At 42.3% G+C, this 142160-nt stretch overlaps 7 protein-coding genes across 24 annotated transcripts in view; 3 read left to right on the top strand and 4 right to left on the bottom strand.

Annotated features, from left to right (window-relative positions):
- SELE (selectin E) overlaps positions 1 to 2525 on the bottom strand; it is a 7927-nt gene extending 5402 nt beyond the window's left edge. Inside the window, exons 1-5 of one of the 3 annotated variants that reach the window (XR_008841114.1) lie at positions 2012 to 2063; positions 1679 to 1751; positions 849 to 1235; positions 413 to 520; positions 108 to 293 (exon numbers count right to left, since the gene is read on the bottom strand). Coding sequence is in view for 2 of the 3 variants with exons in the window: in XM_056498088.1 (XP_056354063.1) it covers positions 108 to 293; positions 413 to 520; positions 849 to 1235; positions 1679 to 1715 (718 nt within the window). In the remaining variant the exon portion in view is untranslated. Of the gene's footprint in view, positions 1 to 107; positions 294 to 412; positions 521 to 848; positions 1236 to 1678; positions 1752 to 2011 lie in introns of all 3 variants that reach the window. The other 2 variants (XM_056498088.1, XM_056498087.1) reach the window with 2 other exon arrangements.
- Positions 2526 to 13114: 10589 nt separating this feature from the next.
- LOC130256489 (14 kDa phosphohistidine phosphatase-like) lies at positions 13115 to 16750 on the top strand. Its single transcript, XM_056498185.1, has 3 exons — positions 13115 to 13357; positions 14180 to 14304; positions 16562 to 16750. Exons 1-3 carry the CDS (start codon positions 13228 to 13230, stop codon positions 16652 to 16654), a joined length of 348 nt encoding a protein of 115 aa, XP_056354160.1. The 5' UTR covers positions 13115 to 13227; the 3' UTR covers positions 16655 to 16750.
- A 3194-nt stretch (positions 16751 to 19944) lies between these two features.
- On the bottom strand, positions 19945 to 22074 carry METTL18 (methyltransferase 18, RPL3 N3(tau)-histidine). The gene has a single exon (XM_056498184.1). It carries the CDS (start codon positions 22061 to 22063, stop codon positions 21023 to 21025), a length of 1041 nt encoding a protein of 346 aa, XP_056354159.1. The 5' UTR covers positions 22064 to 22074; the 3' UTR covers positions 19945 to 21022.
- A 505-nt stretch (positions 22075 to 22579) lies between these two features.
- Positions 22580 to 39254, top strand: FIRRM (FIGNL1 interacting regulator of recombination and mitosis). 4 transcript variants are annotated; one of them, XM_056498165.1, is made up of 24 exons: positions 22580 to 22743; positions 23287 to 23326; positions 24021 to 24109; positions 25302 to 25406; positions 25941 to 26078; positions 27006 to 27168; positions 27497 to 27581; positions 28113 to 28251; positions 28701 to 28781; positions 29090 to 29154; positions 30547 to 30695; positions 31246 to 31354; positions 31882 to 32068; positions 32398 to 32480; positions 32855 to 32906; positions 33188 to 33277; positions 33969 to 34154; positions 34753 to 34875; positions 35782 to 35877; positions 36294 to 36407; positions 36819 to 36923; positions 37224 to 37304; positions 38026 to 38139; positions 38399 to 39137. In XM_056498165.1, the coding sequence occupies exons 1-24, from the start codon at positions 22645 to 22647 to the stop codon at positions 38582 to 38584; spliced, it is 2679 nt and encodes an 892-aa protein (XP_056354140.1). In that variant the 5' UTR covers positions 22580 to 22644; the 3' UTR covers positions 38585 to 39137. The 4 variants fall into 4 exon arrangements, with proteins under 4 accessions (XP_056354140.1, XP_056354141.1, XP_056354142.1 ...); XM_056498166.1 differs by having other exon boundaries at positions 22624 to 22743; positions 33188 to 33281; positions 33973 to 34154; positions 38399 to 39254; XM_056498167.1 differs by lacking the exons at positions 22580 to 22743; positions 23287 to 23326 and having other exon boundaries at positions 24035 to 24109; positions 25283 to 25406.
- A 61-nt stretch (positions 39255 to 39315) lies between these two features.
- On the bottom strand, positions 39316 to 54701 carry SCYL3 (SCY1 like pseudokinase 3). 2 transcript variants are annotated; one of them, XM_056498183.1, is made up of 14 exons: positions 54565 to 54701; positions 51358 to 51632; positions 50409 to 50594; positions 49672 to 49785; positions 49103 to 49159; positions 48334 to 48436; positions 47720 to 47831; positions 47285 to 47362; positions 45814 to 45953; positions 45341 to 45528; positions 44144 to 44315; positions 42192 to 42335; positions 40895 to 41628; positions 39316 to 39757 (listed from the first exon to the last, which is right to left on the bottom strand). In XM_056498183.1, exons 2-14 carry the CDS (start codon positions 51520 to 51522, stop codon positions 39695 to 39697), a joined length of 2256 nt encoding a protein of 751 aa, XP_056354158.1. In that variant the 5' UTR covers positions 51523 to 51632; positions 54565 to 54701; the 3' UTR covers positions 39316 to 39694. The 2 variants fall into 2 exon arrangements, with proteins under 2 accessions (XP_056354158.1, XP_056354157.1); XM_056498182.1 differs by lacking the exon at positions 54565 to 54701 and adding an exon at positions 53115 to 53983.
- A 5624-nt stretch (positions 54702 to 60325) lies between these two features.
- Positions 60326 to 125516, bottom strand: KIFAP3 (kinesin associated protein 3). 12 transcript variants are annotated; one of them, XM_056498176.1, is made up of 21 exons: positions 125267 to 125329; positions 122237 to 122298; positions 120663 to 120794; positions 119270 to 119424; positions 118142 to 118197; positions 117547 to 117688; positions 116356 to 116455; positions 115506 to 115630; positions 114938 to 115036; positions 114069 to 114247; positions 111782 to 111944; positions 99805 to 99905; positions 95448 to 95556; positions 94262 to 94374; positions 93152 to 93317; positions 92819 to 92944; positions 92501 to 92599; positions 91619 to 91704; positions 83353 to 83542; positions 79110 to 79209; positions 60326 to 60726 (listed from the first exon to the last, which is right to left on the bottom strand). In XM_056498176.1, exons 2-21 carry the CDS (start codon positions 122254 to 122256, stop codon positions 60618 to 60620), a joined length of 2370 nt encoding a protein of 789 aa, XP_056354151.1. In that variant the 5' UTR covers positions 122257 to 122298; positions 125267 to 125329; the 3' UTR covers positions 60326 to 60617. The 12 variants fall into 12 exon arrangements, with proteins under 12 accessions (XP_056354151.1, XP_056354149.1, XP_056354152.1 ...); XM_056498174.1 differs by having other exon boundaries at positions 92819 to 92947; positions 125246 to 125299; XM_056498177.1 differs by having other exon boundaries at positions 125276 to 125299.
- An 11594-nt stretch (positions 125517 to 137110) lies between these two features.
- Positions 137111 to 142160, top strand: part of NTMT2 (N-terminal Xaa-Pro-Lys N-methyltransferase 2) — a 19125-nt gene continuing 14075 nt past the window's right edge. Inside the window, exon 1 of the mRNA XM_056497729.1 lies at positions 137111 to 137282. Within this exon, the coding sequence (XP_056353704.1) occupies positions 137129 to 137282 (154 nt within the window). The 5' untranslated portion in view covers positions 137111 to 137128. The remainder of the gene's footprint in view (positions 137283 to 142160) is intronic.

The raw sequence follows: 142160 nt of genomic DNA, 5'->3' as shown, positions 1-142160 counted from the left end.
ACCCACACCACGGGAAGTGTAACAAAGGAATTGGCCAAACTTCCATTTGTACCTCCTGCCAGAGCAGCACTGAGGTTTACAGGCCTTGTACAATGCAGAAAGCTCACCTTTGCATGCTGCAAGGGGGGCAGACCAGACCCCAGAAGAGGTACAGTGAACAGATTCCAGTGCAGTCAGCTCATAGCCCTCCTCACACTGAACTGTGCAGGATGAGTTGTAGCTGAAGTCTCCCAGTGGATGGTGGCACTCAAGGCTCCCATGATCAGGTTTCTTTAGTGGATCACAACTCTGAACTTCAAAGAAGCACAAGAAGGTGCTCAGTCAGTCTCTTTGGCTGAGCAGGTAAACCAAGAAGCCAAGCTGAACACTAGCTAGCATGAGTTGGTCAAAGAGCAGGATGAAATAATCTTACCAAACTCGCATTCAGGCCCATAGAACCCAGGGTTGCAATGGCAGGTGTGGTTGTTGATAGTCTCTATGCATTCTCCATGGCCACTGCAGAGAGATGGGTTGCAAGAAGCTGGAAAAAAAAATAAAGCAAATTATGAAAAAAACAACAACAGCCCCTAATGAAACCTGGCTAGCATTTTGTTTATCTTTCTAAACAAGCCCTTTGTACAGCAAAAGAAAATCAGAGGGGTTGGTATTTAGGATTATCCTGTCATTTCACAGAAGAATTTCTGAAATGCACACCTTTTACACACTAGCTCACAGTAAAAGGATTCTGCTGGCTGGAAACTCCAAAACTACTTGTTCTGAGATAAATATTAGCTGAATTTAAACAACTCATCCCAGCCAGCACCCCATCTCCCCAGGGTCACACTGGAATGATCTTTATCACACCGTACCTGTGTAGCACAAGGCGACCTTCTTTTTCTCACACTGCTCATCATTCCATTTGCCATCATCCTTCCCTCTTTTGATGTAGATCTCAACACAGTCCTCGTTGTTCCCTTTGCCATTTGGCTCCCCTGAAGCCCAGTTTCTTGCTTCTTCTGTCAGTTGTTTGTTAGTTCCAGTCCAGGTCCACACATCATTAATTTTTCTGATTCCAATCCAGTAGTAACCCGGATTGAAGGGTAAGAAGGCATTGAGATGATTGATTTCCTCCTTGTTCTGGATGGCAACCAGGTTAGTATACTTCTTTCTGCACCACAGCTCTGCTTCCCTGTAGGTCATGTTTGTGTCTGAATAATGGTATGTCCACCCCTTCACCCCCTGCAGCACTGTAAGTCCTAGAATGAGAAGATATCCAAAAGTTGGTGCCTGATTTCTCCCCTCCTCTCTCTCTAGAAGAGGACATTTAAGCTCTATAAACACTGCAAACTTGTCAGTGTCTTAAAATGCATAAAAACTAGTGGGAATTGTTTTATAAACAATCACCTGGCAAACTTCAAACCAGGCAAGTCAGCTTCAAGTACAGGAACTTCAGCCTGTGAAACTATGATCACACAAAGTTTTGATAGGAGCCAATTATTAAACGACTATAGGAGTCAATTCTGGCTTTGACAGGCAGCAGGGGAAACGTGCCATTGCATACAGAGGTTTTTCTGTGTGAACACAACCTCAGGTTCATTAGGACAGGTTCAAAAATTCTGTTTGATGCTGAGCTCAAAGAGAACAGTCACACTAATATTGCCATCCCAATAGTTTTCTACACAGAGAAATACACACTTACCATAGGTAAGGAGAGATAGGAACTGCAAGCAAATCATATTTCTGAGAGTTTTCTCTGTCTTTTAAGCTGGTGGCTACGAGAAATCAAAGAAACACATTTGTAAAAAACAAATACTGAGCTGTCAAAATTCTATATAAACTACTGACTATGCAATCTTTGATATGCACTTTAAGCAGGATTTCCACTTCTACGAAATTACTAATTTTAAAAGTTTTTAACATCAAGATACTTTTAAATGTAAAGCTTTTAAGAAAGATGAAGACAGATTTCCAGCTGTCCAATTCTCCTGTAGCTGGACAGTGAAACAGAATAGCAGAGTCCATTTCTACTCACAGTTTGTAGCTGCAGTGTCCAGGTGCTGCTTTCTGTGGCTCAGTGGATGAACTCAGCCTTGAAAGTCAAGTTCAGCTCCAAGTGTCTGGACCCTGTAATGCTCTGCCTTTTATCCCCTCAACCAGCCTGGCCACCACGAGACGGGAAATTCCGCGTGGAAAAAAAAAAAAAAAACGTCTTGGAAAATCCCAGGATCAAGCCCCCGCACACGTCAGGACGGATGTTTCCCCTCGCCAGATCAGCCCTCCCAGAAAAAAGCACTGTGCTGACAAAGTGCCAAGTGCCACATTACAAACTTTTACTGACAGGCACACACAATTCCAGGATATCAAGGAGGAGCAGGACAATTAGCTTGAGCTAATTGCATGAACAAGCAGATCCCAGTTTTTCGCCTGGCATGGTGTTTTGCAGCAAGGAGGTGTCAGTTCTTCCGGTCTCTCGGTAGGAAAGGCACCAACACTCAAAGCTGGTTAACCAAGTTTGGGTAAAAATGGAAACTGCAGCATTGCATGAGCCCTTCCTTGTGGATCTCAGCTGTGCAGAGCTCTCATTTGTGGTCAGGTTTGCCTGCCCCAGCATTGCTGGAGCTCTTCACAATACACGTTCATCAGTCACTTGTAGCAGTCGAGCTTGAAATGTGGACCTTGCTCTGAAGAGTCCTTTGGACCACATTCTTCAATGTCCTGATCTCAACAGAGTTCCAGCTCCTCAGCAGGTGCATACAATATTTCCACTAGGAATTCATGCACATTTATTGTGTATACCCTGATTAATCATACTGCTGCATAAAGCTTCAATGCTATGGATGGGATTTAATGAGGCTGAACATGCAAAGGACTCAACAAGTGCTGGCAGCAATAGGAGGCCACAGGGTAACACCCACTTCATATCTGTAAAGCATAGTTTGAGTTTATACAGTGAATGCTGGATCTCTTATTTTGGAGCCTCAGTCTGTTCTTCCAGAATAAAAATCAGTGGCTTCTGGATTCCAAGCTAACATCAACTGGAATCGCCCAATTTTTTCACCAAAAAAAAAAAGAACTGTCAAGTAGCCAAAGATTTCTGCCCATCAAAGAAATCATCTAAGAAAAGAGCATAGAATAAAGAGCATATTCTAAAACATCCTCAGTTACTAATCAGGAGAGTTGACTAGAAATTGCAGCAAAGTCAGTTACTGAAGAGAGTGAGGATTGAAAACAACCTACTCAATATTTGTAGGCAGAGGAACACTTTCTAGCAAAGCTAGAAACACAAATGGAAAATCAAGAAACTCTGGAAAGCTGAGGTTAGCTTTTGGCTGGCCTATCAGATAAATAAATAAACTGCTGTTTATTTAGCCTCAAACTGGGAATGAAATCTCTTTCTGTTAGCCACCCCTTCTCTGTTGGGAGGCTTTACCACCTGGAGGACACAGACAGAAGCTGGTATTCTAATGCACCTGTACATCACATTATGCAGCAGGGCCTAATTTCACAAGGGTAATTAGTCTACTCCACACTAATGTTAATGAGTCTTGATAGGGCAGGGTTGTTTTTTTGGTTTTTTGGGGTTTTTTTGTGTTTTTTTTTTTTTTTTTCCTAAAACATTAATCAGCTGTTGCAACTACATGCTCAGAAAATTTATAGACAGGACAGTTTTTATGCCCCTAGGCACCAAGAGGCAGAAAATGCTACACCTTTTCCTGGAGATTCCCTTTTCCAAGCCATTTAATGAGCTTCCTACTGGTAAGCACTCATCCTTGTCATGGCAGAAACTCTGCAAAAAGCTCTGAGGAAACTTTATCAGAATTCCTTTGCCAATGGAATCTCCGGAGGAAGGAAGAGCTTATTTCATAGTTTATGGTAGTCTTCCTTTGCAGGGGCTGTCTGAGACCTCTTGTCTGCAGCAGATAAAGAAAGCTCCACAAAAAATAATAAAACACCAAAGCCTACAAGCAATAAGCTTGTAAAAACTCCAGCCTAAAAAAAGACTGCTTCTTTTTGTTGGCTGTATTCCCTTGTGCATCACTGACATGGGGCTCTTTCTGGTTTTTCCCAGGGAATTCTGCTATCCACTGATCATATTCTTATTATATATTCTTATTCCCCTGTAATGTACTGGAAGATGAAGGCAACATTTTCAGGGAAAAAAGAAAGCCTGAAAAATCATACTCAAAACCCCAAAATAGAGGTTAAAACCTCATTATTAAAAGTCAAAGGCATATAAAAACTTCAGGAGGACAGGGATTTCTATGAGCTAAAGCTCATTTTGGAGGCTAAACTTCATATATATTTCAGGAAAAATACCTGTGATACATTTACTTAGGTTGAACTGGAGATAATCATGCTAAAAATGCCATGCAGCCTGACCTTAGTTGCTTTTTGTGTTACTTATTTATTCTCTTCTCGAAGTTATTTCACATCCCTGCTTTTTTACTCTTCTGCCAATTGATTTGGGAATGTAAGATCCCAATTTCTTGTGCTGTACAGAGCTGGATGAAGTTGTTGCTCTCTTCTTATGCTACATGAGCACAGACATAGTTCTTTAAAATTAATAAAATTCCTCTCTGCCAGAAAAATAGGAGACTCTAAAGACAAACTTTTAGAAATGCTGAGCACTTCTTGTTCCTGTACACTCCAGACTTTCATTTGCAGAACTGAATGCCCATCTTTTTATAGGGAACATTCCAGATCACCTCTTTTCCCTTACAAACAGAGGTGCATTGACAATAACATGGCCACAACTAATTTTCCAGCTGGAAGGTTCACTTAAGAAGCCACTATGAGACATAAAGGTTAAGAAAGGGCTATATAAACATATTAGGAATAAAAACAACAAAATCCAGCCAGGTCTGCTATTTAAAGGACAGCAATTGACAAAGGAATATGTCAAATGTCATTTCTTTCTATATAAGGTTCACTGCAATAGTGTTATTCATTAGGAAAAGAGAACAGGTCAGATTATGGAGTGAAGACTCTTTAGGTTGGTTACAATCAATCAAAGATCCAAACCCTTAGTAATGAACTTTGAGAATATGAGAAAAAAAGGTGCAAAAAGGTGGACAAAAAGCAAATATTGCCTCTCTGTATCTCAGAAAAGAAGATCAAGTTATTTAGAAGCCGGGCCTTCCACGTAGGCAGCTAGAAAAGATGCTAGAATATTGAAAAATGTTAAAGAAAACCATTGAAAAATCAGCAGAAGGCTGCTAAGATGTCAAGTACAGCTGACATTGATAGGATTGATCTGTTCCTGGCAGATCAACCTGGCTTGTGCCTCAAGGCTGTGTCAGTAATAAAGAAACAATAGTGGCCTATGGTTTGTTATAATTAAGATTTTTAATATCATCCCATGAGACATTCTTATGAGGAAACAAGTGAAACAATGCTTAGCTAAAATCACCATTAAATGAGCACTCAAAGAGCAGTTTTCCAAAGAACTGTTCAAGAGAACTGTTTTATTCCCACCCCACTGTAAAAAAGGGTGTTAGAGCAAAGAAATCTTCACAATCTTCTAAACCCAAAAGGTGTTTTAGAGTACTTAGGAGGCACATGATCAAAAATGTTTCACATCCACTTCCTGCATAACAAGTAGTGGTGGATTGATTTTTAGCAACAAAGTTTTAACTGAAAATTTTCCAAAGAGGCCATGAATTGCTAAAACAAGAGTTTTGTAGAGTCTAACTTTGTGTTGGAAATTTGTAAATTTTGGTTTGAGAAACGTTTTTTCAGTATCTCAAGAAAATTTAATGTAGTGGAAAATTATTTTATCTGAAATACTATTGACTTGAAGAAATCACAAATCCAGGACAAATACAGAATGTGATGGGATCCCAGGAAAACAGACTATATAGATGTAGATTTGTACATATAGAAAAAGAGATTAATTTCCCATGTCTTTTTTAAAGACTGGTTGTTTAAGATTGCATCTGCATTTACATATGAACAGAAAAAACAGCTTTACATGCCTCTGAGTAATCCAGTTCCATCTCTTTCCTGGAAGATATTTTTGACATTCCTAAATTAAAACACTTGATAAGTATTTATTTCAAAGTGCTTTGTGTAATGGACATTTATCCCATGGCAAAGAATCATAGAACCACTTGAAATTTTGAAATAGTGGAAAAACCTCCAGCTTCACCCACAGTAATACTCACTAGGAGAGGAAAAGTAAGAGCTTTAGCCAGCCTTGAGGGGGGAAAGGAGTTCTAGTGCCAGTAGTGAAGGTGTTTCCTGTTTGGAGAGGAGCTTGCAACACTTAATTCTTTAGAAATTAAGAGACAAAGGGTTTAAGGCACAAATTTTCCCTGAGGTCCAGATGGGAAGAAAAGATAATTTCCGAAAACATACTCATCCCTCAGCCTCTGTGTCTGATTAAGTGTGAATAAGGTGGGCAGTGCAACTGCTACAAAGACGCTGGAATTTCTCAAGGCTGCCTAAGGCAGTCTCCACTCTGTCTGGAGTGGAACCCCAGGAGTCAGAAAATCTTATCTCCACTTCTCATTTCGGGAATTCTGATGTGACTCATAGCGCTCAATTTCCTCCAAACAGGCAAAAATATACATTGAAGGATCTAACCAGAGCCTGGGGGTCACTTGCACTGGCCAGGTATGATTCAGAGCATTGAAACATGAGAGAGAGCCAAGGAGCAGAGGAAACAACAACTCACACCTCGAGCTAAGATAAAAGCAGGACTGGCCTTGATACCACACACTGGCTGCCTGCAGCTGCAGGTGGAACTGATCCCATGTAGAATTTGATTATTTCTAGTTCCACTGTAGGGAATTGTGGCAGAAAAGCTCTTGGAGCCTTCTTACCCTTCATGTACAAATAAAAAGGATAAGTATATAATGCATTCATTGACTGTTCATTTACTGTCCAGCTCTGTTCCACAGCCACATGGTCTCATCAGGGAAGATGTCCCAGAGGTGACACTGACAGGGGATGCTGGCTCTGAGGAACAGAACACTCACAGCTTCTGGCAAGTGAGAGGAGTGAGAGAAAGTTACAGGATTAGGAGATCAAGTAGGTGGTTGAGACTGTAAAAGTGGTCATTGTGAGATATGGTTTTTGTTTTGCAGATCCTTTGCATAATTATTTTGCCAAGCTCTCTTCCAATAACATATTGTTTTGACTTCTCAGAGAGCATGGGAGCTTAGCAGCAGCACTGGAGTGCTGACATGACCCACCATTCTTCATTTGCTGTATCAGGATGAAGAGGCTACAAAAAGGAAGAAGATGCAGCAGCTTCACTTCCTTACTAATGAATTCCACCATGAGTATAGGAATTCCAAGCTTCAGGTCTGTTCTCTTTAGTGCTCAAGTTCAGCTTGAGTTACATCATTTTTATATATCAATGGACATAGTATTTAACATGTTTGAGTCCTTAACTACAGCAGTATTCAAGAGCAAAAAATTAAACACAACATCCATTATAACAAATGTAACAATCATGAAAGGTCCATCACCAAAACTACTGGAATTCTGTGGAATGAGAACTTGCCACTGGGTATCTGAAATCTTCAAGGCAGAAGACCAAAGCACAAGGAACAACTGCACAGCACTGAGAAGTAAAACCAGACCCAAGAACAGCCATCACAGTGTATCATTCATACCACTCAAGATTTTTTTCAGTCAACAGACCATGAGAGAACAGAAGTTCTTAAATTAAGGACTCTTTCAGGAGCTTTTTTTGCCACAAGTGTACCATCTACAAATTATTCAGAGAAATTTAATTATCCATCAGCTGGATAAGTAATTACTTTTAGGACAGGCCTTTTAAACACAAGATCATTAGTGGAATCTACTTTAATTGCTGCATATAATTGTTGTTTCAAGAACAAAGAGCTCATCACTAACGTTGAAAGCAATTACTTAATTGTATCACTTCCCAAACAAGAAAACCCCAACAAATGGGCACCACAAAGCTTTTTTAAGTTCCAGTTAACTGGTACCAAGAAAATTAGGACTTCCCTAATTTCCAGGGCTTGAAAACAATACTTTAACTTTTCCAGCAGAGATTTCGCACTTCCAACACTTTTTGATTTCTTGACTCATCAAGGAAGGATGATCTGTCACTTATCCAGAAATTGTTGCACTTCTTTGTTTGAGCCTAAAAAGCAATCCACAAAGTGAGTTTTCTCAAGTGCTGAGCATTGTACCCACCCCACAGACCCTGTTAATAACCCTTCACATACAGGGAACAGCAAGCCCAGGGAACTGGAGGAGATATTTAGGTGTTTGGTGGTGAATTTGGCAGTTAGATTTCTATTTGGATTGTGATCTTACAAGGCTTTTCCAGACAAATGTTTGATTCTGTGCTCCTGTATTTATCCTTCCTGGTGCATACTAGTCGTGGTTTTTTTCCTCTTGTTTATCAATAGGCATTTACCCATTATTTGTAGTCACATGACTGCAATCAGTAGCAGAGTTTGGTTATTTGGCCCACAGAATCAAACAGATATTTTATCAGCAGGAAGAGAAGAAATTGCCATTTACCAGCTATAAAATAATACTGGACCTGCATACAACATTTTTACTTCAGGCAGTTAAGAGTTCAGTTAATCTAAATCTCCACAATGGGGGTACATAAATACAGTGGGGAAGCTACCCTAGTCTCAAAATAAAATGAAAGATCCAGATTTATGCCCACCTGAAGATAAGTAAATTAGGAGTGGGGTTTGCTCTATACCCTCTAGAGTCAAAGGCAGACAAAGGTTTATCCAAAGGTTAAGTCAAAGGACATAACTTCAGTTTGTATCCAGAATGATGCTACTAAGACTTCAGACCATTACACTCCCCATCCATCATCTTCATTCTGATTTTTCCTTAGGAGCTGCAATCCCAACACCATGACAAAGGAAGGGCTGGGCAACCAGCCCTAAATCTACCAATCAAAACAAACCCCTCATATCCCCACTCCATGAATGTAAATGTGTGAGCTTAGCTTGAAGAAAAGCAGCTGAAAGGCCCATCCTGATATTCAGCATGTCACATATCCCACCTAAATGAACTCTGATCAATTAAACAACTCATTCACACTGTCTGTCTCTGCAGACCACAAAGGAACAGCTGGGCCTCAAGAATCATCACCTGCACACTGCTTCCATCATGCCCCCAACATATGGACACCAAGAGCAGGGAAGGACAACCAAAGGACAGCAGAGCCCTGGAAACAAACCTAGAGAGCTGTTTCATTGAATGAGGGGATTCTGGGCATGTCCTGTGTCCTCTCACTTCAAACATTAACAATCCTGGGACAGGCAGGTGATATTCATGGACATTCAGAAGGAGAGACACAAGAATGACACCTCCTGGAAGGAAAGTCCAGGCTTTTCAAGGAATAGATAGATGTCATGAGGTCCCTGTTAAAAAAATATCTCTCCAGGAGCCTATTAGAAATTTGTGTTTAAGCCTGGGCATGAAGAAGCAGCTAGGAAGGCTCAGAAAAGTGAAGAAGGTGCTCAGAATTTTTAACAGCTGTATATAAACAGGTACAGCTGGTATAAAAAATCCAGATGGATAAAAAAAACAAACAACCCTTTTGTGAGTAAATGTAGACCAGAAATTAGATGGGGTTTTTAGCCAGCAGAGCAATGGTGTTATAAAACTGCCTTCTATGTGGAGCAGAACAAAACTTGGTTTTCTTCAGATCTTGTTCAGTTTCTGAAAGGGATCATAATTTATGAAAGCAAGATATGATGGGTCCATAAGAGTCCCTTCACACTCCAGCATGCTGGAGGTTGGCCTGGATCCCTAAACTTCAGCACACAAGCCAAGCCTCTGCCTCCTGATAAATGCACAGATGCCAAATATGTTAATTCCAAGAGAGATAATGTTATTATCCTGCATTTGTTCTGACCTCTTTGCTAATCTGAAGAGCTGCTAATCAACAGCTGTAGAAGAGGAATCTTTATTAAATCCTATTAAATTGAATGGGCCAAGCAGCAAAGAAGACTTGTGATTTTTGATGTCTAAGGCAGAATTTACAACAGTGCTTTTCCTCTTCACAAGTATTATGCATTCTTCTGATCAATCCTAGGAGTACTCCCACTCTGGAATAAAAAACAAATTTGCAAGTACAGCTAAATATTAGCCTTCATTTTACTCTCTCTCTTTTGTAAGGGTTACATGCCATGGAAAGCACCTACTTCAAAAGCCTTTCCTTAATATTTTCCTGTAATACAAGCATGGGCTAAATGTATCCTTACATCTTGTGCTCTCTGTCAGAGAGCTCAATAAAAGGAGAAATTTATACACCTGGAGTTCAAAGTAATTGCTTCCCTTTTCCTGACTCCAGTAGCCTGGATTGATCCAATGGCTTGAGAGAATCTCATATTGAGTTTCTCTGCAACACAGTGTACAGTTAACAGCTTTGCAAAATAATAATACTACTTTTCTAGTCACTTGCCATTTAAGAGTTTAAATTGCTAAATACATGAAGATGTTTTGGCATTAGGATACTCGTGGCTCACAGGACCTGATGATAGGAAGGACATAAACAGAGCAATTTTAGTCATTTGGGCACAGTCCAAATCCTGCAAACCACAATGCAAAACAAGACCCAAATGATGTTTCTTAGGACTCTGCTGCAAAGAGACAAGATGTCACTCGACCAAATAAATAAAAAGCCCCTTAATTATTTCAGAGAATAGTGCCAAGCTCCCTGCCCCAGTAACCATGAGGAAGCCCATGACAAAAGGAAAGTCCCTCCATGCAGTTTTGTTAGACAGGCTGTGTCTGGTTGAAGACCCCTGTCACCCCATGCCATCCTCTCTGTACCCCTGAGGCCCACAAAGTGACACACCAACAATTCCCACCAGCAGTGGGGAATTTTTGTCTGCAGCCTAAAAGTCGACAGGAAGCTCCTATACCTGGGCATGGCATAGGAAACTACTCTTGGATAAGATGGGTGCTTGGGAGGGGAAAAGCATTAAAGCAAACAGGACAAAACTCTGCTGGGACTGTTACTAAGTCACAAAGTGCTCAAACTCATGTTGGGTGAAGCCTGATGCCTGTCCTTGTTGAAAGCAAATTCCTTTCAAGTTTAGCTTCTAAGGTATGCCACAAGTATTTCCTTTGCCATCCTTACCACTATTGTTTGTTGCTAGTTCCTGTCGTGCATCATAACTGGAATGGGGCAATAAAGGTTTTCAGAGTCATGCAACAGACTTCTGAGCTTGAGGAAATGAAGGAAACCATTCCACTGGAAAAGAGAAAACAGAGTTTGTGCAAACAAACAACTTCCATTATGCTTTGTTAATACAGGTATTAATGAGGTATTAGGGTAGTCTGGTAAACAAAGTAACCGAGGAATAAGCTAAATGCACAAAACCCACCACAAGAAAAACCAGACCTTCCTAGATTACTGCGAACAAAGCACTAATCCTACAGCCCCTTACTGCTAGACAAAGCAAGCACCCCAATTCTACAAGCCTCTCTAAGCCTCATTAGCCTAACTAGGCACTTTCATCACAAGTGATTTTATCACTTTCTCTGCCTGCCTTAAAAATCCCCAACAGCTGAGGCAGGAGGCTCAGTTTCTACTTAAAGCCCTTCATACCTCTTCACTCCTTAAAATTTAGTTAGTAAGGATTTAGTTTACTTAGGCTCTGGTCTTTTTTTTTCTTCCCAGGTTTGCTGTTGCTCTGTGCACAGACAAGGTAACTAAAAATAGTCTCTGAAATAATAAAATGCTTGAATTTTTAAAATTATTATTGGTTGCAGTTAACAAAGTAGCTCAGGAAGCAAATTTAGTTGTGAAGTAACAAGTCTCAAAATAGTCTAACCAACTACAAATTTGCATTTATTTTGTGGTGTCTCGAAATACTATATTAGATTATATCTACTCTTCCTCTGTTTCACTGATGTTTTTTATTATATCTTTATATAGCATTTTGCTTGTGTGTTCAGAGGAAGTATCCAAGTACTAGTTTTAGATTTTTAAATCTATTAATGATGGAGAAATTAACTTCAACAATAACTTTTGTATGTATGAAAATAATAAAAAGGGTCAGTTAGAAGTGATCTACCACATAACTTAGAAATGTAGTTATGTTGAAGTACTAGATGTTTTAAAAATATTCTAGTCTTCAAAATATGAAATTTTCCTGATTTTGGAGCAAACACTTGATACAAGACTATACTCTTACTTCAGCACTGCTTGAAATTATTTTTCCTTTGGTGAATATTATAGATTTAGTGGTAACAAGGGAGGCTTTAAACTGAAAGAAAATAGGTTTAGAGTGGATATGGGGAAGAAGTTCTTCCCTGTGAGGGCAGTGAGACTCTGGCTGCCCAGAGATGCTGTGGATGCCCCATCCCTGGAAGTGTTCAAGAACAGGCTGGATAGGGCTTGGAGCAAACTGGGATGGTGAAAGGTGTCCCTGTCCATAGCAGGGGTTAGGAAAAAATGATCTTTAAAGTGCCTTTCAACTTAAACCACTCAGTGATTCTATGAATTTATTCATTCTAAGCATCTGTGACCGTACAATCAATTTGTGTGGGGCTTGCCTAAATCGTCAGGTGCGCCTATAAAATAAGACAACCACGAGTTAGATTTGTATTTCTTATTCAGCTCCAGTAAAATAAAACCTATGGAATATTGGTTATCAGAGCTCCCTGTGGCCCTTTTCTTCAAAGAAACACCTTGCTTTGCCTGGGCCCTACAAAGTACCAGCTTGAGGATAAATGGATAAAATCCCAGAAGTGCAAAGGGAGGGATACAGGACAAGAAGTCTCTAAAGGGCACTTTAGTGTTAGAGGCATTGATAACTCCTGCTGTTGTATTCTAAGCAAAAGCTTTCATTTCTCTGCTTTTGGTGCCTTGATGCTCAGAGGAACACCAGGTAAAAGCAGTTTTATTGCCATGAGGGCTCCTGTCAGGCAGAGACCCTGAGGCTCAGATGATCTCAGTCCCACATCAGAAGTCAAAATATTATTTATGTAGGTTTAATGATTCTTTTGACTTGAGGATTCGTTGCCAGACTCTGTAACAGAACCACCCTGGTGTTTTATTGAAACCAGAGAAATGTATTTATTTTTAAGCAGATGCTGTACGTGGTTACTGAGGCAAGTGCGATCTGCAGAAGTGTTGCTCTGCTTGCCCTAACGCTATAAAACCCGATACGTTTTTATCGGCGGGCACCTTGACGGAGCCGCCGCCGCGCGTCCCCTCAGGCCCAGCCGCCGCCTCACGGCCGCCATGGCGCCCGCCCCGCCCCTCCGCCCTCCCGCAGCGCCATGGCGGCCGTCAGGGACGTGGAGATCGACCCCGAGGGCACCTTCAAGTACATCCTGGTGCGGCTGCAGCGCCCGGGCGGCGGCGAGCAGCGGGACATCGTGCGCGGCACCAAGGCGGCCGAGTTCCACAGTGCGTGGGCAGCCGCGGGGCGCGGGGCGAGCGGGCGCGGCCGGAGCGGGGACACCCCCTCACCCCCCTGCGGTTTGAGTAGCTCAAAAATCCTCTTTTCCCCGCTTTGTGCCGTCCCCAGTGTGTGATGAAAACTGGGGGTTCGTATATTTGGATTGGGGTTCAATATATCTGTCAGGTGCTGTTTCGGAGCCCGGCTGAAAGGAGTGAGGTGTCTTCACAAACAGGCTGAGGGCCCGATGGTGGGTGAGGCCAGATAATGAAGGGGGAAACATAAATTCCATAGGAATTCTGCTAATTGGCATAGATTGTTATTCAAGACTATGCTAAATCCTTGGATTTACAGAAAAAAAGAACAGAAACACAAGGAAAAAAAGGCGGGGAGTACATATTGGAAAGGGTCTGTTCAGCGATTGGGGAAGTCTGTGCCTCTCAAGTACCTCAGCCAAGGGGAAAAATGGAAATAAGGCCGGGAAATTTGGATAAAAAGGAGGCTGTGTCATCTAACAATGTGAGAGACCCCATTGGAAATGCTCATGACTTCTCCCTTCATTTGAATAAAGTTACAGGACTCCTCTGTCTCCTTTCTGGACATAAAACTCTGGTGTTTGTGGATTATTTTTCCTGACAGAATCAGCCTCTATTTGGAGAATGATATATATACTAAATAAAAAACTAAAGGGTGTTAACTGCAGCTTTTGTATGCCTTTGAAGAGAAACCTTCTCTTTTGTAGATGAAATAAGAAAGTAGTTAAAAACTTTTTCTAGACTGTGTAATGCCTAGTTGCTGTTCTAATGGCTCTCACCATTCTTCTTGTGCAGATCATATATTTGAAAAAGTAAATCCTGAGATGGAAAAGCTGGGATATGAGTGCAAGTGCCTCGGAGGAGGGAAAATAGAACATAATAGCAAAGACAAGAAAATCAGGGTGTTTGGGCTCTCAACAGTAAGTGCACCTCTCATTTTCCTTCATATATTTGTGTCTCTGATGCTTGGGATTTTTGGTTAATTGCATAGTGGCTTTTGGTAATTTATATCACATTTTAAACATTAACTGGAAAACTTGCCTGGCTCACTTGTGAGGTTGATTAGAAAAACAGAACTTTTAGGGCAGAAGACCAAAAAGATAAAGTTGGTATTACTCAGCATTAGGTAAGTTAGAATTAAGACTAAAAATGGAAGTTGGCATCTCTTGACTCAGAGTCTTAGTTTTACTGCTGGAGCAGGAATAGCCCATATGTAGCCACGGGGGCTGGATCCAGCTATTGTATCATATTCATCTGCCAATAAAAATGTTGGTTGCTAAATGTTGCTCTGTGTATGTGCTGGGTGAGAAGAGCAGATACAGTTAAGCTGTGGTAAATTTTTAGTAGGTGAAAATGTAATAATGCATTTTGTAGGAATTAAGATAGTGTTATTGTTACCTTCTACTGTTCTGTTTAAATTCATTTTCTTTGGGAAAGACTCAGTAAAGGGTCAGAATTTCTCTTATTTAGGGAATGTGGTATAGTCTTTTTCTGGTATTGCTCAGTGATGAAGTGTAGCTGCTTCTGTAGTAATAACTGAGTAAAGCTTCTAGGCTTCTAAAGGAGACAAGAAGAAAATAGTTGTTTTAAATTAATTTAATTTTCTATAGAAAGTGGGGGTTACTTCAAATCTGCTTACCTTTGATGAGCAGCAGAGATTGGTCCTTGAATGTGGTTAAATGTTTTAAACAGAACTACCAGTTCTGCTAGTGCTGCTTTTATTCCAAGATGATTCTGGAATCATAAGAAGGAAAAAAAAAACCCTCCTTAGATTGTGAGGTGGGAAGGCAGTGTACAGTGCTTATTACACTAAATTATTCTGATGATTGGTGTTTATCATGATTGCATTTTTAGGTGAGATGTGACACCTGGATTATTAATCTAGCTGCCAAATTAAGTGTTAGAGGCAGAGGTTAACTCTTGCAGTCTGAAAAATATACTTTATACTCAGCTTGTGGTGCCTTGATGCTCAGAGGAACATCAGGTAAAAGCAGTTTTATTGCCATGAGGGCCTCTGTCAGGTAGAGACCCTGAGGTTCAGGTGGCCTCAGTCCCAGGTCAGAAGTCAAAATACTATTTTTGTAAGTTTAATGATTCTTTTGACTTGAAGGTTTGTTATCAGACTCTTAAAACAGAACTACCTTAGTGTTTTATGGAAACCAGAGAAATAATCATTAACTTCTTTCTAAAGCTGGATGGGGTCTTCAGGGTGGTTGCCAAGGCAAGAGTGAGCCATGGATCTGTTGTTTTCCAACTGACATAACTATATTATCTGTTATTTTTGGAAAGCTTGCATTTTTATTATGCATCAACTTTAACCTTTTCAGTTTAAATGCTTGTTTATTTAAGCTTTTCCTCTTTGGGGCTGTCACTGATGAGAAAGAGTATGTTTTGTTTGATAATACAAACTTGAGCTCTTTTTTTCAGTCTTCTAAGTAAACTTTCATATGAAATATTGTGGGAAAAAATTACCTGTAAATCAGAGATTTCTATCAGTATACTGCACTGTTATGTGTAGTTCTGAAATAAGAAATCAATATAACTCTGATCATGTAAGACAATAATTGCAAGGCCACTTTGACCACAACAGCCTTAAATTTCAGTGAAGGAGTAACACTGTGACCAGTGATTTTTTAAATAAGGGTTAAAAATCACATGGGTCATCTGACCTTACCTTGGAGTTGCAATGGCTGAAGAGCACAGATACTTAAAATTGTGCTATTATCAGCTAAGGCAAGATGGGAAATAAATAAAACATTTTGGTTTTTTTTGTGGCCAAAATAGTGTTCACACTTGTTTGCTTATTCCCTTTCCCCTCAGCTGAGCCAAATCAGCTGTTTGTATGCTCACAGATTAAAGTGGGTCAATGCAATCTCTGTGGTTTAAAGGAACATCCCATAAACACAGTGGCTGATGGGTTGGGAACGTTTTAAACCAAGCTTTCTGCTGGAGAAATTGTGTGGAAAATGCATTCTCTATTTGACCCCATCTCAATTATTTTCTAGAACTTGAATTTGGGGGAGTGGGGAATTGGAGAGGATTAATAGAAAAAGAAAACATGATACTGCAAGAGTCACTTTTTTAGAACTTGTATTTGATTTGTGAACAATTTGTGTTGATAAGAACTGAATGGTTCTGAAGACTTAATGTCCATGTCCAATTTGTTCTGTCTTGCAGGGCTATGGGAAAGCAGATCACTCAGTGACTGTAGAGATCCTGAAGAAAGAGTATACAGACTATGAAATTACTTGGTCAGATGACAAGAAATAAACTTGTGCACACAACCAGCAGTTCCAACCTGGTAACTGTGAGCTGTACTTTGATCAATAAAATTGAATGTGTGTTCTATGTTTATGTAACCATCAATCTGGAGTAACTGGACTCTGCCATAGTTTATAATATGGTTGGTAATCCTCAGATATCTCATTTTTTAGATCATTTCTTTGTGCAGAATCTGAAGTTCTAACCCTTTTTCCTTTTCTTTTGATGTACCCTTTAGTTAAACACTCCCACACCATCTTACCTCTTATTTGTTTTCACCCAGTCCCGTTTCACTGATCTATTGTAGGATTTGCCATCAACTTCAAACACCACTGGACCAAACCTGTTCACTGATCTTCTGACCATTGTGTTTTCAATTAATTTTTCTATTACTTTTTAGACTTTTGATCTTTCTTATCCACATTTTTTAAAAAATGGTGTGGAGGGTGGGTTTGTCTGTTGTAGTCCTTCACCAATGATCCAAATCTTTGATTTACCCAATAATTTGAAAATCTAGTATTCTGCAGAACTAATGATCAAAACATTTGACTTTCCTGTAAGAATTTCCCCTATAACAGACTGATGGCAATGTAAAATTCAGCCAATAATTCTTTCATTCTGATTCCCCTGGACTGCTTTGATTTGAATTTGAATAATGCTTTTTTCTTTTTCTAGCATTAATTATATTATAGTAAACTATCTCCTCAGTACACCTAGGCAGTGTCTGAATTAGCTAAAGTCACCCCCCTGTTGTGGCAGAATATTGCCTTTTGTTTGTTGTGAAATTACTTGCTACAGTTTTCACTTTTTTTGTTCCATGATAGTTTTCATTTAATTAATTTGTGGATTTATTGACTTGCTGTCTTGAAGGCTTGCTGACTCCATGAGGTATTTGTATATAAATTGCAGCTCTTCCCTTTGCTGTGGTTCCTACTGCCCTTATTCAGCAGTATCTGGTGGTATAGGGAAGCTTTTTCTTTTCAGCATGCAAATGACAGTATAAACCAGGAAATCTGAGAGATTTAGGCCAGTTTCTATCACCAAAAATCCTGCTGTTACTCCCTTACAGCTGTGATCCATCCTAAGTCCCCTTTCTGTGGCTTTGTTTTGGTTGGGTGGAAAGGAATTTTTTGTTCTCATCCTCAAACCTTTCAGTGTAGTCCTCATCAGAAGAGTTCCAGTGGTCTCCATCCCAATAATCTCCTCAGAGCACAGTCTCCTGAACCTGGTGCTACAGGTCTCTTGGTTGGCACCTTTTTCAGCCTGGATTTTCCCCTCCAGCACCCTTGCCTGCTTTTGCATCTGCTCTTTGTGCTTCTCTTTGAGTTCTTGTGCCATGGTTGTCTGGCTGCACTTGAAAGACTGTGGTAATGATTGCAGGATTGATTTTCCTGAACAAGATTTTGATTTCAGAGCATGATATAATGCCTGTGTGCCTGATAACCAAGAATAGCTCACATGTCAGTAACCTGCAAATTGGGCACTTCCCAGTTCCATTATCATGGGCTTTTTTTCCCCTAAGCTTTAGTAAAACAACTGTAGCTGCCAGTATGCAAACCTGAGTTTTAAATAGCCTCATTTCCCAAAACTGGCAAATAATCTTCAAATGGAAGTCATCAGTTTGGGATAGCTGTGTTAAAACAAACAGGCCTTTCAATTGAGTTTCCTGAGGTATTTAATGAGTGATTTTAATCTTTGTCTCCACAATACTTACAGGAAAGACATAATTTAGACCGGACTTATTATTGTAATGACGTGTTCAAAACGTGAGGTGACTGCACGAGAGGAGAAAAATTGTGATTTGGAGTGAGCTGATCACAATTGAATTCATCTCTGCCTTTTATTTCTTCATAGAAGAAAGATTTTAATGTGTCATCAAAAAAAAAAAAAAACTTTGAGGGACCTCCCAACTCAGTTATTTTTTTTGTGCAGTGTCATTTGGGGCAATTTAATTTCCCTGGTCATTAAGTAATACTTAGAAGTGTTACAAAGGAGTGAAAAGTTTATTTTCTTCTATTCCAGTTTGTGAAGAGGAGGACACTGGTCACTAGGGTGGTGAGGATCTCTCAAGTAGAGCAAACCTTAATGTAAATGAGGGAAATTAGTATTATAATAATTAGTATTAATTAGTATTATAATAATTAGTATTATCTGAAGTTGAAACAACAACAAACAATACTAATTGTTGAATTCTGTTTCCTCTCAGCATGTACCTGCTGAATTCTAAGAATAGAACTCATCTAGAATATAGAAATCTCAATGATAATTGTGCTGATTTCACCTGAGAAAAAGCATCCTTCATTTTCTAATCAGATTCTGAAATTGGGAACTAATTATACTGTGTGGGGTTACTTGTTTTGCAGGTGTGCAATCACTACAAGATTGTGGCTCTGCCATCTTGAAATCCTAAAAATTGTGATTCTTTATTTGCACAAAAACCAGCTATGCTTTTGCCAAATACTGAGTGAAGGCACAGTAATTAAACCAAAGATGGTGTGTTTGATAGTGGAATATTATCAAGATGAAATATTATAGTAGAAGACTTTAAGTACCTTCTTCATTTATTCATCCAAAATTACATGAGATTCTTGTTCCTAACCACATTTTTTGTCATAGTAATCAACATTTCTTATGACTTCAGGTATAGTTCTCTGGAACTGCACTAGACTAGCAGGTGTAGAACAACCTATTCAGTGCAAGCCATGATTTATTTTAGGATTGAGTTTGAAAAATGACAAATGGTAATCCATTTTGTTTCCAGCTTCTCTGTTCTGACAGAAAAAAAAAAAGCTGTTAACAGTACCTTCTTGATTTGCCAAAGCTAAAACATTTTTGTTCCTCACTCTGTAGTCAGCAATTGTCATCATTAAGTTTCAGAATGCTGTGGCAGTCATGGCAAAACTGACTTTTTTCCTCTCTCCTATCCTATGAGAGGCTAAATTCAGTAGTTACCAAAGCATCTCTTTAAAATAGTCTGAAACAGTAGTGAAGGCTCTTCTGTCAAGTACAGGAAATCCTTTACAACTCTACCTTAATGGCAGCAGGTTCAAATTAGGAACCTTGGGATTGACTTTCAGCATCTTCAGTGATGGAAACTTTTAGATCACTGCTGTACTAAGTTTCTTTCCATCCCCTCAGACTATTGTTCCTTCTGCTCTACACTGAATATCCTTGCATCCAGTTTACTGCAGTGGTCACTGTCTCCAAGTTTATATTTCTGTAAAGGCACCAGATAAAGCAGTGCATGATGACAACAGCTAACAGCTTTCTGTCTGGTTTTGGCCAAGGAAAAACATGGATTTCTTTTTTTTTTTTTTTTTTTTTTTTTTTAATTGCCAGCAACAGCAAGCACTCAAGACCAGGTTTTGTAGTTCTCTGGGGGTTTGTTTGAATTTTTGGTAAGGCAATTTCTTCAGCAACATCACTAGCTTCAGCCTAGGAAAGTGCCTTGTTTTGCAGGCTTTTCTGAGTGCTTTCCTGTCCTGTGAAAAAATTGAAGATGTGTGGATGTACCCCCAGCAAGTTTTGAAAATGGGCAATTCATTTCTGGAAAAATAGTGTTAAAATAATACAGCAATCTGCTAAACACATGTAATAGCACACTTTATCTCCCTTTCCAATTGTCTCCTGAAGCTCAGTTCTATCATTCTCCAGTATTTCATTTATAGGCTTATTGATTGGTAGAAGGAGCTTATCTTGTGTAGAATGTTCTTTAAACCAGCATGGCTTTTTTTGAATTTCTTGCTGAAAATTTTCTTAGCCTGTGACAGAATCTGGATGTGAAAATGTACAGATCACTGTGGTTAATATTGTTACACTCTTTAAAAGGCTTGAATAAGTCAGGAGTGCATTACACATGGAAATACTACATGGATTTCTGAGATCCCCAGCAGGGTAGAACACGAGTGATAAATACAATCACATCCCCCTCTGCTGGCAAAGCAGCAGAGCTCAGAGGTGTGTGATCCCTTCCTAAATCCACTGCAGTTATGCTGCCCAACCCTTGAGGAAGCCTCTTGCACTAATTTTGGAAGCTAAACTTACCTTATTCAGCCACAATACATCATGAATGTTATTCCTGATTACAGTTCTGGTGCTGAATCTGAAAGCCTGGCTGGAGACAGTGGCTTAAAGAATTTAAAGATTGCTTCATCTTTATATATGTTAATTATCATAAACAGATGCTTCTTTAAGCAGAACTCTCTGCAAAGTCAACATCAGAAAAGTCCCTCACTTCTAGTTGGACACCAGAATTTGTCAAATATTTCAACAACCACCATCCTTAATTTGTCAAAACCAGAATCACAAAGGAAAAAGCAAAGAGACGTGAGGATAAATACATTTTTGAGTTATTTTTGGAGGATTAGTAGTTTAATTTTAACAGGAATTTTTAAAGGTAATTTCCATAATGCATCGCTGCAGACCCTGATCTATTGTTTTAACCATCCTGGTTGTAAACACATTTTTCTCCTCAATGAATTTCTCAAAGAGATAGACACCACCACCAACTCCAAAATAATGCACTTTGCTTGCCAAATACACATGGCCCTTTCTATCCAAAAGCTGAGCCAGTGTATCGTGCAGAGCACTGTAGTAGTCAGGATTATAGATGGTCTCAGAGGTGAGAATTAGATCATACTTTGAACAGGGTTTGTTGCTGTTTAACAGGAGCTGGCTGACTTGAGACCACTCTCCAGAAAAAAACCTGCACCTGTTGAGCCCATCAGGTGAGCCTTCTGCTTTCCTGGGCCTCTTGGAAGGAGGCTTGCTGGCTTTTCTGTCCTTCCTCCTGCCTTCACTGGTACAGTTGGCCACCACATTAGGTAAAGTTATTTCATCAATCACTGTGCTGTTGTAGTCCTGAAAATGCACTCTGGCAGCTTCACCCTGCAGAGCAACAATTCCCAGCAATCCAGCCCCACAGCCAAGATCCAGTACAGTCTTGTTAGCAAATTCTATTTCAGCCTCAGAAAAGTAGTCCATGAGATCAAAGGTGCATTCCCAGATTTTCAGCCCTCCTTCATAGACTCCTGGGATGAGATCAGAGTGAGAAGAAACACTTTTGGACACGATGCCTTCGCTGTCAGCATCACCCAAACATGTCATTTCCACTACGGACAGCTTTACATAAGACAAGTCAAATACTGTTTCCATTACTTTATTTTCCAATAGTTTGTTGAGATCTTCGGGAATGCTGTGCTCCTTGGCAGCTTTCACGCAGAGTTTTTTCTTCGAAGCTGCCTCCTCCTGGTGCTTAGCAGCAGCCAGCTTGGGGCTGGAATCTGCTGCAGGATCGGCAGCTTCCCTGCTCTTTCCTCTGGATTCCTGCTCGTCTTTTGGAGAGCACAGCAGTAAGAAGTGAGCATCTGCCTCACTGTTCTCATTTTCATCAACAGCAAAATTAAACTGAAAATCCATTTTCAGGAATAAGAGTTTTTTAAAAGTTTAATTTATTACAGCCAGCTTTTATGTACGTATGGTTGCAGGACAGAGTATTTCGCTGATGCAGTATCAGATGTCTTGCCAAGAGCCAAGCGAATTGCTGCTGGAAATAAGAGTAAATAGTTTTATCTATCATTAATATCAGCACAAACCGTCTCTCCTGATTTTCATTAGCAGGCTCCCCCGGGAAGTCGTGGAGCTCTCTGGAAACATCCCAAATCCTGGACGCATCGCTGTATCACCAGCTCTGGGTGACGCTGCCTTGGCAGGGAGGATTGGACCGAATGATCTCCAGAGCGCCCTTCCAACCCTAACAATTCATTAATTTAAAGAATACTCAGTTAATTTTGTTAACAGACATACCATAGGTACAGGCAACTCGCACTGCAGACTCAGCCTCTCAAGGCCGGCTGAGGGGCTCCGAGAGCGTTTCCATCCCGTTTTCCCCGCGTCCGCTTCTCCCACGTGCAGCCGCTTCCGCTTCCTCGGCCGCGGGGCATTGTGGGAGCGCGGCGCGCCTTTCCCGCCCCGCCGGCGCTGAGGGCAGCGCTGCCGCCATGTCCCAGGCGGACCCCGAGCTGCTCCTGCGGGAGCTGGGCGCCTGGGACGGGGAGCTGTGCCGCCGGGAGCTGCCCGCCGTGCTGCCCCGGCTCCTTATATCCTTCCCAGCGGGGCTCTGGGGCGGCTGCGGGGAAGGCAGGGAGTGGCGTGGGGGCGGTGCGTGCATCCCCGGGAGTTCCGCGGTTCCGCCGAATCTGTGTGAGGGGGAGCGGTGGCAGCTCTGTGAGGGGCCGGGTGCTGGGACTTTCGCTGGAGACGGGTACAGCCTTTCCCTGCCATAAAAGTTTCATAGAATCTAGAAAACCGCCTGTGGTTCATTTAGCACTGAGTTAACTCCGCGACACGTCTCTCACCTACTCCCTCAAAACAAAAGAAACCCAAGACCCTCAAATCCCCCAAACTACACACCACCAAAAAAACAGCCAAACAAAAAAAAAGCCCCTCAAGACTTACTCTCTAATTCATTTCGGAAATACTTTATTGATCCTGTGGATACTGTGGGCTATCAGCCTGTGTTGCTTATGGAGCATCCCCACCAATTTCATACGTACGTGAGACAGTGATAGAAATCACTGTGGCTTCTGCAGATGCTTTAAAGATAATAGCAGAACAAGTTTGGTTTTCTTTAACGATTTTACTCGATGTATCAGGAGTCTGAAGACTGGACTGAGCACATTCGTAAGTAATGGCTAAGTGCCTTTACCTGTGGAGACCTCTATTGCAATTGCATTAGAATCACTGCTGTGCTTAAAATACTTCTGCTGCAACTTTTCAGTCTTCAGCAATCCTGCTGGACCTTGCACATTCCACGTTTTTTGCATGCTGAATAAGCTTTAGAAATGCCCCTATAGAAACTCTGATGCTTTTTCCTTTCTGCTATTTCTGATTTTTAAATACACGAAAGTGGTGATTTTTATCTGGTGTTTTATTTTCTTTTGGGCTGTTATCTTTCAGGTGACGAAGCTGATAGTTAAAAGAAAATGAGGCTTTTATGTAACTGTTTATGAATTATGTTGCTAAAACTCACTGTTACATTGCATATTATGTTGCATTATAAAATGTGCAGCTATTTGCTGTTTGGAGTGTGGCAAATACTGGATCTGTGGGCTGGCAGTTGTGCTCAGCCTTCAGCTGAGTTTAGTCAGGTGTGCTGCTGTTTCTGATGGGTTTGTGCATGTTGGAGTTGTTGCAGTTACTTGATTTTTCAGGTAATGTGTGTGTATTTTCATGCATTTCAGATAAGGTAAATGCTCTGTTGCCACTCTCAACATCAAGTACCTGATCTGTTTTTGCTTTCTGCAGTTCTTTGTTTCCTCTGGTAGGTTGCTGTATATTTCTGAGAATTGCACATTGTAAATGTTTTTCTTTGCAGGTGTTTTGAGGATCCTGACTGAAATGTTTTTGCCACATATCAGCCTTGAAGATTTGGAACAAACTTTTTTCTCAAAAGTATTACCTAAGGTAGGACAGCTTCAGTTAACTGTGGAATTGTCAGTCAGTCCAGTGTTAGAACCTGCTTAGATTGTAGTGATTCTTCTGGGGTTGCACAATATCTCTGGGATACAAAAATTGAAATAGAAATTTTACCCTTTAAGAGCTTTCACACTGCTGTCTTGAATTGTTTCTGTGATTGTTCTCATTCTTTACAGTAGGGAGAGAATCAAATATACAATGTTCTGCTTTCTATATTCAGTAATAGACTTGGGTTTTATTTCTTGCTGAGAAGATTGGTCTTTTTATAAAATGACCAAGGTGGAGAATTTTTAAGTGAGGGAGCTGCTCAGGATAAGTAAACTGAAGAGCTTAGCACTCCCATATCATGAATAAATGTCATGAAATTTGTGAATTAATATAGTGAATAAGCTTTTAGACCATACTGACCTCACACATGTTTTCTTGTGTGGAAAATTTTATGCCCTAGTTGCATTAAAATCAGTGCTTGGGTTTTAAGTGAAGTAAAGCAGTGCCAAATTACTGATTTAAGTTTCAGGCCTCAGCTTGTCCATTTTAAAAAGCCAGTAGAAATGGCCACTTGATTTCTACTTCTCTTATTTTTTCTCAAGTAGCAAATTTTTGGAGATTACAAGAAAATTGTCTCATAATAGGCATATTCTGAAAAAGGATCAGTGTACCACTGTTTATCCTGCATGTGCCTGAAGCACCTCATTGTCTTTGCAGTCTCAACAGCAACACTCATCAGATATCCAAAAGCATCAACTAGAGATAGATGTTGTTTGTACATGACAGACCTATGTTTTTAATGTATTCAAACTGTTAATAATCATTCTCAAGAAATAAATATTTTTTCTGAGACAGAATAAAATTATTTTTTTAGTTATGTGGTTTTAACTAAGTAAAAAAATCTTTGGTTAGATGAGGTGTATATATTTCAAGCAAATTAGCTGTGAAGCTTGTTTTAGCAACAGATTTTAGAAGAAATAACAGCTAAAATATCTCTTGTCTATAATATATATATATATAAATGGGTTTTGCTTTTTATTATATTATAATACGAAATGCTGGAAAGTGTGTTCTGCTGTGAGTTCTCTCTGTGTGCCTCCATGCTAAGGAAGCAAACAGGTACAGAATGGTGTTATTATTTGCATGTGTGCCTTTGTAAGTGAAATATTTCAGTTTTGTTGTGTTCTGCCAGACTCTACAGTTCTTTGATAACTTGATGTGTGAATTATCCAGCAAGGCCAGAGGACTGACCAGCCAGAGTACGGAGTTGTGCAGTACTGTAAGGAATCTACTGCAGGCAAGTCCCATCACACGAGGTTCAAAATAATATTTACATCACTCTTTGTTTTTACCTAAACTATAAACTACTTAAAGGTTTTTGGAATGTTTTTGCCAGCTACTGATGGTTAAAATATAATTTAATCTTCCTTTGTAGTCAAAGTTCAGTTAACATTTTGTGACTTCCGTGATCACATCTAGCATGTGATGCTAATAATTATGTAAAAAAGCATCTCAAATTCTGCTTGAGTCCCTCCTTCAGATGGAGTGTGACTCCCCATATTTAAAGAGTGAACCTGGCACCTGTTTATCCAGTCCCTTCATTCTAACATTTCTGTAAACTGAGAACAATAGCCAAAGAAGTAAGGAGTTTTCACAGAGGAAATGGTATTGGAGAAAAGCTCTGGAGCTCCATTCATCTTTGACAAATTCCTTATTTCTGCAAATAGCAGTGAACTTTAAATGCCATAAAATGCCAGGTGTATTTCAGCTAAGAAAAGATGCTTGTGGAGGCGTTGCAGGAGTGCCTGATGCTGTTCACTCTTGCTGTCAGACGGTGGTGCAGCTGCTGGAGACGCTGACGGGCTGTGTGCGCTACGTGTGCTCGCTGCAGGAGCTGTCCCTGCCGAGCATCCACTCCCTCCCTTCCTCCGTCCTCCTCGTGGTAAAGAGCACCTTCACACATTGCAAGGTAGGCTCTGCTGGGAGCACAAAACTCCTTGTGCTCCCTGGCTTTCAGGAACATTTCAGATCTTATCTTGAAATGATGCTGTTGTGCAAGTATTATTCTTTTCATTTTAGTTGTTAAGTCGTTTTCAGAATGTGCTCATTGCACAAGTACAAAGATGATTTTTCAGCTGTCTGCCCGACAAATGTGTCCTGCTTATGAGAGGCTCAGATTGGGCTGTTTCCATACTTTGCATCAGTGTTACCTGAACATTCTGCTCATGAGCAGAGTGCTCTGAGAGATCTGTGCAGTCCTGATGTCTGATTGTCTTCAGACTACAAGTGACAAGTTCCAGAGTGATTGAAAGTTGAGATTAGCAGGTTTATGTTGGTTACAGTGAACAGTGTGTGTCAGTTTCAGATATGGACTGATTTGGATTTTCAGGTGCAACAGTAATTCCCTTTAGCATTGAAAATAAAACAAGATTATCATAAGAACCCACTAACTTTTGGTTGCCTTTCATTTTTACTTTTAGTATTTCTTTCTTATGGGAACATTTACATCAGTTTTCCACATCAGGACTCAAACTAAGATGCCATATGTTTATCTAGTAATTCTAATATGGAAGTATTGGGAAATCTTTGGAATGCTACTTCGTTTGCTGCTGGCATTGTTGCTTCAGAAATACGATCTTAGGTTCATACATGGAGGGCTGATCCAGAGCCCCCTAAACTCATAAGAACCAGCCAGACCTCATTAGTCCCACAAGCTGCAGGTGAACATATTTTATATTGTGTGCTCAGGGGCTGTGTATTGAGTTAAAGTAGGTACATCTGTGCCTTGTTCTTTTTTCCAGAGAAATCTATGGTGAAGCTCTTGGTGTTTTCTGCATATGAAAAATCAGGCTGGGAGTCTTGAGCTCTGTTACAATCCTCTTCCTCCCCATTTCAGGACAGTGAATCAGTGTACTGTGGGCACCTGCATCTAATCTCTGACCTCCTACAAGCCATGTTCAAGGAAACTTACTCCCTTCAGAAACAGCTGATGGAACTGTTTGATCTGATTTCCATAAGCTCTGCTTCCACTGAAGAGGACATCACATGTATGGTGTCAGGTATACATGGATTTGATACTGTTTTAGTCTTGCTCAGTCTGTTTTTTCCTATGGAGAGTATGTGTGAAATTTTAAAATAGGTTTCTGAGTGGGCTCAGTTTCTGCTGTCCTGATCAACTTTTCAGAAAGCAGCATTTTGAACTCAAAATATTTCTGTTTTCCTCCTGAAGCTTCCTCTGTGGGAATGTTGTGTAGATTTGTAGGAAAGGGGCAGCAGCTAAACACGGAGCCATTTTCCCAATTCATGTCAATGTGCTGGTATTCTCTTGGGCTTTTGTGAACTCAAAAATCTGATTTAACTCTGTTGCTGCTGCTGTTATTTCCTTAGTAATCCACACTGTGCTGGAGATCTGCTCTGTCATTTCCAATATGGACCACGCTCTTCATGCCAATACGTGGAAGTTCATAATCAAGTATGTAGCTAAACTCTTTAGGTTTTATTGTAGTGTAATTTTAAATAATTAATGTCTCAATTGCTTTGTGCTTGGGGTTTCCAGTAAAATTAAAATGAGAGAATTCAATGTAGCTATTTAGTTAGGAAATTTAGAAATTTAGCTAGGAAATTTAGTTAAAGCACTGCCAGTGAAATTAGGTAGGAATTGGTATGAAAAGTATTAGAAGCTTGACTTCCTGTATTGCAATGCAGAAGAAAATTTGCAATGCCGTTGTCTGCATGATGAATATTAAGAGGTCTGACCAGCAATTCTGTAGATATTTTAATTTTTGGATTGAATTGGCTGTCTTGTACTTCCATCCTGCCTCTCCTTTGGATTTCAGTCGTGGCCATGGAGAGGGTTGTTCTCTCTGAATTTCTGCTTTCAGTGTTCACAGACACTGCACCAGTCACTGCTGTATAAAAGGCTAAATAGAAGAATTAGTTATTTGGATTTGTAAGAACTCATTGCACTGACAGTTAAATACCTGATTATATTCCTGTCTTTCAGACAAAGCCTGAAGCATCACTCCCTGCTGCAGTGCCACCTGAAGCACAGTGACATCCTCAGTGGCCTGTGCAAGGACACTCTTCTTTCTTTTGACTCCTGTTTGCAGCTGGCTGAGCAAATGAAGGTGTCGCAGATACAGGCGAGTTAAAAAGCTCCCAAAGCTGCCAGTGAACTTGAGGAGGAGGAATTCTTTGTGCTGTATTATTGCTTGGAGTAATTTGGTTTGGGTTTTTTATGGTTTTCTTGATTTCATGTGGTAGACAGAATACCTTTGAAACCACAGGATAATGAGGCCCACAGCTTTGTGTAGATTGAAGATGTTTTAGGGAGACACTAAATTTTCACCATACTATGGGAGAATTTTTTTGTATTTCCTAAACTGGCATTACACCCAAGGTCAATCAAATCCTTAATATTGTTCTGAAAATATTGAAGCATACATACTGAATATTTTTAAAGCTTTTCCCCCTTAGCATCAGAGTTTGTAGAAAATCAAATATGAAATAAGTTTTGAACACTGTTAGCAATCTAACTTCCTATTTACTGTATTACTCTATATTAATTTTTAGAACTGCTTCTTTTGGACAGGAGGGCACTGACTTCAGGCTGTTCCAGAAGACAGTGAAACTGTGCAGGTTCTTTGCTAACTCCCTTGTACACTACACCAAGGTAGGTTTTAATACTTCAATTCTATGTTAGTATTAAATGTAAGCCTCTGGTCTGCAAATAGAATCATTTTGTGCTGTGTAATATCTTAATAATTTATAGCTATCCCATATGGGCAGTATGATTAACATCCACCAGTAAATACTCACAAGCCTGTACAGGGTTACTGCTGGGATATCCCAGAAAAATCAACTATAACAGGTTGTTTCATGCAGTGGGACTGAGATGTTGGTAGGAGATGTCCAGTAATTCATGTAATTAATCATGGATTTTATTTTACAAGTATCACTCAAAATTAATGGTTTTTGCAGGAATTTCTTGACTGCTTCTCTGATTCCTGTTCTCAGTTACATCAGCTCTTTCTTCAGATATACAGGTATGTGAAGTACAAATACTTGATTATTGGTAGAATCTTAATAACATTTCCATATTGTGTCCTTAAATTACAAATATTTTGAGATGTAAAAGTGCAGTTCTCATTCAGGAGTTGTTGCCATCTTTTTTCATGTATAGAAGGCTAAAATATTTATAAATAAATTAAGTGGCTTAGTGTTTTATAGTTACATTTACCCCATTCTTGATCAGTATTGTGCACGTCCCACAATGATAAACCATTAACTTCATTGCAACTGTTTATGGCAAGATTTATTAACAAATTGTGTGTAGGATATGCAGAAAAAAAATCCTACAACTAAATGCAGGTGTCAGAAGTGCCTTTTGACAGATTGTTTCTGCTTTAAGACAAAGTTTGGGGAAACTTGTCCTGGAGAAAGAGGGGATCAGAAACAGTGTCCTGAAGTTTTTCATAACTTCCCTGCTGTGTTAATAATCTTATGGAGTCTCAAAGAAGGACACTGGTTCTCCTAGAAGCAGAGGCTCTTTTAATGCTACACTTATAAATGGGAGTTTATCAACTTTCCTTTCAAAAATTTTGTTGCTGCAGTGGTGGGGAAGCATAAGAAAACTCAGATTTTATACTGACAATTTTTTATACTATGAAATAAGAGGGCTGATTTCAGCCCTTTGTTGGAATTTAAACCAGGCTCTGTGATGAGATGTGCACCTGACTTCACTGCATGTTCCACTGCAAGATTGGGTGGATGGTTTTTTATGAGTTTCTTCTAAGTTTATTCACCTTGTAGGTTTTTCTCAAGTGGAAGATTGTAAACTTTTATTCACTCAAGGAAACTGAGCAGGATTTTTGAGTGGAAAGGTAGCATTTTTACAGCTCACTTTATGAACTCAAGAGTAGAAGGTTTTCATTTTGTGATCTCTTGCTTTATTCTCATATTGATTCTTTCTTTCTTTTATTGCCCAAGGTTTTTTTTTCCCCTCTTCAGAGAAACTGTGATACCCTTTTAGGGTCATGTGTTAAGTTAATGCTGTGACATTTATGGCTGTCAAATTGTGTATAAAGGCATTTTCTTGCCTTTTCCCTTTCACTTGACTCTTTGTGATTTGATGTTTCTTCTGAGAGATGCTATGTGTTCTACACACGTTTTCTGTGAGCTTGTAATGTTTTCTTTAAATTAGATTGTGATGCTTATTTTAAAGGCTGAATGCAGAGTTGTAACTCTTGGGCTATAGCAGATATTCTAAAATAGGGAGCCTTTCCTGTCTTTTATTTCACAGGAACAAGGAAATAATGAATTAGCCTTTTAGTAGTTGTTTTGGAGAAAAGTAATGTTGCTGAAAATGATAATTAACTTTTTTCTTTCTTTTTCTTTTTCTTTTTTTTTTTTTTTTTTTTTTTCACATTTACCCTCAGCAAATTTCCTCCCAGTCTTTATGCTCCAGAGATCTTGGAAGTTCATCAAGATGAAATATCCCGGGTTTTTCTTGTGGCTCTGGACCCTCTCATCACCCAGCTCCTTCCCTTTGGTCCTTTCATGGAACAAGTGTTAAGTGAAAATTTAGGTGGGTTGAAAGTACAACTCCCAGTGCTGTTTGAGGGATCAGCATTGGCATTTTGGCTTTCTGGACCATAATATTCTGTACTCATTTGCTGGTTCTTTTGTAAGTACTGTGAGAGAGCTGATTGCCTGCTAACTTGGATGGATTTTATAAAAGATAGTTTTATTTTGTTGCTGAATTAACCTTGTCCAAAGTACTCATAGCAACTCCACTATGAATCTGGTTAACAGAAATACTGTCAATTCTACTCTTTTGCATAATTCCAATCCACATTTGCCACAAACTTTCTAAGTAAAGTGGATTTTTTCTGCTGTTCTGTTGGTAGAAGACAGCTTTTTTCCCATAAAGTAAATATTTTCTGTGAAAAGTAGAATGCCCTTAAATTGGGAAAATGTCAGCTTTTTGTTTCAACAAGCTCTTCTTGATTTTTGCTTGACCAAAATCTCATAATTCTGAGGTAGCTCATCAATTTGCTTTACACTTGCTTAAAAGCCAGTTTACCCACACAATAAATATAATAAATAATAAATATTTGAAACCTGAACTTCTACAGGTCTCCCCCCTGAGCAGCAGCTGCCCCAGTGTCTCCTCCTGCTTACCATAATGGACAAGCTGTCCTCTCAGCCTGAAGAAGTGCAAACTCTCTGGAACACAGGAAAAAGGTACTAAAAAGGTTTTTGTTGAATTCTTCACCACAGCAGTTGTTCCATACAGGCAAACAAAGGGGCTCAGCTGCTGGAGTTTCCTTTGCAACTCAGCTTGTAAAATTGTCACTGTGGATTTCCATCCTCATGCCAAGACAAACAGGATCTGATGTTCATTGCCTCAGGAGTGAAGGAGAGAGATGTCTTTGTTTTTTCAGGGGAGGAGTGGTATTTAGAGTACTTACAGGGTGGGAATAAAGCTGTGGATGTATTCTGTTGATCCTTACTAAGTTAAAATCTCACACTTTTATGCCTGAACCCTCCAATAATCACCTGAATTGATAAAAGAGGAAGGCAGTAAGGAACATAAATCTGGTGTAAAAGCACTGAAGTTATCGCCACCTTTTCTGGCTGAAGACAAAGGTTTTGTAATCCAAATGTTGCTTGCAGGATCTGGGACTTGAAAATCTGTAACCAAACTGTTCTCTTTTTTTTTCTTTTTTTCCTTTTTTTTCTTTTTTTTCTTTTTTTTTCCCCCCTTGCAGCGTGTCTTTGTTTTCAGCTCTCTTCTACAGTTTCCAGCAGTGTTGTGGGGAGCTTTCTCTCCCTGTCTGTTTGCCACAGGTGGTCAGTACTGGACAGCCAGCAGTTCCCATCACCCTCTATCACTATGTCTGTGTCCACCTGTGCTCCTTCATTGCTTCTACACTCCCATCACACTTCCCTCAGCTGGTAAGATTGGGTTTTGCTTATCTGTTCTTCATAGGTGCTACTTTAAAAGGATGGGTTCTTTCTAATGATGTGGCTCTGAAAAGATGCTCAGAGAGAATCATCTCAGTGATGGTTTTGTAGGAATCAGCTGTGACACAGTTGCATGGCTGGAGTTCAGTTACACAGCAAATGTCACTTGTGGGAAAGGGGAAAATAAATTTCTTGAGGATCTCAGTGGTCTTGGCAATTTTTATTCTCTTTCAGAGGAGGGAAGGCCAAGTTGTTATAAAAGTTTAGTGCTTTTTTTTCTGCAGTATTCAGGTTGTGTTAATGTTCCCATTTCTCCTCAGGAGTGTGCCCTGCTGGATGCAGTGCTGGGCTCCAGTATGATCACATCTCTGCTGGCAATGGACTCGTGGTGCTTCCTTGCCCGGTGAGATGCTCCTAGGACAAATCAAGCAGCTTTTCCACAGATCCAGTTCATTCTGGTGTTTGCAATTGGCTTGAGAGAGATTTTTTGTAAGACAGAATTGTTCCAGAATTGGATTATATTCAGACACAGAACATATTTTGAAAATTAGGAGTAGAAATGGCTTAGCCATTTTTGCATTCTTGCACGCAAGAGGAACATAGCTTCTCTATTTAATAATTGGTTTTTGAAATGGTTATCTCAAGTAAATTGTGTCTCTGCAAATCTAGTTTAAATATGTTAGAGGAAATGGCAATTTCTCATGCCAGATTTATGATATTTAGTCTGTAGAAGAATAGGAAGCACAGATTCACAAGCTGCTGTCTCTCATGTTTCAGGTATGGAACAGCTGAGCTGTGTGCTCACCACGTTAATGTGATTGCCCACTTGGTAAGAACCACAGTGATGTTTGCAGTCTGGCACCAGTTTTAATCTGAGTGCTACCAGCCAAGATTCAAATGGAGATTGTTTCAGTTCTTGAAACTGGCTTAGCAGTTAGCAAAAGCAGTACAGTGAAAACATAAACCAGTATGCCCTGCTTATTTTATTTACAGTGTTACTGCTGTGATCCTACATAGCAGCTCTCAGAACATCCTGTATAGAATCTGTTTGCTCAGTGGAGATTTTTCTCTCAGTGTGATGAGGCGCATTATTTTTTTATCCTAATGCAGGTGAAGGCTTGGCCCAGTGACTGCTGCCAGGTCTCTGCCCTGGCTGTGCTGCTGAGGCGAATGCTGTTCCTGATGGCTCCAGAGCATCAGGCAAGTACAGCACCAGCATCTGCTGTAGAAGAGATTTGAATCAGTGGCCTGTGTTCAAATATTCCCTTTCAGTTCTGGAGAAGTGACAGGTTGTTGAGTGCTCACTTGCTGCACTTGTTACTATACTTGTTATTACTTAGTCTAAGTCATGAAGTCACTAAGTTATTACTTATTGTGGATGCTGCTCTGTGCAGATGTGCTCTTTAAAACAGGAAAAGCACAAAAAATTGACCTTTCTGAGAGTCTTACTGGGTAGCAATGAAATCTGTTTTGTGACAAAGTATGAGAACAGCAACACTCCCCAGATTTGCTGAAACTGTGTCCTGTCATTGCATCTGTGACTTATCAGAGTGTTCTTGTGACATCAGGTGTCAAGAGGAGTGTCCTGTTCTGTCACTGCCTTTCTGTGTACCCTTGAGGGACTAAAGCCCTCTCTCTACTCACTAGGGCCATTGCTTCAAGCAGCTGAAAGAATAAGTTCCTTAATCATTCTGATGTCCTGTATGTGACCAGGGAGGTCGCAGTTTCTAAACGTTTTTCATATAAAAAGATGGATTTTATTGAAATACTTTACACACATTTTTTCACATCATAAATCTGAAGCAAACAAGCAGCACATTTTCATTTCTCATTTTTCAGGCTATCAAAATTTTTTCTAGTCTGTTTAGTTTCTATTCCCCTTTGTTTCCAGGTAGAATTTGCTCATAAGTTTCCTCCTGAGGAGGTGGAGAACTTGGCTGTGTGGCAGCACGTGTCCCTCAGAGCCCTGAGCCCTGACCTTAGGGCACGAGTGGCATCTCAGCTGTGCTCAGCGGGGCTCGCGCGGTGCCGGCAGTGGCTGAGCAGCAGCCGTGCCCTGGGAGGGCTCCCAGCTGTGGTAAGGAGATCTGCTTCTCTTTGGAAAAAACAATCAACTCTCCTTTTTCAAACTGCAAGGATTCTTTTGCTGTCACTCGGTTCTGTTACTCAGTCTGTTGCCTAGCTGGCATATGCATAAGCAAGAACTCTCATTTTAATGTTTTCTTGTAGAATGCAGCAGCTTAGGATCTCTGCTAGTGGAGGTTCTGTGATTCACTAGTTATTCTAGTTGTTGTTTGCTCTCTGGCTGAGCAGATGTATTTTTCTTCAGAATTTCTGATTTATGCTGTACCTTAGCATACAATTTAAAATCCTGGCTGGTTTTATGCAGCAACAAATCAGAAAGATGCTCACTGGTCTCCATAATGAGGGAGTGTGAGAAACCAAAGACTTCTTCTGCCAGTGCAGCAAATGACCTGCTGTGAAACTCACAGGAGTAATGGATGATTTCCCTGCTCTGGAATCTTTGTTGGTTGCTCTCCTGCTGGATTAGCTGTTCTGTACATTGAGCTTCTTGCCACCTTGTATCATTTTAGATGTTTCATGTGAGCCTGGGTATTTTGGTTTGATTTACATGAAGTGTGTTTTGGTTGGTCTTACACATTTTTTCCTCCTAGAACACTGCCCTGTCTGCCCTGCTGGCTGCCTGCAGTTCTGCTGATGCCACTCTGGAGGCAGAACTTAAGACATCTGTCTTGGGAGTGCTCAGTCAGTTCTGGTCTTTTCTCCAGGCTAAGCAGGTAAGGGAATTTGCTGCTCCAGCAGTGAAAACACATCATGGAGAGGCTGGTGCAGTTTCCTCAGATTGTTGTTACTCATTTGTTTTACTTGGTTTGGACTGTTTCAGTAAAGCACAGTGTACCAGTGCTGCCCATCTGCTTTCAGCTGGTTTTCTGTGGGGCAGGCGTGAGCTCTGGGAAGTTTGAGTTTGGACTTCCTGGATGTTACATATAGGGTTCCTTGTTACTCCATCTGTTACTCAGTGTCACATTTAGATTTGTCAGGGAGAAGCCAGAAATACCTGGTTTTGCTTCATACCATTTATGAATTCGGTGTATTTAAAATATTCATTAGAATGTGAACAAAACTCAGGGTGATTTGGTTAGAGCACAGCCCAGCACATGCAGATGCACAGGGCAATCACCCACTTCCCAAGGGGGTCAGGCAGTGTCCTTCTGACCATGTAGCTGTTCATGGCATAAAGGAAAGAAAAAAAGGATTCTCAGGGTTTTCATGCTTTTCAGATTAAAGAAGGAAGCTTGAGAGCGGGAGTGAAGAGCCATCAATGTGCCCCCTCAGAGGTCTTTTCCAACCTCTGCCATTCTGTGATGACATTTTGGCAACTGGAAGTGAAAAGGAATAGTTCAGATAACCTTTAAGTGCTTATTTTAGTGAGTAGTGGAAGGAGAGGAGGGTTAAGAAATGTTTTTCAAAAAAATAAAAGAAAATGGTCTCATAAATTATGACTACCTAGAAATACTGATATGATTATTTGAATGTTTTCTTTGCTGCTTGCAATGCAGTGTTTTACATGGCTGAAGTCAGACTAACAATTTTGGAATGCTACTGTAACTTGACATTCTCTCCTAAGCAGTTATTCCATGAGCTAAAATGCAATGTTACTGATATCTTGTGCTCTCTTCAAGGTCTCAGATGAGCCATGTCTCCAGAAGACACTGTGTTTACTACTTCACCTTTTGGAATTTTTCATCCAAGCATTAGATGCTCAACTGATGACCCAGGTAAAAAAAAAGAAAAAAAATCCTAAAACCCCCAACACCACCCTATGAATAATTCAGTACATGAAAACCAAGTACTTTGTGATTAGTTGAAATCTCAGATGAGTTATTTCATGGTCTGGCCTTCTCTTAACAAGAAAAAATCTTCCTTGATTACTTTCCTGATCTTTAAACAAAGCACATGGCATTTTGCTTTTGAGAATCCCTTTCCTCTGTGAGATAATTGAGATTTATGGAAGTGCTATAGAGATAGCACAGTCATTTCTTTCTAAAATGGACCCTACAGCTTTATCCTGGCCAGTTTTATTAGAGGTGCAGCATATCTCCTTCAGGTTTCTAAACTCCATGTGTTTGGATTTAAAGCTGCAGTTTTCACCTGCAGTGTGTGATGGGGCTTTGCTGGGGTTTGTATCCTGCAGGTATTTGCACTGCAGTCATCCCTGCTCCAGCTGCATCCCCCAGATCACGTCCGTCTGGCAATGGTGGATTTTCTGTCTTCCATGGGAAAGGTGTTTATTCCACAAGAAGCACAGGTAAATAGAATTGTGGCCTTTATGAAATTGCCTTGCCTTTTGACAAAAATGAATATATAAATTTATAAATATACAGTTAAAGGATTGAACTCATTAATTACATACAGGACTGCCAGGACAGTTGTCCTGGAGTAATGGTCTGCAGCAGGTTTATTTTTCATTAAGACATGCTGAGTGCATGCAAGATGCTTGGAGGTTCAGATGCCAGTCCTTTCTCACTGGTGAGAAGCAACAAGAAGTGAGAATAGAATGTCACCTCCCTCACAGTGGTTCTTTAGCCAGACAGGGCAGCATCCCTCTCATTTCCCAAACCTGTCCCTCAGTCTTGGAGTGATTCTTTAATAATAAATCATTGGGTGGGATGTGCACAGGTAACTCTTGGGAACTGATGGCTGTTTGTTCCTGTTGCAGAGGCAGGTTGTGCCCCAGCTGTCCTGTCTGTTTGCCTCTCTGCTGGCTGACCAGACCTGGCTGATTCACCAGCACGCACTGGAGGCATTCACACATTTTGCAGAGGTGAGCAGAGCACACTCTGGGTGCAGGCATTTGGTTCTGTTAACTCCTGTTGTGCACAAATTCCCTCTCTCAAATGTTTGCTGCTTCTCACTGCACAATCTGGATCTGAGTTACAGCTATTGCACGTTAGAAGTGCTGAGGACTGGTGCAGCTGGAAGAGATTTCAGGAGCTGGAAGTGAAGAAAGATTAGGCACTGATTGCTTAGATTGGTTGCAAGAGGGCAGGGACTATCATAGAAGCATCTACTTTGTTCCCTTGTTAGCATGAATATACTGAACAACCAATAACATTTTTGACAGGAAACAAGACATGAAGATGTTGTTCCTTGGTGCCTTAATTCTGAAGAAGCTAAGAACAAAGTTGTCAATTTTCTGGCTAAGGTATGCATATTGTTTAGCCATTTTACTGCTATCTTACTTGATGCTGTACATCTGCTATCAGCAGTACACAGCATGGGTCTACACTTGCATTGTCTGCATCACCATTAAATAAATCTACAATAAATTGTCTGGTTGAACTTTTCTGCTTGCTTTAATCAGCAGAATTAGCAACTGCCATTCCTATGCATACAGGTCCTCCAGTACTTTGAACTTAAAAGCAAAGCTTTTATCATCCTTAAACAAAAAATACTTACTGAATTGCACTGCTATTTTTGAAAGAATTTACCTATTAAAAATACAGGATTTGATAATTTGGTTTGATTTCCTTCCCCATTTCTCTTGGATCATTTTCTGAAATCTAAATGAACATGTATGAAACATCTCAGTGCCTTTTGCATACTAGGAGAAATCCTCTTAGGAGCAGGTCCCTGTTGCTAAAGAACAGTGCAACTGGGAAAGAGGGGGCAGCTGTAACCTGAGGCAGGGCTCTCTGTCTCAGCAAGTAGATAATTTACAAAATAACTGATAGCTGCCAGTGATGCTAACCCAAAGTTGTAGATAACCTCAATCTTTGGTCAGAAGTGTGTGTGAGAAAGAATATTCTTTGAACTGCACATGAAAATCCCTCCCTCTCTCCCTTTTGACCTGGCTATAAATTGAGCCTATGAAGGTTGGTAGTGCTGCCTGGGTTTAGTTACCTCTCCTGGGGCTTTCTCTCTAGACAAGGCAGGTGGAAGAGACAAGAGAAGCACGAACAGAGCGCCTGAAGCAAGAAAGGATCACCTGGAGTGCACAGGTTCTGAAAGTGGATAGAGAATTGGAGTCACCAGGAGAGGTATGTGTGCTTCTCTAAACTGCTAATTTCTGTCAGTTCTGGGGAGTCTGAAAAGGCTGAGCTGCCCTCCATGTTGTAAGAAAAAAGGTCCCAAGTATGATATCCTAATGGTCTGTAGTGCCTGCCAGGCAGCAAGAACCCTCACAGGAAAGGGACTCTTGCAGCTCTGTTCCACCTAAGGGGTTTCTTGCATTTGAATGATAACTGATCCCTCAAGTACAGCATTAAATGGATGTTTCATGTTCACTTAAATCTGCAGCCTGTGGCCAAGCGAGCCTGTCACCCCCCCTCTGAGGAGCAGTACAAGGCGGCAGTAGGCACCATGGAGGGGGCAGTGCAGGCTGTGAAGCTGCTGCTCCAGAAAGGGTCCCCTCCAGGCTGGCTGGCAGTGAAGCTGGAGGCTCTGCACACAGCCATAGCCGCCCTCAGGGACAACCTGCGCTAGGTGCTCAGCAGGGCTCGGGGACAATGACCCAGCTCAGCTCCCTGCTGGGAGGAACAGGTGCCTTTGTGCCAGGAGTGCTGCAGAAGAAAAAGCTGTGACATGGGGCAGTACTGCTGGGTTGTGGTTTGTGTGCCAGAATGGACTGAGGGGTGCAGTGCCAGCCTCTCCTGCGTAGCCTGATGGACTGGAGTGGACACTACTGGACATCAGAGCTGTGGGTTTGTATAGTGCTTGTTCTTCTACTGTGTGGAGATAAATATTTCATGCTGTTGTATTCTGAATACTGAGAGGTTTGAAGCTGTTGTAAAAGTAGCACTGACCTTGTTCCTGTCACGTGCAGGTGCCCAGGCAGTAGGTGTTTTTATCTTTATTTTAAAATATACTCAGAAATAACAATTAAAGGCTCTCTACTGTTCTCTGAACATACCTCTGCTGCTAGGGTGATCCTTTAAAAATAATCTTTATTGGTCACAGTAAAGAGCAGAAAGAACAACGTGCTTAAGCAGTTTGTGGTCGTTCACTTTATGGTTCTTAGCACCTCTTGTGCCATCCATTGACAGAACTATACAAACAGAAATAAATAAGTTGAATAAACTGTACATTCATCTTAAAATCATCTCTTAGCTGAAAAGTTAAAAGGAGCCATTTCTAAGGGCTTTATTTTTCTGGGAAAGAAAGAAAAAAAAAACAAACAAGAAAACCAAAGGAAAAAGGCACATTAACCAAGAAACTCAGTGTGACTTTCATTTATTGTCAGCAGTTTTTCAGGGCAGGGGTGAGTTCTGGATCAATCTCCTCCACCACTCTTGGCCTCCAGTAGCACATCAGCACCATCACCTCCATCATGCTGTCCTGTGGCTGGGAGCAGTGGCAGCACCACAGCTGGGCCTATTGCTCGAGTGCAGGCTCACCCCTGCAGCTTTTGGCACAGACTGGGAAGGAGCATCCTTGGCAAGAGCTCAGGCCCCAGGGGATCTCGTGGCTTTGCAGCAAGTGCCTGCCTTGTGGCAAAAGCAGTGCTGAGGTACATTATCCATTGGACTGGGGAAGCAGCAACTCCTGTCACAGGATCCAACACACTATGAATTGCCTTAGTGTCGTTCAGAACTGTTACCAGTTTGTATCATCTTCCCAGTTCAACTCCTCTTCTTCACCCCAGCCTGGAGCTTCAGCCTAGAATCACATAAAATTATCAAGATTAAGGTATGTGGAATGTACTTGTGTGCTTAGCACAGCCCCAGGAGCCAGGCAGGAGCCTGTGTGGCTTGGGATGGTAGAGCATTCATCCACTTGGCCAAAAGCCCAAAAATGAAGTGTCAGTATTTGCAGCTTATGGTCCTAAAGAACTTTGAACTACAGGAGGAATCACCTTAAAGACAAAAACAGATTTAACAAGGAGTCTTAGTTTGGTTTTTTTTTACTGTTTGTATCAAACCTACTTCCATTAAAAAAGGCTGCAATACATTAGATGATTTCTTTCCCCCATGAAAGAGCTTTTTTCTTGTTGTATTCTAAGTTTGATCTCGGCCTCCCCCCAAAATGGGATGGGGGTCGACAGTCACAGGACACTGTGCCACTTCCAAATGTCATAAACAACTTCAGTTTACAGCCCAGGCTCCTCTCCCCATGCTCCCTGCTATTCCTGGGATAGCTCTCTTGAGGCTGAATGAGCAAAACAACTTGAAGTCAACACCTATTTCCTAAAGGAGTTACATGTTCAAGTGGGAATGCTGCCTCCCCTCCTAGCAAACAGCAATGGTCTTTAGAGTCTCCCTGATTGGGCTACAGGGATTTATCTGCTTAAAGAAACCCCAGTTTTGTGGCCCTCCCCTGTGTCTCTGAAATAGAGAAATGTTTCAGCTATTCTTTCATGAGAACAACACACCCAAAAAGCTTTACTCTGTAATACAGAGGTTCATATTTCCTAGACCTTAATTTACAATGCTATTATGTTTTGCTAGAAGAGTCAGGAAAAGCACTTCAGTCCTGAGCATTCTCTGTGCCTGAAAACTCCTTCTGTTTGTGCAAGGGACTATGTCTGTTCAGCAGCCAGGATCCAACCTTGTTTTACCTGTCTGACAAACCAAAACCCTCCTTAACAAATCACAGGATTCCTGCATCCAGGATACAGCAGCACAGAGTAAAAGCTGGAGCTAAAACTCCTTAGTACTTCCAGTAGTGTACAAATGGAGCCCATTCCCTGTTTCCTAAAATCTCTTTGCTGTATGCTGCAGTACCTGCTGCCTGCTAAGATGCTGTGTGCTGGGGAGCCTCTCAGGGCTGCAGTCACCTAAACCTCGAGCCTCTTACCTCAATCACATCAGCTGCTGCAAATTTGGATGAAAACAGCACAGTCTGGGAGGCACCTTCTCTGCTGGACACCCCACCCAAGTGAGTGGGAACAACTGCTTCTGTCCTTGCCTCAGGTAAAATCAAGAGGGAGGAAGAAGGTTTAATGTCTGGGATCATGTCAGCAAACCAGTCCAGCTCAGGGTCTTGCACAGGTTTCTTCTTCACTTTGATCGTGAATTCTTCTCCCAGGCCAGACTCTGATGAAGACTTCAACCTTTCCTGAAAAGATTTTGGCAACACAGTTTCTCCCAGTTGTTCCTCATGGTCCCACTTGTCATTGCTCCAGCTGTTCCCATGGCAAGACTTCGTGGGGGAACTCAGACTGAGGCTTTTGAATTCTCTGCTCAGTTGATGGGTACCTGGCACAGGCCTCGGCCTTTCAGCTGCATCAGCCTGTGTCACAGTGGGGCACTTTCCTGAGGACAGTTTAGGACTGGGGCTCCTGGGTTCGAGGTCATCCCAAGGCTTCTCATCTACATCATGATCAGCAAAATAAGGTCCCACGCTGCCCCGCAGCTCCCGGGGCTGAATTTGAATGTTCACAGTTTTCTCAGTGTCCGTCTCCTCTGGCACACTCCAGTCTGGCCACTCCTCTGCTGGCTTTTCTGAGGTAGTCTTAGAGCTCCTGCTGTTCCCCAGTGTATTAATGCTTCCAGGAATTCCATTCAGGGGGCGCTGAGTGCCTTGCTCACCTGTGGAACACAAAGGTGTTACATACCCATTTAAAGAGAGCAAGTCAGGCAGAGATGGAGTTGTGTCTAAAACTTCTTGTCATTACAGGCACCACCTGGCCTGGGAACAAGCCAGTAATTGATTGGAAAGAAAGCTCCTCTTGGATTAGAAAGCAGGGACACCTTCCTGCTTGCAAAGGAGGGAATTCACCTCAGAGCCCTGGGGCAATACAAGCTGATTGCTGAGAAAAGGCCATGGAAGGAAACAGAATCAGCTTTGACTGTCGGAATGAGCTGACCTGTAAATCCAGAGTATCTCCTGGGCTGGGAGAGGGGTGAAAGCACAGCACAGAATCTGCCATAAGAAAACTAATTCAAGTCCAAGCACCCAGTCTGTGTCTGTCAGCTTCCCAAAGAGCTATTCCTTGGATATTAAGGACCACATTCCCCTTCCTTCACTGTTGTCTTCCTTGGTGCACTGAATCTTTCAGATCAGCACATGGGGGGAAAAGGCACATCTTTTCAAGCATCATTGCATTGGTGAACACTAGATTTCTGAAAGGAAGCACTAGGGTACATTTTACCTGTGTTAGAAGGCAGGGGATTGTCCTGTTGCACAGGAAGCTTCTTGCCAGGTGCACCTGCAGAGCTGGGGAACGAGCTGGGACTGCTCTTCAGGGGCCGAGAGGTTTGGTTTCTCTGGTTGTTCACAACGTGACTGGGGGAACCTGCCAGGATAAAGGGAAAGAAAGGGCACAAGTCCACAAGGTGTGCTGTCAGTCTGAGCTGAACTGCCTGCAGCACTGGAATGTTCTTTTTGAACAACACTGAGGCTTGGCACAGCTGCACCTCCTGATCCAAATATAACACAATACTCCTCTGTTCCTGCTGCCTGCAGCTCTTGCCAGTACAAAGTTACAGCAACTGTACATGGTCAGCTTTTGCTGACGTGTCCTTTCAAGAAACACACAATGAATAAACTGATTAGGATCAGAGCAGATGCTTTAAAAATGCTGTTTGCCACCTGGCTGGATCCAAAATCCCAACTGCATCACAAATCCCCTGGTACCTCCCTTATACAAAAGCACTGCACTCGCTCACAACAATTCCAAGCATAAGCAAATTCATGACACTTCACAAACCTCTTTCCATGCCTGGGCATGGGCACAGCAGCTTCCTGGAATGGGAGTCTCTACTCTGAAGGTCAGAGTAGAGCTGCCCTCATATCCCAGCCTGAGGTGAGGTGGGTGGTGGGCAGTCAAGTCTGTACTTTGGAGCTGTCCAAGGCACATGTATTTCCCTGGCCCAATGATGACAGCTTGGCAAAGCACCTTGTTGCAGTTAATTTTTTCATTTTTGGGAGCTGCAGAGTACAATCAGTGGTGGTGCTGGTTTGCCAACACCAGCCTCAGCTGTTTGGGACCCACTTCAGAATGGCACAGTTTGGGCCAGTGCTACACTTCCTTCCACAGGGCTCATGTGTGTTCCCAGCCAGCTGTACCTGCCTAGGCTAGGGACCAGCAGTGCCACATGGCCCATGGGAAAGGACTGCAAAGAACACACAGAACCCTCCCCCTCCCCCCCAGCACCCTTCATAAAGGGCACATCCTTTGAGGGGCTTGAGCAAGCAGCTCGTTAAGCCTCATGTGCTCAGTCTTTGTAGATTGTCACTCACTGTTGAGGACAAAGGTGGGGTTTGTGTTGTTCATCAATAGTTAAATCAGATCTAATTTTAAGTATATTCTGAAAAATAAACCTGTTTTCAGCCTGCAAGCCAAAGTGGTTTATTTACTGCAGTCCACTAAAATAAATAAAGAAACTAATGCAGTGAGCCATCCACAGATTTTAATGAAGGGTGGTAGCTGCCAGTACACACATAAACAGGAAGCAAGCACTTAAACTGATCTCTGTCGTGTATTTCATTTGGTATCTCTATGTCTAAAGTTGAACAGATGCTGACTTTTCCCTCTTTATAACATTCTGAGTTTCAATATCCAGAGAAGCTTTCCCTTAGCACACTTGGTTCCAAGTTATCTAGCAGGTGCAGGGGCTACTGTCTTCACTTGCACTAGCTGGCAAGCCTCCAGAGAGCTGATAAAATAGGAAAGCTCGTATTCCTTTTCCAATCTATGAATAGAAATTGGGGGAAGAACATGAGATTTACTGTTTTCAAAAACAGGAAAACCAGAGGGAATATTAAATAATGGCCTATATAATTCCTTTAGAAAGGCAATAGTTTTCCACAAAAGACATGCACACATTCTATCTCCTTTACTTCCAGGGATTCTTAAATGAAGAGGTTTCACTTTTTCCCAATATATTTGGTATATTTAAAATACTTTTATAGAACTCTTCTTCTGATATCAATTCTGTATCTGCAAATAGCACCTAACTTAAAATCCAAGTTTGGCTGCAAATTAGCTTTTTTTTCAATTAACCTGTCACCAAGAACAGATTAATAATGCAATAAATTCTGCCTATACTGCTTGGACAGAACAGGCAAGCATCCCAAGAACACTCTGACTGTATCTTTTACCTTCTGGGGAGACATCAGCAGTTTTCATGAAACTTGGTGCAGAGCTTTTGAAGATCTTTGTTCTTTCTCCACCTACGACCACCTCAGGCCCAAGCAGGGAGACGAGGACAGCCAGGCTGTGCAGGGTTATGGCCACGATGGAGTCACTGGTGTCCCGCAGGCCCAGCAACACCTGCACCCAGAGCACACTGATGTCAGCACAGCAGAAACTGCTTCTGCACTGCTTTCCTCTTCAAGTGTTACTCTGGCAGCACATCTCATTTCTAATCCCCTACAGCTCTCAGTAGAGACTGGATGTTGTTTCATACCCTAAAATCAGCCTTCCACTTTGTGCTACCAATTAAATAGGGTGGCTGATCCCAGTGGGTGAATCAGGCTCTGTGCAACCTGACCCTTGTGTTAGGTTGATGTGGCCAGAAATGTGTATTCTGTCCCCATCTGTTGAGCCGGGTGGGGCAGTGACCCTGATCTCCTGGCACATATTATCTGCTAATGGGCCAGCTTTAAACCAGCTGGGCAATCATCTTTATCTTTCCCACAGCCCATCCTCCCTCCAGGAAGATATCATCTGCTGCTGGCCCATTCAGTCCCACTGCATGACTGATAAAATTCCATCATCCCACTGGGAGATGCTCCAGCCAGGGGAGCAGCCAAGCCTTTCCTACCCAGATAAAAACTGACATTTTGGACACCAAGGGACCTTCTTTCCACTGCATTCCAGAGGAAAGCCAGACCTTTCCACATCATCCCTGCACCTTCAGAGGAAAACTGCACCTTCTCCAGGAGCACTGCTCCAGCTGAACCACATCTGCCACTGCAGGAGGATGCAGCCACCATTGAATGGGACTGTGCCAACACCCTGACTGACTGACGGGTGTCAGCTTGGATTCTGACTCTGGCAGTGTTTTGGGATTGTTCTGTGTAATACTGTATTTCTATTTTAATTTTCCTAGTATAGAACTGTTATTCCTAATTCCCATATCTTTGCCTGAGAGCCCATTAATTTCAAAATTATAATAATAATTTGGAGTGAGGGGGTTTACATTCTCCATTTCAAAGAGAACCTTCGCCTTTATTGGCAGACACCTGTCCTTCAAACCAGGACACCCTTCAAGTCCCTTCCAACCCAAGCCATTCAGTGATTCAGTGAAATCCCATGTTCCAGGATATACCCCCCATTGTTCTGCTGTCCTTCACCTGTGGCAGTATGATGTTCTTCAGCTCCTCCCGGGAGAACAGCTCGGCGTAGGCGTGGATGTGAGACAGCAGCACCATCCGCACGTGCTCCTCGTGCACCTCAAACAGCTTCAGCAGCACAGGGATCACGTGGGCCTGGAACAGGGCTGGAGACAGCAGGCAGCTGGTCTGGCTCTCCCCACTTTGCTCTAGGGAACAGAGGAGATGATGGGAAAAGGCTGCTTCACCCACGAGAGACAGCTCACCCAGAAACTACTGAGTGCTGACACCGGGATCATTCCTAATTGTCCTCCCAGCATCAGCAGAGCAGTGCAAAGGAGGAAGCACAGGTAACTGTCCTTTCCAGTTCTGCCTGTTACAGTATTTGTTCTGCTCAGGGAAACACCACTATTCCCTTGATTCAATGAAACAACGGCTCAGTTCATTCCAAACTTGTCAGGAATAATTGTGATGAGGAAATATTTAAAGGTCACCTTTCTTTGGGCCCAGCAGATGAGGAAGAAAACTCTTGACAGCTACAGGTTCTGCAAACACGAGCTGATTGAGTAGAAGAGGCACCAGTCGTGATGCTATCAGCTCCTCTGACAAGCCAGCCACCCTGTCCAGCAGGAATCTGCATTCCAGGAGACAGCAATTAGTATCAAGGCAGCCTTCCATGCATTTTTGCTTGTTTCCCTTAATATAATTTTCCCTTCTTCCAGAGTCAGTGTCCCACTGCAGCCTCTCCCTCTATCTCCTCTCTGACCTACAGAGAGAAGCCTCTGCTCCTGCTGCCTGAGGCAAAGATAGCACAAAGCAGGAGCCAGAAGCACATCCTGTAAAACCCCACACCCAGATCATGGGCTGGCACAAGCACACCCAGCTGGCACAGGAAGCTGCTGGGACATCAAACTGTGAAGAGCTGCAGTCAAAACTACAGCAGATAATTTTCCTCTCACTCCACACCCTGGTCCATCACAAGGATTTTCCTGCTGCTTTGGAAAAGGCTGTTCTACCTGCCACATAAGGGAAATTTCCCTTGCACAAAGGGAATCCCATTTTGAAACCACTTCCATCTAATGAGGCCATCAGAGTACTGACTGGGTTTATCAGAGTTCAATTTTGTGCAACTGCTCGTCAGTCAGATTTTCATTTTTACAGTATTAATTATGAGTTACTGCTTTTTCTCTATGCTTGGAGGAGATCAAGAGAAGGGTGCACATGCTGTGAAAACCCCTCTGCCTGATAAAAGGCACTCCCCTATCTTTAAGCAAAGTGTTCATCCCCTCCCTTAGTAAACACTGCTGACACAGAGATAGTGAGAACCACTCTGAATGTTCCTGCTAAGGATCCCCATTCTCCTCTTACTTCCTCCAATTATGCCTCAAACTAATGAAAAATAACTGATGTATAAAATAGGCAGGAAAACAGGTCTGTGAGAACACCATGGCTCTTTTATATGGAAAAAGAAAGATTAAGCTTCTCTCCTTTTCAGGCCTAGTTAATGCCATGATTACACAAAAGATTCCCTGACAGAAAAATTCTTGGGGACCACAACAGTGGGATTTACTGCATAATGTTCCCCTACTGCAGCCAAGACATCCATTACAGGCAGCAGCTTTACTCTTGGCACCACATGATTAATTCACCCAGCAAGTCTTACTGCAAACTCTCATTGGGAGCATCAGGCTGAGGCAGAGCCCAGCAGGACTGCTCCTCCCAAACACCAAACCAGTCACAAGGAACTGGGAAACAAGAGGTGAAGAGGTTCCTCTTTGACAGGACTCTTACTTTGGCTGAGGTACCCAAAGTATTACAGAGTGAACAATGTTCTGCCAAAGCCACCAAATCTTCCTGAGGAAGTACCTCTGGCCAGGAGCCTTCCCAGGTCTCCCCACAATCCATTTGCAGAATGCTTTATCATTCTGAAATAAGAAACTTCCACATTATGGTTCCTTCACTTACTTGAAAAATTCAGTTTTCTCCTCCTCAGACTTTAGAGTTAAGGTCTTCAGAAAATTCACAACTTCCAGAAAATCATTCCTAAGTACAAAACCAAAAGCTGTCAAGTGCAATCCTTATTGATGCTTAAACCACCCAGAGTGAAGAGACTGCAATGCCCCACCATTCCTTTAGCAGAGAGAACAAGACAGAGGGGCCCAAGTCAAATGCTGCTGGATCAAGAGTGCCAGCAAGGAGGTGACACCTGAAGGCTGCTGCTCACACCTCTCTGGGAAGGCTGGTAACTCCTTCTTAATTTAAGCAGCCTCTTTGACAAAGATCCCTGCAAGAGGCAGGGATTAAGCCTGCACTCCCCTCCCACCTTCACAAAACTGATGCTTTGCAAGACAGAAACAAGCAGTACCAAGAGCAGGAGAGGCCTGATATTCCTGTCCTTACCTGAAGAACTCGTGGGACAGTAAGCTGGACAGTGGAGGGCGACACTTTGGGTCTGGGTTCAGCAGTGTGCAGTGCAAGGTTTGCTGAAAGCTGGAGAGAATATCTGCTGAAACTGAAATCCAGAGCACCTACAGTTAGATTTCTCTCTCCACACTGAACAAGGTATGTTCAGCAGTCCTCCATCATCCCCCCAAACTTACTTTTGGCTCTAATTGATAGCAGAAGTGCAAAAGGAAGGGGAAAACAGCATTTCCATTTCTCTTCCTAACCTGCCTGGCTACTGGGCCTCCAAGGAGTGCTACTGTTCTCCCAGGAAACTTCCTGCTGCCTCTCTGCTGGAAGTGGCAGCCCCTGCTCAAGACCCACGTGCCACATCCACAACCCTTGGTAGGACCAGAGCAGGTTTGGGAGTGCTCATGGCACACAGGCTGGTGACCTCCAGCCCCATCTGACACATCCCCACAGGAAAAGGGGAACACAGGAAAAGCCAAAGTCTGCAAACAAACAACACCACTGGCCACTGAGCCCACAACACTCCTGCCAGCTGCAGCAAAAGGTGAAACGTTCAACCACACAAGGAATGTCACCAGCAAAATAAACAGTGTCATTCTCACCCTGATCATTGAGAACTGTCAGGAGATTCTCAACTGTTGTCCCAAAGGCGTAGGCGTCCCTCGCATGCCCGTAGCTGCTGGGCAGGATTTTGAAGTCTGCAGACTGAAAACAAAACAGAACAAAACAAAAGAAAAAACAGCAAATCAGGAGCTTATCAAATATGTGGTGTTTTCCATAAGTTTTTATTCCCACTCCCCACCACATACACTCTCCAGTTCTTTTTATAGCACCAAAGCTCCACTGTGTACCCTACAAGTAGAATACTATGCTAAAAAAACCTCCACTGGGGAATTTATAACCCAAAGGAGCAACTCCACGATGATGGAACAACTCCCTGATGCATGCAGGCAGTCAACAGCTTTCAGCATTTCTATGGAAACAGGCAGTAATTAGAGAGCAGAAGTGTGCTCCTTCAGCACAAGCAGCTCCAAGGATTCTCAGCAGCTAGGAAGTGACTAACAGGTAAGGAAAAGGCTGTGGTGAGTTACACAACCAGGGGCCACAGTGATCTGGGTAATCTCAGCAACTACTCTGTGATTTTTGCAAAACTTTGGTGATTTAGAAGCAACACAAAGCGTTTGAGAAGTCCCATTCCCGAACCAGGGATGGGACAGAGGAGGGCCAAAAGGAACAGAGGAAACCTCAGATGTTATCCAAGAGCCACTTCCATGCCGTTTAGACATGAGGAAATACAACATGAATGTAAAAGTATTTCCTGGCCATGTATTTCTTGTGTGGCAGCAGGAGGCTCCCTGAGCTGTCACTCACCATCTCCTCACAGGGGATGCACGACTGGTCTCGCACCAACTTCACGTGGCAGAGGAACTGCAAGGACAAGAGGGGCCATGAGCTGCTGTCCCCTCAGTGCCAAGCAGCACAGCAGGCTGTGCCCATAGGCCAGGGCTGTGCCCCTGCCCCTTCTGCTGGCACCCAGGGCTGCAGAGATCAAAACAGGAATTGTTCTTTCTGCTACCAAGCAGTGAAAATACCACCAGCACGAGCTAAGGAGGCATTTAAATTATTTTCCTTAATGATTCATTTCAACCTGCATCTTCCTGCTCTTTGTTTATTTTTGTAGCAGTCCAGAAGGGCAAAGATTTCTCACTCTCCAACCAGAGGTGTCCCTTAGAAAAGTAGCATATTAATTTGTGTAGACATTTTAGTTTACAGGTGTCCTTAGAGCAAAGATTCAGGACAGAGCTGGAAGTGAGCCAACACATTTAATGGCAAATCCAGCTAAGTGGAAGGACTTGGACCTTCACATCCATAGACTGCCAGATTCCACAGGCCAGGAATCCTCCCCTGGGCAACCAGGGTGCACTTGGCTTGGCTCTTACCTCTGGGGTGGCTTCACTGAATTTACAGACTGTTTCCATTCCTCCCAGCTTCCAGTGCCCATCCTCACTCACAAACACAGATGATAAACAGACGTTGTTATGTGTTAGGTTTCCCTAAAATGTAAAAAAAATAAAAAAGGGTAACCTGGGGGGGGAGATGATGAAATAAAATCTTAATCAGCACTAATTAGGTGCTGCAGGGGGCTGAGGGAAAGCTGCCAAAAAAGCATACAGTTCCTCTGGGATTTTGTAGGTGACCAGCAGGTGCCAGGCAGGAGGGCCAGGGTTTTAGAGCAGACAAAGCCCTAATTGTCACAGCCCCTGCAATGCAACTGTAAATCCAGGAAAGTTCTCCAGCTGTGAACACAAAAGCCCAGAGCTACAGTCTGAGCTGGGATTTACCTGCAGTCCTGGGCAAACACACAGGGCCCAGACAGGGCAGCACTGACACCCATCTCTGGCATCATCTGGCAATCCCATTTCCCTAAAGCAAGAAGGACTACAAGCAGATCCATGAACTGCAAACTGCTCGTTCCCTCATTTCCACAACATCTTCTAATACTGTTCCTCCTTCAAAGCAGCCAGGTTCAGCAGTTTCAGCCTACAAGAACTGTGGGGCAGTGTCTGTCTTTTTGGGAGGCACCAGCAATGAGTCACCCAGACAAGCCCAGTACAAAGCTCTCCTGTCACACTGCCTCCATCTCCCACCAGAGCCCGATGCTGCCAGGGGTACCTACCCTGTCATGGAGGAAGATGAGTGCCAGCAACACATCGTAGATCCCTGCACAGATTTCTGCAGCAGAGAGTGTGTCCAGGACGATCTCCAAGGGCCTCACCCGCTCTGTAACCAGGTGGATCCCGTTTGCTTCCACAGTGCAGGAGAGGAAGCGCAGAAGGCAAGGGTGGCGCAAGGTTTTCAGGTGCTTCCAGAAACAAAGATGTGTGTTAGACCTCCTCTGAGGCATCACCTCCACAGCAGAGCCTGGTCCTGCCCCCTTAGCCATGTTTTCTCATGGTTCAGACAGCCCTTCCCTGCTCCTCACCAAGCACCCTGCAAACTTCCTCACTCGGACTGCACAACTTTTTATAATGCATTGAAACACAATCATACAACGGTCTGGGTTGGAAGGACCTAAAAGACCATCTTGTTCCATCCCCCTCCCATGGGAAGGGACACCTTCCACTATCCCAGGCTACTCCAAGCCCTGCCCAGCCTGGCCTTGGACACTTCCAGGGACCCAGGGGCAACCACAGCTTCTCTGAGCAACCTGTGCCAGAGCCTCACCACCATCACAGAGAATTTCTTCCCAATATCTAATCTAAACCTACTCTCAGTTTGAAGCCATTTCCCCGTGTTCTTGTCTCTCCATCTGTCCTGTATGCTCCCTGCTGGCACTGGATGGAGAAAATCTTACACTAAGTAGAACTCTTACTCATAATAAATATGGGATTCACCAAAGAAAGACCCTGACATGCATCTGCAGGAGGAGGCAGCAGCCTGCAGAGGCAGGCGGGCACTGCAGCATGCAGTGAACTCTGCTGCTGCCACCCCTTCTGCCCCACGGCCAGGTTGGCTCCCGCCTTTTCTCCTGCCCTCACTGCCACGGGTTTGGCCCCTGCTAACTGATTCCCATGCTGCCGAAAAAAGGAGGGAGGGGTGTGGAGCGTGGCAGGCACCTGCAGTACCTTGGCAGCTTTATTGACCTTCTCCTCGTTCTCGCGCTTGTACACGAACACGGAGGCGAGTTTGCCATCCTGCAGCACGGCCGGGTAGAGGGTGTGGCCGCTGGGCAGTGTGAAGGGCGGCTCCTCCAGGGTGTAGCTCTTCAAAGCACTGTTCTCCGAGCCCATCCCTCGCAGAGGTGCCCTCCCCACCACAAACAGGCTCTGGCTGAAGGAGGAGTTTCTTTGGGCAGGTTTAATTCCAGCGGGTGCTGTCCAGTTCACGTTCAGAGCATTTTCTGCAAAGCATGGAACAGCCATGAAGAATCTCCTCCTGTCAGTATCCTCTCCTTGACTTTAAGGACAAGAACAAAATCCCCAAAGTTTACTTTGTAAAGAGAACCCAGTGTCCACAGAAGGTTTGGATCAGCAGCTCTCACAGTGGGGCTTGGACTGCACTGGCACCTGTGTCAGCATCAGCACCAGCTGTGAGCCAGTGCAGCACCCACAGCTGATCCCTGACCCGGCTGCCAGGCTGAGAGCCACCCAAAGCAGGACCCACCAACACCCCAGGCACACTGGCACCCACCCCCAGGGTCTGACTGACACTAAGCACAGACAGCAGTCAGGAATTGTGACTGCCACTCCACAAGGAGCCTCTGGCCTTCTTAAAAACACCACTCTCCAATTCTCCAAGCCAGACTAGATTTCAGTGAAGGAGGAAAGATTTCAGGAGGTTACTTACAGCCAGGTACCTCCTCCAGCAGCATGTTTTCCCCCTTGATTACCTTCTCTCCATGTGACAAATATTCCTTCTGCCTGCCAACCCTTCCTTCCTCCCACAGCCCGTCAGGAAGAGGCTGACACAGATTTCTGTGCCATTTCCTCACACACAAAACCGGTAAAACAAACACACTGATTGCAGAGGCTGCTTTGGAAAACACTGACCCAGCACATGCTCTGTCATCAGGCCGTGATCACAGGCCACAGGAGAGACCTGAACCTGTCTGCACACAGAAACAGCACCTTCATCAGGAATCAGAGGGAGAGAGCAAACCCTCAGCTTCCAGGAAAAGTGGGGGAAAATTGCCCACCCCCAAGCGTGGGTTTTTTTGGTTTTTTTTTGGGGGTTTTTTTTTGTAACTGGAGAATTGCTTTATTGTGGTTGTTTCCAGCCATGACCTGGGGCTTCACGAAAGCAACAAGACAGGAGTCTCCCAGCTCCCCAGCAGAGCTGTTCCACAAAAGCTGCTGCTCTGACCCCTCACCTGTGTCTCCAGGTCTGCACAAGCCCTGAGGTCAGAAGTGCTCAGGGCCTTTGGAAAGAGTCTGTTACAGCCTCCTGGCTCCTTTAACCCTCCAGAGGCTACAACAACCCCTGCAGCCTGAAATGGTGGGGAGAGGGGCTTTTAGTTGAGTTTCTGTGCCCTGATCCACCTAAAATCTAAACTGAATTAACTACTACAGAACTTGCAGCTTCCTCATTCTCTCCCCTCTGGTGTCAGGCATGGATCTGCACCTTTTCAGCACTGATCCCCTAAAGGGAACCTTTAACACATAAAGGGGAAGTTATGGAAATCTAAACTGCAGCTTCCCAGCACTACACAGAAGGGGCTGACAGGTGCAAAGGAAACACAATGCAGCAATAGCACACATCTCTAAACTGGATTTTTTTTTGTGACCTCCCTGGCACACAAGCATTCATGCTGCCCCCATACAGAATATTCTGCAGCCAGAACCTGGCAGCTCTGCCCTGGCTGCCCCAGGTTATCCCTCCTCACCTGTGTGCAAGGCACCAGCTGCTGCTCCTGGGCACAGCCAATGCATTTCTCTGCATTCTGCTCTTCCCAGCTGTGCCTCACTTAGTTGTTCTACCTCGATGATTTCTCACTCAGATTTCACTCAGGACTCCTGAATATCTGGGCTGACCTGATGTCTCAGGTTCCTCCAAATAGACATGGACATATTTGGCTTCAGAGACACAGTTCAGGAACAGAATCATGGAATGGTCTGGGCTGGAAGGGACTTTAAAAGCTCATCTCATTCCACACCCCTGCCATGGGCAGGGACACCTTCCACTGTCCCAGGCTGCTCCAAGCCCTGTCCAACCTGGCCCTGAACACTTCCAGGGATGGAGCAACCTCTGCCAGGGCCTCCCCACCCTCACAGGGAAGAACTTCTTCCACACAGCTCAATTAATTTTCCCCAGGTTCAATTTGCAGCCATTCCCCCCTTGTCCTGTCGCATTTCCTGATGGTGAGTCCCTCTCCAGCTTCCCTGGAGCCCCTTCAGATACTGGAAGGCTACTGTGGGGTCTCCATGCAACCTTGTCCAGGCAGAACAACCCCAACTCTACCAGCCACAGGGGACATGCCCCTCATCAACCTCATGGCCTCCTCTGGACTTGCTCCAACAGTTCCATGTCCTTCTCATGCCGAATATTGTAACACCAGAGCCATCCCCGTGCTGTGATCCACCCGAGATCTGCTGCAGACACCGCTCCCCTCTCCAGGGCAGCTCCCAGGATCAAACACGGAGCACCCCGAGCTCCCCAGATTTTTTTATGGCTACTGAAACTCCAGCTGGCAAAAAGGTCCATGCCCAGGTGTGGCTCCCCAGAGCCAAAACAAACCATTACTCACGCAACTGTGAGTTAAGAGCATTAACCCTTTTGTATCTTATTTTCACCACGTTGTAAACATGAACGTCAGACGTAACACAGAACACTCAGGGATACAGAGGAGCCCGGCAGGGAAAGCCAGAGGGATTGACAGCTAAGGACAATGAGGATTCGCTAGCAGAAAGAGGTGGAATTTCCACGCATCCTCCTTGCGGGGTGACTGGCGGCCGCACAGAGGTGCTCACCTGGAACACGCCGAGCCCGGAGAGCGGCAGTGCCCGGCTCTGCAGGCCCTGCCCGCCTCGCACCCGGCACAGCCTCCGCAGGTGCTCTCAGCGCTGCCGGGGGCTCTGCTCCCAAAGCCTGAGCTGTCCCAGGCTGACACCTCCAAAAGCACGAGCGGACAGGCAGGTGTCAGCAGGATCCGGGCGAAGGCGGCCCGCTCCGAGCCCGGCCCCGGCAGAGCGCGGTTTGACACGGGGGCTGCCCGGGAGCGGCACAGCCAGAGCCCGCGGTCACACCCCAGCGGGGCTGCCGGGGCCCGGCCAGCCCGTCAGGCCCCACGGCGGCCCCGACAGCACCCTCGGCCCGCCCGTGCCCGTCCCGCTCACCTGTCCCCGCCGGGCCGGGGGTGCCGGTGCCGCTGGGCCCCGCCGGCCGCTCCGCCCGCCCGTCCGTCTGTCCGGCCGTCTGTCCTTCCGCCCGGCCGGCCCGGCCGCGCCGCCCGCCTCGCGCGCCCCCTGCCGCCCGGCGGCCGCAGCGCGCTCAGCCGCCACCGCCCGCCGCCATCTTGGGGGAGGGCGGGTCCGGCCCAGGCGCCTCGGGGTACGCGGGGCTGGAAGGAGCCTGCGGGACCAGCCGGGCCGGCCGAGCCTCCAGCAGCGCCGCTGGAACCGCTGGAACAGCTAAAGCCGCCTCACCCGCACCCTCGGGGCCAGCTGCTCATGGGGCGGCGGGGCTGGAAGGAGCCTGCGGGATCAGCCGGGCCGGCCGAGCGCCCAGCGGCGCCACTGGAACCGCCTCCTGAACACTCTGGGGACGGTGACTCCAGCACCTGTTCCCATGCCTGACCACCCTGGCTGTGATTTTCTTTTCTCTGATATCTAATCTGCATCTCCGCTGTCTCAGCTGCTCCATTTCCTCTCGTTCTGTCACCGCAGGCCCGGCAGAAGAGACCGGCCCCACCGGCTGCAGCCTCCTGCCCTCAGCCTGCTCCCAGCTCATCCCCCCACGGGATGTTTTGCAGCCCCTTCACGAGCCGTGTTGTCCTTCTCTGCACACGCTGCTGCCCCACAATGTCCTTTTAAAAGATGTTTTAGAACATCCTCGCCCTCGCCGTGCCCTGCTCAAGCCCCTCAAGCAGCCCGGGCGGAGCGAGGCAGGTGGTCTGACACTCCCGCGGGGGGATCCATTTAATGCCATTAAAACTAATTGCGCTCCGCGCTGCGGCCTGGAGGGCTCGGGGGAGGGATTCACGGGAGTGTTTTGGCCGGCGGAGCGGAGGGTGAGAGGAGCGGCTCCAGAGCGGTGGGAGGTCTCTGCTCACACGCCGCTCTCATCCCGCCCGCGTTATTCCAGCGCCAGCCCGGCAGGATGTGGTTTGCTCACGAACGGCAGCACAGCCCAGCCCTGGCCGCGTCTAGACGCAGCTTTAATGGCCGGGGCAGAGTGTGTAACACAGGTGGTCTGAGCCGTGCGAGCGCCTCGGCTTCCTGCAGTAACTCAGCTCCGCGAGTTTAACCTGCGCTGAGTTTTGTGCCGTCAAATCCAGCACGAACCGTGTGTGGTGTTGTAATGAAAATTAATCCACAAACATCAGAGGTTTATGTCCAAAAAGGAGACGGAGGAATGCTTTCGTTTTATTGGAATAAAGGGAGAAGCCATGGGGCATTCCCTGGGATCTCTCAAATTTTTGGAGGACACAGCCTCCTTTTTTCCTAATTTCCCGGCCGCTTTTCCCTCTCTCTTTCCCCATTCATTAATCAGTGGAATCCCTCCCATTGTTTCTTTTATCTCTCAGTGCTCACTCTATCTACCAGCAGATCTACAGCTTGTTTGTAAAGACAAATGTGACATTCCTCTCAGTGTGTCCTTTACCTTTGCCCAGTTCATTTCCAGTGCTTGGACAGCACGGATGATCCCAGACACACGGGTGTGCTGGACAGTGCTCATCAATGCCAGAGCTCCCTTCAGCACGGCTAAAGCTCTGCTCCCTGGAATGCAAAAGGGATTCCAGTCTCAGATCCACACCCACGCTCGGCTCACCTGAGCCTCCAACTGTTCAGGCGAGCGAGGAGAGAGGATTTCTCCTATGACTGTGGCACATCAGGGTTAACATCCCCGTGCTAGGAGGAGTCTGCTCCTGTGGCAGGATATGCTGGATGATCTGGGGCTTTTTAAAAAAAGAAATATGATGGGAGGAGCAGGGTGCAGAAAAGTAAAATGGGTCACAGTATGACATATGGAGGATGTCACACATTACAGGGTAATGTAATGCACACAGGAATAGAAATAAATAAAGTTCAGGCACATCACTTCTATCTGCCAAAGGCAGGAAAGATCCAGAGATTTTGGCCCAAATGGGACAGACACCCAAAAGGATCCTGGCCCCAAAGTGCAAACTAAGGGGAACTCTGAACATTAGTCACCAGTTTATTCAAGGGGCCAAGTGTGGGTTTGCATGTCCTGTGTGTTTGTGGCAGGGCAAAGGCAGAAGGTCAGAAGATATGAATAACTGGAGGTAAAGATAAAAACTTAATAAGCAACAACTGATTTCTACTCACAGCCCTTGGCTCCAGCTTCAGGTTGTCAGGAAGAAAAAGCAAACTCTGGCTGTTCTGCACCATTTCTGGTCTGTTTCCTTTGCTGGGCTCTCTCTGGAGCAGCATTCCTCCCCTTTACCTGCTTTTCCCGAGTGATTCCATCATTCCTCAAAGACTGAAGTGCCACTGAGGGGTGTGTCCTGCTCAGGCCCTGTCACCAGGGGCTGCACAAAAACCCCAGCTGGGCTTCTGCCCCCAAACTTTCCCCTCTGCCTTTCCTAAGCACAGCCTACGTGGGATCCTCCAGAGAACAACCCAGGACCTGATTAGAGGGGTGTGAACCCCTCTCCTTGTCTTCCAAGGGCAGAGGGAAAAGCTAGAACCAGCTAGTCCCACTCCTGCACGGCCATGTGAATTAACTACAGCACAGAAGCTTTTTGCTTCCAATGGTATTTCTCAATTTCTTAATAAACAGACATGGGTTTCGTTTTTTTCAGGGGGCAGGGACCCCAGCATACTTTTTCCAGCTCTGGAAAAGTCCATGTTTTTATTCAAGTGGGTGTCCAGATCAAGTGGCTGCAAACAGCACCTTGTGACTATGAAATCCATGCAGGGGAGTGCAGTCCTCCTCTGTCTGTGCAGCTCCAGCATCTCCCTTGGCACCTCAGAGCTCTTCCAGAAGAAAACCCCAAAACCTTAACCTGAAGGAAAAAATGAGCAGATCACAAGAGTTTCAGGGGTGACAGGAATTGCACCAGGAAGCAATTTGTGTATTTCATGGTTCCTGAGGATGGTCACAGGAGGAGTGGAGGTTTTGCCATTCTCAGTCTCTTGGACAGGAGTGGACAGCTGAGCTTACAGTGCTGCACTGCAGGAATTCCACTAATGAACGTGCCAGAGGGGCTCAGAATCTCTTGTATCTAAACAGAGCTTGTCCTGCTTATTCCAGAGGAAGATACATCTTGTTCCTGTTTCATTTAATCCACAGTGGATAAAATTAAACAGAATCACAGCAGTCTGATTTCAGAATGAAATGCACATGTTAAACTGTTAGCAGACAGCTCCACACCCCCTGGATATTTGAGAGACCTTGAATCAAGCCCTCCAGGAGCTCTCAGGGAAGAGGATATTTGTTTACTTTTGCTTTCCCCCACCCTGTTGCCCTGGAAAGCTCCTAAGTGCTGGTGTAGTACAAATAATAATTGAACACAAGATCTGAGGCAGCTGCATGGAGCAGATTGCTCCTAGAAATGAGCCTGTCCATCTGCACAAAGCCTCTCTAATAGCTACCAGACCTAGGAGCTTCTCAGCCATTGCTTATTTCATTGTGCTATTAACTTTACAGCCTAATTATATCTAAAACACTTGCCTAACCAAACTCATTAATTAATTAGCAGCAGGCTGGGAAAGAGGATACTCCTAGGATGGTTTGGGATTTGCTGCTGTAGGGAAGGAAAAGAGGAGCTCTACAAACCAGGAAAAAGAAGACGAAAGTTGCAGAAGTTTCTAGAAGCAAGCAAATCCCTCCTCACCCTGTTTACAGTACCCAGGGACTGAATCCATAAAAGACAGATAATTAAACAGGTCAGACTCTCCATCTGACACCTACAGGAAATGGGATATAGATTGAAAAATCTATGTGCTCCTATCTTTTTTCCCCTTTCTGGCTCAGGAACTGTAATTAAAAGGAAAATCAGCCTCTCTCCTGCCTTGAAAGTGCAGTGGCACAGCTGGTTTTCATCTTGGCAAGCAGGCTCTGTCCTCAGGCTACCAAGTGCTGAGTAATTTTTACCAAGCTCTGTTTGCAGATAAATGATGTTCTTCTCTTAGCTGCTGCCAGGCAAAGCTACAAATACTTGATCTTTTATTCTTTTCCCATAAACTCCCAACACTGAATACTAAAAATGCAGCCAGGGATTTTTCCACTGCCATTTATTCTCAGCATGGTCACAACTGTATTACAATTACAGACACCCACCCTTCACTGGAGCTCCACTGCAGCTCCTCGTTAACCTGAAGCTTCCAATTAAAGGCTCCTTCAGTTTCATTGATAGTTTGCATGCACTCCAAGGACTCACTTCATTTGGTTTTTCCCCCAAAACACATTCCATGAGAAGGGCAACTGCTTTAAATAACTTCACACTGATTTCTGGAAAAGCCTGACGAGCGAGTGCCAGTCTCAGAAGAAAAGCCTGAGTGTGCAGTTTGGGGAATTTCTCTCACAGCTATAACTGTAAAAATATCTGAAAGCTTTTGACTAAACATAGCACAACCTCTGGGCAAATCCAGTGTGGGCTGAGAACAAAGGAAAGAATCTAGAAAGGTACAACACTGAAAACCCGTTAGTGTAGTTCAACTTTTCTGCCATGATTTTTAGTGAGGTGTCACCTGTTCTAAGAAACTGTGTCAAAATTAGTTAAAATGGTAGAGAAAATAATTATTAAAATGCTACTTAGTCTTGGAAACACTGTTCTTCCACCTACCTCCAGTGAGTGAAGCCCTGAACAAGAAGCCAGCACAGGGAGAGGGCTGAAAACTGCTATGAAATACCATGGCTAATTTTAGACTCATTTCCAGTCATGCAGCTTGAAACACAGGGAGTAATGGTGCTCATAAAAGCACTTGCACACTTTGTAAAGATAACACAGGATTTCAAAACAATTTTTATTTCAAAGGTATTTCTGAAGTATAAGACTAAGAGTTTGTCAGATTCCCCAAACAATCCCATGCCTTTGAAGATCACCTTCCCAGTCTTACACAATTCCTGGTGCCTGGGTTTGTAGGATCAGCCCCTCATGCAAGTCAACTTTCTATTTAAGCCATAAAGGAGGGAGGAAGAAGGAGAAGAACAAATCTGCTAGTCAACAGGCATTAGCAAAGAAAAATGAGGTAGAGGTAACTTTTCTTTTAAAAAGTGAAAATTTGAACTGCTGCCTCGGTAGCTGTGGCAGAGGGAGCATTATCATTCCTTTCTTCTGTGTGTGACAGTGGGCATGCACAGCTGAAGAACAGCTTCAGCCTGAATTCTGTTTGCAGGTTGTTTCAAAACACGACATAAAACAATCACCACGCTGAGAGTCCAGCGTGAAGGGGACTCCTCATCTGCTCACTGATCCCTGCTTAGATCCAGCTTAAAGCCCAGAAACGAGCAGGACAGCATGGATTTGTGTTTCCAGACAGAGAAGGTGGTAAAGGCCTCTGGATTCTGAACCAAGGTACAATGTTTCTTGCTCTTGCTGGCCCTCAGGATGGATGTGGCTGTCTTCTCTCAGCCCACAGAACTCTGTTTAAACACTAGGCTAAAGGTAGTCTATTGTGTAGTTTCTAATTTTAAGTGTTTTCAAGCATTTAAAATGGACTGTAAATGTCTGAAGCTGCAGGGGAGTGAATCTGTGCCATCTTTCCATTATTAAAGTGTTCAGACCCAGGACTGGACTTTGGTCCAAACTATGTGTCAGGGCAGTGCCAGGAGATGCTGGGGCTTAGTGGTGTTCTGTGCCTGAAATGTGAGAGGGAACCAGTCCATGTTAAACACACTGCACATGGAGCACTCTTCTTAAGTGCCTTGTAAAACACACAAAACATTGGTTAAAAACACATTCACCACTGCTGACCACACAGGTTTTTGTATTTAATAGAAATTAAATTAGTAGCTTAATATACATAATGTGACACCTTCCAGTCCAGTAGTTTCCAATTCCTGCTTTCAAGTCACAGTTACTGTACAAAAATAATAACGACAAAGAGTAAACACGGTCACTAACACACCGGACCCCGAAAGGCTAAATTTCTGTGGAGCTACACATGCTAAAGGATACAGAGAGCTGGCCATGGTGGTGCAGTCATGCAGGAGCAGGGCAGGGTGCTGTGGCAGGGTGCTGTGGCAGGGCGCTGTGCAGGGCTCACCGTGCCCCGTAGCTGTAGTAGAAGGGCTCGTCCGGCCGGTAGCCGTACGCTGTCGCCGGGCGCCCGGGAACCCCCGTGCTCTGCCCAAACCCATCCACTGCAATGCTGCAAAAAAAACAGGAGAGAGGAACTCCAGGGGGTTGTATGGGATGGAAGGGACACCAGTGCTGGTGGCTTCAGCTTCTCCTGCTGATGCCTTTTTGGGCTTACCTAAAAACAGAGGCCAGACAAAGTCAAGGGGATAAAAAGCGGTTATATTTGTTGAATGGTTTTCATTTGGGCAGACAAATCCTCTCCAGAAGCTACACCCAAGTCACAAGTTTTCATACTTTTATAAGTTTGATCCATGTGCATACTGGGGGTTAATCTTCATTACAGCTTCAGGTAATGAAGTCATTTACCCCCCAGTCTGCTCCCCCAACTCACTTCTGTTTCCATCTCTCGGTGTCTTTGATTCCAGGCCTAGAGACGAATTGTTGTGTCTGACCAAAATGGAAGAACAGCAGCTCACACTGGATATGGAGATAGAGTTATACACTAAATAAGTGCAGGATTGCAAATAGATGAAAGATATATAAGCTAAAATCCTAAGGCATCACTGCCACAGAGATGGTTTTATAAGGAAACTTTGCCAGCTGTGTTCCCCTTCTGGACACCACTTCCCTGGTAGGAAAAGGGATGCTGCAGAGACATCAGTGCAAGTCCAATCAGGGAAAGGCTTTCAGGTGCAAGAGGAATCCCAGGAGAGCCAAAGTCTTCTCCTCCCTCCTTTCACAGATTTACCAGCCAAGCACTTTACTCCCATGACTCAGTGTCTCCCTCTGCACATTGAAGTTAGCCTGTCCTTCAGGCTTCTGGCAGAACCTGTTGTAACCCTGCCCTACACAGCACATCTGAATAGTGTCATTCCCTGCCTTCAGTCCATTTCTGAGGTGTATGGAGAACACCAGCTAAAAGTGAATATATGGTAAAAGATGGTGCTTCTAGTGGCATACAAGACCAGCAGCCAAATGGCAGAAGGAATTAATCACATACTGAAAAGCTATGTACTAATGAGACAGAGTAATTATTTTTTTCATGTGAAACAGCATCTTTTACACCTAAAAAGTCCCACAACAATGAGTTAGATACTGAAACACAAGAACTGCATAGGGAAAAGTGGCACATATTTCATGCTCAACAATAGCTCCTGCAGGAGGTAGAGGAAAAAGGAGCATTGCCCAAGACACTGGATTACTGCCTATTCATAGCTATGTCACTTCTTAGCTTCCACTTCAGTAGGGGGACAAATGGAAAAGGATCCTGATTTATTGTCTGACTAAAGATGCATTGAAAGGAGCCGAACTTCCCCTCTGAAGACTGTCAAAACACAAAGAACCAAAGTGCTTTTGGAGTGGGGAAAAGCTGAAGCTCATTACTGCCAATTATCCATATGGAACACGGGTTATGCAACAGTCAAGGCTGGGAAAGAACGACCCCTGCAGAAGATGGACAATGGGTGGGCCCCAGGCCCTGGCTCTGCAAGGAGCTGGCACTGCTCAATTGGTTGGGCTGAAAGGGCTCAGCTGCATGGGGGGACCATGTCCATCACTGTCCTCACAAAGGCACTGTTCCTTGGATTGTATCTCAGTGAGGTCCTAGAAAAGGATCCCTAGTGTCTGGTTTCTCAGAAAATGAGTTCACTCAGGGATATCCTGATAGTCAGGGAAAGGTGGTGGGTCTGAGATGGAAGGGACAATCAATAGTCAAGCTGCAGAGAAAAATAATCACTGTTTTCCTTGGATGCATCTTGGGAAATGTGTCCTGAAAGTGCTTTGTGTTTCCACATCTGCCCATGTGTATCTGAGTAGGAAACACCCATCTCCTAACTCCTGCACAGAGCCATCAGCCCAACCTTGCAGGGTGATCAGCCCCTTCAGCACAGCAGAGAGCAGCAGAGTGGCCCTGGTGTATCCTGCAGTGGTGCAAAGCTCTGTGAATGCATTCCTCTGGTCACCCATTCCTTCCTGTATCCCCTCCAAAGTCCTCTTACCCTTTTTCAAGCCCATTAGGAAATGAGCTGGTGACCTCTGAGGCACTTTCCCCATATGCCTCCTTTGTACCTGGCAAACAACAGCTTTTTCATTATCAGGCCTGAAGCTTTGAAAGACTCCTGAAAGAAGGGATTAAGAGAAATCCTGTTACTTTGTGTTTATCTCTCATCTCCAGAAAACTAAGCACTCACCTCAGCCAGTCCCTGCCTCTGCTCTGTCAGTGATTTGCAGTGTGCAAAGGGATTGACAGACACACAGACAGACAGACCTCACCCAGGCTGCCCTTGGCTGCAGTGTCTCCCTGTCAGGCCCAAGGCTCTTGAAAGCAAGCCCACAAGGACAAGCACAAAGCTGACCAGTTTGTTTGGCAGTTCAGAAAACAAACCAGTTTACAAACTTCTATCAACCAATGCCAATTCCTTAAGGGCTCCTTCAGTACTGTCAGTGCCACGAGTTAACAATGTACCAAAAGAAGGCACGGTGGGAATTGGAAACACAGGGTTCTGTTGTGCTTCTACAAATTCCCAGTGACACCAGACACACTGCAGAGAAGCAGGACCCTTTAAAGCTACCTTTAAATTCATTACTTTCCTCCAAAGATCCTTAAAATATCTACACTTGATTTATAATGAAGAGCTATTTTAACAGAAAATGCTTTTCTGGGATTATTTTTCCATGATGATTTCTGTGACTGCAATAATGTTAGTTGTGGCTAAGATGTTTTTATCACAAGTGTGGTAGAATCTTTGCAAAGAGCTCCTTCTGGAATGATACTCAGGTGAGTGAGGAGGCTGTGGGTGCCCTGGACTCCTTCAAACACCCCAAGCTAAACCAGCACGGGCTTTTGGGGATGAGGTGCAATAATGCCCTGAGCCACGTGGTGGCAATGGGCCTCTATCCCTGCAGGCTGAGCTCTTCCAGCCGCTTACAGCTCACTAATCCTTATTCAAAGAACTGCTAAATGTATTTAAACTGATAACAAGAGCAGAGAAAATATGGTTTCAATCACATTCTCAACAAATCAGTTTTTAATTTTTTTTTTTATAAATGTGTAAGTAATTAGGTAAAGATCCCTAGAGTTTAAACTTTGAGGAGTATCAGTTATTTCCAAATGGTTCAGACATATGTTAGTGTCCTGAAGAAAACTGGAAGAGATGGATCAGCTGATAACTGCTTTGGACAGTCAAGAAAAAACCACCAAAACAAAACAAAAAAATCACATTAAAACACCTTGATCAAATCACTACTCTCTCCTATCTAAATATTTCCCTGAAGTAAATGGAGTCTCGACCATGCTTGAAAAAACCTGGCTGAATTTTTGCACGCTGGTGCTCTTGAAGCACAGCAGCTTTGCCTGCTGGATTGTTTGCACTGGCAGCCTGCAGCAGGGAGCCTGTGGGAGCTGAAGGGAAGGGTGCTGAGCCCAGGAGGTGAGGCAGGGGTAGGACAATCACAGAGCCTGGCTCGCTCCCGAGGCTGCCAGGCCAAGGGCACAACACACCGAGGTGCAGACGGATTTAAAAACAAGCCCTGCTGAATCCTTGCCCCTTCTGCCAAGAACAGCAGAAGGGGAGAGCCAGCAGAGATGGCAGTTCTGGGGCTGTAAACACTTGTTGGATAACGACCGGCCTGAGATCATGATCTGTGCCATGTGTGCTCAGATTTATACCAGCAATCAACCTCAAGGCTTGCTCCTATGAAAAATGTGTTGTTGGCTTCATGCTACAGCATCTACCAGGAAACTCAGTGCTCAGCAGAGCAAGCACCAAGCCTAAATTAAGGACACATAATTATCCATTGGGGCAACAATACTCACACCTGAGTTAGTATTTTTCCTCCCAATGTAACTGGGCAGCCAGAAGGGCATGCAGCCCTGGAGCTGTGGGATGGATGTGGATCACAGAGCAGCACCCTCAGATACTGAGCCATGGCCCAGGCTGCTGCACAGCTCTGTGTCACAGTCATGCATGCACCCTGGCACAGCACAACTGTGCTCTTGTGCACAGCTCAGCCTGCCTGGGGCTGATGGAGTTAAACAGTGAACAGCCCAGCTAATTACTATGTACTGCTAACCTCAGTTGCTGGTTCATTTTGAGACCCTTTAAAATATGAACTGTGTATTTTACCCCTATGCACTCTCTTAATGATTTGTTTTTTTTAGACTGAAATCACTTCCAGCCATCAGTTATACTCGAGGTCTCTACACATGCACTTCTCCAAGCACAAATATTTCTTTTTCCTATTGGTCTGCCAGCCCCTGTCAGAGCAAATTTCACTTTAAACTAAATGCTGTGATACTTAAAACCTCTTGGATTACTCAGGCTGCTAGTGTGATCTATGACCTTCCCCAAATGACAGCTGAACTTTCCAATTTGCTTGTACTGCTAGGGAACTGAGGAACACATGCCGAAGAGGAAAATGTTCCTGATGTGCATGAGTGAGGAGAGATTTCTTAAGAGCCCTGCTTATTGATGCTTGCTCTGATTCAGAGCATCCAATCCATATACCCATGTAGGATCTTAGGTGCCCTGACAAAATCCAGGACGTGAAGACCAGTTGTGTCCTCTCACCCAATAGGAAAGGCAGCCAGCATCCTGCTGCATCCACAAAATCCTTCTGAACTAGACAGATACCAGATATCAGGAGAGGCTGGTGAGCCTGGGCTGGGCAATTAACACCTGGGTAATTAACCTGGGTGCAGAGTGACCCCAGAGCTCCCCTGATGCTGCACACCCCGACCCTGTCCACACCAGTGCTGCTGCTGCCAGGGGCTCTCAAACCACAGCCTAATTCCCAGGTACTAATTCCTCCAGCATAAAGCAGGGCCTCAGAAAGGCAAGTGCAAAGGGAGATTCTTAATCAAAAGTAAACACCTGAGATCCAACTGAAAGCCCCCCAGTAGGAGCCATGGATCTTGGAGTGATCCCAGCAGGAAACACTGTCTGAAACAGGTCTGAGGCAGTTTGGCACACATTGTACCAGAGTGTGCTGTAAGAGACTGTCACTGCCTGGGTAGGTGTCAGTGGCCCTGGAAGTCTCTGAGGGTGAAATATCAGTTTAGGAGCTCAGATTTTAGGGCCAAAGTTTCATTTGTTTCTGCCCAAAATTAAAGCACCCTGGAATCACTGTCCTCTGAAAATGAACTGCAACCCGAACACACACAGTGCTTCTACCAGAGCCAAGATTTCATCTCTAATCCTTTTCATTCTAAACTTTTTCTAAAACCCTGTCAATCCTCCCTCCTTACTCTGCATCAACAAGCCCTCATGTCTCAGAGGCTCTCAGCTACTAAGTGGGGATGCAAGATTTAAAAGCTTATTAAAAATAAAATCTATTTTATTTTTTAAAAATCTATAGATTTTTAATTATGTATATCCTCTGACCTTGGTAAGACCACCAAACACTATTTGCAACTCTTAACTCATCAGCAACCCTACCAAGTCCTGATGAAGCACTCACACCTAAAGTTCTTCACATGCTCCAGTGAGCTGCTAGGAGGGTTTACATGCAGGTGTGAACAGGCAGCCTCTGCTGACACACCTGGCACCTCTGATCACACCTGCAGCTTTCCAAAACTCCTCCTAAGGATCAGAGAAAGGGGTTGGAACCAGAGGGCTTCTGAGCATCTTTGAGAAGCCTGATATCAATACAGTTCATAGCAGTCCCACTGTTTCCTCTCTACCTTCTCCCTCTATACACTGGCTATTATTGCTTCTAAAAATCAGTCTTCACTCCCAAGCCATCCCTGCCTCAGCCCAGGCAGACATTCAGAATTTCAGCTGCACATGAAGTGAAAATCCTAAATTTTCTCTTCCATGAATCTACTCATGTGTGACAGCACAGTTCCCCATCCTGTATTCCCTTATAAACTCTCATGCCATGATCCCCTGTATCCCACAATGCTGGATCACATTCCTGTATAACAGACAAAACAGATCATGTTCAGATGAATACTGAAGGCTTTCCCCTCAGGAGGTGCCAGAGCCACAGGATTGGCACACTAATCTCAAGACAAGCACAGCATTATAACCTGTACAAATGAGATGCAGTTCACTCACTAGAACACTTGCCAACAAGACACACACAAGTTTGCCAACAGCAAAGACTGTATTTTTTTCCCTCATCTCAGAGTTCTTGTTGTTCCTGAAGTGTTGATGAGTGCTGCTCTGAGACAAGGACTGCAGTGCAGGGCAGTATAATCACACAGGGGATGCTCAGCCCTGCCAGCCCAATTAGCAGAGTGGCTGGTGAATGCTGCAGCTCCCTCCCTCCCTCCTCAGGTCTCCTCTGCACAGAGACCAGGCATGGAAAGGCAGGGGGAGCTGGGGGCATCCAGGCCCTGACCCATTGCACATTAAAGGCACAGTGTGCATCCAAGCACAGCAGGTGGGAAATGGTTTTGAATTCCACAGAACACACACAGACCTCCAGCTTCCAAAGCTGTCTGCAGGTATGACACATTTAAGCAACCAAGGAACCATCACACTGGAACCAGTGCTCAGATCCTCTGAAGCCAGGGATTCTGTGACCTGCTGATATTCCCTGGCAGCTGGAGCCCATTCTCCCAACACCAGCCATGGCAGGGAAAAGGGCATCAGAAAGAGGCACAGGACTATTGTTTTTGCCCTTGCCTATAGTCTAGGGATTTAGATGATGATCCCATTTCCTCCTACAAGCCAGTTACCTCTGGTTTGCATTCACTGACCATAAATTTCTATCCTTCAGAGCAAGAGCACAAACCATGGGTTTATGGAGAAACTCCATACAACTGAGAAGCCTTAGGAAAAAAACAATGTTTCTTTATACAATGTCTTGTAACTGTAGATTCTCCCACTACTGGTAATGACGTTAAACTATAAACCACAAGTCTCCTAAATTCTGCCTCTTATGACCCCAAGTTGTTCTCCCCTATCTGTGAAACTTTTTTTTTCATGCTTTCTATTCCTCAAGCTTAAGTGGGAGGAGTTTTGTGGCAGTATCTGTGACTGTGCCCACTGCATCAATCACCCAAGTCCATCTCTACATTAGCATTAAATGTTAATGTCCCTTAAACAGTAATATTGCATCTGCTCACAAGACAGAAAATATCCAAATGAACCTGTGTAATAATACTTGAGCTCCCCTGTGCATCATAATACAGCTTTTATGGATATGATCATGTCTCTCCTTCCATGTGATCCAGCTTTCTTCAGCGTACTTAATGACTTAAAGTTTCCAATTGCTTCTGGACTTGTTGCCCAGTTGTATCTCAGCACAATACTGCTGTTTCTCCCATTTAATTACAAACAAATGGAAAGCTGACAATGGTGGAGAAATGAGCACTGTGTCTTCTGTGTCAGGCTCCAGCTATGCACCAAGCAATAACCATGCCAAAATTCACTGGGGGAAGGCAGCATTTAAAAAAAAAAAATAAAATTCCCAACTGAACAGTAAGAAAGCACTGAACCAAAACCAAATGACCTTTCTTAGCCAAATTCAGTGTGAAGCCTTGCTTGAAAGCTGTGGCTCCTGCCATCCCTGCTCTGCAAACACAGCCTGGGATTTGGCCTCAGTTTCTTGCTCTGTCAGTTACCTGCTGTGTGATCCTGGACAAGTTGCTCCTTTTCTCCATGACCTCAGTTTCCCACTGGAGTATTGGAAGAGAAAACACCCCAGACATTAAAGACAGCCAAATGAAAAACTACAATAATGAGAAGACTCAAATTAGACTGACATAGACAGAAAAGACTTTTGCTTATTCTGTAAAACCCTTTAGGAAAAAAAAAAAAAATCTGCTGTGCAAGAAAAGCAACCAATCCCCAACAGATTTTGCACAGGGGGCAAAACAGCAGCTCCAAGGCTGCAGTTGTTTCATACAGCCATGTTGCTCCTTTGAAGGGCATGGGGAAAGCTCCTGCAGTCAGGCTCACAGCTCTGCCCACGGACAGGGAGCTTCTCAGCCATTCTCTGCAGGATTTCTTAAAAGGTCAAGAACACAGACAGAGCTGGAATGGAAATCAAGAGCTCTGGCTCTCCATTATAAGCCTGACAGAAACATCTCCTGTGCTCTTGGCTCAACAACTGTCCAAACCCACTGATTAGACACATCCATTTCTTAGGAATTAATTAAGAACTAAAACAAATTAAAAAAGCCCTGAGGAACAGGCAATAAAAAGCAAGATGTCCTTTCCCCCCCTCTCTCCCTGTACAGTCCAAAGTGTATGTGTCAGCTCCATAAACTGAAGAGTACATTGCCTTAATCTGAACTAGGGATAGGCCTGGCTTGGGAAGCCTTCACGCCTCTCTCTAATTGTCTCCAGCAAGCTCAGTCTTAGGCTGGGTACAGAAAGCTTCAGGCAACTGCCTGAGCAAAATAAGATGCTGAAGTTTCACAGAGATGACTGGTGTCACTGACCAGATCAGGATCTGCTCCAGCTCCCACTAGCCCTTCCACTTCCACACAGAAGTGTTCCTTGCTTCCTGTACTAGAGCAGGTCACTGAAAATGTACTCAGGGATGAGCAGCTGAAGCAAATTGCAGCTTTTTGGTGGCGAATTTTCCCTTTAAAAGTTTGCACAAACTCCTCAAGCCCAAGCATAGCCACTCAGTTCTGTCCTTCAAGAAAAATGGGGACAGAAGTTCCCTGCTGTGCACCAAAGCCTAGAGGAGCCAAGGCCACAGGGCACTGGTGACATGGTGCTGTCTGCAGGGCAGCACAGTGTGGATGAAAATCCAGATGCTGGAGGGAAGGAGGGAGGGAGAATCAAGAAATCTGTTCTGCTCTGACTTCCAGCTGCAGCCAATAAAAGCTTTCAAAGCCTTTTCTGAAAGTTAACATTGCTGGGGGGATTTGCAGCACTCGCTCGAGCACACACAGCAAATGGAGTTGCAGTGTTATTACTGATGAAGAAACTTGAAATATTTTTTACCACCACAGATGATTATCCTGATTTCAAACACTTTTATATAGCAGCACTGGGACCCAGTGAAATCTTATCAAGGTCTATCCCAAATGAGCAATGATTTTACTGAAAATCAAGAAAAAAATGAATCTCAATGTCTCTTACCAACTTTTTTTCCTTAGGAATAACACTGGATGTATCAGGAAACAAGGGAGATACAAATACAGACAAGGAATGTGTTCTTGGAGATCTGTATCTTGGAGTAGCACTACTATATAAAAAACTCAACTTAAACAAATGAAAAATCAAATGTTTCCAGACCAAAAAGGTTGATCAGGGAGTATTGGACAAAATAAAATTTAAAAAGCTCAAAACCCAGAAGGCAAATAAAGTCTGTAAGCCAATTTATTATTTTTTAAAATCTCAGAGTTAAAACACCATCATCTTAGTTTTCCAGAGGGAAAAGGGTGGGTCAGTCTTTGGAGCTGGATGGCTGAGGCTGATAAACACAGAATCAGAATAAAATTTTAGAACCAAAACAATTTTAAGCATTTGGCAAAGAAATTAATTTGATGTATTGATTTTTATGCTAGAGATTGGCTCAGAGCACATGTTCAGTTCAGATAATAACCACAAGAAATATCCCACTGATATATGGGCCTTTTTAAAACTCCTCATTTTAAGTTTAATTTTGAATCCTGTGAGCATGCTTAAACCCAGCACACAAAACACCCCTCACTTTATTACAGTTTTAAATCTTTCTTCCAGATCTGGCCTTGCAACCACTTGTCTTGATAAAATAGGTCACTTGAAAAAGGAAAGCTCAATAAAATGAATTACAAAACCAACAAGATTAAACTGATTGTGCTGTTTTTGTACAGTGCAGCCGAATTCTGCAAATATGCTGCTGGCTGTGGTTTGGCATTTAACAGCATGTGATCAGTGAGAAGGAGGAAATTTTATTCTCATTAACTGTTGCAGATTTACTGCAGTGAAAAAGGGCTATGTAACCTGAGAAGTGACAGAATGGAAAGATCAAAGCAGCAGTCTGGAAACTAAATAAACCTTCTGGCTACTTCCTGCAAGGAAAATTCACTCTGGCAATGTAAAACAGAGTCCAGTTAAAAACTACTCTCAGTTTTATGAGCTGTCACAGCAGCTTGAGTGGTTTGGACCAGTCAAGTTTAGAACATTATATTTCCTTGTTTTTGTCTCAGATACTTCTGTAAGCAGTTTTATAGTTTCTTTTTCTTTTTTTTTTTATTTTTAAAGAGAAAAATAAAATTCTTTTCTTTTGGTTGAAATCGAGAAGGTCACAGCTAAACTCATTAAAAACAAGCAGGTCTTCATTTGCACATTCCATTCTCCTTTACTACATTTTAATATTTTACTTTGAGATTTATAAGCAATGTACATTTGCTTTAATAACTCTTCCGCATTCTGTTCACTTATTGTTTAATATAAGTGCAAATCAGTTTACAGAGCCCAGATGGCTTGTAACCAGGGAGCCAGTCTATTCCTAGTAGCACATCTGGAGGGACTGAGCAGCAGACAGAACGTGGGAATTAATTAATGTTACATTTCAGAAGAGACAGACCCAGGTTTGGGGGATTTTTTGGTAAGACATTCCAAAGTACTTGAGCTCACAGCTCCAGCATTTGGATATTCTTTTAAAATTCTTAATAGCCACCTAAACCATGATGGTTAAATGAGGCCAACTGCAGGTGGAACATAATAAAATAAAAAGCAACTAAAAAAAAAAAGTATAAGAAGTAGCTGCAATTGAAAGAGGCCCAAGTATCCTGTATTTCAAAAAAGCTGAAGTGCATTAAAACCTCAATACTTATTCTCTTCCCAAATGGCATCTGCAACTTGCTGAAAAAACTGTGCTATTTTAACTGTGTTAAAATATTCCCCAGCAAGCTATTTCATCTCTCCCATACTGCTGCAATTGTTGGGAGCAATTAAACCTCTCTTACAGTAAATGAAACGAGTGCAACCTGATCCTTCCCGGCTCCAGACCACACACCTTGGTGAGGTGGTGTGGTCTGGTCACTGTGGGAGCACTCAGGAGAGCCCTGCCCTGCTCCAGCTCTGGCACCTGACTGGAGGAGGAACTTCCCTTCTCCTGCTCCAGCTCTGGCACCTGACTCTGGAGGAGAAACTTCCCTTCTCCTGCTCCAGAACCTGACCCTGGAGGAGCAAATTCCCTTCTCCTGCTCCAGCTCTGGCACCTGACTCTGGAGGGGTAACTTCCCTTCTCCAGCTCTGGCACCTGGCTCTGCAGGAGTAACTTCCCTTCTCCTCCCTCACCTGTGCTTCTCTGCCCATAGGCTATCAGCTCTCAACGACTATGGGCATTAGCTGTGTGTAGGGATACAAGGAGAGCTGCTTGGGAGCTTCTCCTGATCCTAAGAACATAGTGACAACAAATAAACACCCAAGCACATTCAAAAGTTATGGTATATTAGATATTAATAATATTTTCCTTTTATGGATATTCCTCAATTACAACCCTAATTGTTCAGTGGTGCAAAAGTTCTCCAAACTCTGGGAAAAATCTCATTGATTAATATGGGCCACAGGGCAAAATCTTCATCTTCTGGAATAATCAGACCCCTGCTTCAAAAATGCTCCAGTAACTGGCTACAGCATAACAGCAGAAATTGGTCAGCAGAAATTATATGATCAGGCTGCAGCATTTCTATAAACAAGGCTTTGAGAAGACAGTATGAAAAAATAATGAAGTGACAGGTAGCAGGAATATGATGACTACTCAAAAAAAAACCCAAAAAACCAACCAGGAAAGGACAGAGAGTACTAATGCAGAAACAAATTACTGTAAGAAACAAAGAAATTCAAGATCACACTCAAAAGCTCTTAGCAATGAAGTCTTCAGTTCTGGAAGCACTACTGCCATATTTCAGTACTGAAGGAAAATAACTACAAAGTGAATTTTGGGTCATTTTAAGCCATGATCCAGGCAGAGCCTGAAGCAGTAAAGTGAAGTAAGTCTTTCAATAAGCTTGTTCCAGACTGCTCCAAAACCCTCCAAAAGGCAGCAGTTCCCACTTCCTTTTCACATTCTTTTAGATGCAAAATCTCAGTTCCAGGGGTATGTAGCACCTGGATAGGCACAGAGGAACAAAACTTCTCTGCCAGTTCCCCAGGAACAGTCAGTGCCTTTAATTTCTATAAAACTAAACATGTGGGCACAGTTAGGACAACCGAATGAGATAAAAAAGCTGATCTGCTGCCACTAACAAGACTTCTGTGGGATTAAAAAAAAAAAAAATAAAATACACAAACCTACCAAAATAAACTCCCTTATTTGTGTCCAGGAACTTCATTGGTTCTGGGCTTTTCTTTAAGGCCTTTTCAAATTCGTTTCAGTGGGATTTACAATTTGCTAATACTGATGTGTGATAAACTAATAAAACCTGCCTGCAAGGTTATAGGCCCAATTTACTAATAAAACCTAATTCAATTCTCTTGGGAAATGCAAATTAAATAGTGTCCAAATGGCAGAAGCTGAGTACAACTCTGCTGAACATATTGCAAAGGCAACTAAGTTGGGTTTTGTTTTTAAAATAAGGTTTAATTTTGAAAAATAAATATCACTACAGTAAAATGGTTCAAAGTAGAATCATCTTGTAATAGTAATTTATACTTTTTCAGGCTTTCTTTCCATTAATTAAAAGATTTTATACTCACTATATGTCCACCTCTAAGACAGGGAAGTATTACTGCCTCTGTTCAAATGAGGAGGAAAGAGATATGGGTACTCTCAGCATAAACCCTGCAGGAGAACATTTTTTGTCTAAAGGAGCATGGCATCTGCCACTGATCACTGCTGCTGTCTGCTAACAGAGTGGGTTTTCACTCTCAGAGACAGCCTGCAATTTGGTTCTTACCTCCTGAAATGCTGGGAAGGGAATGTTCCAATTTCAAAATAAATTGTGCTGAACTTTACTGAAAGTAGAAGATAGATGAGACACTCCCTGGCAGGGTCACCAAGATCACCAATTCCTTCAGTCCTTTCCTTTAGCAAATCTAATTGAAGATGAAGATCTGTATGGGATATAGCTTTAAATGTCAAAGTAGGACAGAAGTTACAGGTACAACCATTTAAAAGCATTTTGATATTCATTCACAAGGTGCACATTTGCCAGCATCTGCTGCAGTTCCTGTACCTGACCCAGATGGGAGCTGTTCAGCTGGGACTCCTGACTGGCAATTCACACCACAGTGCAGCAATCAACAGCAATGAAAGGCTATAGCTCTAGGTTGCTCCACCCTGAAAACTCCCACCTGATTTTCATCAGGGTTTCCAAGTGCAAAAAGGCTACAGATAGGAGCATTCCTGCAATTCAGTGTGGACTGTTAGCACATGCAGACATCACAAATGGTTAGCTCAGCTACAGATAAGCCAAGTCACACTGAGAGGGTTGGAGTACCAGGACCTGTGGCCAGGTACTGTCTCCATCAAGCCCAGACACAAGAGCCCAGCTGTGCACCCTGGAATCTGCCAACAGCAGCCACAGCTTCCCTGGGCCAGCATAGGCAAGGGCCTGGCTCCAGACACTGAGCTCACAGAACATCCCCCTGACCTGCCATGGCAAAAACAAGACATGCAGCTACAGCTTTAGGCTGTAAATCCAGGCAAGAGGAAAGATGTTCCACCAAGGACAGAGACATGCAGTCACCCCATAAAACTGGCTGTGCTTGACATGCCAAACCTCAGTGCTTCCTGGGAAGAAGCCTCAGTCAGATCTCTGTTGGGAAGAGCTGGGAGTGCACATGCTGGGAACAGCACACACAGAAAGGCCTTGTCTCAGAGAAAATGAGGGTTATGCAATGGCAGCTCTGCTGCATTTTATAACAAGGTTAAAGGATCCTGCACTGGAGAAAACTTCCTCAGGGGAAAAAAAAAAAGTTTTGGCCAGCTCTAGCATTCCTAACTATTAATCTTTTCAAAGCTACAGACTGAGAAGATTTGAGAACTCTGTTGAAGATATTAACCAAAAATTGTTTTTTTCACTCAGTTTGTACCATTATCTAGTTGTAGCTGGGGAAGGTTAAAAAGTGGCCTCTTCCCCAGAAGGCAAGAAAAATACTGTGGCTATCTCTATTATAAGGTATTTAGCCATCACTATTATGTTTGTGTCTTAAGAAAGTAATTAGTCTCCAGAAGGTGATTAAAATTTGATAAATGACCATGGATTCTGGAAGATGTCTTTCAGCTGGTCTTTATCCCCTGCAGCTCAGACACTAAGCTGTCATCACATCAGCCAAAGGTGAGGGATTTTTGTTTGCCACAATCATAAAACTTTCACTCAATATTAAGGCTTATCAGAACCACAAACCTTGAATTCAGATTTTAATAACAGATGAAAATTTCAAATCTATGCCTAATGCCCATCTGCTTCTGAAAGACAGGAAGATGATTCAAAGCTGGTAATCTAATCACAAAAGTCTTTTCATAGCCAATGAAAAAAACCTGGATAGAAGCTGTCAAAACAATCTCCTCAGCCACATCTTTTCTGCTGAATGGAAAACATACCTTACAATCTGTCTGCATTCTGCTGCAAACCTTTGAGGAAAACAAGAGATGCTGTTTATGGACTTTATCACTGCTCCTGTGGATGTTGCATTCTGAAACAATTCCATTTATAGGCCTCATAGGTAACAGTACAACTCCACTAAGAATATAGTTCAGGGATAAGAGCTGTAAATGGAAGCTGCAAAACACACGAGTTAGATCCCCAGAAACACAGCATTTCTCAGGGTGGCACAACCAAAAAAATGGCAGCTGCCCAGATCTTCACTTTTTGTGCTGCTTCTGCTTCATGATGACAAGTAATAAATAACAATTATCAGGACGTGGACATGTCCAGAACAGCAAGCATGCAAGCAAATCTACTAACTGAACTCAGGGCTAGATAGTTTTACAATTCCCTTCAGAGTTTTTCTTTACTTCACAATGCATGATCATGTGAGGTAGCATTTTGAACTCCTGATAGCAACACTACTCCAGATTTCAAAAGAAAAGTTCAAGACACCCCATGAAGGGAAGACAGTGTCTTTGAAAAAAAGCTACTCCACCTAATTCCCCAGATCAACAGATGTTTTCACTGCCAATGCTGTCACTTCATGTTTCCCTCTTGAAAATGACAGGAGAGAACAGCCACAATGTGGTAACCCACTGAAGTGCAGATGCCTATCCATAATTCAACTGTTTCTAATTCCTCTTCTGCTTGACTTCAAAAAAGCATTTCCCTACCCTCCCAAGACTGTGCAGCAGCTCTAGGTGTGTAGTGTCTCCTGGGACAGGGACTCCACAAGAGATGCTTGTGGTATCCCTGCTGGATTACAGGAGAGTCAACCACTTCAGTGACTGCACCTTTGGATACAGTTGCTGCTCCAATTGCCCTGAATTCTCCCAAATGAAACAGCATGGAATTGCCATGGCACAGGGATCTCTGCTGGAACAGCATCCCCCAGCCAAGGATGTTCACAATGTAACTGGAGTAACAATACAACACATGGCAGGTGTGGGCTGAGTTATCAAACATCAATTACAGAGAAAATCTTCAAGACAGTTTGAGTTTCATTGTGCTCTTTGACAGCCTTTCCTCATAGACACATTTCTCTGGCTCCAAAAATTAGGAACATACTTAAGCCCTGGTAATGCACTGAGGGCACCAACACCAGTTGAACATGAATTCAGTTTCTCAGTGATGTGCAGCCACTCAAAATGTGGGACTTTCTGGCTGCCTTTTCAGCCCTCCTGGAGGCAAGGGGAAGTCCTGATCCACTCTGAGCACATTGTAAGGATAGGAAATAGCCTCAGAGAAATTAAAGAGGTAACATATCCTCATTCTTTCTCACAGGAATGCAGAAAAGAGAAGAAAGGATTAAATTATTCAAGGCTGAGGAGCAAGAAGTCAGCTTACAGTTGTTACCTACCTCAAAATTCACAGGGTGGTCTTAAATGGGAAAGAGGCTCTTAAATGACAAAGAGACTTCAGAACTCACCCCTTTGCTTAGCAAAAACTGCTTCTATTACAGAATTGAAAAGCCTAACATAAAAGGCAAAGACCAGAAGACATAGGCACAACAAATAAATGTATAATAAATAAAAAGAGTATAACAAATGAAAAGACCAAAACCAAGAATCTACTCATAATTAGCAATCTCTCTCTGAACTTCCAAAACATGTTACTATTAACTTACTTGCTAATTGTCTATGAAAACCATAACTCACAGCTTTCTTGCTAAAAAAAAATCTGAAAACATATTCAAATATTAATAATAGAAAAATGAACCATTTTTATAACAAAAATCTTGATTTATTAAAAGCTGGAACTGGTTAAAAATAAATCCTTGACATAAGGTTCTTGTTAGCTTTAAACTATAAGCACAAAAATACCCTAGAATTATGTTTTGGTATGGCTGAAATGTACACTATAACACATAAAAAGCGCCTTGACTTGCTGCTATTATTTTTAATTAGGCTCTGTAGCACGTATGGTTTTACCTTCCAACACCAGTTCAAATTGGGAGAAGGGAGCTCCAGACTCATGGGACTGGCAATTCCATGGCTCATGCCTTGGAGCACTAATGCATTTTACATTAGGTCTGAGCATCAGGAAATCCTGGCTGCTGGCGCCAAGCAGTTCCAGCCCATAATGACCCACATGTGAAAAGTCGGATTCGCCACTCAGCTGCCAGTATCTATTCTATCAAACAATCCACTCCTGCTCTGCTACAAATAAGACAGAACATTTGCAGCACTCCACACTGTTTCCAATTAGACTGAGTGTCTGGACTGCAGATAAGTCCATGGAGCAATCATATTGCAAGAAGTCTATTGAATTTCTGTCTTCTAGAAAACAGAATTCTAGTGAGAAATCCCAGTATTTCCAGAGGCCATCATCATTGGGCCAACCTGCAGTTTTTCTGTTTTCATTCTTGAGGTGAGCCTTGAAACATGCAAGAAATTCTACAAATACTTAATTTAACTAGGTATACACCAGGTGTATTTTGCTACTCATGTTAGTTGGAATACAATCAGATTAAAAAGCAGGTTACTATTGGAGCTCCCTGATGAGGGACTGCAATTTGAGGCTGACTGATGTGTCTTCACTTTTAACAAGGACACTGAAGATGGTTTTGTTTCCTAGCTGAAAGTTCTCTGGGAAAACAAGAGTATCTTGACTGGGGCTTCCTCTAAGTTTACTGGAAACAAAGGAGTCTGCAAGCTCTACCCTACACACCTTTCCTCACACCTCCAGGTGGGCTTGAAGACTGCTGGGAGCACCCTCCAATGTTCTGGTGAACAGAGAAATCCATCATTGTGCGTCTCTTCTGAAGTTTAAAATGGTGAGTCACCCACTGAGACCCCAAGAGCAGCACAGAGCTCACACTTACCTCAGTTTCTCTCCCACCTGCAAGCTCTGCAACAAAGGTTGCACATTTGGAAATCATCAGGGCACCAGCATCCCCTTCCCAAACACAGACTTGTACTACTCTGAACTTGATGCTTGAGTATAAATATTTACTTTTTTCTAGAAGATCCATCTCAAATCCTGCTTTTTTTATTCCTGAGCATGTTGTTTTAATGCTACCACCACTCCAACCCTTGCTCAATGTTCAGCTTTCTGGTGCATCACAGGCAGAATAAACCAGCAAAAGTAACTGCTCACCACCTTTGATTAATTAAAAGAAGCCAAAGTAAAGCCAAAGTTGTTAGTGGTGAAAAGAACATTCTTCCTTTGGAAAGGCACAGCTTCAGCCCCAGGATTAGGCATATCCAGGTAGCTGGATCCTGTTGAAGTGAATGCTGTACCTTGACTATCAAATGTTTGAACCATTTCCTGCTCATAACTCCACAGAATTCATGCTTTATAAAAGGCACTTCCTAAACTCTATGGTATCAGGATTTTTGAAGATTCCATTATTAGAAATGAGTATTTTTTATTTTGAACCCATGGGAGAAGTTTACTCAGAAATTCAAACTGGAACAGCTTGCCAGCATTGAGAAGGAGAGGTTTTCACCAGAGGGGAAATTCAGAGAAAGATCTCCCAGAATATCAGCAAAAGGTGATGCTTTTGCTCCTGTAGCCCATTTTCAAAGTGCCCTCAGGAATCTAACTGAGAATACATTGGGAACACTTAGGTTAATGGAAAAACACCAAAAAACTCCAAACCCACAGCAGCTGAAAGACTTCTTCTAAATTTAAGAATATTGTAAACGAACATCATCCGGGTAATCAGCATCTCAAGCCTCTCTTTAGATGTCTCCCAATGACTGAAGAGTATTTGAGTAGTTGTCATGACAGGTGGTGTGTTCTGTGTTGTTGTTCTGTTCTACAACTTTTGGAAAGCTGTAGATGTATTTACAGCTTGTTAGGATGTTAAAATAGACATGTAATTCAGACACCAGACTAGCCCTGCTTGTGCAGTGTAATGCTTTGGGGGCAAAAATTACTGAGCACTACAAATGAAGCCCTCTAAAGAAACTTGAAGAGCCATTGCTGGATGATAAGAATCCTCTACCAGGAGCACTTACTTGCCAGAGAAGGGGTGCTGCCCAACCAGGTCTCCATTCTGAAGCTGGTAATCCCCGAAGAAATCCGGACTCACTGCTCCATCGGGGGCTATCAGTCCATCTAGAAAAACAAAATACAGTGACTTGTAAAGCAGCAGGGTTGAGGGCAAGTGTGCAAAACCACCTGTCCTGGTTTCTTTTAGTAATTCATTAGGAATTTATATGAAAATATTTCTGTGAGGAACAAAAATCTACAATAATACTGAAGGCCAGCAACTTCAAGTACAAAAAAATCCTTACTGGGACAGCAAGGAGCTTCAGCCCACTGCCCTGAAAAATGCTGTACCTAAGAAAGATTCTTTTAGCTCTTCTTCCTTAAGCCTACAAAAGTTATTTCAAGACAAATCTTGTCTTGAAAATCAAAGGAAGCCCAGAGAACAAGTAATGAAAAAGGCAAATCATTAATGTGAGCCAGCAGCATAAAAATAAAAAAAGCAGCAAAGGTCTTAATTGTTCAGACTCTATACTGCACCACTGTATCTCTTGAAACTTGTTGAGAAAAACAAGAAAATTACTTCAAACCTAATTCTTTTATCTTGCCCATCTTTTAAAAACTCAGAGCTCTTTCCAGCAAGGGCAGGCTTTTCACAGGATATCCTCTCAAGAACACAGGTTACAGATTTTTTTGTGCTGCCTTTACATTACAACACTGGCATATGAAGATGCAGACTTTTGTAAAGTCAGAAGTATTCCTTAAAGTCTCTGTTTGCTTTATGAGGAAAAGAAAATCAGGAGCTAACATCTTCCTTCTGTTACATCAATGTAAATCCAGAGAGTGTCTTTGAAGTGAAGTCATTGAACTGACCCCAGCTGAATGAGAGCCCAGCTTAACTCTTTGCTGTTCCCATTCACAAAACACATTTCTCTTTAATATTAAGGGCACAGTTCTTACTTGGTAATTAGTATTAGGCTCTAATCAAGATAAAACAAGCTCTTTCATTAAAACAGACCCTACATCAGTTTGTCTCCATTACTGTATGAAAACAATTCCAGACCTGAAGTGCAGAAAGCATCCCCATAAAACCAGGGCAGAAACAGGTACATCCAGCCTGATACATTAAGAGTTTAAGAGAGGGAAGAAAGAAATTCCTAATGACTAGGAAGTTACAAATGCCATTCCACTTTAAAGAAAGAGAGATAAGATCCAGGGAGTCACAGGCCACTTAGCTTAACCTCTGTGGTTTCAAAACTACTAAAACTGCCTGTGCAGGAAGCGATGGAAAGTTACTTACAGACACAAGGGCTTAGAGATGACGACTCTGGCATTCTAACAAATCTCCCCCTGCTTTATGAATTTACCTGATGTTTTTTGAAGATAATACAGTGACAAGTGATAAAAGGAATAGAATTGACACATCTAGATTTCGAACAGACATTTGATGAGGTGCTACAGAGATTCATTTAGAAGATAATACCTCATGGGAAAGTGACTGAATGCGAGGCAGCAGATTGCAAATGAGAAATGCCAGCCATGATCAGACCACATTTTAGCAGCATCAGACTGCTGTACATGGCCATGTTCTAATTGCAGACATGTGTGTACAGTATGTGAAGGAGTATGACTTGACAAGCAAGTGATCTGGCAGGGATCAATATTCCTGTCTCTCAGCATGTTCTGCAGGACACGGGTGCCCTGTGACACCACACAAATAGAAAACGTCCAAAGAAGTGAAAGGAAAGTTGAAATGGCCTTTATTAATAAGACTTCTGCCAAATTTCCAAATTTTTCTATCTCACCTCCTAGTCTGTATGCTCCACTGAACTGAAATGAGGAGAACCATTATCACTTTTATACCTGCAGCACTTCAGATCAAAAGCAATCCATTCCAGTGACTATGCATTTTAAGTAGTCAGGCAAGGTTAAAACTTCTCTTCTTTGAGAGCAGAGAAACTTAAAAATAACATCTGTCTTTGTATTAATAAAGCAAGCACTACATTTTAACTCTGAGGCTACTGCTACCACTACTTAAAGTGTCTTCAATCAAGAGTGTTAACAGTCAAACCATAACACTCAGAGTTATGGCTCACATGAATTTATAGGAAAATGAAAGCACATGGATAGCATCAGCTGCAGAAAATGTGATTACACAGTTAAAGGACATCTGTTGTTATGTACGTTTCAACATAAATTAGGTTATGCACTTTCAGAGTAAGAGACACTGAGCTCAGGAAGGTAACTTCAGAGATTCTGCCACATTTTTCATGTAGATTTAAATTACTGTGCAAGACAGAGATTGGCCTGTCATGAAATAAGGAACCCATCTTGCCATCAGCCAGCTCAAGAATGATTATGGTCAAGGTGGGACTTGTAGTGAGTGTCAGCCATCAGTGTAGATCACTTCTAAAATTATCAAACAAAACACAGGTATTTCATTTCTGACTGCAAAAAGATTTGTACTTTTGGGGGGTTGGGTTTTTTTCACTAAGTAATGATCTGTCCTTCAGAAACTCAAATCCCTGCTCTAGTTGGTACCTCAACCTGTGGCCTTTTCAAAGGAATATTATGTCCCTTTTGAGATGCCACATTTCAAAAGCTGAAGTCTAGGAAATTGCAGAAGCACACAATTACTGACACTTGTTGCAATGAATCTGAGAAGTGAATTTACCACTCTTTAAAAACAGCTACTTCTTAAAGCAAAAGCACATTTCAAACACCTGCAGAACATATCACCAGAATTCCACCTTTCCTTCCCAGTCAAGTATCAATTCCAACACACAAAATCCAAAAGGGAAAAAATATGACACTGAAGAGGCAAGTTGCTGTGGCAGAAGAAGAAGCCTTATGCTCTTGATACCCTTTGAGAACAGTATTTGAGATGCTACTGAGATCTTGCACCATTATTTTCTTGCAGCAACTATGAGTGAAGATGATGGGGTTTAGTGGCTTTGTTTTTCTAATTACTTTTCCTGCAAAATGATCCAGAGTCACAGAGTTTTGTGACTCATGCATCATGGCAGACGTCTGGACACTTATGTGGAAAATTAAAAACACAGACTCAAACCCAGCAATTCTAAAAAAAAGCAAAAATTCATGCACTCAGTTATCCAGGAGCTTGAAAAGGATCTAAACCCACAAATGTGAAAGGGTAAGCCAACTCCTAGTTACAATAAGTTACAAAGACATTCATCCACTGGGCAGATTATTTCATTATTGTCTCCTGCAAAGTTTTTTTAAACCTTCCTCCTGAACAGCTGGCAACACTGGATTAGGTAAATCAACATTTACAGAAGAGATTCACATGCTTCCATGAATCCCATATATACAACAGCAAAAATCATACAGATAGATTAGTTTAAAGTCATGGAATGATGGCCTCTACAAGGAATCTACAAGTTTGCTGTGACTCATCTGAAGTCTTTCATAAATATCTGCAATAAAAATCCCATTACACAACTAACACAATACACAGAACAAAATTCAGCATAAATCTCACAGCTGTGAATTTAACAGGGATGAGAGAAGATTTTTGTTTACAGAGCAAACAAACTAGAAATAGGTGGGAAGAACAAGGCTGGGCCACCTTTACTTGACTCCATTATCATGATCAATCAGCTCCCCGAGACAGGTCTACTCATATTCCTGCAGACCTGTAACATTTCCTAAAATTATGGACATGGAGTATTTAATCCATCACTAACACCCTGATGCCTTAGGATTTTAGCTTTTATATTCTTCAAATCCTGTACTGCCTTAGTGTCTAACTCCAAACTCCATATAGAGAGTTAGCTACTGTCTTCACATTTTATTCAAACAAAACAATTCCTCTCTGGGCCTACAACTCAAGGACATCCTACTGTCTCATGCCCTGAAAAGTATCAACAAAAGTGAACTGAGGGGGAATTAACTGGGGGAATATAACTTCATTACCTGAAGCTGTAATAGGAGGATTAACCTCTGTTATGTAAATGGACCAAACTTATAATTCTATTAAAAACTCGTGACTATTGGGTACAGCCCCTCTTGGAGGTTTCTGACTGCCCAAAGTGTGCTTAACGAAGGCCTTTAATAAATACCCACTTTTACTCTCTTAATTTTGTCTTTGTAGCCACTCCATAGCATAACGAGGACAAGCCCATCCCTGGCTGGCATCAGTGCCACAGAACAGGAGCTGTGCTGCAGGATTGAGCCAGGCCCGGCTCAAGCTCCCACTGCACATGCAGAGGTGGCACTCCCAGTGCTAGATACTGACAGGTGCTGCCTCACCTGCATTATAGAAGAGGTCAGGTCTCTCCAGAATATCCCCCTCGTGGATGTAGGGCTCGATGGGATCGTCCCCATACAGGTACTGCTCGCTGTCGTCCATCTGCCGGCTCTCCACCATCTCCAGCCACTGCGAGTTGTGCCATCGGAACTTCTCCGTCTGGATTTTTTTAGCCCATTCCTCATCGTATTCCTGGTAAAAAATCACCACATGGTGGTTTAAGATGAGCTACAGACAAAGCTGGTATGATAGGAAATGGCAGAATCCAACATCAGCAAAAGATGCAAGTTCAGGATGCAGACTGAAATGCTCTGCTCACTTGCATGTTCTTTGAGCAAAGAAGGGATTTTGCAAGCATTGGGCATTATTCTGGTTTGTGATGCAGCACTACAATCTTCCCTTCACAGTTTGGAACTTTACACTATCCAGAAAAAACTCCTGCTTTGAACAGAACAGTTCAATCAGCAGTCTCCTCATTTGGTTTAATTAAAAAGACCAAATTACTGCCAATCTTCAGGGGACTTTTAGTAATTAATTATTAACACAGGCCAAATACCCTGCACATCTTCATCAGATGAGCATTTCGTAGGACAACTAGTTACCAAAAAAATCTATTAAAACCAATACATTTTTTTCTTTCATGAGCTCCAGCAAGAGTTTAATTTTGAACTTCATGTCAATTTTTATGTATAATGCTGAACAACCACAAAAATGGTAGGCAAGTAAACTCTGAGGGGAACTTCTCCAGAAAGCTGAGTAAAACAGGATATAGGTTGCAGTCACTATGGAAAAATATGCAGGCATGAAATTTCAATCTGGATTACAGCTTAATTGCACTCAAGTGATGTGATATTCATGTAAAGGAACACCAGTATGAAGTGACACAGCCTATGGTCACTGCAATCAACTGTTCAGAAAAGGATCTTCTAAACATAGCAGATTTTGGGGCTGGTGATTTCCACAGAGGGAAGCCATGGATAACACTCAGTTCCTCGGGCCCAGCTATCTCTAGGAAGCTCATCAACACAGGAAATCTGCAGATGGTATCAATTTGGGAATAGTCACAATTAATGCACACAATTTGTGCTTTTTAAAACCAAAGTATTATGAGCAAGAATAACATCCTTAACCAGAATGTTTCTTCTTGTGGGAAGAAATATACTTATGAAACACATCTCACTCCACTGTCTTCTAACCCAACTACAAAGGCGAGAAAAATAGAAAATAATGTCTTAACTCTCATAGTGGTTAACACATGATCTGGACAGACTTTCCTCAGAGATCTAAGCTGGAGTAGTTTAAGGCTTTAAAAATCTGTTTTACTTAGCCCTGAACAGGAAGACAACACACAATTAGTGACAATGCCTTGGTTGTGGAAGTGTGAATTTCTGCTCCTGCTCAACATGCCAAAGTAGATCTGTCTACAACCAGAGGCATAAAATGGCAGAGAAGGCAGAATCAGCTGGCTTAGTAGCTCAGGGTAAACTTCTGAAAGCCCTGGAGTCTGAACTAGAGGTTTTAAACTGATTTAATATTCTACCAGCCTTGTCTTCATTGCTATCATATCTGTTCCACAGGTAACACTCTCCACCCTGTGCCTCTTCCAGCATTTGGCTGGTGAATAACACAAAAGCCAGCTGGCCCTGCCAGTCTGACAAAGGCTTTTCTGACATTGCCAACAAGTATCTAGAACCTCCAAGATTTCATTATCCCCAATGTCTCCAATTCCACCTCTGACCAACACGAATTCCTAGACTTTGTTAATTCCACTCCTCATCATCCTTGCACTCCTGTCCAAAACCTGGTGTCCTGCACAACTTCCACACCCAGAACAGGCATCACCTGTGGGATCTATAGATATTCTCACTGCCTAGGGAAGCAAAATTCCACTTTCTGTCTGTCAGTATTACTGCAGTCCTAGGGAGGGACAAACACATACTGTTTGGAAAAGAACACCTCAGGCTATTTCTTGATTTCCCCCCACTCCACTTATTAAAAAGAAAAACTAGAAGTAACAGTAAAAACTTGGAAAAAGCAAGCAAGCTTATCACAGAGATTTATAAAATGACCCATAAAAAAAGGAGACAGTTTCTTGATTTTCAGTGATGACATCTGACCAGCACCTTGGAAACAGCTCCTTTGCTGCATCTGCCAGAGCTGAACCCTGGGCTGGCTATTATGTCAGCCTCCAGCAGTTGTGAATTAACTTACAAGCTTTAAAGAAACATCCTGTAACTGCCAGAAATCATACTGCAGTCTCAAGAACACTATTCCCAGAAGTCATGATGGCAGAGAAGGGGAGGAAAAGAAACAAATATAACAAACAGAAAATGAGATTAACCTCTTTGAAAGCTGAATCCCTTTTACATGATCCCATTTACTTTTCAAAGTTCTCAAAAGCCAAAAGGCCATCAGCTGAATCACTTCATTCACATTTACCATCAATGCACTTTGAAAACACTTGAATATTCCCAAAGTTACAACCCTAAATGTGTCTCACTTCCTGATATCAGAGTTCCAGTCACACCACTGCCTGAACATACCGAATGTCTGTCAGAAATAGACATCAACTTCTTATATCCTCCTGCAAAAATCAGTTAACATTTCTCAGATTCCAACTGATTTTTCCTTCAGATGATGACAGCAGGGCAGAATATTCCTATATATTCTACATTTCCCATCCTATTCTAAGAGGTTTAAGACTCCCAGGCATTTTTCCTCAATCATTCATCTGAAGTTTGGAAAATGGTATTAGCAACTGAACAGCACACTACTTAAAAAACCCAATTTATCCATTCAAGTACTTTAGCAACTTTGTTCTTGTCTTCATTCCCAGTGAAAAAAGCAAGGTACAAATGTTACCAAGAAGTGACTGCACCAGAACTAGATCAAAGATCATTTTTGTCAGGAGGCTCATTGTGGCAGCAATCACAGAAAAGGAAGATCTGCAATAATCTAGAATGATTTACATAATCTCAGCACAAAAAAAGTTCATTTAAGTAGTGCTAGATCAGGAATATGTCTGTAGATTTTCCATGGAAATATGCAGAACCGCCACTGGGTAAATGATTAATGGAATAACATCAGAATGGAAGAAAAGCTGTAAATGCAGGACTACAGCCAAAAGACACAAAGAAACAAATTAAAGACACTTAGAGAAAAACAATTCCCTAAAACACTGCCAGTCTTCCAGTAATTATATTTTTAACTATTAAAATCTTTTTATTATTATTTTGTGGGTTGTTTTGGTTTTTTTTTTTTGTTGGTTTTTTGTTTTTAAACACATGAAGCGCTCTTTCTTTACAAGGGAATTTCTGCAAACATGAAACCAGAAGACTAAAAATTATGGAGATACAGCTATAGCTTTGAGCCCTCCAGCCCTCTGAAATGTTAGGCTACTGGAAAAGCACTGCAAGGGAGAATGAGAAGGTGAACAGAATGTGCCTATTTTCCAACACCACCCCCCTCAAACACTGCAGCCAAAACTTAAAAGGAGGAATTCTGAAAGTTGATTTTATTCTCTTTGGAGCACCCTGACATCACTGTTTTTAACATTCGGTTTCCATAAATCCAGAAGTGTCATAGAAGATGTATGGCTCGACTCTGGGAGGAATGTGCCATCCTTTTTGAAGTTCTGCTTCCAGCTTTGTTTACTACTGAACCATTGAAATATTATGAAGCGTTAACTGGCCCATTATCAGAGCGTGTCTGTTCCCTATCAGGGTCCCCTTTGTCACTGGCTTCCGTCACACCTTGTATCTGATTAACACACTATAGGATAACACAGAGCTACACAGATCTGCTTTGTGTTCTCTCACAGCTGATGAAAAACAGATTTTCCTTTTCACTTTAATGTGGTTGCCCTTTAATTGGGTCTGTAATAGGGTTCATTTGATGTGATTCCTCTTACTGAACTGAAACTGCTATACAATAAGTAGAATGCTCATTATGTTCAAGGCTCTACTTAGTGATTTGTTACATTCTTCATTAAAAACCTAGTGTTTACATGAAAGATTAAATTAACTGTTTATTAAGAAAGAAAAGATTTATCTTGTCTAGCTATCCCAAAGTTAGGCATATGATTTTAACTCTGTGCCTCTATAAACCAAGGAGAGAAACAGATGTTAGGGATCACCTTCTGCAGGTGTCCACCACACCCACCTCAGGATAAGTACCACTGCAGGGCAACTCCTTCACAGGCCAGAGAAAAAAAAATATCCTTCCACCACTTACACCTGTGCAACCTGGAGTCACTGCTTCACAGTCAGCTTCATTACTATAAATGTATTCTGACAGGAAGTTCACAGAAATCTGAGAGCTGAAACTTATGGCAAGGCAAGGAGAAAAGAGTAACCATTGATGCCCTCTGACTTTAGGTGGCTTCATAAAATGTAAGGCACCCTCAAAGTTCCTATATTGGCAGTAGCAGACTAGAGAAACATTTTTCCCCTTCCTTTTGGAGGAATGTAAGATATCTCACTGGCAACCTGTTATGTAAGTAACAGATCAGTGGTTTGGCTCACCTTCCTAGTCCTACAAATTCAGAGAGCAGGCACCAGTGCTGAAAGGGAATCTGTCCAAGGCAGGTTTTATGTGAAGACAAAAACAATCAGGACAGGACACTCTTGCCCTATCTAAAGCTGCCTGGGGTTACTCTGCTGCAGGCAGAGCCACAAGAAGCAACCAGAAGTTGCCAGAAGCAGACTGCTGGCAAATTGAACACTGAACAGAGGAAACTTCAGCAGCTCAGCTGCAGCCCCAGCCCCTCGCTGCCCTTCTGCCCACCCCTCTGTTTTCATGTTTGCTAAAGGATAACAGGGCAACAAGACACACCACAGAAAGGCAGTCCTGTCAAGTGAAGAGAGAACCTTTTTACCTGGAGTGACTACAGCACTCTTCATGGAAAGAGGACACCAAGCTGGAGTCAAAGGTTATCTATTTTCAGAGCATGCTGCCTATTCAAATAAAGCCCACACCAAATCCCTGTGGTCTGCTCTTCCTCGACTCTAAGAGAGCTGGCCAGCATCTCATGCAGCTGGCCCCAAATCCCAGAGCATGCAGGGTTCACAGCACATTCCTGCTTCTTAGGTGAAATTCCAGCATTCCCAGCATGGAGGATTTCTTTCTATCAGGGAGTTTAGCTAACACAAAACAATGCAAGCTGTTCATTAACAATTAATTCCATAAAAGGCAAAGATAATTTGCCATTCATTACAAATACCCAGGGCAAAGAACAAGAGCTGGAAAAACACCTTAGGCATGAGGCCCTTCCTAAATCCCATGGGCAATGCTGTAACTGTCTAAAAGCTGTTTTACTCCTGCAGGAACTTTTGTGATCCACTCTTGATCATAAGAGAAAAAAGATGGTACATCAGGTCTGGATTGGAAGCTGCAAAGGCACTGAAGAGGGAAATTGGGGGAAAGGGGGAGGATCAGACTACAGAGTCCTAGGATCTGATGATGGTTAATTTGACTGCAATAAAACTGAGCTAGGAGCAGATAAAGAATAAGAAACCTGAGAGATTAGTAGCCCCCTTGGCTCTTGATAATGTTGCCTAAGGTGAACAGAATAAAAGCATCTTGAGTAAGCTGACATCTCTTCCCACAAGCTTGGAGTTGCAGTTGTCCACACTAGTGAAGCACGGGAAAAGGGAAATTAATTTGCTTGAGACTCCTATACCAGCTGCTGACTCCAGGCTTTCAGCTAAGCCCTGAGAGCTGCCCCATTTTAGGGTACAAGCACACAGAACTGGCTGCTCACTGCCAAAGCTCAGCACATGCCTGAGACTGAAGCATTCCTAAATCATCAACTCAGACTTCTTTTGACAAAAGGGATATCTTGCTTCTCCCAGTGCAAAGCTGAGACTGCCCAGTATATACTGTGCTAAAGCAGCACATCTGTTTCAGTTCATCAGTGGCAGAGTCCAGCCAAGCTATATTAAACAAATCATCACTAGTGTAACATTTCCATAATTTCTGTGACAATTACTTTACTATAGAAAGCATTTCTCCCCTAAGGCTTATAAGCCATGTGATTTTCTCCAGTGCTATTTCAATCACAGTATATACAGCTCACTGATGAGTGAAAGAAGCATTTGTCTCCCTGACTAGAAATTATTTTCAAATCTACTCCCCAAAATTTATTTTCTGATTTCCATCACAGGACCTACTCCTGTCAGCATGTGTGCAACAAGAAGAGTGAAGGTTTGCTTGCTGTGGATTTTGCACAAATAACAAGTTCCACCACTCCTGGAGACTGTTCAGACACCTCAGCAGGCACTGCTGGTGTAAAACTGCCCCACAACCAAACACCTCTGTGTTTACAGCTTGCTTTAACATTCCTTTAAAAGCTATCAAGATCTGAACTTCTGATAACTTACCCTCTTACATTTCCTAACCACCACTATTTAGAATCTGTTGCCTTTTTTGCTTGGGATTTTTTGTACCGAGAGACACAAGTGCAACCAGATTCCAACACGATTGAGAAAGCAATCAATTAATTAGTGGTTCTCTTTGTCTTCCAGAAAAGAGAGCACATTATGCTTCCTGTTCCCCTCAGGGCCATGGTGTTTATGCAACTTATAAACCCAACACCCACACAATACCCAGATAATAAAGCCAGAAAGACCTTCTCAGAAAAGGAACTCTCCTAGCTCACCAGCTAACACCACTCTAAGTGTGGCATTGCTTCACAAGCAAAGAAAAATATAATTTACCACCACGCCAGCTGCTCTCAGTATGTGTTTGGTATCTCCTCCTTCACCCCCAATAACCACAGTACCACGTAATTTCTTCCCTTTATTCTTCCTCAGGGCCCTCAAAGTCCTGTCCAGTGCTTTTTGCAAGTTGAGAAGCCTTTCCCATCCATTAACTTAGCACTCCTCACTGACTCATGGTGAGCATAAAGATTTTGTGTTCTTAGGAAGGGAAAAAAAGCCAAGTACATTTTACTCAGATGGTAATACTGAATATGAAGCTGTATTTTTGTATGTTTATTCTTCTAAATTCTATAAAATTTGCTAAATCAATTTTTCACTAACTAGATATTACAACACACATCACTGTAAAGCTTCCCCATATGAACAAATCAACATGGGAGTCACTTGGAAACTGCACTGGCCCCAAGGTAAAACAAGTATTTGACACACTCAAGTTGTACAGCCTCACCCACAAGATAAAAAAAATTCTTCTACTGTTTCCATTGGAGATGTCCCTAGAAATAGTTGATTGTGTTAAGCTGAAAATGATGCCCATCATAAATAAGTACTAAGTGCAAATTCATCAGAGTTTAAATCTTGTCCTTAACGAATATCAACAGTAACTCTGCCATTGGAGCAAATTTTCATTCCATACCTCCCTGAAGAAAAGACAGAGCCAGATAAAAAGAATTCCAGTTCAGAAAATGTTATGTCATTTTACTGGTTTAAGGGGACTATTAAATTAGAAGAAATTATTAATGAGTGTAACAGAAGAAGGCAAACTAGACTATATATAGTATTTTGCAGTGCAAGTTAGGCCTTTTGCTATATTATTCAGAGAACAAGCTGCAATACATGTAATTCAGCTGAAAAAGGATCAATTGTAGATGACTGAAAAAGCAATAGGGTAGAAAAGGTACTGCTGCTCTTGACTCAGTTAAATTGTCTTGGCTATAAAATTACATGACAGCTACTCTATACCCAAAAGGATGTACAGTCACTACAATCCTCAACAGCACTTGATAGTTTAATATTCTTCCTATTTTCCAATTTAGCAGTGTAATACAACTGTCCCAAAAGTTTACTGTGATCCATGGATAGTTGGACAAACTAAAGCTAAAGGAAACTTATCCAAAAGGTGAAGACAATATTAGAGTGACTGTTCCCCCAGCAGAGAACAGCCAGCATCAGGATCGCTGCCACATTTTCTTTTTGAAACAAATATTGGCACCAGGCAATGCAGAGAAGCTGAATAAAGCTGTTGGGTAACAAGAGCCATTTGTTTGGAGAGCTAAGAAATAATGAAAGCTTGGCACACTTATGTAATGTGGTTAATTTATTAAAGTCTAAAAGCACTTTTTAAAAGTGTAAAGTTAACTTGTATGAATTTTCAAAGTACATGCACACTTTTTGGAAGTTTGATGCACAGCCTAATGACTGAGAATTCATCTTCTATCAATATGATTAGAAAATTGCACGAGAAAAATACTTTCAATTGGCAATGTATTTAATTAACATAGAATTCCCTTGAGTAAAGAGGCTCTGGAAGGACAAGGGAAGTCAGACGTACCGCTATGATATCCAGAGTGTTGTCACACACCTTGCGGATCTCGGCGTTTTTATCATGCATCAGGTCTATAAGGTATGCTGGGGCTTCTGCAAAGCTGCTGTTAAGGAGAAAAACATTTTTTCCCCCCCTCACAACCCTGGGCTCTTCAAAGTGCAAATTTCACTAAGAAGCAGAGGCAGAAATTTTTCATCTCATGTAGCAAGAAAGCATTTTTCAAATGTTGGTGCTAATTTCCAGAATTATCGAGAGATGTAATTTCTTGTTTTTAATTTTTTTTTAAAGCTAGCAACCTAGGAGTCCAAACAGGACACAAAGAATAACCACCCAAACAGCTTCCCAGATATTCCACAGAGATTAAAGACAAAAAGCACATGAAGTATTCTTTGTATTGTTAGCACTGTAATCACTAATTTGCTATCCCTCCCAGGGCTCATTCATCCTATTCTAATGCTTCAATAAAATGTAACATTCAGTTAAGGACCACAACATTTCAGACCATGCAACATATTTATATAATGGTGCAATGCAAAAAGTTTCCCTATGCCCTACATATGTTCTTCTATGAACTGTGAATTTCATTATGATTTGCAAAACAAATTTAGACAGTAAATCAGATTGAATAACAACTAATGAGTCAGCTGGTCCAGCCATCCCCCTCCTACTCCCCTCCCTGCTTCCAAACAAACTAAGTTTTAATCTTTACTATTATTCTTACAGTCCCTTTACATGCTTAGGCTGCTTGGGTTTTTTTCTTCAGCTGAAATAAACATTTACAAAGAAACCTCTGAGATCATTAGGTTTCTGCAAAAGAAATAGTAGTCAAACATCAGCAATGGCAAATTAAGTGCTGCAATTCTAGATGTTTCATCTCCAAAAAGATACGTGTTTCCTTGATGATGACATCTCTGGTGGCTTGGTGGAACACCATCTGATAAAATACATAGATGATCTGGCAGACAAACTCATCATCTTCCTGCTGAGCTGCAAGGAGAAAAAAATCCACCATGATTTCAAACCTCACAAATAGAAGCTTTTGATGGTTAAAGAGTTGTGAAGGTGTGGGAAAACCCAAATCTATTAGACCACTACCCACATCTATCACTAAGGGAGTAGCTCCTCCCTCATACAAACAAAACCCCTGAAAGAGCAATGTCAATTACAGCTCCTGCTGTGCACCAGTCAAATCAATGGCCAATTTACCATTCAGAAGCTCGATGAGAGCAGGGATGATTCCAGATTTAGCCAGCAGAGCAGCACAGGAGTCATCCATGGAAACTGTCCCAATCATGATCACCACTTCCAGAACGAGGTCATCCTCAGCAGAACCTGCTAAGGCACAAGGCAGCAAGAAGGAAGAATTACCTCTTCTTCATCTGCTGGCAGCTGTGTATTTATCTGCAGACATGATTCTATTCTTCAATGTTGTTTTCCCAAGCAACCACAAACTATAAAGGTAAATAGACTCTACTCTGAGCACTCTAAATATTCTTTGGGAGACACTGCTTTGGAAGCCCAACCCAACTTTGTACAGACCTGGTTTTAGCTTGTCCTTGAGATATGGAACCAGTTTGTATTCCTTCAGCACAAGTTCCCAGTCCAGCTCTGGTAAGGTCAAATTTGCAAGTGTTCCCAGGCATTCAATCACAAATTCTTCTTCTTCATCATTTGATACTTGAGCTGCTAAATCACCAACATATTCCTGAAGAAAGTACAGCAACAACCATTACAAATGAATAATCTGGGTTTCTGAAAACTCACATCTCAGCCAAACTAAAGCTAATTCTCAAAAGAAAACTAAAGAGACTATGCTCCTGAAATAAGAACTAATAAGGCAGTTTCAAATCCAGTTGATGAATAATCCAAGAAAACATTTCAGGACTCTTCCTCTCTCTCCTTTCACTTTCAAGGGATGTGGATCATTTGTTCCAACATTCCAAAAGTAGTTACTACAACACAAAGTTTAAAATGCTCTTAGAAAAAAAAAGGAAAAGCAGACAGAGAGTACCATCCTGCATTAGTGGCAGTAATGGAGTTCTTTACTTAAAGATTTTAATAAACAGCTACAGGATTTTCTGAGGACAAACAGGGGAACAATGGCTTCAACTTACTGATTTCATATTGCTTTAATACAACTTGATACTTGATCCACATTTTAAGAGTATGTTTAAAATCTCTATGATTAGAATGTTGTGTTTTCCTCCTTTCTTTTGAAAGGGTGGTTTTACAGGATCAATATTTAAATATTAAGCATTTAAAATACCCAAAAATACAAGACACTTGGCATAGTGGGGGAAAGAAAAAAACACCAGGTTTTTCTCTCTGGGTCCAAAAGCAGAAATTTAGGATAACTTAATTGTTATGATGTTCACCCCAGCAGCTGAGGCTTTTTTGTTTGTTTGCCTGGGTTTGTGTGTTTGTTTAGAAACTTACTGGATAAGGCTTAATATCTGTCTTCCCCATAGAGGGGAATCCAAACTCTGATCTACCAGCTGAGATAGCCTTATAAAACAACACATAAATCACTCCAGGACAGACAAGGAAACTTAAACTGGACACCCTGCAAAACAAACCACGGCACCTCTCCAGAGCCAGTCTTTTCCACAAGGATAAAAACAGAGATCACATTAGGTAGGACATACTTACAATAAACTGGCTTTTAGTTGGCCCATCATGTTGTGAAATATTTCTGATCATCTTCATTAACAGAGGGTCCTTAAACTTCAAAGCCCGCTTCATGAGCATTTTCAAACCATTTCCTGAAAAGAAACAAATGCTTAGAAAATCCTCCAAATGAAAAAAAAATAAAATGAGGATTTTTGATCAGCACACACCCCCAAAGAATACTTTAAGCTTTTAAAGTTTAGAATGAAAAAGTGCACAGCAGTTAGTCCAGGTACAGAGACTTCTCTCCCCATTCCATGGAATAAATACATTATTATGGTTTTACAAGTTTATTTACCAAAGATCAATGCATGGGAACAGATCTGCAGTACTTGACTGCATAGAGCAAATCCCAGTGTTACTATAATGCTTCCAAAAGACCAACCTGCCTTCCTAAAAGGTGTTGCTAGCTTGAGTTTCACCTTGAATATAAAACTGGATCACCCTGCTCCCCCTTCTACAGAGCTTTGCACAGAATTTTAAAGTGGAATTTCAGGCCACAGAATCTCTTGATTGCAATTGTCCCCTTTGAAGGCCAGTAATTGACTGCAGCAGTTCCTAGGAAAAGCACTGGGCACAAGTGAAAGTTGGAGCATTATTGAGTTTATATTACTCAATTACTGAGTAATACAGTTTCATTTAAAACTGCTAGTATGGAAATAATGAAACTTTAAAAGCAATCCAGAACTACTGCAAGAAATGCAGAACTATTTAGACCATGAATCAAAACATTAGAGCCCAAAAGACCCTCAATTATAATAAAAAAATAAAATAAAAAATTAATGGAAAGATGCAACTGAAAGACATCACTGCTATTCATTTGATACTGGCAGGTGAAACACCAATTTTAGACATCAGGCAAAATAAAATCCTGATGTTTCCATACAGCCACAGTTTCCCACAGCAATGTCATCAGCCTTTTTTTCAGAACTGTGTGCATGTACAAGAGGTGTGGGCATCTCCCTCAAGTTTCATTCCTGCTACCAAGAGCAAATGTGAGGTATTTGCTTGCAATCACTATACAAACACATGCATTTTATTTTTAAAAGCACATATACACATTTAAAAATAACTCAAAAATACATAATTTACATGTGTAAGTATAACAGAAGAAAATCTATGAAGTGTTGTCATCTCCAAACCCCTCCCAAAACCTCAGCCCAGTTACCTTCACAGATAAGCTGCACATTTCTTTTGTTGGCAGCAAGGTTAATACAGAAAGAAATAAGTTCCAGGTCAACTCGCTCATCAGGACATTCAAAAAGCATCTTCATTAACTGCCAAGAAACACAAGCACACTTGGGTCATTCATCTTTCCAAAGCATTAGAAAAGCAGTGTTATGATATCAACTACAGTACCTTTATAAAAAAAAAAAAAAATCAGTATTCACCATTTCTACAGGAATAGTGAAAGTTACAAAGGTCAGGGGCATGACATGTATAGTTCCATTATTTAGGGATAACAATCCTTATAAAGTGGCAAAAATGGCAATCACTCATCACTCTTAAATTAACTTGGCTTAGTTACATTTCATTGCTACCACGGAAATTTTTGTTTGACTGCTTTTGAGTATTTGTGAATGGATAAATTTGTTTTGAAAGCTTAAGTGAATTTAATACAGAAAAAAATACAACCACAACTTAATTCCACAGAAAGTCAGATTAATAACTATTAGCTTAATAGAATTATGACTAAAGAGATACTTAATTGCAAAATAATTCTACTATTATTTTGCTGTGAGTGACTCCATTGACAATTTAGCTGTCTCTACAGCACTGTTCTTTATCTTTGCAGCTTCCAGCTAGAGCTGAACACATCCCACAGACTCCTCAGCAGTAATCCCACTTTTCTGGTAACATTAATGTAAGTAGACAATCACCTATAATCCTGTTCAAACAGCAAATGTCAGTGAATTCCCAGGTGATTCCCAAGGATCCTAACCTATGGATTGCCATCATTTCACACACCTGGCCCTGTATTGTCCATTACATCACAGGCTGGCTATCCTGGCTCATTTGGTTCAACAGGAACAGGTTTTGAAATGGCATGTGGAATATATGAACATGACTAAAATAAACCCATTTCTTTTCCCTCTGGTTCCAATCCTGGCAGACAAGCCCTGCACAACTTCTGGGCTGGGAGACATCACCTTGTTTGCTTCTAAAACCCACTCAGTTCATAAGACAGGTTTAGATTATAATGCAAACCAGTGTGATGACAAGACTGAGATTACTGGAAGAGGAAACAACTAAGCCTAAAGATAAGCAGGACATAAGGTACAAAAACCGCAGCTCAGAAAGGGGCAGGAGGACAAGAAAGCAACAAATAACAATTAAATCCAATGATTAACTAATCATTAAATATTTGTGTGCTTGCCCCCTGGTGGAAAGACAAGTTTGTAATGCATTAAAAGCCAGAGAAAGTAGATGAAGAACCCATTTAAAGAGGAGAAAATAAAAAGAAACAACAGGATTGCAGGAATTCTCTCCAAAGTATTTTACTCCAGCCATTCTGTATGTTTACCTATTATCAGATATCAGGCTGTCATTCCAAAGGGACCCAAAAAACCCTCAAAATAAAAACTACATTGCAACACAGCTATTTATGTCTTTCCTGAGACTTTCATGTACTCATGTTTAAAAGCTATCATTGATTTCTTCCTCCCTTTCTTAAAAAGGTAGAATCAGATTTCTCTAGGTTGTTTTAAGAACTTATAAATCCCTAGTTTATTAAATCCTTAAGCCTGACAGTCATGTAAGAGGGAATTAACAGAGAAGAAAATTGCCATTTAACAAGTAGAACATGAGCATTCAAAAATCACCCCCTGCAACTCTTCTGTTACAAAACCTTTAGAAACAGATTTTTAAAACCCTTCAAATAATTTGAAGGGAAACATTCTCATTACTTACACAATACAAAGTCTGTGGAAATTAAACGTTTAACAAGATGGGATTACACTGTTAATTACTGAACTACTTCTCTATAAAAAGAAAAAAATATATCCAGTTTCAATTAAAGCTGTTCAAATTTTAAAATAATAGTTTCATATGAGTTCCATGTTTCCCATTATGTCTTCATTTAATTTGATTGCTTCTTGTGCCACTTCAAAAGGAAGAGTAATTGCTGCCAAATAGGAAATATTAAAATTAAATTTGTTCTGCTTTTACTATGTCCATTGTCATCTTTTACTGATTTAACAGGAAGGCAGTAAAAAGACTGCAGCATGTGCAATGAAGAGGCAGTAGTGTTCAATCAGACAAGTCCCATATTGAGTATCAGATACCACAGACCAGCACTGAAATCACTGTGTCTAGACTCTCTGGCACCTGCCTTCACTTATTTACCAGTGACCAGAGGCCAACCCCCACAGCTCTGTGTTCACATACACCTCTGTCCAACCCCCTCCCCGAGCCCAGCTCCAACATCTTTGAATGATTATGCCAGAAGTGCATGCCTCAGGAATCTCTCCTGAGCGGCTACTCCCCAACTCCGCTGTTTGAAGTGATGCTCTGGTTTCTGAACTTCAGCAGATAATGGCGGACAGGAGCAAAGGGGGCTGTCAAGAGAGGACGTTTACCAGCATTAAGCTGAAAAGAAGCTTAGAGATCAAAGAGGGGCCAAACAGGACAACCCTGGTGGAAAACATGTGGGCAGCTTTGGAGAACCTTGCACACCGCTCTGCGGTAAAATATTAAATATCACCATGACATCACTGCCTAACCATGCCCTTTGATTGGCCAGGTTATTACCAATAAAGGCTTTTATAAGCATCTGGATGGCATTTGCACCTATTTAAACAAAACACGCATTGCTGAGGTCTAAACAAGAATGAACTGTTAATACTCACTTTTAACTGTTACTAGAGTAGCACCCACTAACTCCTGCAATCCACAAGGATGTTTACCTGCGACAGCACGCGCTTCCCACAGCCACAGTCACCACGGGGCTGCTGCTTCCAAGCACCTTCTACAACTGCTGAACATTAATTATTATCTCCTCAGAAAGAGACAAACCCAGGCAAGGGCACTTGCCACTACTGAAAAGAGATTTTGGGTTTCCTGGGTAGAATTAGATAGCAGGAAGTCCTTTTAAAACAGTAATTATCTTTTCCTGATGCCTTATCCACTTCCTAATGCTTTCTGCTACCTGTCTTCCTTGATAACCAACTAATTTTGAACATGCATTAGTAAAATTTAAGCTCTGGTAGCTCAGCTTCTTATTGAGGAGTGTGCAGATGTGAAGCATCAATAACCATAGCTGTACTTTCCAACTTTGTTATTTACTTCACTAAAGCCCAGTGAAGTTGTTTGTTGCTCCACCAGCCTTTGGACACAGCTCTGTAAGCACTGGGGGTCCAGGAGTCATACTAAGATTCCCTGAAAGCACAGCACAAGCAAGTCCTGAGACAATGGTGTAGGAATTTGAGTTTGCCTGGTAACTGCTAGAACAGAATTTGAGTTTGGCTGGTAACTGCTAGAACAAATATCACAAATGCCTTAAAAATTAATTGCTTGTGGTAGAAAAGACAGCAGGATGTTTACAAGACCACTTTGTAACATATGTTAGTTATTCCCACCAGTTCTCCCCTCTCTATTATCCAAAATCATCTTGCACATAGAAAAACTTTACCAATTTTGCTATAAGATAATGATCAGAAACATTCTGATAACTTTCCATGACAGCTTTCCATTCTGGAAGTATTTGATGCTAAAATCCCATTTGGGAGGAAAGAAGATACCATGGTGCAATTCTGAAAGAGCCACCAGAGAGCTTTTTAAGAGCTGTTACACTCAGGAAACACAGGCTTTCTCAACTCCAGCCTCAGCAGGGCTGAGAAAAAGGACAGTAAGAAAGGACTTGGTACTTGAGAAAAACAAAAAATCCCAAACCAATAAGAAACAACATAACACATGCACATAAAAAAATCAACCATACCCACAAAACCCCAAATGCCATGACACTGTGTCTGCTTGAGTCAATGAGTTAAGTAACAAAATGCAGCCTGAAAGAGCAGTGAAGAGCCTTCCACAGCCATCAAGTCTCCCTTGCTGTACACACCTGCAGTTGGAAAAGGAATTGACATGTAGGAACCTAACCCTCCTTGGCTGCTTTCCAGTTCATATCCTGCAATACTGGAGACACTGACATTTTGATACCCAATGGGATCAGGCAAAAATGCCTTCTAAAACTGAAAAGGAAATACTTTCCACTACATTCCCTAAGGAGCTGCTCTGCACAAGCTTTAATCTCTCTCAAGCATTCCCCGTGTTCTGGAGGAATCCAGCAGGTCACCTGTAATTTCAGCAGTTCATTGGTGCCAGCAGCAGTGACAGAGATCAGTCACCTCTGCTTTTGCTGGGGACAGTGAAATACCAGAAGGGTCCCTGCCTGAGGAGGAGGTGCCCCACTGCCAAGCAGCACCGTGGCTGTTCCCCTTGTCACCTGCGGGTGTCAGTACGAGCTCTGCCATGAGCCAGGAACTGAGGGAACGAGGGAAGATGGATTTTATCAGCTCACCACATACCTGAGGGATACAGTCTGTGTATGCAAACATCGATTTAAAGCAATCATCCATGCTGATGTGATACAGAATGCAAATTGCTACTTTTTTGTTGTTTTCATTTCCTAGAAGGAAAAAAAAAATATTATTAGGAGAATTTTCAGCTGTTGTTAAATACTCAAAAGAGGAAAATGAGAAGCAGAGCAATCCTAGCTAATAGAGGGAAAATTTAAATCAGAAATGACACATTAATGAAAGGGTCTTGGCCTGGCCTAACCAAATGAACCACATATTAGTGCAAAGAGGGAATCAGGGCAATGGTAAATATTCCTTCCTCTTCCCAGCACCTCAAAACACTTCCTTAATGCCACTTTGCAAGGAATATATTTTGTAAAAGGAATGCTTAATAATGACTGGCCATGCAGAGAAAGGCTTAATCAATTTCCAGCTAGAAATTTAAGATTTAGCTGTGGATATTCCTATTAAAATAACAAGCTTGACTTGAAGTGAAATAGTAAGAATGTACCAATGCTAGGGAGAAAAAAAGAACTACCATTAAGAGATATTTTAGAAGGAATCCACTGGCTTTCAAGCAAATCTCATACTGGTTGTTTTACTCTCCTAAATAAATATTATCCCATCGGTACCTTCTGTGCTTCATACATGTCAAAAACCACATTAGTGTATTTTCACAGTGATATTGACCAAAGAGAAAGACTCTCAAGGAAAGCTGCAGCAGTTAATGTGAGCAGGTGTGAAGTAATTAACTGAAAGGTTCTACAAAATCATTTTAAACAAACATACAAATGTTTAAGAACAACACAGACAAATTTGCTTCTGACTCACTGCTGACAGCCAGACTGAGCATTCTCAAGTTCTCCTCTACTGGCTATATATGGGATAAACCCTGCATCTCAATGTGTACATTAGTTAAACCAGGATGTAGTAGGATCATCAACTCCAAATTCATTCACATTTCTTACACAACTCATCAGCAATATCCTACCTCCCACTTCTATTTAAGCTAAGTCAGAAAATATTTGTGTCATAATCTGGCAAAGCACAAACACCTCAAACAGCAACAATACATTGGGCAATATTAGTGGCTTATTTTCAATCATAATAAGGCTGATATAAAAGTAAAGGCCTTCTGTTTTCTTTCTTAGAAGAAACTCTGCATAGTTTTCTACCTCCTTTTTTTCAAAAGTCCAGCTGGTCACAATAACTTTTCTGATGCTTGAACACCATCTTGGGCGTCAGTGCTAAATAACAACACTATCTCAGTTTCAAAAATACCAAAAATAATAAAAAATACCCAGATACTCAACCTAAAGTGTGAAGAATAAGTGGAATCCAAATAAACTTATTTTATCTGAACGGACTCCTAAAGAGTTGCTTTATAATGACTGGCACTTAAATCATTCTCTGAAAGTGCATTCCAAAAAGTAGATTTCATGACACACAAAAGGCAAAGACAGCTATGGTTTCATAGAGAAGAATTTAAATTTATTAAGAATTTAAATTTCTCCTTGCTGTGCAGTTATCTGACCAATTTACCCTGAATAACCCCATCCTATTGTCAACAGGGGAAACAGAGAAGGGTTTAAAGCACTTTTTCACAGACAAATATTGCACAGCCTCAGAAAGGAAGTATTTTTCAATTGTGAATAAAACAAGTGAATTCTGCAACTTGATGATAAAAGCAAACTACAGAACTAAAGCTGAATTTAATGGTGTATGCATTTTAAGTTTAATTTCATTTTAATTTCCCAGAAAGGAAGAGATTTCAGGCTGATGTCTGCAAGTTCCACTGTTCTACTTTCCCTAAGGATGCAACTTGGTGAAGGAAAAGCAGAACCTTATTATTTTGTCAGTTCTCACAAAACAGCAGCAATTCCTGATCCAGAGAGTCAAACATTGCAGGAAAATCAAGAGGAGGTGGTTCCTAATAGCACAACTGTTCATCTCATGCTCACTCAGCAGCACACAGCCTGCTGGAAAGCTGACTGGAAACCAGGTAGAAGTAGTTGGTTGAAGATTATGAAGAGGACAGACACAAAATAAGGCTTTCAAGCTCAAAGCATCACCTGCAGGCTGAAGGTTACACGAAAGAAGTGACAGACTGAAAAACCTACCAAGCCAATTCTCCCCCTTTTACATTGGTACTTCATTTCCAAAAATATCAACTGGCAGCTGCTATTACTTGAATATGTCACTACCAAGCTTCTTTTTTCTAATTATTTACTACTCACCTGAATGCTAATTAATTAACCCTGAGTCAAGGATTGCATGAAGACTTGGCTGTAAAAATTTCAAACCCTGCCCAGCACCTGGGTGGAAAACAGCTTTCCAAAGCACCCAACTGATACCTTTTCTGCTATTTTTGACACTGCTGAAGGCCACACATGAAAAAGCAGACATGGCAAGGAAAACTTCCTTATGACTGGGTACAGTAAGGATCAATTATTGCCCTAACTAGAAAAGGCAAGAGAAAAAAAAAAAAAACCAAAAAAACAGATCTCTGCCAAATGTGTTCATAAAAATCACCAAAGTTTTGGTAGGGTGCCAGAAAACTGTGGCCTACAAATGCTGGTAAGTTTTGAGCATCAAGCTTTTTATGACTGAAGGTGGAATAGCCAAATGGCCTAAAGCAGTAAGGGCAGCCCTGGAAAATAATGGCCTAGTCATTATGGATTCTTCTGGTATTTATGGCAATAAAACATGAATCATAATGAACTCATTGGATATTAAATGGGGGGGTCACAAGCACTTTGATAGGATTTCCACAAGAATCTACCATTAATTAACCAAATAATTATTTGAAAGTGTAACTGAATTAGCCTTAGTTCTTATACAGCCATTCCTGAGAAATTGGTCATTCCCATCTGAGTGCAGTTAATGCCTTAACAAACCAGTCATTAACTGCAGTTACTGATTTTGTGGGAATTATTGTGTTATAAAATACACTCAACAGTTTATAGAAACAATACTTAGGTTTTTTTTGTTTTTTTTTTTGCAGCTGTAGTTCAGCTGGTGCAGATGGGATGGAAAAATATCAGGTCCCTGGGGCTGTTTTCACAACTAGTTTTCTGCAAATTAGAGAGGGAAATAAATACATGATGGGTTCTGAGTTCAAAATGGCTTCAGATTTTTAGCCTTTGAACATTAATAAGAAGCCATGTGCCAGTTCTGGGGACCAATGCCTACATTCCATGTTTACTTAGTTTTTACTATGGTTAAAGACCTAAATAGTATTAGTAGCAGAAGCTAAAGAAAAAAATATGATTTCTTGATCACAAGATCAAGTCCTACATTTTGGCTAACTTTGTGAGCTTAAAAAAAAAATTAAAAAAAAATTCTCCATTAGCTCCATGACAAAAAGAAAAAACCCTAAAGCTGTAAAACTGAATTGCCAGTCTCAGTTGAAGCAGCAGCAGCATTCAGCTTTCAAATGCTAAAATAAAGGGGAGAAGATAAATTATGGACTAAGTTATTCAAATATAGCACTGTCAGTAAATCAAGCAGCCATCACTTCCAATGGAATAATCAATGCCTCCACATTAGAAATGAAATATGCCCTATCCCACCTATGTGCAAAACATTAACAACAGTAAATCAAAACCAGAACATAAATGAAGATAAACACCTGTTAAAATGGCAAAGTGAATCTTTATTTCAGTTTCAAACTCTTACACCCTAATGTGATCTGCTGCAGTAAGAAATAAGTAGGAAATTCTAGATTGTCTGGAATGCCACAAACTGAGTATGAGATCTATGTGTTGTCTCACCCTACTGTCAGAAAACAGATTAATCAAGAGTTTATTCAAAGCTATCATAATTAGCAGTGATTTTAGGAAAAAACTGATAGAAAGGTATCTCCACTTACCTCTATCCCATATCATTGCTCACAACCAGCTCTGAAACAGTTGGACTGAGTTAGTCCATGTGTGTTTTAGACACATATTGGTTTGATTTACATATGTAAATATAAATCATATTGGATATATCAGTTTATTTTATCAAGAGAAACTGAAAGAATTTTCAAATCTGCTCAGACTCAAGGAGACTAGACATTGTAAATAAAACATTATGATAGCAATTACATACTAATAACCCCTCCTGTGGCACCTTTATGTTATTTGGAACTGGCTTCATACCATAAGCCTAATTTAAAATCTCAATGTCACCATGGTTGAGTCTGGAATTTAGTTTTCTGGTTTTTTTCCCTTCACCCTAAGAACCAAGTACATGCCACATCTGAAACCTGGTTACAACTTTTTTCCTAGGAAACAAAGAAACTTTAATGATGAATCCTAAAGGACTAAAAACTGACTAATTTGAGTTATTTAATGTTGCAGCACAAGAAAAAATGAAGCTGCATGTCTGGACCTCAGGCTCCATTTCTCTGCCTGGACCTCCATGCAAGACAGACTGAAAAACATTCAGTAACCACCTCAGTGTAGCACTGCCACTCAAAGACAACACAGCACAGCCACTGGGTAATTTACACATTACTATAATTAGGTGTGTCCTTTTTTGAGGCAAAACATACCCCATTTTTTGTCCTTGGGATGGGCCATAACCAATCATACTTGAACTCATGTGACTTCACACAGAAACTGGAAGCTGATCAGTTGCAATATCCCATATACCTCACAAAGCAGAAAGAGTAGAAATCAACTAAAAATTCAGATTAGAGAGGAATCAAGAGGCAATAGGATTATCCCTGAAAGAAGAAGGTAAAGCTGCTTCTCTTTTCTCCACGAAAGTATTAGAGGTTTTGGGTTGGGCTATGACCAAGAAAGAAAGCAAGAGACAGAAAGAAGAGTTAACTACTGTTGTTATTACCAGACTAGAAATCAGAACAGTTTTAGTCTGATTCAAACTAAGGAAGCACACACTTCCAAAGTAAGTGAAAAGAATTCTAACCAAAAGTCTTCTTCTAGAAGTCTCCACCACACTACATAGATTAAATGGAAATGTACAGGACATGCATAATTTTGCCATATCTGCCCTATTATTTAATCAAAGTACATCAGCTGCTCCAATTAAAATTACTAAAAAATATTGAAACTTTTTGGATCTGAACACACTCTTCTAATCTAGTTTGGAATTCAGTGGGAAGGGAAATAGTTGGAGGTTTTCTGTGCTCTTGGCTCCACAGCAGAGCATCTCAGCTTTGAGTGGATGGTGCAGTTGGATTCTGACACGCTCCTCCTTGAAGGAGGAACAACCCCAATGCAGGATGCAGCTTCTTGCCTTCAGAAAGGGATGATTCACCACTCTGAAAATGAAACTAGTTTTACAGCTGTTTTGAAGATGCTGAAGTACAAAGCTGAGGTTCAAATCTACTAAGCCCAAAAAAGTGGAATTAAATATTGGTTGAGCTTTCAAGTCTTCGAGATAGCAAGAACTGAGCTCCATATTATTCAAGCACCCATTTAAAAGGGTTTGAAGAGAGTATTATCAGCTGACAAAGCATTTCTCACCTCAGCAACTGCAGACATGGGGAATCTACAGCTGGTCTCTTGGACTGCAACAATCACTTGAGAAACTCTTAAGTAAGGAACAAACTTGTGAGTTAAGATGCTTCCACATGTCTTGAAGGAAAGCAGAGTGTACTTCTCCCTCACATCTGAACTTGTAAAATCCTCAGGAGCTCTAGGACTACTCCATCAACAAAATTATTCCATGTGGTCCTTTGAGGCTACTCCTCTGCCTGCAGCCTTCACAACAGCTCTGGAAAAGATGCTCCCTTCTTCCACCCTCGCCCTCTTTATGATGATATTACCAGAAACCAGGAAGATTAGCAGAAGTGCCCCACCCTTCTTTATGGAGATTTTTCCAAGAAACCAGAACGAGTTGTTTGTGTTCTGTCATGCTTCAGGCATCCAATTAAGCTCTGTAAAGCCTTCAGATGTCAACAGTTCAGCAGAAGATTAAATTTACTTTTTACTGTTAAGTATTAATTTGCTCTTGCAATAAGCTAAGAAACCATTAAAAGCATTGAATTAATCAGTTGCATCTTGTAGGCTCCACACTAGAAATACTGGCTTGGGATCCTTTCCAATTTTGTGAGTTCAGTGAATTTCCAACAACTCAGCTCCCTGATCTTTACATTGCTGCCATCTATCCAGTCCTGTCTGTGCTGCTGCCATGAGAATTTTTATTTTCAGTCAACACACATGAAGTTAGTTTCTTATGTTCCATTAAAGTTATCCTCTTTACTAAAAAAGGCAATAACACAGGTAAATTCAGACATGCACTTATGACCAGCATAGGACAGCAACGAGCTTTCACTCACCTGATACTGATGAGTCACTACAATCACTTCTATAGTTCTCAAAATGAGAAGTCATTTCTTCTTTAAAGCTTGTTGTTTAATCCACACTCAAGGTATGTAAATTGAAGATCTGAGTTCTAAGACACATTGTGTACCCACCTCTCCTTAAGTCATTCAGACATGCTTAGGTCTATCTGCCCTCCTAATACGGATTTTGAAAATTAATGTTAAGAGATGTTTTTAGTTTGTGGGGTTCTTTGTGTTAGGGTTCTTTTTGTTTGCTGTTGAGGGTTTATCTTTCTTTTTTTTTAAGCCTTGGCCATACTCACCACAAATGATAAAAAAAAACTACCATTAAAATAAATCCCTTAATAATTGCTGCTTTCCAACAGACTGGTCCCTGTAGTTGAACTGTTACTTAATGTGCTTCAGCCAGCCTTGACTATAAAGGAATGGAGACACCCCAGGCAATATTCACACAAGTAGTATTGGAACCAGCTGCTTCAGAGCCACCTTAGGAAAAAAAGGTTTCTCAATTTAATTGGGAAAACAGGAGGAAGCATAAATTTTACTGCCATTAATAACTTCAAGCAATCCTGATATGACTTTACCTCACCCTGATGGCTGGACATGTGCTTTTTGTTAGGGTCTTTGCCACATCTGACCCTTATTGTTTGCTCACTTGATCAGGTAAGAAAATGTATGTTTCTTTATAGGATAAAGGAGGCCTATTAAAGTCAGAAAAAACACTGCAGTAGCCTATAAGAAGCTCCATTTTTCAACAGATGTGTGAAGCTCCATAATAAGTTCATTACAAAAAGGCCAAGTGAACTCATAAAGAGAGCACATCTACTTTAAGCTTTCTTAAAAGAAACTTTCATAAAAGGAATAGAGCATTAAAAACCCACAGCACTCCGTTAATTAGAGAGCAAAGTACTGCTTGGCTTTTTAAACAGCAGTCCCCATATAATCCAGCTTGGCTGCACACCATATCAAGCCTTGATTGTTAAGAAGCCCAACATACAACTGTTTGGCAATTCTTTGATTGCTCATTAAACCCAACTTGTAAAGAATGGAAAAATATCAGAGGAATTTCAGCAGTTCCCAGAAAAGATTCTATCAATGAACCCAGTAAAGACAGGCTCTTCACTGGGGACTAAATGTGGTTGTCAGTGCTACTCCTGCTCTGGCTCCTCCAGCTTAAATGAACAAGTCAGAAGTCTGACTTACTTTGGAGTTTGCACAGCTCTTGAATTTTTTTCTAAAATTAGGTGGCTACTGTTTCTTATTGTGCTTATATTAAGTCTTAGAACACCAAGAAATTGAGAACATCATGCCAGGATACTCACATTAATAAGGCAGAGAGGCTGGGCACAATCTGTGACTGGCAAAACCATACTGTTGCTACGTGGGGCTGCCCACACTGGATTTCAGATGCTGTGTAACAAACACTCATCTGCTTGGCTGAACACAAATCCATAAAGCCAAATTGCTTTCAGCCCCTGTCATCTGTGCTGGAAAACATAACCCAGGATGTTCCTCACCACCTAAAATCTTTTTGAGATTGACTGCCTTGGCACTGTGTGGCACTTTCACAGCTGTATGCACAACCTTTTTGCAGTCCATGTTCTATTTGACCCTGATTTGTGTTTTGTGACCCACCCACTTGTCAGCTCACCAGTATCTGTGTTCAACCTCCAATTTTTAAAAGCAAATAGTAATTGCAAACAACCAAATAGATACTTAAGTCAGATTTCCAAGCATAATAGGATTTTCATTCTTTCAGCATGGCTTGCACTGGGGAGTGAATGAAAAGAAAATGGCATTTCAAGACAGTATGCATTGAGTACACCTAAGAACTATCCAGCAGCTCTGGGAGATGAATACACACATCATCAAAAAATGTTTGTTCCCTACACAAAGTCAGACCTACTCCTTTTACTGTATGAGCAGCAACACAGTAACCCACTGTAACAGCTTCTGCGACATTCCTTGTGATTTGCATCCTTGGAGAGAGGATGGGAGGAACCAGAACTGCCAGCACTGCCCACCACACAGGGATGCTGCCAGGAGCTGCTTCTCAACAGGGCTCCACCAGGAGCTTTTCAGGCTGCCCTATCCCCCACAGCAGCACTCAGTACAAACTGCCTGCTGTTCTCATGGCAAATGGGGAACTATTTGTCTCACTTCACAAAGGCTAAGAAATAACTCAGACACAGCATAAAATAGCACCCTTATTAGAAAGCTATGAATCACAAGCTGTGCCTATATTTAAGAGAGCTGTACTGAAAATTTTGTATTCAGTTTGGCCACTTAGCTGAAAAACAAAGTGGATTTGGTTCAAATAAAAAGTGAGGGTTTTTTACTTTTCCTTGTAGACAATGTTTTCTTCTGTTTGCTGCCAGGGCATTGCTGCCAGAATAGAAGCAAATCAGAGGAAGAATTATGAAAAAGGGTAACATTTCCCTTATGTCCAACAGAGGAAAAGCATCTCCAGGGATCAAGAAAACAGATTTGTATCCTGTTTTTAAGTTCAGCTCTATTTTTCCCACTTTTCAAACTCTGCTATAATTGGAGCAAGTCACTCCTCTGCTCCACTTCCCTTGAATTCTGCCATGCAAAGCACAATGAAAGCACTCCAAGAGTGAAGCAAACCTTCACAAAGTAGTGTGTATCAGGCTTTGGTCTCACTTTCCCAGGGGATGACTGGAAGACACTGAACCTGTGTTTTCCACATTTCAGGCAAACAATTAGTTTAAACCACTTGGTGAATTCACATGAATTCTCACTTTAGGCAACTGAAGTCATACTTCACATATATTGGCATGGAAAGATTGTTCTAAACATAATTTCTAAGCATTGAAACAAAGCCACACTACAAAAAACATTCTCTGCAGGGTCCTGTTTTCACAGCTCCTCAACCAACGTATGGAAAAAGCTGAATACAGCAGACTGTGTCTTACAGGCCTCCACAGCTCTGCTCCAGCTTCAGATCTCAAGTCTGAAGCCAAACTTCCCTCAGCTGCACACAGCTCTTTGAGAGTCACAGCCTAACAAAGATCAGCTGTGGTTGATTAATTTGGGTGCCTGCAGGGAGCAAGAGGAGCCTTGTCATATACAATACTTGAGACTTGTGAAGAGAAGTCACAAAAATGAGCCAATGGTGCTGACTGGCACAGCTACATGGGGAAGCAGGCATTGGCACTACTATAAAGAACAAGCTAATTAAAATGGAAACCAAGACTTAAGCAGAATTTCTCATGTCCATGTTTTCAACAGCAGCCTCAACACTCTGGAGTGTGATGGAAAGAAAATAGTCCTTCTCCATTATATCCATAGCATACTTATTCCATTCTTGAGAGCTCAGCTGGAGCCAGTTCATCCCACTGTTTCAGCCTCCACTTCCATTTAGAGCCTTCCTGCTCCCAAGCAATCAAGTGTCCCTTGGGAAAGCAGTGCATCCTCCAGAACTGCAGACTCCATTCACCTCCATGCTCAGCCCTAAACCACTGCCAAAAAACCCTTTAACTCTTTGCAATCTCAACTCTCCCCTTAAACACCTACTACACCTAATTTATACCCACCTCAAACCCAGTGCTAAAGACTCAGAGGCCCAGCATGCACAAATGCTAAATTTCAGGAGGTTGAGTCAGCACACTTGACCTCTTGGCATTAGGAGCTGTACAGGGACTTGTCAACAGCTGTTGTGCTGTGTTAGCACTTGGAGATGACCTGCAAATGTAAACTGAAGGGTACTGACTTGAATAATGTGTGTTTAATACCCAGATAACCTGTATAAATGGGGCATCTGGCACATGGCTGTTTTATAACTCAGATTGCAAACTTCTTTCAGACAGGATAGTCAAGTGATGCAGTTGAGAATTGTCTGGATCACCATACCAACAAAAGTCTCACAAACCACAGTGATGTCTTAGATAAACAACAGACAATATTTCTACCTAGATTTTCTAGTTAGCACATCAAAAATAAGTATCAACCAATTCTATAGGGAGAAGCAAGGAAAAACAATACATGACTCTATGAAAAAGTAAAAGAAAGAGAATGGTTGAATACTTCTGAGATGAGACAAGAAACACACAGTGAATATTCTGGAAGTACCAGCAGGACTTGAAGTAGACTACCCTAACAGCCACTTGAGGAACAGACTCCAATTTCAGCAAGTAGTTCTTCTGAGCTAAACAGCCTTCACATAGGCCTAGTTACAACTCTGAGTGAGAGGCATTTGAAAAGCAATTCTCATCTCCATATTACAGACACTAGAAAGCAGATATTTAACTGGAGAGTTCACTCTGACTGTAATATTAAATGGGAACTTTCTGGGAGCAAGGACTTCAGTGATTTGTGTCATGCCATTGCCTGGGGTGACAAATCCCCAGAAACCCCCCTCAGACGACCACATTATCTGCTGTATGAACAAAAGGGACAAGTTCCTGCTCCAAAAAGCTTACAACCCAAGCTGAACCAAACTAACTAACCAGATCCTCTCTCAAACAAGAGCAAAGAGATTTCCTCATCAGCTTCCATTTCTCAGTTCACTTTACTACCACATAACATTGTCTTGAGGACAAAAAGAAGGAGGATTTCAAATGCCAATTTTTAATGTCCTAGATCAGACCAGTGCAAACATGGTTGTAGGACAGAAAGCATAAAAGGATTGAGGTATTTCAGGCTGTACCAGGTAGCTGTTACATAATAATCAGCAACAGGATTAAAGCTTCCAAAGCACCCTAGGTTTTCATGGTGTTGAGGCTGAAGTATAATTGAGGAGACAAACAACCCTAAGAGACTTCAAAGGCAGAGGAGAAAGCTGAGATTCACCACTGCATTGCCCTTGCACCAGCCAGTATCTGGATACACCTTTCTGCACTGGATTTAGCACATCCCAAAGTCAACAGACTTCAGCAATGTCTTGCATCAGTGATTTACACCCAAGATCCTCTATTCCTACTCAGCAATCCTTAGAGCCAAAAGCTGTTAAACCTTTCATGCATCTACCAGAGCAGCCTCCAGGTAGTATCAGCCAAAGAATACATAAAAATCATAAAAGTCCCTCCTGAGAACTCCAGCATACAACAGTGATCAAACAGAACAATCCTCTGCTTTTCCCAAACTCCTCATTGTTTCCATGGCTTTTCCCTAGAGACAACAAAAAGTTTCACTTGTAACTGATATACTTACATGATCTTAAACACAAGACTGCCGAGATGAAAGTCTAGAAATCAGTACTGCCTAGACTGAAAACTAACAAAACTCAGATTTCTCATCTGTCTGGACAAGTTACAAGAGCCAGCAGGTACATCAAGCTTCATTAAAAATAAGTAAATATATATATATAGTTTGTACCTCCATCAGCTAGGCTCTGTGAAGTTGCTGGCTATTTTTCCTAGGTGCTCCCCCCAGAATTACAAACATCATTCATGTGTCAGCTCACATGGTTTTCAGGTAGCTACTGAAGTAATTTTTAAAGACTGAAAGATTCATTCTACAGTTTAAGAGACCCTAGAGGTAAATCCACTGGAAACCTTCTAAACTTCCTTCAAACATGTGTGTGACAAGATGATGTGAATGCTGAGAAGCTGGGAGTGGTGAGGAAGTGGCAGACACAGAAGTAACACAGCAGCTTTTAGGCACATCATACCATGATGCAAACAGCTTCACTGAAATGCTGGAATGTCTGTGTTAGACCAAAAGACATACCCAGGAGTGCAGTGAGTTTGGGAAGCAAACCAACATGGACCATTTTACTTCTCAGGCCTGTGTCAAAGGACAGATTCAGTAAGAGTCGAAGAGTGATATTCAGCAGGTCTTCATGTTCACATGGTACCATTTTCACAAGTTTTTCAATAATATCCATTTCAACCTGTATTTCAAGAAAAAAAAAAAAAAACAAAACAAATTTAATCCACCCAAACTTACTTTGGCTTCAATATTTCATTTGTAGCCATACTAGTGACTGTTAATGCATTTTCATCTGAAGTAGTTTTGCTTATGCCTTTGTGGTTGAAGCCTTTTAGATTGGGTTACTGGGAAACATTAATTAAAACAGGGTTTGAACCAACCAGTTCAGATGTCTTGGAAACATTCCTCACAGTTGGAATACTGCAGGAATGTGGTGAAGACGTCACCTGCAAAACTAGATTGGGTTGAGCAAACTGATTTAAACTTTAACACATGCAATCCTGCAGCAACTGCCAGTAGAGTCAAAGATTGACCTAACCCAGAAAGACAGAAAATTTGCATTCAAAAAGAATTTGAGCCTTTTCATCATGAATTTCAAATTAACCCCTAGCCAGAAGTGTTCATGTGCTCCCAGAAGAGACATGCCATCCAGCATGTTAATTTAATAAAAGCATGAAAGTCATCTTGAAACAAGTATCACTTTCAAATTAAAAAGTGGAATCCAGTGACTGAGAAGTGGTATTAGTTCCTGAGATCATGTTCACTTTACCAGCCAGAAAACACATCAGAACTGGCAAGACTTCAGAAAGTTTTATCATGTTTTAAGCAACATTTCTGTGCTTTTATTTGACATAATCTTTTAAATGCATTCATTTTTTGTTTCCCAGATCCTTCTTTGGCCAGAAGGAGGCACATAAAATTATTTGGCATTCTTCAGAATTCTCCATGTACATTACTAGTCTGGTTATAAATAGACACCGAATGAATACTAAGAAAAGAAACTACAGCTCTCCCCACACAGCACAGTGCAATAATCAAACAACTGTCTGGACAGCTTTGATCAGAAAATCAGATAGCAACAACTCCTACCTCACTGCTCTGAATTTAATATGGCCCTGGAATAGCCAAGGAAAGAATGTGCTATAAATAAATATGGATTATTCAGTTTTACTTAGAATCAGGTGCTGCACAACTAATCTTGGTTCATTCTGGCTTTGACAGTTTTGTATTACTGCCCAATACAAATATCAGAACACCTTCTCCTTCACTGGTAGCTTTCCTTAATAATACCATGGAGAAAAAAAGCATCATCTTTATTGTCAGTAAGGAATGCTCAGACAACTGACCTGAAGCACACCAACATTTTCAAAACTGTCAGAACACTCTGAAATAAAATCAATTCAACAACTTTGTTTCATTTGTTTTTCCACTAAATCAGATGGAATGGGGAAAGTGTGCCAGCAAATCAGTGGGCTGGAGACCTAATTCTGATTTTCCTGAGTCCCATATATAAACAAGGGAGATACTTCTTGCCTGCAGTGCTCAAAGGTCCAGTTAATTTACTTTTACTCTGCTTTTACACCGATCTTCTCATCTCATAATCTCTGTGTACCATTGATCTCAGATTACCTCTTAGATATGGAAAATGTATCATTTTGATCTAATAAATTGTAACAGAGGCACAAAGGTGAAGTCAAGCATCTATTAAAGTATGAATGAAGGAGATAGTTGGCTAGAGCGAGAAGTCACAAAAAAAATTATGCTACAATTTCAGAAGTGTAAGAATTCACCCAAAAAAAAAAAAAAAAAAAGCTTATGAAGAATAACTCATAACTCCAGTTATTCCTACTGGCAGCAGGAAGGAACAGATATGAGGTGCCTTTCAAAACCAAACTGACATAAGAAATAAGTAAACTAGCTTAGCAAACTCCAGAAGGATAAATATCTCTCTTCCCAAGTCAATACATGGCAGAAACAACAATATGTTGTCACAAGAGTATAGTCTGGGGGCAGAGTCATGGGCATCACCAGAACTGGGGGTATGAAAAGACTCTGAGGTGCTGAATTCAAAATTTGGAATTTTGTGGATCATATTTTGGATCATAGTCTCTGTTTGGGATGACATTTCCTCAAAACTGTTTGCAGTAGGATGTAGTGGATGCTGTGCTTTTCTTTCACTCATTTTACCTGTAACAAAATAGGATAATTGGTGCTAGAGACACTCAGTGTGAAAACAGAGATGTCTCCCTCTTCCCTTCAGAACTCCAACCTCTCCAGCATTGCAGTAGAGTGCTACAAGCCTCACCATATCATTCTTGTTCTCCATGAAAATGCTGAGTTTCTTCAGGAAGGTTACAACCAGGATAAGCAGCTCAAAGTTATCCCGGTCCAGCGCTTTCACCAACATGTGCACAATGTTCTTGTTCCTCATCTTCAGCTCAATGCGAGTATCCTCAGCGAGGTTTAGCAGCAGGTAAATTGCAACTAACAAAGGTCAATACAAATCACACCAACAGATCATAACCAACACACCTAAACAAGGCTCTACTTACACTTTAAGTGCTGAAGGCAAGATTTTCAGAAATGCTCATGAGATTTTCATTATGCTCCCTTTTCAATACATTTTGAAGGAAAATGTGTCTCTTTAAAAAGCATTAAGAAGATTAATTCTAATTATGGCTCCGAAAAAAATATAGAATTGTGACCACTAGAAGCTTTTTATGTTGTGTGGTTTGTATTTTTTTAAATTTCAATTCCAACAGGAAGCATTAAAAAGCCCCTCTCAGGAAAGGTTTGCCACTCAGATAATTTCAATCTAACATGAAGCATATTTTAGTACAAAAACTGAGATAGAATGAAATCTATTCAAAGAGTCAGGTACAAGCTAAGTTAGGCAAATTTAAAAAAACCCCAAATACCCAACTCCTCCCAAACCAACATCATGAGCAAAGAAGAGTGGATCACTTTTGCTCTTCTTCTGACAAATGGCTTTTACAATTATTAATAGTGTCAATCTGATTAAGTACTTGTTTTCTCCTTATTCTATGGCAACACTCTTCCATATTCATCCACACATTCAGGATATTTAAGACATCCTGGTTATAACAAGAATCAAACAGGATCCTTCAGCCATGTTTACCAACAACAAAATAATTTGCTATTTGGATTTGATACCTCTAAGCAGCTGCTCCTGCTTGACAACCAGGCCTTTGTATTTCTTGTAAGTTTTCTCATAGTCCTTTTTCAGGGTTTGATTTTCAGGATCTTCATCAAGTGAATTACAGAAGTTAAGGAGTTCAGAGAAAAGTGATACAGGCTAGATGACAACTGTCCTCAAAAGTGTTCCTAAATCAGTAGTGAAATCAAGGTAACTGTGGAATACACAGTGTCAAGACTCCCCCTCTGCACCAGCTTGCTACACCTGCAATCCAGGCCATGATTCTTCTCTCCTAGGCCAGGCTCTTTTACTCTCTAGTAAGCAGCACAGATGTTCTAAGACAATACTGCTGATAAAATACAACAATTTTATTCCTTGTGTTGCTTTAGTAGCTTCAGCTTAACCTTTTCCACATCCCAAAATCTTCACTCATGGTCTTTCTCATATCTGCAATTATATTTTGCACTTTCTAGTAAATTCTACTGCTTTTACAGAAGGTGCTGCATACTCTTCTTGTGTAACCCAACAACACTCATCAAGGCAAGTAAGAATCCATCAGGCTATGCTAGAACATCAAAAGGATATCAGCTTTCTTCTTTTTAGCAAGTTCTTCCTGCCAAAGCTCATGTCTCTTCAGTTCATGGTCTATGATATTCATACACAGAGCTCCAATTTTGTAATGTGTGATTATCCCATGAAATTGAGAGAAACTACATTGAAGAAATAACACTTGTGAGGAATAAATGCCAACAGCTCCATATCTATTTTGACATCTATGGTAGCAATAGTGCACCACATGAAACATTAAAAAAGGTATTTACAGTGTGGAAAATTATTTCAAAACAAGAACAATCCCTGAAAACATGAATATTTTCTCAACTTGTAGAAAGCCAAGGAACAGTTTGTTGTTCCAGATCAAAATGAAAACACACTCCAATTTTCATACATAAAGGAACAGGTTTTCCCCTCAGCCCTGCCTTCCATACTGCAAGTACTTCAGAGCACACTCTCCCACCCAGAAATATAATAGAGACCTAAAATCAAGGTAAATGCCATTTCTGCTTGAATTATTTCTAGGCAGGGTATGCTGAAACACTGGCACAGCTAAAAAAGAGCAAGTGCTCACTTCAGAATTGAACATTGTTTCTTCCCTGTGGAAGTGCAGATGGAAATTAGAGGTGGCAGCTCAGCCACCCTTCATTTGTGACACAAAGCTATGGGTCAGAATCTTTATTAGTTTCTTCCCAGCTCTCTTACAAACTGCCTCACCACAAGTTCTTCTTGTTATAAGTGATAAAATTGAGGCACAAGCATGTTTCTGTCTGTTTTTCATGTTTCAGTGAAGCTTTGTAGTGCAGAGCAGAAAGCAAATGGAAAGCCACTAAGCAGAGCTACACATTTTTTATGTTTCTAAACCCAGGGAGTCTGCACTCACCTCGAAAAGCAGAAGAAAATGTAAATTATATTGGTAGCCAGTTCAATGCTTTGCTTCCAGTCTTCCCTCAGCACTCTAGCCAATGCACCCAGGGCAGTTTCTGAAGTGAAACAAGATTTAGAGAAGCATCAGCATTTTGTGCCCCTGCTTTTTAGTTTGTGAGCCTCAGAATTTGAATACACCTTATTCTACATCTATCAGTTTTGTACTGGAACACTTTCACAGGTACCTCACTTTAACAGGCAACACTGCTCACCAGTTTTGTTTTGACAGTATCAGAGAGGACTCTGGGTGGTCACCCTGTCACAAACCCTAAGAGGCAGCAACATGGAAGCAAAGTGCAACCTAACACCAAAGTCATCTTAAAACTACCACTAAAATTCAGATCTTGTGGCCTTTGCCATCTCTGTGTTCCATACTTCTTTGTGGCCCCTGCCTAAAACACTATTTTCACTTTCAAATGTCCTTTACTACCTTGACAGATAGTATTTCTCATCCATCTTTCTATTTATTTTTTCCCCTTGAATCTACTTCGTATTATTTAATAATTTTGTTTCTCCTTTTTTAAATTTAATCTCACTTTTTCATTCACCTAGCTAGTCTCTCTTCATGTACACCATGTTACTTGATCAGAAAAGCAGCAAGTGGGAACACCAAGCACTAAAGAATTTTCAACAACTCACAGGGACAAGCCATTATTTCATGGCTCACCATTCCTATCCCATCTTTCACGGTGACATTGCAAGATGGGCATATATTGAAGTCATCATTTACTTAAGAAATGTGAGGGTATAAGGGCTCAGCAAAAGAGACAAAAGGGGCCAGGAGACAATCACAAAATTAACTTATGTCAGCTCGCAAATCCCCTTTTCAAGGTAAGTTTCCTCATCTACAGGATACAATATATTCCCATCTCCAGCAGTAATGCCAGCTGAAGTTAATTTAGCATCAAAATAGCTAGGATCAGAAAAAAAAGCTGAAGCCTGTAGAGACCAGTATTAGGCTCACCTAAGACCAGTCTGAGCAGCATCCATTTGTAGAGAGACCCAACTGGGCTTTGATGGCCACCTTATATACAGATAAACAGAGCCTAGCAAACTAAAGAAAATCCCAAATTAAAGGTGAACTACTTTTCCCCGGATACAAATTACCAGCACATAAAGAGAAATTACCATTGGGTTTCAAAATTACCATTTATAAGCAGCTCTTCCAAATTATCAGGATTCCTGGCCAGCTGCAGGATGAGGGCAGAGCCACGCACCTTGTCAGGAATGTCCTCGTACAGTAACTCAATGTACTCATCCATGTCATTGATACTGGCAACTTCATCAATCTGAAAGCAGGCAGAAGCAAAGGTTTCACAGAGAGAGATGCCAATTCAACACCAGCAAAGGACACTCAGCTTTTGAGTACAGATCTTAGGTAAAAATAAAATACAAGTTCAAAAACCCCACCACACGCAGAATCACTGCCAATGAACACCAGGAAATCTGAGGAGATAATTCCTAAAAATCAAAGGATGCTCAGACACAACTCTGTGTCCTGTCCAATGTTCCAGACCTCACTGGCTGTCCTGCTGTGTGCTATACTTGGAGGGGCAAGTATGCAAGTCAAATATTTTACCCTTTATGGAGATAATTTTCTTCCATTGTGCAGTATTTCCAAACCAAGTTCTTTGTTTAAAAAACCACAAGAATTCAGCATTTCCTCTCCCCTCCTCTCTTTTGTAACTGCTTAATGAAGTAGTAAACAGGGTTTGCACCTCTCTTTTAACACCGATGTTTACCTCTGTTCCTTCAAATGGGGGTGGATCTTTTGGCTTGCTGGTTTTCTCTTTCTTTTCTATAATGAAAAAGACATGAGTGCAGTTAAGTTACACACAAACACAGACCAAACAGAAATCCAGTGATGTCATAGTGAACACTCTAGCTATATCAAGGTCAAAGTCCTTTTGTATCCAGCTGACCTGCCAGACTAACACAGGTTTCTGGAGCTGAACAGCCCCTAGTGGGTAAAGCAAATCCTCAGCTGCCTTTTGACTATTCAATTTAAATATTCAGTGATAGCCCAATCAGCTGGGGAGACAGAGGGTGATAAACCTTAAAGCAAGCCCAGAGTGACAATACTCCCACAGTGAGAAACCTCAGCAGCTTTGATTCTGCTTGTGCCCTATGACACACCAAGACACAGAACTGCAGAGTGGAAGAGGGCAAAACATGCAAAGCTCTTACAATTAAACCCCATGTATAACACAAGTCTTCATTTTAAATCTGTCTCAAGAGGAATCCAGCTTAAGAACAAAGCTTACCATTCCATGGTTGCAAGAAACTTTGATAACTGCAAAGTAATGTTAACCTCATGTTAAATATTCAATGTTCCCTGAGCAGAAAGTTTAAGGTGAACTTAAGACATAGATAGGAGGACCAAGAGGCCAGGAACTTAATGTGACAAGATGGGAGAAAGACCCCAGGCTGTTGGCTACACTGAACCAAAGCCTGTCAGGCTCTGAGACTCTCCAGCTTTACACACAGCCCAGATTTCCAGGCACACTGTCTATAGTGTCTACAAAGTCTAGAGACTTTTGATACTACTGTAAGTGCAGATGCAATATGACAAGGCTGCACCCAATAGCAGAATCTGTAGCTCCCAAGCCCTGCTAAAGCACAAGGCAGCCAGTAAGAAGCATCAATACTAGTGTAACCAAAATAATAAAACAAATTTGGTTGTTAAAAAGGTAATTTCCTCCAATCTCACTTTAAGACCATAATTGTTTCTAAGAGTGATAAAACATACATGCCCCCTACTGTCACCATCCCCAGAGAACTGGTACATCAGGCACACTGGGCTCTCAGCTAGAAACAGATCAAGGCTGAGGCACCCCAGCCCCAAGCTACTTTGCTCCTGTATTTTTTACCTTTTCCTGCTGAGGAATCTCTGCGGTTCTGCAGGTAGTACAGCAGCTGCTCCACCTCTGCAAGCTTGGAGGGGTGAATGAGCTTGCATTCTTCAACAACCTTCCGAGCCAGAGAACCAATGTCTGTATTTGCATTCAGACTTTTCAGCCGAATTCTGCAACACAGACAAGTCTCTTTTCAGTTTTTAAATTTTTTTCTCTTCAGTCCTTTGATTATATTTACACAGTCATGAATTTCTTGAAGCAGAAATGATTCTGATACACCCAGTGCCTGTGCCTTTCATGTCAAAGTGGTGTCTCTGAACTCCAAATGGTAAGCAACTGCCAAACAGATTTGGTGGAGCGTAACTGTTCATGATCTGACAAGCAGCAACATTAAAGGCAGCTGTACGAACAGATCCCTTACAACATCTTAAATATAAAAGACAGTAATTGATTTGCAATATACCCCATAAAAATGCACAGGATCACAAAGGACTGCACACAAAAAAGTCCCAAATGAGAGACAGTTGTGGGTGTTGTCTGCACAGAAAGGTTCTTTTGCAGTGCCAGGAGTCTCCCACAGCTCTGGCAGATCTGCAGCCAGGTCCACAAGCAATGAGCAGTAAGAAAACTCTGTGGGCATTAACAACCAGGTGGAACAAAAAGGAATTCCACCACCTTGCAGATGCTGCAAGCTATGCTGATTCATCTGATGACAGAAGAATGCTCCTGATAGCTTCAAAAAATTGAGACAATTTAAGGATTCTCTTTTCTTTTTCCCCCAGTTATTCTTCTAACACGCACTCACACAGGCGGCCACTTCAGCTCAAATTTTCAAACAGAAATCAGTACAAAGACAAAACTCCCCTAGAATAGGTCCAACCTTGCAGCTTCAAAACTGAAGTTATGATAGATCTCTGGGCTTTTCCAGCAGGAAATATTTTAATGGTCTTGAAAGAAATTAACCAAGCGAAAGTAAAATGCAGACAAAGTAGTGAATTCACTGATTGGGCAGGGGCTGATCAAAACAACAGGAGAGTCAACAGCAGGAGCACGAGGCTGTCAGGAGGTTCAAGGGTACTTTTTGCTCCAACATGAACTACCATTTCCACAGGAAACAATCACTTCACTTTTCTCTGCCTCAACTACCCATCATGTAAAACAGGAGTCATCACTTTTTTTTACAGAACAGCTTAAAGGACAAGGCTGAAAAGCAATTCACAATGTGTGTTTCAGATGTTAACCTTCCTAAGCACATGTTATTTCCTGGCTTTGAAACCCTCTGCTAGTCCAGCACTAAGTTGCATAAAGATTATAAACTACAATCTCTCAGAGGTAGGTGGTACCCTCACTTATTGAATCTATGACTACAAAGATTGAAATAAAGTATCAGAGTTTGCTGTGACCTTACATTTTCTGACATTCCTTGCGTTCCCCCAGCATGGGGTCTCCCAGCTCTCCCAGAATCGTTGCTTCCACTTCATAATGGACAATGAGGGCTTTCTCAGATGGATGCACATCTATGTTACCTCCTTTTACCTTTCTGTCATAAAGGGAAAAAATGGATTAAATTAAAAGCTTAGAAAACACACCAGAGCAGAAATCAGTTACCTGCCTCCTATTTTATGCAAACTCTAAACCCAAGCAGTGCTCTCCTTCCATCCCATATTCCATCCCACACAGCTGCACCAAAGCCTGGGGCTAGTGGCATATTCTTGGCTATTACCTGTAGTACAGAAATATTCAAGGCATGGGACAAGCCTTACTCACAGAAATCAGGAAACAAAGTTATCCTGTTCCACATCAACACAATGAGCAAAATGATGCATTTCACCAAGCAGGTGAATTTCCCAGTTGATTCTCCATTACCTTGACAAATCTTTGTCTAATGGCCTTCACTTAGCACAGTCTTCTTAAAATGGAATTTTTTGACATTCTCTTGGCTAACTCTTAGTACTTACAATTCTATGAGTCTGAATTACAAATAATTTGTATCTCAATTTAACTATTCTCTCTTGAAACACAAGCCTCTCTGCTTCACCTCATTGTGTGTGCTGCCAGGCTTGAGGGATTACAAAAATCAACAGCTGCCATCAAAAGATATAAATCATGTCTACCTGCTTTTCTAGAGCTACACATCTTGGGAGAAGAATTCTCCAGGGAAGCACTCTGGGGTATGTCAGTGCCAAAAGGGCCTGTCCTGCTCTCTCCTCATTTGTGCCAACAATTCTGTGTCCATTCAGATCCAAAGGTCCTGAAGAAAGGCTCAGATGGATGAAGATAACACCTCATTTCTGTTTTCAAGCAGTGGTAGAACCCCATCCAGAGAACACAGTGACACATTTATTTATTGGTAAAGATGACACTTGTCCCTTTTCCACTTGGTACTGCCAATATGTACAGTCGTGCCACGAACCAGGCTGCTAAAACACTGCAAATTACAACCTCCTCCAAAATGTGGGTTTGGCTTTTGGGGTGTGGAGTGGGTTTTCTGTTGGGTGTTCATGTTTTAGACAGATCACGTCCTTAAAGAGAATTACAAGTGGCTTCACCAGTAGCCATACGAGCATATAGGAGATAGCAGGTAGCCATGGCATTGGGTTAATTAGATCAGGGAAAACAACTTCAACTTCATAAATCTGGAAATGTCAGCAAATCCAGATTCAGCCTGTGGTGTAAGCACTCTCAGCAGAAAATGTCTGAAATGTGTCTCCATCTACCTAGCTACTCTGGTGGACACTTTCCCTTCTGCAGAATACAGCTGAAAAAAATACCTTTGTCTTGAGATACAGCTGCCCAAAAAACCCCACAAACCACAGGAAGGTCTGCTTTGGGAAACAAAGAGTCCAGTTTAACTACCAGCCTTGCAAGGACATTCCATAGAGCAAACCAAAATATCTCCCTGCTAGAATAACATTTTCCTGAGATTCCTTTTATGACTTAGGATTTTTGAAGAGACATGGGCTTGTTCCCCTTCAACAGTACCTTGAAGTAGATAATTTCATTGCAGTCTGTTCTTGGCTCTCACAAGGTCCAGTCTTGCAGGACTGAGAGTTTATGGCAAATCTATTTCAAAATAATCCACTCTCACTCCTCACCTCCAAATATATTTCTCCCACATTAGGATCTATCAGGAGATGCCAACTGCAAACATTCAGGCTTCTGACAGTCAAAGCTCTGGTCAGTGACAGCTTAGTACTATTTACAGATATAAAGAAAAGGATGGCTAGAGAAGAGGAGTTTGGTAAAGTTTTACAAAAATAAAGCTGAACTAACAGCTCATCATTGCCAAAAGGATTTGATCTTCCCACGTTTTCCCTGCTCCTGGCAGTCACCTTGGAGTTCAACGTAAGGGCTTATCAATCCCTGTCACAGTCAATTCCAGCTACCCAACAGAAAACTCTCCATGTTTTGGAGAGAGGAAGTTTTCCACTGTGCAACAGAATTAAAGTGCTCTGTAGAGAAGGAACAACACTTCCTACTTATTATCAAGGAAAAGGAGGAGTAAAGCCTCCTCCTTTTGGCAACAGTAAACCACTGATGAGCTTAGCCACCAGGAGAGCCTTAGCTTAAAACTGCTTAAACAGTTTTAGGACTTCTGCTGCGGGTTGGGGTTCCCATATTTAATTTTTACTTTCAGAGGCACAGATGGATAAACTGAAGAACTTACAGCTGCAGAGATTGTCTGCCCTCTCACACTGACAAATGCCCTCTCAGCCCGAGCTATTTCTGAGCTAATGAAGTCACAAATCAATACAAAGCCAAGTTCTCTCTCTGAAAATCCTACCTTGTGAAATGCTTGAGAACCTACACTAAAATGTACTCCCCAGCCACTGAAGTGGTTTTTCATTTGGGAAACACTGCATTCAGATTGTCAGCATCACGAGGTAAATCTTTTTTTTACAGAAAGAAATCCCCTCCTCTCCCCCAAATCTACAAACATCTTCTTTAACTATTTTCTACACATCTCAACTCTGTAAATCACTTCATAAAGCATTTAAAACTGCAAATATTATAATGAGTAGAATCAGCAATGCACTGGGGAGCTCTCATGCACATCAGCCTGTCCTTTCACTTCACTGCTTGCTTTGTCAACAAGAACCCAGCTCAGTTCATGGTTTAAAAGAGGAAGGCCTTTTCTACAGACAAAAGCTGGGCAAGCTGAGCTCACATAACCAAAGCTGGAGTGTTAATATCCTTTATTAACTAATTCTTTTAAGGGGAAAAAGCAAAAGCAAACTATCCTAATGAAAAGTGGGACAAACGGCGCACGTGGGTAAGGCTGAAAATCCAAGAACAAATCTCAGCAAGTCAGCCTTGGTGGGAGGGGGAGTGCCCATGGAGGATGACAAAGGGAAGAGGGAGCAGAGGAGTACCAGATTTGCACACCAGCCTGGTCACATTAAACAGCACAGCTGGTAGGTTTGGATTTGTGCTCCCCAAAAAGAGAAGACAACTACACCTGTTTGCAGAGATGACTACAAAACAAAGATTCCTACAAAATCACATAAGACAAACTGAACAGGTAAGGCTAAAAAAACAGGCACTACTCTAAAGTTACAGCTGTTGATTTAATTAAGGGTGGCCATTTGATTCTCACACATCATGGAACTGCTATGACAGAACTGATGTTCAAAGACTACCAAGAGGATTTTTCTCCCTCCACTGTTTCCAACTACAGGTCTTAATATATGGCACAGAAGGGGAGAAAAAGCAAAACCCAGACAGCCTAAACAGGAAGTTCTGCAAATAATAGTAAGTGGAAAGGAAGTAAAAAACAAGAGCAGGAATTCCTTAGGATTCAAGACATGCTGGATAAAATCACCAGCATGATAGGATAAGGTGACACTGTGCACACATCACATCTGAACAGAGGCCTAGATGACCTGGCATCTTTCGGGATTGATTCACTTTTGCAATGAAACAGCTGACAGAGATCCAAGAGCTGCCCACTCAGGCCCTGTTCTTTAGGCTGACTGGTCTCACTGCCAAACAGACAGATAAAAGGCACCATACATTCACCACACCTGCAAGATCAAACCCAGATAACACACTTTATACACCACAGCCACCTCTTCCATTCAACTCACTTATCCTGCCCAATCTGCCATGCCACACTGTTAACATCCCCCTGAATCAGTCTCCCAGCTGCTCCCTGAACCTATTATCCCATCCTTGATCCCCGAAGCAGCCAGCTGCCACATCTCTGCACCTAACACCCAATGATCCTCTCCACCCATCTCCTAATGGCACCTATTCTCCTCTCAACCTGCTGTCACCTCAGTTCCTCCTACCAAACACCCCATAAAATGGCCAGAGCACCCCTCCAAACTCCACCTTCTCCCCATTCAATCTCTCTGCCTGCCTTGCCTTCACAACCTTCACTCATCCCTAACTCTCCCAGTCCTCATCCAAATCTTCCACCCAACAGACCTGGGGCAGGCTCACACCTAAACAAATCTGTCTACCATTCCCAAACCCTTCACCAAACCCCCAGTCACCTTCCAGCCACTCCTCACTCGCAATGCCTCCATCCACCTTTAAATACACACACAACCACCAGGCTGGAAGAGACCTCCAAGATCATCGAGTCCAACCCAGCCCAACACCTCAGCTAAAGCATGGCACCGAGTGCCACATCCAGGGACGGTGGGCAAACCATTCCAGTGCTTTATCACTCTTTCTGTAAAAAACTTTTCCCTAATATCCAACCTGTATTTCCCTTGATGCAGCTTAAGGTTGTGTCCTCTGGTTCTGTCAGTGCTGCCTGGAGAAAGAGACCAACCACACCTGACTACAGCCACCTATCAAGAGGTTGCAGGGTGTGATAAGGTCACCTCAGAGTCACCTCTCCTCCAGGCTAAACACCACATTCATCACCACTCGTCTCACAATACCCTCCATTGTCATCTCCCATCCATCCCCAACCCACCACACCCTCAGCTCTCCTATATTCCCCCAACCGCCCAGCCCTCTGCAAACACCCCGCAACACCTGTGCCTCCCACCCCATAACCTGACACACTCCATCCGCCTCAACGTCCGCGACACCCCCACCCGAGCCCAGCCCGAACCGCCGCGGCCCGTGCCCACCGTGGCCGGTCACCTCTTGAGGTAGCGGGCGTCCTCGCTCTGCATGGCGGCGGCGAGGGGGCCGTGAGGGGATGGGGGGGGCGGCCCGGGCAGGGCGCGGCCCCGCGCGCGCGGTGCTCGTTACCAGGGAGAGCGCGAGCCCCGCCCCGCCCCGCGCGAGCCCCGCCCCGCGCCCCGAGCGCGCGCTCTGAGCACGCGCCGCCGCTCCCCTCCCCGCGCGCATGCGCGCCGCGCTCCCGCCCCCGCCTTTCCCGCCCCGTTCGCGCCCCCTGCAGGCGCGGGGGAGGCGCTGCCCCGGCCCCTCACGGGCCGCTCGCCCGGGACATTAAAGGAAATGAAGGGAAGAAGCTGCTTTTTGGGGGTTTTTTCACCCTAAATATTAAGATTCTACTGTATTTCTAAACAATACGATCAGCTGCGGTTCAAGGTGGTAGAGACTTGGCTGGGAGCGCACCTGAATCCAGCCCCAAGCCACTCTAAAGAACAAGCGAGCAGCATCGTATCCAAGAAGTCTCAGAAAGGTTCTTAATGCAATTTTCTGGAGTAATCTTTACTGCCCCGTAAAGTTCTATCTACACAGGGATATTGTAGGAATAAATTATAGACAACAAATCTTTTGGTTTTTATTGCATAAATACTTAATGTCTACTGATCCCATAGAAGACTAAGAATTTTTGTACTTGCACAATCTGTAACTGAGTAGAATAAAATATTTTGTGGAATCCACACAGTGCCTGCCTTTGTTTTAAAAGAAAATGGAAAAAGAAAGTTGTCTGTGAAATATGAAGTGCAATGAATTTATAAAACATTGCTGAAACATAACACCTTTGTTACTGGGCTTGTTCTATTTTTAGCACAGTAATATTGTCATAAAGAAAAAAAAACTACAGCTACCTAATCAGAATGATAATTCTCCAGTGATTTCAGCAGTTCTCTAGATAAGCATAAGCCAAACATTAAACTCTGAAGCCAGATAAATAGACTGATATTTACTGAGCACTAAATACCTGACAGTCTCCATTTATTTCACTATGAATTTACTTATTTATCTGGTCACATATGCCTGTAAATGGAGTCTAATTTTAGACACCTATGGAAAACAGGCCAAAGATTACAAGATGAGAATGATACAAAAGAATGTGAAAACTGAAAAATACGAGCAAAGGAACATTTATTCCAGTTAAGTGTGCTATGATGTTTGAGCTAAAATTGGCTGTTTGTCAGGACTGAAGGGACAGCAAAGCCTGGAAGAGTCCAAGTGAAATATCTCAGTTTTGTGGGTATTGAGCCACCAACACTGCCAAGATCAGACAATTCTGTTGGTCAGTGACAACCAGTTGATGCTGGGTTAGAAAACCACATGGCATAAACACCAAAACCCATGTATTGCATGGTAGATCCTTCTAAAATTAAATTGTAGAGCATGTGCTGCCTGAGGTTTCACTCTACAGAAGCCCTGAGCTTCTGATGGTGTTTTGCACAATTCCTTCCATCCCTTTCCTTCTAGTGTGATGAGGTTTATGGGATGGGATCCTGGAGATCCCCTCACCTGTATGGTAGAAGTATGTACAAAGAGAAGGAAAGAGAGGGTGATATTTGGGGCAGAATGGTGATCAAGTTGCAAGCAGATGCTGGAATATACCAGATTTTTGTTTCTTCTTTTTTTCTTTTGTTTTGGAGTAGTTTGTTTTTCTTTCATAGAACAGCTGTAAGAAATACTGTTCTGGAGTCAGGTTGAACAAGAGATTTTTTTTGTAGTTAGGGAATGTAAAGGAGGGTTTGAAAGAGCATGAGAGTTGCAGAGAAAATCAGAATAGGAAGAGAATGGGGGAGGAAAGTGCATGAGGAGCAGCTGGGCAAGAGGAGTGAAGCAGGTGGGTTAAAAACAGGAGGAAAGACAGAACAGGAGTGTTCTTATATGGTATATGTATGTATATGTATATATATTTATGGTAGAATAAGAACAGATGGAGTAATTAACAAGATTTTATGCAAAAACCTCCAAATTTATATTTTTTGGTCAAGCTGCAGACAGATGTTATTAACCAGATGGACAGAATACAATCAGTGATATTGGAACAACACCCACCACATTGCCTCATAGTAATCATGATTTTATTTCTTCTTGTTTGTTCTCTTAGGATCGAAAAGTACTGATACTAGCAGTGATTTTTAAATCAAAAAAGGTGTTTCCACTGTCTTCAATGAGCCTTTGGTACATGACAAGGCTGCATGTTGAAAATGCATTGGGACTGGTTCCTTTTACATCTGTGGAAAAAAAAAAAAAATTCAGCCAAAATAACCAGCTGTAGCAAATGGAATTGTTAAAATGTAATAGACTAATCTCTTGTGTCTTGTGGAGCTGAGAAACCAAAGCAACCCTGAAATTTGTAATCTATCCATCAAAGATTGCATCTTGCTCTCAGGAAAAAAGGAATTCAGTGGTTTTGTAGGGAAGTATCATGAATATGAGACATTTGCCTAGACCTTGTAAAAGGAGCTGTGCACAAAACTCCTTAAGAACTCTTTATTAGCTAAAATAAAGTGGAGCACTCTGAGAGGATGACTTTTCAGGGAGACATGTTAGGTGATTAGACTGTGCAGCTCAGTAGGGGTTGGAGATGATGTTGTTCTGATGTGCTGTCACACAGTAAGGGATTGAGGAATGGAGGTAATAAACCCTGGGCTTAAAAGTTTATACTGGGAGGAGGAAGTGAGATGAGGCAAAGCAAAATCTGATATGCAAAGGGAAAGTCTGGCTTAGCTCTTCTGGATGGAATTAATCTTGGAGCACAGATCAAGGTGATTCTTGAATGACTTCTTGATCAGCAGTGACATCTGTGCAGGAGAAGGGCATTTCAGTGTGACACATGATTGTGCTGGCAAATCCTGCGTGCTTTTGTTATTCTTGAACATGAGACTTCACAAAAATGAGAACAAGATTCCCCATGGAGAGCTTGATTTGTTTTGGAATATATTTAATCAAATACTGAGCTAAGTAAATGCATCAATTTGCAACTCATTCAAACCAGGGAAGAAAATTACCTGTAGGTTTCCCTTGTTTCAGATGTAAAAAGAAACATCTAAAGATGCAAAAAGAAGCAGATCTCCCCATAGGGAGTTCAGTAGAGCAGAGTGTGCTGTTTTCTCCCTTAGCCTACTGAAATCAGAATTGCTGCCTTCCATGGGACTGATCTTCTTGATGGCCTTGTAGCTCCTTCTGGAGCTGGGGTTGTGGTAAAAGAACCACCTACATGGACTTCCTGACTCCAGGCCTTTAAGAGGGAATTTTGCTGGGAGGAACACAGAACAGCATATTGTATATTGTCATAGAATGTTAGAATCACACAGGTTGGAAAGACTTTTAAGAATAAACCTAACACTGCCAAATCCACCGCTGAAACACATCCCAAAGTGTCACACCTACCTGCCAGTATTTGCACTAGGATTTGCATTTTCCATTTCTCCTCATTTTCTGGCAAACAGCCCAAAAAGGTTAAATCTAGAAGTGTCCATACAAGAAGGGACAGATGGCCTCTCTCTGTTCATGTCATCCTGTGACCCCTAATGACAATGGGGGGCATTTCTTGTGCAAAATCCTGGTTCAGCTGAAATCAATGAGAGTTTATCACTGACCCCAGTGGGGACAGAATTTCACCTCTTAATGTTTATTAGATGCAGCAGGCAGAAAGCAGACTCATAGCTATAAAGGCTGTGACATTTTATGGTTCTGACTCTGCAACCACTCAAGCACATGCTTAATTTTGCCACAGCAATAAAGCTAAGCACTAGCTAAAGTGTTTTCAAGGAGGGGTCTCTTTTACACTTGAACAAGTCTATATTTCATCATAAATCAGGAATTCCTCCCCTTCAAAAGAAAGGGATTCTGCATGTGATCATCAATTTTTTTTCTATTTTGCACAACAATAATTGCCTTTTTTTTTCAGTTCTTGTCCAAAAAAGGCAAAGGGAGAGCAAGGAATGAGTACCTCAGCTGAAGTGGTGTTGCTCTGGTGACATTTGACTTAACTAATTTTAAATGGATTCAAGGGGGAAATATCAAATTTTCAATATTAATTCTAAATACTTTAGACACTGGCTGTTTCCTTAAAAAAGGGAAGATTTTGCACAACACTTTACAGCCAAATTTTTTTTCTTAAGTTTTAAACTGTCATGGACAACACCACCATTAGTCTTCATATCAGGGAAAACTCTTCTACTTTTACAAACAGCAATATTTTTGTATTTGTTTCCACCTAATTTTAGCCAAAGCACATCAGGAGTGTAGCAGAGTGGAAGTACAAGAGGAGACATTCAAGCTTGATGAATTCAGACCTGAAATAAAGCATAAAATTTTAGTGGGATAGCACTTAACACATGGAATGACTTACCTTAGGATTTATGAGTTGATGTTTCCCCCATTATTACCAGTCTTTATATCAGGAGTTTAAGAAAGAGAATGTGGGTGAGTGTAGAGTAAATCCTTTCCCAGGGTCTGTCCTGATGCTAATTTGTTTTATTTCCATCGTGGAAAGGAACCAAGCAGAGGCTGGACTTGGTTTTGATTTAGTGCACTTTCCCCTTTGCTCTGCTTGGTGAGGGAAAAGCAGGAGAGCATTTGGGGCACCTGGAAGAGGCTGTCAGAGGAGGATGGTGATGCTGTGGGGTGGCAGCAGAAGACCTGAGAGGTGGAAGAGAACATGGGGTGAAGAACATTCCTTCACCCTCCCAGCTGTGCTTTCCAGGAGCCTGGAAAACACTGGGGGAAGGGAAAAACAGGGACTGCTCTGGCTGGCCCATGAGTAAGAAAATACAAGAGCCCAGGAGTTGAGCTCTGGAAATTGCTGGTTCTCAGGAGCTTCTGGGTTACAGTAATGGGGGTTTTACAGTGCTGTTGAGCTGTGTGTTGAAAAAACAATCCTTCAGCTTTCAACTAATTTAGTTACCACCTGTAAGCTGTTTGAGCCATTCCCCTTATTTCACTTTCCCCATTTAATTTTGCTCTGTATGTTTTTTCTTCATCCCATCTCCTGCATGTGCATCTGTGCAGGCACAGAGAAGCACATAGGTGTGTAACTGAGGGGTTTTTATAGAGCTGGAAAACAAGAAGATAATGCTACATTACTGTAACCCATCCACAGACTGCTGCCATTCTCACACCAGTGTGTTTTATGTTTTATAGACACAGAAAGAGTGAAACACATTTAAAAACAATTGCTCTGTGCTACAAAACTCCAGCACTGGAATTTGTGTAGAGGTGTCTGAGTTTTATTTTGTACAAAACTCAGTTTGCTACTGGATTTCAGATTTCAGAGGTAGCATATTAAGGTTGTCCTTAGCTCACCCAGCTGAGCATCTCTTATGTTTCATGAGGAACCCAGGGGCATATCAGTTGTCCATAGTGAGGTGAGTTAATTAGTAGCATTCCAACATATCCTGCCCTTTTTTGGCTAGTAGTGAAGAATCCCAGAAGAAGGAAAGTACTGTAATCATGCCAGACCCATCCTGTGTTCCCTACAGTTTCACTCTAGAATTTTTTTTCATACATATTGTCTCAGTGCCAGTGCTCGTGGTCTCTGAAATTAAAAGCATTTCTCATAAAGGGGATTATGAGATTAAAAATATTGCTCGTAAAGAACACATTGATCCTCACTGGGAGGATGACAGACATAAAAACATCAAATTACTGATGTCACTAAATAAAACTAATTTAGGAGATAACAGTACATTTTTAAACAAATAGTGGGAATGTATTAGATTTACAAACTGCAAGAACTTTCCTTCCCAGTGTGCTCATTCTTCATTTATCATTTTATAAGAAAACCCCTGAAACTAAAAGTTAGACTCATACAAATGTCACTTGCTAGCTTTCTTGCTAATCCAGAGGAAATATTATCCTAGTGGTCCCTGAGGTCCAATGTCTAGGTGTTGGATACATGATAAACTTACTTGAAGCTTTCTCAGTGAGATATAGTCCTCTGGAGACAGCTGTGGATTTAATTTTTCAAGCTTTAGTACAACCTAACATCTTAAAAATAAGATTTAAGTTTCCCTTGTCAGGTCACTTAAGAGTTTCTTCTTTTATTTGACTTTTTTTTTTTTTTTTTAATTTTATTTCCCTTCTCTGCTACTTGCCCAGACTGTTAATCCCCAGCCTCGGGAGGGAACATTTAACCATCTCAAACCTTTCACATCTTGATCATTTTTTGGTTCCAAAGGACAACACACATACATTTGGCTTTTGAATTGTTCTGGTCAGAGAGTTTATCTAGAAAGTATCAATGCAATCACACACTCACAGGCTTCTGCCAGACTGTTCCTTCTCAGGAGCTCAAGGTGCCAGAGGTCATTCAAGGTCACTTGTCATATTTGTTCTCTACACTCAGCTTTTCTTTTTTTCCTTTCAGCTCGTTTTGCTTTGACTTCCTGAGGAAATTAGTTTTATCTTGCCTTACCTAAACAGGTTTCTTTTCCCTCCCTCCTAATAACCCAATCACCACTGTGATGTGCACAGGGTCTGCAAGTTAATTAAGTTTCTAGAGGTTTGTGTGCTCTGGCTGCCAGGTAGGTGAGGGAGAGACCTGTGCTGAGGGAGAGTTAAGCAGAGTTCAGCTCTTTGGCAGCAGTGAGGGGTCAGTCCCTCCGTGCACACTCTCCAGACAGACAGACAGACAGACAGCACAGAGGAGCTGCTGGCCAAGCTGTCCCAGAGCAGCTCCAGCACAGGCAGTTTCTAGCCCAGGGTGGATCTTTCCCAAAGGATGGCAAGTGAGAGGAGCTGTGGGGCTTATTTCAGATGGAAGCAGAAAGGCACACATCTAAAAGAAGCTCTGGTGTTGCTCTGTGGCTCACAGAACAATCCATTTCCCAGTTCAGTTCTAACAGTTCTGACTGAAATGATGTTCCCCACCACTGCTGTGCAATGTGCAGCTGTGTCAGATCAGGGAAACCCAGTCTGATGTTTGCAGTCCAAGCCAACAGCAGGGAGGGATCCACAGAGCTGCAGATCTGAAAGTCTGGGTCTGTACATCTCTGCCTCTGCCAAAAAGAGATGCAGATTGAGAAGGTTAAATCATCTCTCTTTCTCTCGTGGTCTGCACACAGCACTTCTTTTTACAGCTCTGTTGTTACCCATTGCACTCTCTTCTTTCTCAGGATGGAGTTTCTCTTGTCAGATGTTCACACTCCACACAAGGGCTGTCCCCTCCTGACATCACCACTTTCATGTCACATCACCAGCGTGTGCTCTGGTTTTCCCACGCTGGGGGGGCTCCATGCCTGGGCCTTCCAGGAGTCCAGGAAAACACCTGGTCTGGCTCTGTGCAGGAGCAGCATGGAAGTGCTAAGAGCTAGCCAAAGCACACTTCCTACCTCATGGACTGAGGCAGTTCCCGAAATCTGCTGCCAGTGGCTGTGAGACACAGGATAACTGGGCAGGAGCTCTGTGGTCTGAGCAGATGGGTCAGTCTCATGCCTTAGGTAGGAAGGATCCAGCTGAGAGGAAGTGGAAAGGCATGTTTTTTCTGGCAGTGTTGTGTGCAGAAGGAGCTTTGATGGTGTGGGTTGCCATCTTTCTTTTGCTTTGGAATTGAAAATAAATCCTTGAGAGACTTTTCACCAAAGCATTTCTAGCAGTTGCATGCCAGAGCTGAAAGACATTAAGTCTAACTTATCTCCCACTTGCCCAGTTCTCCCTGAGGGGTTTCTGTGTTGCTTTTTGTGCTGTTTCATGAATGTGCAACATCCTCTTCATCCCTGCTCACCAAACCACGATCCCCTCTGATCACTCCTTAAAATTTTCTTCTTATGTGCAGTTTTCAATGGCTGAGCCAAGCAGTTTCCAGAGTCCCTTTCTCCTTGCTGAGAGCTGTGCCTGCATTCTTAAACAGAGCTGTGGGGGCATAGGAATTGTGCACACTCACATGCAAAGGGCACAGCAGACTTGATCCTGCCTTTTCCAAACCCCCACAAGCCTCCCCACTCAGCCAGGAGGAGATTTTTGTTAGCTTTCACCTCAGAAAGGAGCTTTACCCTAAGCTTGAGCCAACAGAGGGCAATAGACTCAAAATTCAATATTGAAAAGAAATGCTTTTAAAAGATGGCTCTGAGCAGCCCAGCCCTTACTGTATCTGGAGTCACATATCACAGTGAAAGGCAGCATTCCATGCTGGACCTAAAACCTTCTCAGGCTCCATCAATTAAACCACCACATCTGGGGTGGAAGAGACTCAGCAAGGAACTCTCACTAGGGTTCAATGAGAACCAGATGTTGTGGGCACAGCTGTCATGCTTCTTATCAAGAAGAACAGAGCAGCCCCTGCTGCAGTTTCACCAGGAACCCTGCCCTTCCTTCCCTTCATCCTCAGCACTGCTGAGCATCCCTAACCAGAACCAAATAAAATCCTCACAAAGTGTTGCCCAGATATTGCTGTTTGTGTTAGCATACTGTTTGTGGGTCTCCAAATCAGGCTCCTGCTGGGACTCTCACTGTGCTTGGGACACGATCTTCAAGCTGCCTCCTCTACTCAGAGTGGCTTCACTCACCCCCTTTATAATGTAATTTAGTGTTGGCACCAGGGCTAGAAGGATTAGAGGGAAAGAAGTGTGTGTTCCCTCCATAGGGATAGAGCTCTGGCCAACTTCAGTTGCATTAATTTTAATACATTTACCCATAGGGCTCAGATGCCGTGTTTTGTTGCTTTAGATGGAATTCCAGATTGCTAAATTCCAATTGTATAAATGAGAACAGATTGCTGCTGTGACTGCACCCATGAAAGCACATGGGAATTGTGCAGGACATGCCCTGAAGGCTGTGAGTCATCCTGACCTACAAGCAGTGACCTCTGCTTTGGAAATGAGGTTCAAAGCAAGGGTTTCTCCCAAGACATCAGAAGTCCTGTTCTCCCAAGGTTGGGTCTTTGCCCAAGGACTTGCTTTGCTCTGCATTTCCTTGCCACAGAGTGATTTTGCAAGACTGACCAGTCTGCTGAAAACATTATTCTTGTTTGCACTTGTAAATGATAGTCTGAAACCAAATCTACCTGAATCTGATTACAAATAAACAAATGAAAAATATAGAAAGGAAATAGCCCTGTAAACAAACCAAAACATTTTGTTTGGCCCAACACATAAACTTTTTTGTCTGTGAGAAAAGGGCAGAATTTCAGTTTCTCATCAACCCAAAGTACTTTTTTTTTTTACTGCCCTCAGAACTGCACGTCTGCTCTCTGCCCGTGTGCTCTCTGCCCGTGCCTCTTGTGTCGACACCATCCTGTGGTTCTCAGGAAGGCTTAAAAACCTGTTGCCAAAGGTAAAACAAAAATTACTTGCTTTAACCTCATCTATTCCTTACAGCATATGCCAAGCCTGAGTGTGAGGGAGAAGAGTGGCTATAGAGATAAAGAGAAATCTTACAGCAGTCCTGATGGCTTGTCACATGGAAATTAGATTGCATACCAGGTGTTTTGTAAGCAGAACAGTCATTTAAAGGCAACATTGACCCTTTGTGATCTGTGTGATGCATGGAGCTTGTGCACATGTTTTTATTTTTCTCTCCTGTGCAGCTGATGTGTTTCAGAAGTAGCATGTACAGCTCAAATCTGCAGGGACTGGGGGTTACCTGCTAATATAAAAGCAAGTCCAACTCCTCTTTGAATATCCTGATGCCCCAACAAGCAGATCCACCTTAGCAGCTCATCATAAGCCATCTGATAGCTTATTTTAAATGGGCTCCTTAGGCAGAGATGAGCTGCAGGTGTTTTAACAAGAAGCCACTCCAGCTGATCCCTCATTTTAATTTCTGCTAAGCCTCTCCCTGCAAAACTGCCTGATCTCCTGGGAGGGAAGAGGAAGTCACACAGAGGAACTATTTGCTTACACACATAAATACTAGCACATTCTTATTTTAGACCAAAAGCTGTTCAAGCCAATGACTGTCAGGAATTATGGGTGTGTAGAGTGTTAGTTTAATTTAGTTTACTCCACTTAATCCAGAGCTCTGGGTTCTCCAGTGTCCCTCCCTACCACTAAGAAAAAGGCTGGGTAGCTGACTCCAGGAAGAGTCAAATGGCCATTTGGGAAAGGAAACTAAGGTTGAGATGTGGGTTTGCTCACATTCCAGCAGGTAGTGTGGGTGTCATACTCAAACCCCACGCTTCTTGTTAATGCAGATGTGGGATGTGTAATGGTGCTTGAATTGTTCACAGCTTCTGGCTACACTGATACTACTCCTGTTTAGGAGACAGTGTGAACCACTGTGATTTATTCTTAGCAGAAAATATTAATATGCTGCCATTGAAAAATGGAAAATGAGGCATCCACTTTCTGGAAAAAAAAACAACCAAACAAACCAAAACAAACCCCAAACAACAAACCCAACCCTGCTATTTATGTGCTCTTTATCACACAGCTTTGGGCACAAATCTGTTGATCTAAGCTTTTACAGCAGTAGGAAGTGCTTTAAAAGGCTCAGTGCTCTTGAGATGCACTCACTTAGCTGCCCTAGGATCCCTGCTGGAGCTTTGTAACCTTTGAGTTGCTGTGGACACACCCTTGGTCCTCAGATCTGAGCACATGCAGGTAAAATATCAGAAGTAGTGTTTTATGCAGCCTTCCAGAGATCTTCACTCTTTGTGTAGGGCAGGACTACTGTGAGTCAAACCCACCACTAATTTATCTAAAAGACTTATAACCAACACTCACCCTGAAAAACTAACTTTTTTTTTTTTTTTTTTTTTTTTAGAACCCTTATTTCTGACACATTTGTATTGGGTGTGAACTGTAACATGGAAAGATAAGTGTGGGTGTCCCAGTGCCCAAAAATTCTTATGGGGTTTATGGTAAGAGGAAATCTCACTTTGCTGAGTGACACCAGGATTACTTTTGGCTATTGTGGCACCCCCTGGAGCACATCTCTCTGTCAGGATAAAGCAGGGAAATCTGCATTATGGATACAGCCTCTGCCATCCCAGGTGGATGTTCCAGCCCCCAGACTGTGGCATGTGACAAATTCCCACATGCCAGCTGTGAGCTGGACTAGGGAACTGATCCCACTTAGAATTAAGTATATTTTTCCAAATGAGATTTATTTTCCTTGGTGAAGGCTGGGTAACCTTTGTGCTGTTCTTAAAATCTTGGTGTATTTGTCAGGAGGTTGCAGTGCTGCTGGGGATGTAGGGATGTACAAATGTTCCCATTTGTATTGGGAATATCCAGTTTCCTGCCTGTGTTTCTGCAGTGCACCTGGAACAAGCAGCTTGAAAAGGGGAAATGTTTGCTTGCTAGAATCACAGTTTATTAGCACTCATGTTATTAATTTGTGTAGAGGCACATCCATGTTCTGCCTTCTGGCCTTCCTCTTGAGTGCCCTGCACTGAACAACTAATAGTGAGGGAGAGACACAGAAACAAAATCACCCTGCAAGATGTAAGAGGCAGATTTTGGAAAAGTTCTTTTGGAAAAGTACAATTGAATCAGAGCCACTCCTTTTCGAAGCGGATATGCTTTTACTTTTTTTCCTGGTGGATTTTTTTTTTTTTTTTTTCCCCACTTTGCAGCACCTGCTTGTTTCAGAGGGCAGCACTCCAGGGATAAGTGTGAGGCAGTGCCAAGAGCCAGCATTTCTCACCCCCTCTCGCCCGCCTCCGCCCCCGCCACGCACCCCGATATAGAATGACAGCACACTGCCTCAATTTAAATGACACTGCCTCTTCCCCCTCGCAAGGACAGCTCCTCCAGACAGCACCAGCCACAGCAGCTGCCTGCTGTCCCCACTAAAACCCTCATCATGGCCTACAAAGCAGCACATTTGGCCTTTAAGTCCCGCTGGCACAAGACGGATGAAGAGCTCTGTCGGCACAGCATGTCCTTTGTCTTGCACAAGGCAATCCAAAATGACTTCTTCAAGTGTTATCTTTACCTGCTGGAGAAGCTTCCCCTGGGTGAGTAGTGGGCAGGAGTGTCTGTGTGTGTGCTCTGGGAAGATGGATTGGGTCAGATGGTGGAGGGCAAACACGTTTCTGACAGTGAGGAGGAGGAGGAGTAGATTTGGGAAACCCAGATCGAGAGGCTGCAGTGCTCCCTGAAGAGTCTGGAACTGTGTCTCCCTCTAATCCAGTAGCCTGTTGCTTCACCTAAATACTCCACAGATTCTTAGAGGAGGGCAAGAGTGAATAAGAAATTTGGTTTCTGGCTGACTGTTCCTATTTTTGCCATCATTTGAGTAAAACATGCTCTGACCTGTTTGGAGCTTGGAAGGACAAATGCAAAACCAGCAGAGCTGGCAGGTGGTTCTTTCTTTTTACCTGTTTTGTTGTCACTCTGAGTGCCCTTAGCTCTGGTGTTTGTATTGTTTTGGCAAGTGCTTGAAAAATAGTGATTTAAATATATTTTCAAGAAAAAATTCTTTGTTACGCAGATCTCTGCAGCAGACTGTCTAACCTAACTGTTTGCTCTCTGGGAGGAAAATGCTTCCAAAAATTTGTTTATAGACAAATTTCAATGACAGCCTCTAGTACAGAATGCCAAGAGGATTTGGTGAGGTTGGGTTTGTTTGTTTTTTTAAGATGTAGAAAATGAATGTTCATTTCTTATGAAAATTTAACCCTTGATAAGAAACAAAATTTCCCTGTGACAATAAAGCTAGAAAGTAGATTTAACTTGAGTCTGCATTACATTAGCATGTCCTGTTTTAAGCAGAATTATTCAGCCTACACTCAATGCCAGAACTATAGGAATTTTCAGATGGGAAGGATGAGCCTGTGCAATCTGTTTAAGTGAGTTCTTGGGGGTTCCTTTCTAATTGAATGATCTGGAATATCTTACCTGTTTGTGTGAACTGATACCAATGATAATTCTGCTCAAGAGGGCAGAATTCATAAATCCTGTAAAGAGAAAAAAAAATTCATATTATCTTAGTAGTTTTAATGTGCCTTTTTAAATGCAGCAATATCTGCAGCTGTTTAAATTGAAACATGGAAGATAAATGTGGTAGATTGCTGTGAACAATGGAAAGGAAGGAAAGATGGGAAGGAAATCAATTACAGGTTGATGGAATCTCATGAAGTTGATGAAAATGTTATTATTTCATTTGCTATGAAAATAAACACAACTTATTAGAAACTGAGCAGGATTTCCTACAGTGTTAACTGTCAGTGTAAGTACCACTATATATTTTTAAAGTTAGAAGGTACCATGATGGGTATCTAACTTAGAACTGAGTGCTTGCATTGCACAGCATGCATTTATGAACACAGAAATACCTTGGTGTAAGTGTTTCAAATGGCTGAGAACCCATCAGTCACCATTCAGCTGTTTCCAGGCCTAATTGCTTTGCTGGTAAAACTATACTTATTTCTTATTTCTGGATTTTATTTGAATTTCCATTCCTGGCCAACAGGCTTTGAAAAATGTTTCTATCAGACCAAAGGTCCTTTCTGCCAGGCTTTTCATGGCCTGACTCATTAAAACTTAACTAATGATCTTACAAGGCTGTTGCCAGTTTATCCAAATTACTTTGACTCCATGGAAGATGGACTGTGAGCCCAGCATTCCTGTGAATATGCAGCATGTCTCTTACTCCATGGCTATTGTCAGGAAGTACAAGTGGCCATGAGGACAGGTGGAGTGGTTCATGTGCTGTGAATGCACATCCAGGGAACTTCACATCCTGCTCTGATGTCAGGGCCTGGATAAGGGGAGAGTCAGGCAGGTAAAAAATGTTTGGGTGATTGGCTCAGAGTTCTGTCAAATCTCGAGCTCAGTGGAGTCCTACAAGGGTCTGAGCTGGGACCTGTCCTGTTTAGAACCATGGAATGGTTTGGGCTGGAAGGGACATTAAAGCTCATCTGGTTTCAACCCCACTTCCATCTTTATCACTAACCTGGAGGAGGTGAAGGACTGTTTAATACTCACATCCAGAGATTGCAGCCAACTGCCAGGACTGGCTCAGGATTGCCATCCAGGGGCACCTAAACAGGCTGGAGGAAAGAGACAGCAGCAACCTGGTGCCATTCTAATCCACTGAAATTCCCACCCAAACACCAAGTTGTGTACCTGAGTAGGAAAAACCCTGGGCAGCAACACCACAGACTGATCAGGGAGTGCCCTCCTGGTGGGGTTTTGGTAGGAAGGAGCTGAATGTCCTGGAAGCAAAGGCAGCCACCAGAATCCCAGGATGAATTAATAAAAGAATGGCTAGTTGACTGAAGGAAGTGATGATCCCCTTTCCTGCAGCAGTCATCAGACCCTATGTGTAGAGCCTTGAACTGCTGGAGCAGGAAATTACTTGGAATGAGTTGGAAAACCCTCAGAGGGGTGGGGGAACTGGAACACGTGCCCTGTGAAGGCAGACAAAGGGAATGGGGCATGTTCAGCCAGAAGAGAGACCAAATATCATCCTGCTGGTACCTGCAGGAAGGGTATGAATAAGATGGAGCTAAGATCTGCACAACTTTGTGCAGCATGAGGACAAGGACTGGCGGGCATAAATCAAAAGTAGTCCAGACTGGCTATAAGGAAAATAATCTTTTATCTGAGGACAGTCAGGCATTGGAATGGGTCGCTCAGAGAAGTTGTACAATTCTCCATCACCAGAAACTTTCTAAACCTAACTGTCTAAACCCTGATGAAGCTCATCTGTCATCATGTCTGTCTCTGCTTTGAGCAGCAGTTTGGGCCAGAGACTGGGTCTTTAGGTCTCTTCCAACTTGGACTATCCTGTGATCCAGTGCTCTCTGGGATGGAGAGGACAGAATGTGGCAGGTCTGAACATCTCTGCATAATGACAGTTTCCAGCTCAGTTCAGAGTGGACCTGAGCAGAAAGGAGCCAAAATTCTCAGGCTTCAAGACTAGAGCCAGATATCTCTGTGTAAACAGAGTCAAAGGACTAGAGCAACACTGTGACCCTGCAGGGAAGTTAAGCGTGTGCTTAACCCTGCTTAGGAGTAATAACACTGAAACCAAGCCTCACACTGGATCCTGCAGTGCTGCCCAGGGTCAGCAAGGCCCAAAGCTTCTTCCAAACTCCACACTCCCCCCACTCCATCCCTGTGTTCAGTGGTGGAGCTCTTCTAGGCGTGTTTACTTAGGAGCTGAGCGTATCTGGTATCACAGCCTGTTAAGAGAAACATGTCACTTTTACAGACCAGGCTAACATTTATAAATAAAAGACATGAGTAACTTCAGGCCCTGATCCAACAATGTACTTAAATGTGTGTGAGAGCCCTTAAGCCCAGTGGACTTTATTGGAGCTGCTCAGATGCTGGAAATTATGCACGTGTTTACACGGGCTGTGGGACTCTGTGCCAGTGGGCTGAGATCTGCAGTGGAAAGCTGAGAAGATCCATCCCTGGAGACAAATATTCCTGCGTGTGAGGCACGTGGCTGCAAGTAAAATCTGCCTTGGGGGTGGGATGATCTTCATCCTCTATAAAATACAGAATTTACATGGTCCTCAGCCCACAGTAGAGAGGTAGATTCCACCATGCACACAGATAACTATTTTTCAGCTGATGCACGAAGCAGATGTTGCATTTAAAAGGGAGCACTCAGCCAAACTGGAATTAGTTCAGTATCTTGCAGAAAGCAATTGGAGCCACAAAATAATGTTCACAAATAAAAACTTCAAAAAAATTACTTGCAACATTTACTTCTGCCAGGGAAGTTTAGTTGAGGAAACCCTGAAGTCAAGAACTGTAAGTCAGCATGCTAGAGGTTGAGATTGCACTGGGTCTTACGTATTAAGTGGTCCATTTCTTTAGAGATTTAGACCAGATGCACTGGAAAACAACATTTTTAACTGATCCATGATCAAATATGAGAGATAATGTTTTGAACTTGGCAGGGCAAAAGGCTCAGGTGGATAGTGTCTGTCTAGTCCACATTGGTTGGCATTCAGCTGTAGATCACCACTCTGCAGATCACCCAGACTGTGCTTGCAGTGACTGAAAATTATTGATGTCTCATGACTGGAGTGACCTTTAGGGAGGCAGTTCATGCCCTCAGCCTGCCTGAGCAGTGGGCTTGCTTCAGCCACCTCTGCCTGGGGACTTGCCAGCACATTCAGCTGAGGGACAAGTGTGCCATGAAAAAGTCTCTTCTTTACTGTAAACACATTTCTGACTTTAAATCTTACAAGTTACCTGCCTTAACACTGGAAACCTCATATGTTAGACAGCTGCCTGCCCTGTGGTGTCTGAGGAAGTTGCAGCCTGGTCGTTCCATCCTGCTCATGCCCTACTTTACAGAACTCATTGAAGGCAGGCTGTGCACCCATGGCAGGCCTCACAAGTATTTCATTTCCTGATGCATGAGGCAGCCCCACACGGGTCATGGAGAGGGAGATGCCTCTGGCTAGGCAGGTCCTGTGATGAGGGGGAGCAGGGCTGCAGCACTGACAGCCACCAAGCACATGCTTCTCTTCTGGGGTGGATTCCTGCGAGCTGGCAAACCTCCTCCTCCTCCCTGTGGTGCTGCTGCTGGAGCTGCACGCCAGGCACAGCTGCGAGGCAGATCCCAGGTGAGGTTGGTTGGCTGTGTCTGGAGAGCTGGGTTGTGCATTGGGAGAGCTGCCAGTGCTGCAAATTCCTGAGAGGGAGAAGCAGCACTGAGAGGGAGCAAGAGGTGGAAATCACCTCTGTGGATCTCACACGAGTGAGGCTGTGGGTCCACAGGAGAAGACTTTGGGTACAGTGCCCCTCTTTGCATGCCCTGGGGTGGGAGACATGCATGAAAACATCTCTGCACAGTTCAATGCATAGAGAAGTGGATGCTCACCCTGATACCAGCACGTAGGGCAGGGCTCTGGGGCCCCAGATGG

The sequence above is a fragment of the Oenanthe melanoleuca genome, chromosome 8 (genome assembly GCF_029582105.1).
Source record: "Oenanthe melanoleuca isolate GR-GAL-2019-014 chromosome 8, OMel1.0, whole genome shotgun sequence".
In the NCBI taxonomy this organism is placed as follows: domain Eukaryota; kingdom Metazoa; phylum Chordata; class Aves; order Passeriformes; family Muscicapidae; genus Oenanthe; species Oenanthe melanoleuca.
The sequence above is the reverse complement of the archived record's forward strand: the minus strand, read 5'-3'. Positions and strand labels throughout refer to the sequence as shown.

Coding starts and splice junctions, on each gene's coding strand:
- FIRRM (XM_056498166.1), top strand. CDS start 22,645: ATGTCCCAGGCGGACCCCGAGCTGCTCCTGCGGGAGCTGGGCGCCTGG. Junction 31,355..31,881: donor CTCTGGAACACAGGAAAAAG/GTACTAAAAAGG, acceptor CCCCCCTTGCAG/CGTGTCTTTGTTTTCAGCTC. Junction 34,155..34,752: donor TGGGAGGGCTCCCAGCTGTG/GTAAGGAGATCT, acceptor TTTTCCTCCTAG/AACACTGCCCTGTCTGCCCT.
- LOC130256489 (XM_056498185.1), top strand. CDS start 13,228: ATGGCGGCCGTCAGGGACGTGGAGATCGACCCCGAGGGCACCTTCAAG. Junction 13,358..14,179: donor CAAGGCGGCCGAGTTCCACA/GTGCGTGGGCAG, acceptor CTTCTTGTGCAG/ATCATATATTTGAAAAAGTA. Junction 14,305..16,561: donor GGGTGTTTGGGCTCTCAACA/GTAAGTGCACCT, acceptor TCTGTCTTGCAG/GGCTATGGGAAAGCAGATCA.
- KIFAP3 (XM_056498169.1), bottom strand. Junction 95,557..99,804: donor ACACAGACTGTATCCCTCAG/GTATGTGGTGAG, acceptor GTTTCTTGGCAG/TTAATGAAGATGCTTTTTGA. Junction 94,375..95,447: donor TGTGCAGCTTATCTGTGAAG/GTAACTGGGCTG, acceptor GTTTCTTTTCAG/GAAATGGTTTGAAAATGCTC.
- METTL18 (XM_056498184.1), bottom strand. CDS start 22,063: ATGGATTTTCAGTTTAATTTTGCTGTTGATGAAAATGAGAACAGTGAG.
- SCYL3 (XM_056498182.1), bottom strand. CDS start 53,160: ATGCATTGGCTGTGCCCAGGAGCAGCAGCTGGTGCCTTGCACACAG. Junction 49,160..49,671: donor TCAGTGAAGCCACCCCAGAG/GTAAGAGCCAAG, acceptor TTGTCCTTGCAG/TTCCTCTGCCACGTGAAGTT. Junction 42,336..44,143: donor TGCTGATGTCTCCCCAGAAG/GTAAAAGATACA, acceptor TTATCCTGGCAG/GTTCCCCCAGTCACGTTGTG.